This window comes from Labeo rohita, chromosome 24, assembly GCF_022985175.1.
Source record: "Labeo rohita strain BAU-BD-2019 chromosome 24, IGBB_LRoh.1.0, whole genome shotgun sequence".
NCBI lineage: Eukaryota > Metazoa > Chordata > Actinopteri > Cypriniformes > Cyprinidae > Labeo > Labeo rohita.
The window spans coordinates 14,198,798-14,304,011 of NC_066892.1; the positions used below are offsets into that span (position 1 = coordinate 14,198,798).

At 34.2% G+C, this 105,214-nt stretch overlaps 1 protein-coding gene across 1 annotated transcript; it reads left to right on the forward strand.

The window, feature by feature from the left end:
* The first annotated feature begins 14,964 nt into the window (after window positions 1–14,964).
* Window positions 14,965–86,602, forward strand: vipr1b (vasoactive intestinal peptide receptor 1b). The gene is made up of 13 exons (XM_051098843.1): window positions 14,965–15,345; window positions 32,439–32,529; window positions 40,094–40,204; window positions 54,665–54,765; window positions 56,270–56,367; window positions 63,828–63,963; window positions 72,793–72,946; window positions 73,061–73,121; window positions 73,230–73,302; window positions 75,706–75,797; window positions 79,629–79,758; window positions 81,975–82,016; window positions 84,542–86,602. Exons 1-13 carry the CDS (start codon window positions 15,250–15,252, stop codon window positions 84,734–84,736), a joined length of 1,380 nt encoding a protein of 459 aa, XP_050954800.1. The 5' UTR covers window positions 14,965–15,249; the 3' UTR covers window positions 84,737–86,602.
* The last annotated feature ends 18,612 nt before the right edge of the window (window positions 86,603–105,214 follow it).

A 105,214-nucleotide genomic window follows, 5' to 3' on the forward strand; every position in this document is an offset into this window, starting at 1 on the left:
AAATGGTGAGCAGAAGAGACTACTTTAAAAACTTTTGACTGGTACTACAAGTACAACAAACAAAAAGTATTAAAAACATTGAATCTTCTAAACTATGTTAGTTAATACATTTACTTTACATAGACAAATGCTTTATATAAATGTAGAATTTACCTAAAAATGATCATTTAATTTAATTTGAACATTTAATGCACTCAAATTCTTACAAACACTCTAGCCACAGAGAAAGATTGTAAGTTGACAAAAAAACAAACAAACAAAAAAAACTAGTTTATTCAATTCAAAATTGAGACAATTGAATGTACTCAGAAAGAGCAAATACAAGAAAAACCTAAGACAATGACTGCAACACTATTTGTATATATTTTGAACATACCTTAAAGGGATAGTTCACCCAAAAATGAAAATTCGTACATAAAATGGAGATATTTTTGAGGAAATCTGAGAGCTTTTTTACCCTGCATAGACAGCAACGCAACTCAGAAAGGTCACAGAAAGGACATTGTTAAAATAGTCCATGTGACATCAGTGGTTAACCATAATTTTATAAAGCTACAAGAATAAAAGAAACTGTTGAATAAAGTTGCTATTTTTGTTTTCTTTGCGCAAAAAAGCATTCTTGTAGTTTCATATAATTACGGTTGAACCACTGATGTCACATGGACTATTTTAACAATGTTCTTACTACCTTTTTGGGTCTCGAACGTGTCAGTTTTGCTGTCTGCAGGGTCAGAAAGCTCTCGGATTTCATCAAAAATATCTTAATTTGTGTTCCGAAGATGAACGAAGGTCTTACTGGTTTGTAAAGACACGAGGGTGAGTAATTAATAACAGAATATTCATTTTTGGGTTAACTAACCCTTTTAAACATTAAATATTAAAGCTTAAGTATCATATAAAGTTTGCGGTCGATCCACAGCCTAACCTCTAGAATTATAGCCGGATATAAAATTTGTTGAACCACAAGTGTGGGATCTCATGGCAGTAAAGCTGATTAAAGGCCACTGACATTTAGCATTAAGAGCCCAACATGTTATCAAAATCAAAATTCCTCAAAAACTACTGCCTGTCATCTTGGAGTAGTCACTCAGTCGATATCAGCCCTTCCAGGATTGAAGGCTTTTAAGATTTATTGGGTCTTAGTAAATCTTTGCTGCCAGTACTGCAGAAGTGCCACTTTGTCAGTTCTGAGTCACAAATGTAGCTCCAAGAACGCTAGCTTTTCTGGACAGCAAGACAGTTGAATTGTATTTATTTATTTATTTTTATTAAAGTGGCCCATTGGATTCTCAGCATTCATAGAGCCAAGCTTGGCTCTGCTAGCTAGATTCAATTGTTGCGAAAGTAAAGCAAACATCAAGTTTATGCTGATGTATTTTTAGCCTGCGGAAATGCGTCAGTATTGACTGTCATGAATCAGTAACAAGTCCTGCTGGCAAACAGGTTGTATGACCTGTCCAATTTACAGTTTAAAAATGGAAAAGGAATGACTCAAAAGCTATTGCATATGCCCATGAACAAGAGGGAACAGTATCATGTGTCATGGGATTCCAACACCAGGTGGTAAAACATTAATTGGGGTGAATCCTAACACAGCTCTGGTTATGCACAGAAAAGAGAAATAAAGTTGCTGTCTGCTTCAGGCCACTGTGGTTTAATTAGCCTCATATAAATAGGCTGTTTAGGTGTGCACTCTGTGACCATGCAGTCCCTGTACCCTTGAAAAACTCAGTAAGCTGCAGTACGCCAGCTATGGGGTCCTGCTCTCATGCAGGCAGGATAATGACCTCTGGGAGGATCCGTCGCTTCTTTTGAAAGTCAAAAGCAGATGCCACTTTTATTTGGAAGTGGCGCTGGGAAGCGAATAGATGGATGCTAAATGACTGCAATCCACAATGCGTGATTTAAGGGCAACATCAAAGAGATGTTGCCAAATAATAGCCTGGAGATCTTTTATACATTTTTAGTATAGGAATGAAATAGATGCACCCCTGGCACCTGGACTTGCATAGATCACACTTTTACTGGTCATTTCTTGGGAAAGGAAGCACTACGTTATCCATCCCTCAGAGTCACAGTCGCAACATGGAATAAAATCATTCTCACTTCTGATCTCATGTGTCACTTGATGAGGTGTCAGGAATGAGGTGTTACCAGGTGACCTCAACACCAGGATGAAATCCATTCTCAATCACAATCCTTGCATGAGGTAACCCAAGTGATATGAAATAAAAAATAAGGTTCTTAGGTATGTTTGGACACCTGGTTAATATTGATGTTTATACAACAGTTTTTTTGGTCCTTGAATACGATTGGCTGAGAGGAGTGCAATATTCTAGTGATAACAGAATTCACAAATTTTATTAATAATAGTTTTTTTGGGTCACAGAATGAGTTATAAGAGTTTTTAGGCGAGAATATACTTTATAGACTTGTTTCAATGTTTTCGGAGGTGAGTTCCAAGGCGTCAGCAGGCATTCAACTCTCATGAACCTGCCGAGAGTAACCTTACCTCGGCCAGATCTTGAATTTGCCACTGGCTCTGATGTCTCTCTAGTGGTTAAACATGCGATATAATTCATTTTGGGTAAATATACTGGGCAGTCTCATTAATCTATTATTTGTTCCAGAGCAAATTAGTTTTGGCTGAGGGCAAAATCTCATCACATTATATTTTATGCAACTATAGTGCTTTATATCAGAGTGCTGCCTTTGTACTTTTGACTAAATTGCCTTGCAACTTTTACGATGGCTGTTGTTGTTTATTAAATATTATTATTCAACAAATTATATCTTATATAAATAATAATAGTGATGATATACAGCCATATCAGGCTGCTACTCATGCAATATTGCTCATTTATCATATATTTCCAAAACAAAAGCAAAAAAATCATGCAACACATCACATTTTTTTGTTATGAAAATTCGGCAAAAATAGCAAGTATATTGGCTTCTCTGCTTCTGAAATGATTTTTAATTTTTGACTGACATCACCAAGTTTTCAGATTTTTTTGGTACATAATGCCCGCTTTTAACAATTAAAACATTTTTCCAAGAACACAGATCTACCCTATTGAAAACAAATATACTAAAATGTATTTGAAATACACTATATTGCCAAAAGTATTCACTCACCCATTCAAATAATCGGAATCAGGTGTTCCAATCACTTCCATGGCCACAGGTGTATAAAATCAAGCACCTAGGCATGCAGACTGTTTTTACAAACATTTGTGAAAGAATGGGTCGCTCTCAGGAGCTCAGTGAATTCCAGCGTGGAAATGTGATGGGATGCCACCTGTGCAACAAGTCCAGTCGTGAAATTTCCTCCTAACTACTCCACAGTCAACTGTCAGCTGTATTATAAGAACATGGAAGCGTTTGGGAACGACAGCAACTCAGCCACGAAGTGGTAGGCCATGTAAACTGATGGAGCGGGGTCAGCGGATGCTGAGGCACATAGTGTGAAGAGGTCACCAACTTTCTGCAGAGTCAATCGCTACAGACCTCCAAACTTCATGTGGCCTTCAGATCAGAACAGTGCGCAGAGAGCTTCATGGAATGGGTTTCCATGGCCGAGCAGCTGCATCCAAGCCATACATCACCAAGTGCAATGCAAAGAGTCGGATGCAGTGGTGTAAAGCACGCCGCCACTGGACTCTAGAGCAGTGGAGACGCGTTCTCTGAAGTGACGAATCGCACTTCTCCATCTGGAAATCTGATGGACGAGTCTGGGTTTGGCGGTTGCCAGGAGAACAATACTTGTCTGACTGCATTGTGCCAAGTGTAAAGTTTGGTGGAGGGGGGATTATGGTGTGGGGTTGTTTTTCAGGAGCTGGGCTTGGCCCCTTAGTTCCAGTGAAAGGAGCTCTGAATGCTTCAGCATACCAAGACATTTTGGACAATTCCATGCTCCCAACTTTGTGGGAACAGTTTGGAGCTGGCCCCTTCCTCTTCCAACATGACTGTGCACCAGTGCACAAAGCAAGGTCCATAAAGACATGGATGACAGAGCCTGGTGTGGATGAACTTGACTGGCCTGCACAGAGTCCTGACGTCAACACGATAGAACACCTTTGGGATGAATTAGAGCAGAGACTGAGAGCCAGGCCTTCTCGTCCAACATCAGTGTGTGACCTCACAAATGCGCTTCTGGAAAAATGGTCAAAAATTCCCACTTCCCACCTTGCAATTGTACTTTTAGTAAGCTAAACTGGTATACTTAAAGTCTGCAAAATTAAAACACCTAATTTTGTAAATAATGCACTTTAATTGTGTGGAAGTAGTGCTGATGTATAACTAAATATATACTTAAGTGGAACTATTGCAAGTATACTTTAGGTACACTTTAAATATCTTGCATTTAAAGACTGATATTATTCAAAGATCATACAGCTGTCATCAATATTTACATTAAAAGACATTTTAGGCTTAGTATTAAGAAATATGCATTGTGCACAAGTAGTATTTCAAATAAAGTTTAATTATAATTGTTATATCAGGAAGTCTCAAGCAATATGTCAGTAAATATGTTAACAGATTTGAACTAAGTATAAAATAAATATATTTTAAATATATTACTTTTTTTTTTTTTTTTTAGCAGGGTAGTCTTTCCCTGGATTTTTTATCACTAAAAATAGTTACAGAATACAGAAATATAGACAACAAAAATAAAATAAGCAAATACCATTTCATGTTGACTTTAAAGTCTAAACTCTTTAAAGCATAATGTGCAAATTTTTATTCAATCTTAGACAGGGTTAAAGAGAACCGTATGAAAATAACTTTGTTAGAATTAGGAGCATATTTCTCCACCAGCAGACCTAATATATTACAAAATGTCTCAAACATTCACAGACTTAATATTCCAGCTATGCAAGCTTTACTTCTAAAGACAAACTTGGCTAAGTACGGTTTAGTGAACACTGTGGATCTAAAAATATCTATTCATCTCTGAATGTCCATTATGCCGTCAAGGCTATTTAGCACCGCGCTGGTGCTGTGAAGTGCGAGGTTGTCGTGTTTTCCAAAGCACCCTGTTTTGCGTGGTTTATAGTGTCTCCTGTGTGGCTTCTCATTCCCTGGCCCCATTCTGTAAACAAACACATATTATTATGGTTACTTGATTGCCCACTAAGCTCCAATTGTATGCTTACTGGACATAAAATGACTGCTATAAATAGACACTGTGAAAGTTCTGCCATAGCAGCAGTTTTATGGTATTTTTGGGCCTTTGCGTTATTGTTTCTCTGTGTGTAACCAGTCTAATTGTGTTTATAGGTGCGAGTTGGGTGTGATGGGAACTTTATGGTCATAGGTTGACAAATTTCATTGCTTGCAACTTCTTTTACATCCCTGTAAAACATAACATACAGACCAATATCACAATGATATTGCTATGATAGGCCTAAATATTTAATAAGCAGTAAGTTAATATTGGTTAACTTGCATTTTGGACACATTATTGTCAGTTTGTCTATTTTTGAAGCCACCACAGAATGAACAGCTGGGTGTTTGTGAATGAATTAGTGTTTTGATGAATCGGTTAAGTGAATGTTTCAACGACTCACTTATAAAACCATAGAGTAGACACTTGTTTTGATCCCTTAAAAAGTCTTTTGATTTATTAGAGGCAAGGATTCTTGCTCAGATTCTTCTTCTTTTTTTTTTTTTTTAAATGAATCGCATTTTGAGGGCCTAAACATGCTTGAAAACACATGAAACATTGCACACACGCCAAAAGTGGTAAAAAAAAAATAATTTGATATGGGTTTCAACAGTGGGTGTGTCAAAATGTCTCGATAGCGCCACTTATAAAATTTCAACGAAGTGCCCTTCGAACTATGTTTTACATACAGATACGAAATTTGGTATACACATGTAACACACCAATACTTACCAAAAAACCCAACAGGGAGTCTGTTATTTTGAATTCTCTCTGCAAGTGCTGTTTTTGACATTTTCAGGCGTTGTATTTAAACCAACTCCTAGAGATTTAAACAGATCAACACCAAATTTAGAGTGTAATCTAAGGCCCCTTATGACATTAAATTGTGAAGATCTTGAGTTTTTGTTGAAGGGCATGTCCAAGGTGGCCTGACAAACTTCAGTGTCTTGGCATGAAAAAGGGAGTTGTTATAATTCAGGCATACAATGTCCGATCTGCACTAAAATTCCTGTTTGATAAGAGTCCTGACCTAAAGAGATCTACATGAACGTATTCATCTATTCTACTAACTGTAAGTAGCTTTGCGAGTACGTCAACTTATCCTACTAACCGTAACCTAACAGTCAACTAAAACGCTAATAAAAGTTAACCTAAGTATAAATTAAGTGCAAATTAAATCAAGTTTAGTGCTGTTTTGTACCATATAAATACACATAAATGTATTCATTCCACAAAAGCATTTGATTCATATTTTTGTTAATATTTGTTCTGGATTACATTTAATTTTTTTCTTTCTTTTATCTTTTTCCTCTTCAGTATAGCAACAAGCATATACCGTATAACTTGTCTAATGAGTGAGCTAATGAGCAAGAGAACAAGACTGTTCCCAGTAAAAAAAAAAAAAAAGGGATTTTTAGTAAGTTGGTTTCATAGACTTACAATTGATTTTAGGGTTAAATGTAATGCAAATACATTATTTATTAAGCTTAACCCACTAAAAAAAATTTTATCATTTGCACACCTTACTCTATGAACAATTTCTCATCTGTGCTTGCCAGTTTTCCACCACAGAATTTTTTATGCATAATAATGTAGTGTCAAATGACTGTGAAATGAGAACAGGCTGCCCACACGTTAACTCAAAAATGAAAATTCTGTCATTAATTACTCACCGTCATGTTGTTGCAAACTTGAAAGCCCACATATGTTATAGTGCTGTCATGAACGTATGGCGGAAACTGACATGGAAGAGAAGAAATTATTAAATAAAGTTGTTATTTTTGTTTTCTTTGCAGACAAAAAGTATTCTCGTAGCTTCATAACATTACTGTTGAATTATTGATGTCACATGGACTATTTAAAAGATGTTCTTACTACCTGGGTCTTGAACGTGGTGGTTGCGTTGCTGTTTATGCAGGGTCAGAAAGCTCTTGGATGTAATCAAAAATATCTTAATTTGTGTTCCGAAGATGAACGAAGGACTTACGGGTTTGAAATGACATGAGGGTGAGTGATTAATGAAATCATTTTCTATCCCAAAAGTTTTTACACAATATGCCTTCTGTCTACACATGACTATGTAGGCTATACCAGGCCAGCATGTAAAGAATATTTTTCTGCTTTCCATCAGATTGTTTACATGACTGGTGAAAGAGTTGTTCATTATTACTGATTACTGCAGCTGGGATCGTAAAGTTGACGCCTAATAATTTTTAACAGTTAAGTGATTGTTAAAACCAAGCAGCATGTTGGAGCCTACCGCAAATTTACAAGTCATTTACAAGTCTCAGTGTGTGATTTTTAAACAGCAGTGAGTAATGACATTCTGCCAGAACACAACAAACTTTGTTAATTAGGGACTGGCACATTTTCTTCCACACATATACACTTAATAAGCTTGCATAACAAGCTTGCTGCTTTTTACCGAAGCCTGAAAAAATTCTCACTAATGACGTATGCAAGATTCAAACTAATCTTTTCTAGAAGACTTCTGCAGTAATGTTCACTCACTCTCCAAGGAAACAGACTCTTATTTTCAGTGAATAACAGAAGTGTCTGGCACTTCAAACCCCCCCATGCTTTCCTTAGCCTCAAAGGAACTTTATCTGAACAGGTTTCATTGATTGGTTGTGGAATGTGGCAAACAGGAACTTGGCAGAAAGTCATCTTGTGCCCACATTTTGGTCATAATCGTGAAAGGGTATGTCAATTAAAATGTGAAGTCTTCCCTTCTAGTTTCTGAACTTCCAAGCACTGAATGACAAATCTTTTAGGCTTCTTGGGCCATTAAGTTTGAGGAGCTCTGGGAAACTGATGCAAAGAAATAGAAGGCAGACTCATCTATCTTTAGCCCAGTGAGTTATAATTTCGCAATATATGCCAATTTGAGTGAGTGCTTTTGACCCACGGCACCTCACCCTTTTATTAGTTCCTCTTCTGAACAGATGAAATGAATGTGATGTCAAACAGAAAACAACACTTCCGGGTTATTAAGGTGAGCAGGTTTTAGTGCGTGCAGTGCGTTCTAATGAAAAAGGTTCACATACTTTTTCTTACAACTGTACAAAACTGCTCATACTCATGTTGTATTTTAGTATGCTTTTCCAATTTCAGCCTGGGTCTCATCATTGGTATTCAGCCTTTAATTTGTTTCTATAGTTGTGTTTTAAGCTGTAAAATCAGGTGTTTGTGACATTGTGTGATGGCACAGCTGTCAAATCGATTAATCACAATTAATCACATCCAAAATAAAAGTTTGTGTTTACATAATGTGTGTGTAGTGTGTATATTTATAAATATGCACACATGTATATTTTTAAGAATTATATGTAATATATATTTATTTATTATATAAATTGTATATACACTGACCAAAATTATAAACACAACACTTTTGTTTTTGCCCCCATTTTTCATGAGCTGAACTCAAAGATCTAAGACTTTTTCTGTGTACACAAAAGGATTATTTCTCTCAAATATTGTTCACAAATCTGTCTAAATCTGTGTTAATGAGCACTTCTCCTTTGCCGAGATAATCCATCCACCTCACAGGTGTGGCATATCAAGATGCTGATTAGACAGCATGATTATTGCACAGGGGTGCCTTAGGCTGGCCACAATAAAAGGCCACTCTAAAATGTGCAGTTTTACTGTATTGGGGGGGTTATGGTATGGGCAGGCGTATGTTATGGACAGTCCTGTCAAGGACATGATTAATCGCTTCTAAAATACTTCAAATCGCTTCTAAAATACTTCAATTAATGCTTCTAAAGTTTTTGTTTACATAATGTATGTTTCTGTACTGTGTATATTTATCATGTATGTATAAATACAGTATATATTAAAAATAAATATACACAGTACACACACATATTACGTAAACAAAAACTTTTATTTTGGATGCGATTAATCGCGATTAATCGTTTGACAGCGCTAATGAGTAAATTAAAAAATATATACATTTCTTAAATATATACACGCCTATGTGTGTATTTATATATACATATAAACACTATAAACACAGTATGTTATGTAAACAAACTTTTATTTTGGATGCGATTAATCACAATTAATCAATTGGACAGCACTACGCCCAACATCAGATACCATTAGCTCTAAAATAACTATTTTCTAGGTGCGCCATGTTTGTTTACAAATAACAATTTCTTCACAGCCATGAGAGCACTATTTGCATTTACTGAAAAAGTGAACGCCAAGGGTTTTCAGTAGGAAGGGGAAATTATGCCCTAAAATGGTTATCTATATTCAGTCAGATCTGAATAAGTACAATGGTACCCAAAGGTAAAAATCTGCATAAGAATACACCTGCCCTCGCTGACCCAACCCTTGAATGGTTATGCAATTAAGATTCTCATTTGCGTCACATTTTCAAGTGACCTTAACATCTTAAAACCCAAGGGTGAATATGTGTCTTGTGCATAAACTCAGGTCAGACCTTAAAAATGCGCCATGTTTTTGTACTATCTTTTTAATTGCTTGGTAAACGCTTAGTATGAAAAGAAGTAATGATTGACTAAATGAAGAACAATAATTGTACAAACTATATGGTGATGCAACACAATGCAGGGTGGTTGTGTCAGTCATTCCTGTTAAAAGAATAGTTCACCCAAAATTTGCTGAAAATTTACTCAGGCCATCCAAGATCAGTTTGTTTCTTCATCAGAACAGATTTGTAGAAATGTAACATTACATCACTCGCTCTCCAGTGGAAACTTTCAGTGAATGGGTGCCATCAGAATGACAGTTCAAACAGCTGAAAAAAACATAACGTTGTAACCTTAAACTGTAGTCTAATTCATAATAACAATTCCCTTTACAATCCATAATAAAATTCCCTGTTGTCCACCAACATATTTGTTTTTTCAAACTGTTTTGGACTGCTTTTCGCTTGGAAGTGATGCTTGACCCAATGCATATTCAGTCAGAGATGACGTTTCACCAAAAAAAGCAATATTCTGAATAATCCACACAGCTTGTGGATTACTTGTGAATTATGTTTTTGAACTCTCATTCTGACGGCACCCATTCACTACAGAGGATCCATTTATGAGCGTGTGTAATGCTAAATTTTTCCAAATGTTCAGGTGAAGAAACAAACTCATCTACATCTTGGATGGCCTGAGGGTGAGTACACTTTCTCCAGAATTTTAGTTTTTGGTGAACTATTCCTTTAAAAAGTGTGTGTGTTTGTTCCAAATAAGCTGAATAAAATGTGATATGCTGTGCAATTAAATCAATGACATATTTTATGCTGTACATCTCTGAAAGGCACATGTAATTTTATGCTAGCAGTAGTTGTAAACAAGTATTCATGAACAAAGAAAATGTAATGTGATCTCAGGCACATTAATTCTGCACCTTTAATGAATGAGCATTTAGACATTCATCCTCAGGAAATAGATCCACTGATTCTGTTTGATAAGATGTCACACGTTTATAGTAAGCTTCAGTAAAAGCGCTGCATGCACAGAATGGCAGTTTCACAATAAATGCATGCACAGGAGAGCATATCAATCACTGAGCAATCAGAAGTAGGGCGGCTGACCCTCAGTGGTGTCAACACAGATATTACAGTGAGTATTTTTCACTCAATGTGATTTAGATAGTTTAAATGGAAAATGATTAGAATGAGCTCTGCTCTGAGACACAGAAATTAGCTTATTTATCACAAGACATGCTGCAAACAGCCTTACATGCACGTAGATGAAATATATTCTTGTCTCTAAACCATTCTTATATCAACTTAATTTAATTGAGAAACATGTGACCATGGGCAGATAGGCAGATGTAAATATCTATCTATATATATATTGGGTCAATTGTGCTACTTCTTATTATAGACATGAATGGCAAAACTCATTTACCTGAATTCATCCTACATAGTTAGATATTGTACCTGTTGAAAAGCTCTCTTAAACTAATTGCAGCAATTTCTGGTTTCAAAGTACAGAGGCTATTTATTGTGCTATTTCATTGTGATGGATCACTGTGTGAAATGGAACGTAACAACATATTAATCTGGGCACTTACATATTAAACTTGCATCCAAAATAATGCATTCTAGCAGTCTTTTAATTACATTATTTTGTCTCTGAATATTCATCGGATGACATTGCCAATCAAACAGTGCCCTTTATTTGAGCATGGCACTTAACCTTAGGTTGCTCCAGCAATTATTAAACAATTTAGAGAGTTAGAGTTTAGTAGAAAGTCAATTTGGATAAAATGTGTCTGCTAATGACAAAGTAAGCAAAGTTCAATTTGCATAATTTTTTAGTTCAAGTTGTTTTAGACAGTGTATGACTTCTTCAGTCAAAGAACACCAGCTCAGAACATCACACATCATCAAGTTATCAAAGCTAAAATAATACTATAAAAATGGAAGGAATAGGTTAGTTTGTTGTGAATTTGTTTTGTGAAAACACAGCTCTTTACTTTATGTTTATGTGTATTGATGGATTGGAATCATGTGGTGGAATCATTTGTGGACAGTGGCAATGCTATCTCACAGCCAATTCGTACGTATTTTACGAGGTGGCTAATTCGACATCACTCGTCACTTGTATGCTATCTGTGACGGGTAAGTTTAGGGGTGGGGTTAGGTGTGGTTCTTTGTATAAATTCCTACAAATTTTCCACCTTGTAAAATATGTACGATTTTCACAGAGAAATTTTTTTTGACAAGGTGGCTAATTTGTACGAATTTATATAACCTCACTCGTACAAATTACACACTTAAAAATAAAGGTGCTTCAATAGGTTCTCCAGGTGATGCCATAGAAGAAACATTTTTGGTTCCACGAAGAACCATTCAGTTAAAGGTTCTTTAAAGAACCATTTCTTGCTTACCTTTTTATAATCTGAAGAACCTTATTTGCCACATTGATCCTTTTGTAAGACAGAAAGGTTCTTCAGATGTTAAAGGTTGTTTATGGAACCATTTAGACAGAAATGTTCTTCTATAAGGTATCGTGAAGCACCTTTATTTTTAAGAGTGTAGACACCTTGTCAGAAATTTATGAATTGCCATGAGATCGGGTTGCCAGTGCTTGATCTGTGCATAAATTGTACATATTTTACGAGGTGGCAAATTCATAGAAATTTGTGCAAAGCACCACACCTAACCCCACCGCTAAATTTAACCGTCACAGAAATCATACAATATCGTATGAGTGAGGTCATACGAATTAGCCATCTTGTCAAAAATGTATGAATTGCCATGAGATCGGGTTGCCAGTGCTTGATCTGTGCATAATTCGCACATATTTTACAAGGTGGCTAATTTGATTTTTACTAAATGGTGCACATTTTATGAGTTCCCCAGTTTGTAAGAATTCGTACAAATAACCTACCCTTAACCCTGCCCCTAAACCTACCTGTCACTGGGGTCTAGACCAAGCGGCAGCCTCCCGTTCTCTATATTGAAACGAACACGGAAGTGACTTAAACTGCAATTCATCGACTGGCCGCTAGAGACTGGCTCCAAAAGGGAGTCAATCCCATAGACTCCCCATGTTAAAATGCCCAACTTTACAGCAGAAAAAACTCATCCATTTTATAACTGATCCATTTAAATTATATTAAGTCTTAAAGTTCTGCATAATTTAGGGCGTGGCCACTTGAGTGACAGGTGGATTGTCGCCCCTGTTGCGCTAGGTGGGCGTGGTTTCAGCAACCAGCTCCACCCACATCCCGCCTCTTTGCCCATTTTCAATTATCCGGTAGTGATGTGCAGTGACGCGATTCCAAGATGGTGACGACTGACGCCCACTGAAAGCTTCAAAAATGCTCTTCAGAAACCTACGGGTGACGTCACGGACACTACGTCCATATTTTTTACAGTCTATGGTCTAGACAAATCGTACATAATCGTGTGGTACATAAAGTGAGGTCGTACGAATTCATTATTTTGTCTCTGAATATTCATCAGATGACACTCCCAATCAACCAGCGCCCTTTCCTTGAACATGGCACTTAACTTCAGGTTGCTCCAGCAATTATTATACAATTTAGAGAGTTAAAAATCACTTTAGATAAGATGCTTCTTGCTAATGACAAAGAAACCAAAGTTCAAATTATTTCAGACAATATTTGAATTTTTAGTCATCTAGTCTAATTTCTTCATCAAGATATCAAAGCTAAAATAATACTATAAAAATGGAAGGAATAGTTCACCCAAAAATGTGTTTCTTGCAAATTTGTTTTTGACAAACACACAGCTTTTTACTTTATAAGATGTTTATAGATGGATTGGAATCATGTGATTTCGCTTGTAACAACACCCAAAACAGTCCCAACATTATCTCATGGCCAATTTGTACGTATTTTACGAGGTGGCTAATTTGTAGGACGTGACTTGTATGATTTTGTACGACTTCTGTGATGGAAGTTTAGGGGTGGGGTTAGGTATGGTTCTTTGCAGAAATTTCGGTGAAACTGCCACCTCGTAAAATACGTACGTTTTTTCACAAATCGTCAGATCACAGATCTGTGCATAATTTGTTCATATCTTACAAGTTGGCAAATTTGAGGAATTTGTGCGAAGGACCACACCTAATCCCGCCCCTAAACTTAACCATCACAGAAATCATACAAAATCATACGAGTGAGGTCATACGAATTAGCCACCTTGTCAAAAATGCCAGTGCTTGATCTGTGCATAATTCATTCATATTTTACAAGGTGGCCAGTTCATACAAATTTGTGTGATTTTTGCTGAATTATACAAATTTTAAGAGTTCCCCAATTCGTATGAATTACCTTCCCCTAACAATGCCACTAAACCTACCAGTCACTGGGGTCTAGACAAATCGTACAAAATCAAAGGAGTGAGGTCATACGAATTTGTACAAATTAGCCACATCATAAAATATATGAATTGGTCGTTAGATAGCTTAGCATATTTCACTCCTGGATAATTGGCAGTCTGGATAATTAAAAACGTCTTGATGCATTTGTTTATTACAAACACTCAGCTTGTGGATTACTTGTGAATTATTATCAGCTGTTTGGACTCCCATTTTAACGGCACCCATTCATTGCAGAGGACTGGTGAGCAAGTGATGTAATGTTAATTTCTCTAAATCTGTTCTGATACAAACAAACAAACTCATCTACATCTTGGATGGCCTGAGAGCGAATACGAAGAGTTCAGATGCAAAACCAGCTAAATCCATCTGACGTTTTTCTTTAAAATGAGCATTTCTTTCTGGCTACTTTGTATAGGTTTCTATGTAAGTACTGGCACTTCTGATTTGGCTGAGGCTGGAATTTAGCGAGTTTGAAGTAAAAGTATTTGATGGATGTATAATATGTGTCAGGAGCATTCGCTCAGTATCATTATCTCATTTTAGACCGAGATGGCTTTTAGCTGGTTTTTACTCTTCTATGAAGAGTTCATCTGAACTCCTAATACATTCTCAGGAATTTTTCACCTAAGGTAAACTAATTCCTTTAACGAACTTAAATTAATGATGGAATTATGAAAATGTCCCACTCCTCTTTTTTTTTTCTCTATTTACCTAAAACATTTTGAAATATGAAATATTATTATTCTTCTTAATTCTTAAAGAGAGGATCTTCTGTATGTTGTATTCTGTGGTTATACAACAATTTCATCAAATGGCATCCTTCTGTTAACCAAACAAGCTCACGTAGTCATTTTCTGCAGCCAGGTGTTCACAAAGAGCAGAGACCTTGAAATTTCAGCTATTGCTTTCGCACCAACGCGACAAAGACACTCGTAAGCCGATGACGAACAGCAGTGATGCAGTCTTGAGTGTATTGTCAATATCTTGCAAGTAGTGAAGCTGTAAAGCTCCTCTCGTGGTCTGACTGTGATTCGCTCATTGGTCGCTGAACTGTCAGCAGCTCGAGCAACGAAATGAGCCACTCACCCCGAGGACTGCTCACTCACGGCTCTTATGATGTTCCCTCATCTGAACTTACGTTTCGTTCCTCTGTCAACACCGTGTCCGACGAGACAGTTTGACTGAGTTTACTTCTGCGCGCTTGTAAGAAAAGCATAAGTAACTTTACGGATTGTAAAGTTTTATTCCATGATAAACGAACATTTACGGGGGGAAACAACAGCTGCGATGGACGCCACAAAATTGGTTTTATTGGTTTCAACACTGAGCTCTTTGTTTTCTCCGGTAAGTATTTGTTTTAAATAGCATATACAGTTATTAGTTGGGCTTGTTGTTTCATTGCGGTCAGTATGAGGTAGTGTTGGCGTGTTTACATGTTTTAATTCATATTAAAGATGTTTGATTATAAGCATATTTATTATTTAGTAAAAAGAAATTGGACTAGAAAACCACCGAGAAGTTGGATGCTGAGACTAAATGCAATGAAGGAACAGCGTCTTTTACTTTTTAAAGGCATGATAATGTGGACTTTAGCAAGTTATTTATAATGTCCATAACATGTAAGATACCTGTTATCATTTTTCTGTTAAATGTATTAAAATAGGCTACTTTTTAACCTTTTAGAAGGGGTTAGAGCACCTGTACTGATAGCGAGGAATCACTGAGGTAAATTGAATTCAGTCATTTACGCGTCAATAAGAAACTTTTTTTTTTTAACCACGCGAGGTTATGACATTAGTTTATATTAGTTCCATATCCTATATTCGTCTGATTTATTGATTTTTACGCATTTTATTGACTAGCACCTCCCCGTACATTAATCTCAACGAATGCTTATTCTTTGCACTTTGTGTATAAAAATCTCCTCAAATGGGTTTCCACAGGAACTTTTTTTCAAAAACCTGTTATTATGATAAATTATTATGATGATTGTTGCTATCTATGTATGTATCTATCATCTATATCTATCTATCTCATATTAATGTATTTTCAAAGTGTTTCATAATTGTATTTTTAGTAATTTATTACTTTTTTAATATTAGATGGTTTACACAGGTTTAACAGCTTGATTGCTCAATTAATTTGATTTCTCTCATGACCATCTAAACAGATTCTGTGATGATTCTATCTGTCTATCTATCTTTCTATTTATCTATCTATCTACATGCAGAATTCATACTGTGAAGTCATGAGATTTACACATTTTCTTATTAACAGACTAAATAGTCACTTTGCAAAACCAGAAAAACCCAAAAACCAGAATGTCGTACAGTTCTGGTTCATCTATAACACACATGGCAATTGTAACCTGAAGCATTCGCTGACAGTGTAAATCATACACTTTAGTGTTCACAAAAGCCTCTTATCTGCACTTTTAACACACTTCACCCTCTTGAATCACTGATAAAGACCACAGTGGTCTGCCACTCTTACCATCGCTAGATGTCACAAGCTGAATGTAGACATTTTGGAACTGACTCAGGAATTAAATGTACCAAACATCAGCTAAAAGCATCCTTTAGGAGACATTTTTGCTGCTATCTATTTCAGCAAAAATGGGAATTCATGTTGACTGTGGGATGTTTCACAATGGAGAAAAGCAGCACACTTGATTCAGAGCAGCTGGCTACAGTGTAACATGCATCAAAGTGTAGTTTAAAATGCATTTGTTTCAGTTTAGACAGATTGTCAGCATGTAATTGAGCTGTGTTATATAACAAGCTAACCTTTGGAGGACTGTAGTGTTTTGATTAAGCTTTGTGCTTTGCTTTATTCAGGACAGATAGTTGGCATCACCTTAGCTTCCTGTTCTTATCAGCTGTTCAACATTTGAAATGAAACTTGTTGAGCTGTTTTTGTATGGTATGGATGGTATTTGCTACCGCCTTCTATACTAATTTACTTTATTCTAAGGTCAACAAGCTTTTAATGGAGCTTGTTTTGAAACTAATCTTGACACTCAGCTTCACTGAAGATAAATGTATGTGTGCTTCACACTTACTCTGAATTCTAATAATGCTGGAGGGAAGAAAAGAAATCAATCTTTATGTTTTCAAACTATAGATAAGCTTGTGTTTAAGAAGCAACTACTGTAGCCTAATCAGCTGCAATACAATTACAGGCTTGTAATTACTTAAAGCAGAGCTATTCCATTGAGATACTATTATAGTTTTAATTAATATTTTGAATTAGTTTTTATTAGTATTTTAGTTTTAGTTAAAGTCATATTTATTTTTTAATGTTTACATACACTACCAGTCAAAAGTTTTTGAACAGTAAGACTTATGTTTTTTAAAGAAGTCTCTTCTGCTTACCAAGCCTGTACTTTTTCCCAAAGTATCTGGACTATTTAAAGTAACTGTTTTCTATTTGAATATATTTTAAAATGTAATTTATTCCTGTGATCAAAGGTAAATTTTCAGCATCATTACTCCAGTCTTCAGTATCACATCCTTCAGAAATCATTCTAATATGCTGATTTGCTAATTTGATTTTTTTGGGGGTAAAGAAATTATAGAAATGAATACTTTTATTTAGCAAGGATGCTTAAATTTATCAAAAGTGATGATAAAGACAAAATATTTCTATTTCAGATAAATGCTGTTCTTCTGAACTTTCTATGCTTCAAAGAAACCTGAAACCTGTTTTCGACATAATGATAATAATAACAAATGTTTTTTGAGCAGCAAGTCTGAATATTAGTATGATTTCTGAAGGATCATGTGACTGGAGTAATGATGCTAAACATTCAGCTTTGAAATCACAAAAATAAATTACATTTTAAAATATATTCAAATAGAAATCTGTTTTTGCAGGCTTGGTGAGCAGAAGAGACTTCTTTAAAAAAAAAAAAACAACAACTTTTGACTGGTTATTAATTTTTATTTTAGTTTTAATTATTGCAGTAGATCATGATAAACTAAATGAAAATGAGAAATTTTGAATTCTGCCTTGGGAAGTTGCATGAACCTGGCTACTTTTTCCTCGCCGGATCACCAGTCTGTGAAGTCAAGTGTGAGATTATCAAATTTCCACTTTCCTCATAGAATTTAACTCTGCTTAAAGTACATATTATGTAAAATTGGGTCTAAAATAAGATGTAAGACTCTTTTTGAAGACTTTCCTGGCAAGGTATCAGGAAATGTTTCTAAAAATCTCTATGCCTAAAAGATTGACTCAAAAAATATTATTGCTTTCAATTGCAGTTGCTCATCTTTGTCAAGAAAATGGCCGTTAGGAAACAAACAAGGAGTTTCACAGCTGGAAATGAGTATGCGTCATGATAATGAGGTTTTGATTCAGCATGCAACATTTCTGTTGCAAAACTATGCCTTCTTATTTGCTCCCAAAAAGGAACATGTTTTGATATAATCAAAAGTTCTAGAATTAAATTTTAATAAAAGTGTTCTCTTAGGTAGCCTTTTTGCACTCAAATTCAGTCGTTTCTGCACACAGTACGAAACAAACGCTTGAGGCAGCAGACTGTGTGTGTGAAGAAGGTATTCCAGACAGATTATAAGAGCTGCTCACTCTCTGAAGAACTAGTGCTGGAACTTAAGAGAAAGTAGATTTAGATTTTCTCAAGTCCTCTGGCTGCAGCGTCTGTTCACACCCACTCCCAAAGCCCATAATGCACTTCTGTCCACCTCACTTACTCATGAAGAATAGATGTCCTTCATCTGTGTTCTGTATAACCCGCTATATTTATAGCACTGTTCAGGTGTGAAATAAAAAAGCTTAGGGTTCCTCACTCACTTAAAGTTTCATGTTTTTCAGATTGTCATGTAGCTCAGCAAGGCAATTGGTGTTTGAATTTTTCCCCTGCACCCTCATTTAGTCTACTAATACAGTCCAGTTGAAGAAGTGAATGAAAATGACAGAGTGAATTCAGATACTGAGTTTCCTGGAAGGAAAGGCGCTTTTGCATAATTTGTGCTTGCTTTTTAATAATCATTAAGAAGTTACTGGCAACTCCAGTAATGAAAAGAACTCTGTCATGGAAACTAATTAAACTATTTAATAATCAATTAAAAAGAAATTTATACCTGTATGATATTACGCTGTACTCACGTTGGACCAGCGGCTTGAATGGATGATTCAACTGCGGGCTGCATCTTCTGGTGAGAAGTGAATTTTGGGTCTTTGTACACTCATTGACAATATCGAGTGAGCGCACTCAATATCGTCCACTATGGTTTCAGACACGACTACGAATGGCTGTCCCTTCAGATAGTGCCCTGTTTAAGAGTATGATTGTGATTTTGCACACAGCCAATAATCAAGCCAAAAATCAATATATCATTTGAGAAACTGATGCATAATTTGAGAAAATTATTAATTAAACAATCAGTTATAAAGTGGATAAAGAATTGGAAGAATCAATAGTTTGATAAACAAATAATTCTATCTATAGGCCGTCGTTCATTAATTCATTCATTCATTCACTCACTGACTCACTCATCTGCATATGGTCTGTAGATCTATCTATCTATCTATCATTGTCATTCATTCATTCATTCATTAATCTGCATGTGATTATCTATCTTTCTATCTGTCTATCATTGTCATTCATTCATCTGCATGTGATCTATCATTGTCATTCATTCATTCATTCACTTATCTGCATGTGATCTGTCTATCTATCTATCCATCTATCGTCATTCATTCAGTCATTCATTCGTTCATTCACTCATCTGCATGTGATCTATCTATCTGTATCTATCATTGTCATTCATTCATATATATTCATCATTGTCATTCATTCATATCTATCTATATATCTATCTATCTATCTATCATTGTCATTCATTCATATCTATCTATATATCTATCTATCTATCTATCATTGTCATTCATTCATATCTATCTATCATTGTCATTCATTTATTCTTTCATTCATTCATTCACTCACTCATTCACCCATCTGCATGTGATCTATCTATCTATCTATCTATCTATCTATCTATCTATCTATCTATCATTGTCATTCATTCATATCTATCTATCATTGTCATTCATTCATTCATTCTTACTCATCTGCATGTGATCTATCTCTCTATCATTGTCATTCATTTATTCATATCTATCTATCTATCTATCATTGTCATTCATTCATTTATTCACTTACTCATCTGCATGTGATCTATCTCTCTATCATTGTCATTCATTCATTCATCTATCTATCTATCATTGTCATTCATTCATTTATTCTATCATCTGCATCTGTCATTCATTCATTCATATCTCTCTCTATCTATCTATCTATCTATCTATCTATCATCGTCATTCATTCATTCATTAATTAATTCATATCTATCTATCATCATTGTCATTCATTCATATCTATCTATCTATCATTGTCATTCATTCTTTCTTTCATTCATTCACTCATTCATCCATCTGCATGTGATTATCTCTCTATCATTGTCATTCATTCATTCATTCATATCTCGCTATCTATCTATCTATCATCGTTATTCATTTATTCATATCTATCTATCTATCTATCTATCATCATTGTCATTCATTCATATCTATCTATCTATCTATCTATCATTCATTCATTCATTCATTCATATCTATCTATCTATCTATCTATCTATCTATCTATCTATCTATCTATCTATCTATCATTCATTCATTTATCTATCTATTGTCTGTCTGTCTGTCCATCATTCATTCATTCATCCATCCACATATGATATTGTTGGTTTGGTCTTGTCTAGTCTGCTTTGTTGACATATTTTCTGTGCCTATAAAGGTTGTGTTAGTGTGAAATCGTTTAAACAGCTGCTGGAAACTCCCCTGAATGCTGGTGTCATGCTTCGTTTGTATACAAAAGTTTTATAGTAGGAAAACCTGACATGTTGTTATTATGTAGTGGTCGAGGGCCCACAGTGGAATGGAGCAGCAGAAAATTCCCCAAAAGCTTCTCTTATCTAAATTCCTGGTGTGAGAGAGCACAGATGTGCTTGCAGGAAGTTTATGGTTGTCTCTGGGGTGGTCATTTATGACTCTGCTCTGCATAGTCTGCTGATTGATTAACTTGGGGGACTGACTTACAGCAATAGTCTGAGTGTGCAACAGATGTATTTCCTGTTTATTCAGGTTTTATATACTCTTCCCCGTCTCTTCTTCACACATAAATAGTATAGTTCTGAGCTTCTTGCCAGCAACAATATTTTTGTTGTCAGCAGAGTACAAAACAAGCACAGTACAAAACAACACAGTCACGCTGAATACCTGTATAGAAACCTGCATGTTACAAACCAGCAGCCGTTGCATGAGTCCAAAATCACGGAGCTGGATCTCAGCATGCAGTGATGGTCAGAATTAGGAAAACGGCAGCAGAGGTTGGCTTTTGATTTTCAAGTGATTGAGCTGTGACCACTTACGAGATGGGCTGATCAGTGTTACATCCACTGATGTGTGTAGACCAGTGTTTCTGTTGTTATACTTTCAATGTCAATGGCCTTGTTAGCTTCCCTTGTGAGGTGAGATTTATCAAAATCACTCCAGTTAACCTTCCAGCAAAAATCAAGTGCAGTTTTAGACATCTATCTATCTATCTATCTATACTCTCATAATGGTATGATAATAAAACAATCTTGTGGCAAACATGAACATGGAAATATTTTGTCTGTTTTAACCTATTGTTTACCATATTTCTACGTTTTATCAGTACCATGTGGGTTTTGGTTCTTTTGCTGTTATAGGCTGTAAGTGCCTTTAAAATAACTGAAACATATTAAATAAGGCTTTTTTGGAGGCTCAAAATCCTGCGAAATTCTGTTTTATTTCCAGGTTTATTTCTAAGTCCCTCATCTTTAGTAGAAGTGTGTTTATGTATTTATTTTATTATTTATTATATAATTTTAATTGCTTGAAAAATGCTAAATGGAACCTCACAGATTATGAAAAAAAACAACCCGCAACTCTTTCTTTTAACGGATAAAATGTTTTTTCTTTTCTTTTTTCTTTTTCTGTGGAGACTCGTGGGAGTGCTCACCCTCAAAATGTACATTTAGCAGATCATCTAAGAAATTAGAGGACAAAAACATTAACTAAACTAATGGAGAAGCTTTGATGCACTGGCCTATGATTTCAATAAAAAAAAAAATAAACATCTCAGTGTGGGCAGGAGAAGATTTTCAACCTTGAGGATGAAACTGAATGAATGCATACCCAGGATTCAAAAAGGAATCGTCTGCAAGATGTTTCTTTTTAAAAAGGTATTTTCTTTCTATTCGTTTTCCTATTCGTCAAAGGTATTTATTACGTCAGAGTTCTCTCAGCTTTTAAAACTATCACAAAGAAAAGCATTGCTTTTTAATGGCTTCATCAGGACTATATGGAAAAATCATTTAAAATAGCTTATATTAGTCTATTGTTTGACTGGAGGTCTCATCTCATGTGAGTGTAATATACTATACACCTTTACCTAAATGCAGTATGAAAGGAGTTGATTGAAAAAGACTGGAACCCAAACTAACCACGGAAATAGAAAGGTTTTTTTCTTTTATAGTTATCAGACATAGTTTTTCAAGTGCTTATTGTTAATCACATTTATGGTTATAGAGCTGTTTCCTCTTGATTAAGTTCTGACTAACGGAGATTGTAATGTTAATTGCAGGTTATTTTTTTGATAAGGTTGATTTATAGACAAAGCCAAAAACAAGTTTTTTTTTTAATTTCAAAAAATTTAAAATGTTCTTGACAAATTAATTTTACAAATGTGTGTGTGTGACAAATCAGGGCACGAATTTGTATAATGACATGGGTATGACATAGGTATTACAAGGAGATGGTGAAATATGAGGACATTCTGAGTGTCTCCATAATTCAAAAGGCTTATAAATCATACAGGGGTATGTTTCCCGTACAACGACGTAACTCGCTGATTAAGCTCCATAGTACGATGCATTGTTGTGGGAACTAGCTTGTCACGACTGTTTCCCGAACTTCTGCTATTTAACTGATTATAGATCTCTAAAATGCAGCTGTATTGAACATGGCACCTTATTACTAATTTACTATTTTTTGTTCCCTGTCATTTTGCTCTATTTGATGTTTTATTTTACAAACCTGTGTGTGTATTTGAATTCATGACCAGTCATGAATGCAGAAATACAAGTATTTCAATCCAATGTTCACATATCCCACAGTTTATAATGAGTACAGTTCATCTAAATCAGGGGTGTCAAACTCAGTTCCTGGAGGGCCGCAACCCTGCAGAGTTTTGTTCCATCTTTGCTCCAACACACATACTATGCAGTTTTCAATTAAGCCTGAAGGGCTTGATTAGTTGGATCAGGTGTGTTTAATTAGGGTTGCATCTAAACTCTGTAGGGCTACAGCCCTCCGGGACTGTAGTGATCTAAATGTTGAAAATATAAAAGAAGTGATTGGCCTTTTTGTTTGAGAAGTAAAACTACATAACTTGTCAACTGTCAATCTGCACTTTAACTTGAAAGGCACTGAAATGTAATTTGATGTAATTCCAATGTAATTTGATATTCCTGTTCTCCTTAACTACTGTATTATTACTTATAAGAAATAGTTCACTGACAGCACAGTACCGCTGTCAAAATACTGTTAAGTATTCCCAAATAGTAATGATTTTGAAATATGCAGCATAATGGCTTCTCTGCCGTCAGCAAAGTAACAAACTGAATTGTGTGGATGCATAAAGCTGGAGTTTATAAACACTGCAGATCACCCATATGGATGGCATATGGCCTGTTTGTGTTTTCTCTCACCAAGAGTGAAGCATCAATCCAGAAAGTATTTTAACATCCAAACAATTCCACACATCACCTTTAAGTTGTAAAAGAATCTGTGTTTCTCAGCCAGCTCTGTAACCCTACGCTAGACAGTTTTAAGGAACATCTGCTTGCCAATTTGCCGTTTGTTACTTTCTCGCTATGTGCAGAATCTGCTGCTGCTGCTGTCTGCATTTACACTAACAAGCTTGAGCAGAGCGCCCCTGTTATCTGGCTCAGGAACGAGCAGCGCAGGTTCGTCCCAGAGGTCAGCAGATGTTCTGATAAGTCAGCTGAGGCATAGGACTTCATTATTCAGCTTAGCTGTGTGTGTGTGTGTGTGTGAATCAGCCCTGCTTGCTGTGTTTAGCAGTATTAGTTGAGGATTTTGAGCTGGATCAAAGCATGCACAAACCCACAGTCATATTATTTTGATACTGACAAACTAAACAGCATGTAAGGGAAAATGTGCATCCAGCTGGCCATTATCGAAAAATAAACTGATCAAGTCTTGTACCACCCTGAAGGGGTTTATTTTGAAAAAATGATCTGCTGACTATATTTTATCTTGCTTATTTAACATCTACTTTCCAAACAAGTGGGTGGATAAAAGTGGATATAAAAAGTTAATTATTTTTATTACATGATGATGTGAGAGTAATGAAGCTAGCAAAATGATGTAGGAATTTGGTCCGTTATGTGATTTAGTCACCATTAAGAATGCCACGTTTGACCAGAATCGAGTATAGAGAGGAGCTTATTAAAGGGAACATCAGATGCCCGTTTTCCACAAGTTGTTATGATTATTTAGGTTCTTCATGAAATGTCTAAATACATTTTGGTTAAAATTCCTCAATGGTTGTGTAAAACAACACCTTTTTTACCTTGTCAAACAGCTCTGTTCACAGTGCTAGTCTGTTTAAATGATAATGAGCTACTGCTCACCCCGCCCCTCTTTTTTGTGTTTTGTTTATTCGGTGGTGCATTACCATCAAAAACAAAACAATTCCAGATGAAAATGAAGACTTTTATGTTCACTTTTATATCCAACTATAAAACACCTGCATTGTTTACGAGACGTTGTTGCAACAGCTGCTCGAGTGCGGAGAAAATGGCGGACAGCATACAACTGGCTGAGGGCGGGAATATGCAAATATGGGACAGTCCGTCAGCGGTCATGGGCGGGGCTTGAGCAGTATGACATCATACTGCTCAGAAAATCAAAGGAGCTTGTTAATTGAGACTATTTAGGTTTTGGGGGATAAAAAAAAGTGAATAGATTTTTATCGTTGTGGGTGGTTGTGTCCTTGCATTTATATGCAAACACTGTGTAAAAGTGAATTTTGCATACAATGTCCCATTTTTAATTGCTTTAACTAATCTAATAATTACACTCTAAAAAATGCTGGTTTAAAAACAACCCAACTTGGGTTATTTGTCAACCCAGTGCTGGGTAAATATTGGACAGAACACATGCTGGGTGAAAAAAAAAAAAAAAAAAAAAAAAAAAATATCACACAGAATTACTTGAGGCAACAGCAATAATCAAAAGATGAACATTTCGTTGCCTTAGAGTTATAAGGGCACTTTTTTAGATATTGAGCTTGAAAGTTTTTGCATTCCATAGACTTCTGTAGATAGAACCATTTTTGTTTTCTAAAAAGAGGCCCAACATGTACACAGCATTTAAAAAAAAAAAAAAACACAAAATCACAAAAATGTCAGAACCTTATAATTCTAAGGTCATGACTTATTAATAAGAAAGAACATCCATAGACAAAAATATAAGACAAATTAAATTAATTTGAATACAGAATAATTTACAGTATTACATTCTAAAATGCTGGGTTCAGCCTGTTTTTATTGGGTTGTTTTTAATATTTTTACCGAGGTGCTGGGTAGTTTTTCTGCATTCTAAAAAATGCTGGGATAGTCTTTTTACCCAGATGCCGGGTTCAGCTTGTTGGGTAATTTTATTGGGTTGTTTTTAACAGTTTTTACTGTAACTAAGCTTCTGGGTCATTTTTAATGCCTAGTTATTTTTCTACCCAACCACTGGGCTGAGCCTGTCTCTGACGAAACATCCCAGCTGCTAAGATACAGTCAGAGAGCAGTTTTCAGCGCCACCGATTTGGTGCACTTCTTCAGCGAAATAAAAGTTTGTATACGTTTTATTTCATTTGGAAAGTCTTTACTGTGATGTAAATTATATTATTTTACACAACGCAACATACAAGGACAACATATCAGTCAGCTGCGTCAGCAGCAGTTAATCGTTTCGCATGATGGAAATGCCTTTTGCCTTGCATAACAACTGAGGTTCATAGTTCCCCCAGTGAACAGCAGCCCATTACCAGCTCAGATTTCAGCTACATACTAGCACAAGAATTACCACTGTTTCAGTGAAAAGTGATTACAGAGAACTAAATTAAAATGCTACTTTTAAATGTTACTGTACGTTTAAAGGTTTCCTCAATTTTTAAAAGTCAACTTATCACCTTTTAGAGTGAACCCAAAATTTTTAGAGTGCAGAAAAACTACCCAGCACCTGGGTAAAAATATTACAAACAACCCAGTAAAATGACCCAACAGGCTGAACCCAGCATTTGGGTTAAAGAAATAACCCAGCATTTTTTAGAGTGTAGATTGTCTAGTAGTAACACAAATATGGACTAGATTATCAATGAAAATAGCATGTATTTTTATGTATTTTTTCTATACTGAGAAACTTGAAAAGTCTTGAGACCTCTCTTTCTTTTTTTTTTTTCTTTCTTTCTTTCATTTAATACGATATAATTTATTTTATTATACAGTGAACCAGGTATCTAATCTGATCTGATCTATAATATTGCAGTACTTTTTTCCCCTGGTATGCTTCTCATTTGGTGTGCAAATGAGAAGCTGTGTGGTTGCTGTTCTGTCACCAAGGTCTAGGTCTGAGTCACCGCGTGGTCATTGTTTAAGGATCAAGCCCTCGCCCTTCTGTCTCTTTCTCTCAAATGGCACTGCACGGCTGACATTAAATACACAGATCAATATCACCCATAAAGACTGTTTTAAAATTCTTAGGAAGAATATACTCTTTTATCAAAGCTAAAAGAGAAGTGTTGACAGCAGAGCCACCTTCACAGACTGACTTCTTTAATTTTCTCCATTGCTGGAAAAAAAAAAAAAAACATCTTAAACTACTCCGAGTGGTTTTCTGGTCTTGTTGACCAGGCTGGGAGACCAGCTACCTTAAACCAGTGTAGCCTAGACTTATCCAGTGAGTGATGGATTATGCGGTGATATTTTTGGAAATAAGCCTTTTGAGAAAAAAAAAATGTTTAAAAACACAAGGCTTCGACCAGCTTAGACCCACTATCATGTTCCAAAACCTAAGCTGGATTTTCCAGCTTGGAATCCACTTACATATTTGAACTCTCGCAAATAAGTTGAGCCTAAACACAAATATGCGAAGCTGAGTGTCCGCACTTCGCCAGGAATGCATCAGAGATCGCCCCATGGCCTGACCCGCCGCTTTATTAGGTCGGTTTCACACGCAACGGACCCTGCACCTGATGAGTACGCCAATGCAGAGTAAAGAGGAATGCTCCTCCATTATCTGATGTAACTCTGAGAAGAAATATTTGCAGAAGTTTGGCAGATTTATTACCAAACGAATAGCACACTGTTATTGTAATTTAGGCAAATGATTGTAAACAACCTCTAAATGGCTTCTTTGTCCTCAGATGGAGAAGCTCCATAGAAACGTATCTAATGTAAATGTGCATTTTAAATTATTTCCAGGAACCAAATGATGATACGAATCTCGACTAGCGCATTTTAGACTTGGAAGGCAATTATTAACTGAAGATTACTACTTTTTTAGTGTTGTTCCAAGTGTTTGTGTGTGTGTGTGTGTGTGTACTCTTTTCTTCCACTCCTACTTTAACAGTGTTTTAAGCCACGCGAGGTCAGATGATGCAATAAAAAGTGTGATGGAATCTTCTGCTGGTGGAGATTATAGCTGCACGCATGGCTGATGATGGCAGAGAAGCAGCCTCTCACTGAGCTCACCCTATTATCCATGCACCAAAGTACCAGAGACTGACAGCTGAAACTGAGTAAAAATAGCGCCTGTATTTTCAGCATCATTTCCGCTGCTCTTCTCCTAAACATTTATCATAAAATGCAGCTCCATCATTTAGGTGTTACTGAAAGTGACACAGCAAGTGTAGACTTCATTATAAGGCTTCTCTTTGAGATGTTTTGAAATAGTGATGTACTTTTTGTGGATTTTCACTTAAACTGTAATGTGGCCAGTAGAATTCATCTAGATCTAAAAGAGCCCATGAAATCAACTTTTTCCTTGAGCCCATTGAGTTTTAACAGACCCTCTAAAGCGTGCAGTGAGTTTGGTGGGGGGTAATTGAGAATGTCAAGTGAGAGGAGGCAATGCCTGATTGGATATGACTGGTTATGATCGGCTGTGATTGGTTCATGCGATAAATCCCACCTCTTGTGTTTTTGTGAGATCATTGAATCTGATTAGACCGTTAGCATCTTGCTCAAAAATGACCAAAGAGTTTCAATATTTCTCCTATTTAAAACTTAACTCTTCTGTAGTTACATTGTGTACAAAGACCGACGGAAAATGAAAAGAACTTTTCATTAAAAGAGAAGTCCACTTCCAGTACAACAATTCACAAATAATTTACTCACCCCCTTGTCATCCAAGATGTTCATGTCTTTCTGTCTTCAGTTGTGAAGAAATTATGGTTTTTGAGGAAAACATTTCAAGATTTTTCTCCATATAATGGACTTAATTGGTGCCCCGATTTTGAACTTCCAAAATGTAGTTTAAATGCGGCTTCAAAGGGCTCTAAACGATCCCAGCTGAGAAAGAAGGGTCTTATTTAGCGAAACGGTCATTTTTTTTCGAAAAATAAAATTTGTAAACAAGACAAAACTATAATGCTATAAGAAACAGAAAAGATTAATTCATTGTTTACCTGGGTCTTTTTATTCTATGATTAGTTCACCTCACCTCTTATCTGACAAGTTTTCGGGTTTGAGTCGTTCGTTCATCACGTGACAGCCCCGTAAGATGAACGAACGACTCGAAAAACCCGAAGACTCGAAACAGGTGAACTAGTACAGAACCTAATAGGATGTTGTGCATGCGCGACTGAACGAATCACTCCCAGAGACGACTCGTTCTTCCCGAGTCACATTAAAGATTCGTTCAAAATAAAAGAATCGTTCAAGAACGACCCATCACTAATTCGTAGCATCGTGGACATGCATCCCAGAGCCTGTGCTACACAAGCTTTTGTGCTTAAAAAGTATACAAATTTTAATTTTCCGAAAAAAATTACCCAACTGTTTAACTCTAGGGGAGTTAGAAAATGAGCCTATTTTCAAAAAAAGTGTAGTCCTTTAAGACTAATTAAAAAAAGCAAGTAAACAACTCACTCAGATATAACCACTTTGTTATAGCAAACACATTTTAAGTACATTTTACTGCTGCTGCTCTGTACAATCTATTTACTATTGACCTTAACATTCATAAGAGAAATTAAGTAAATAACGTTACATAATGATATATCATTTCACTCATTTTCACACCAGAATTAAGTAAAATCTACTTGACCAAGTTAAGTAAATTTAACAAAGAAAGTAAATAACTTAAGGCTTAAGTAACTCAAAGCTTACCCTGGCAATACTTTGATTTTACTTAATATAGCACCTAATTAAACCATGATTTTAAAATGTATGTTACTTAGAAACATGTAAGTAAATTATACAATAGATATCATGTAGACACCATATCTACATAATCAGTAAAGCAGTGCTCGCCCGAACACGGAGACTTCAATATTTGGTACACAATACACAATGACGTTCTGTGGTTCATTTCTGAGAATGTGTCATTTTTACTAGAAAATGAACTCCAGATGCAACAAAATCACAAGTTACTAAATCGAACAACAAAAACAATGATAAAACTGTGTAAATACAGCTGGAAAACAGGGGAAAGAAAAACAACATTATTAATAATTCATGCCCAGTTCATGAAGGGAACACCAGTATAAAAAAAACCTGAGTAGGTTTTACTTAATTTTATAACGTTTATATATATGCTTTAACATCTACAAGCTTAAATTAAGTACCAGTATAGAATTTACTACTTTTTTAAATTATTGCCTGAACTAAGTTTTTCATGTAGAAATTACATTTGTTTTTCTACAACACCACAGACTCATTTATAGTCAACTATTAAAAAGAACAGCTGAAAAAAAAAGTTTAAATTGTTACTGGTTTAAGTTTTTAGTTTGGAATAAGTGTAAAATGCTTAAAAACTGTACATTGAGGAGATTCATAAATGGCTTTAATAAATAGAATATTGATTACATTGTTAATGTAAAAATTTAAAATAGAATTGAATATTTTCTCTCACTGTAAGTAATGTTTATTTAACCAAGAAAATGTGACTGGGGCATGAAAAAAAAACATGTGAAGACATTGGCTTCTCATAGACCTATACAATAAAAACCTATCAATTATACAAATTTATTTTTGAAAAAAGGTCATTTTTAAGTAAAAGAAGCTATTTTATGTATATTTATGCATTTGTGTGAAAGAAGCTATATTATTATAATTATATAATGCATTTTCAGTATTTATTGTTTAAAATTAATTTTTATGACTGTCCATTTCCAGTTGAGCTGTAATTTTGTCAAAATATGTGAGAATATTATTTGACACACAAAAAAAGGGAAATTAGCCTTAGCAAGATAAAGGATTTGGCCAATTTACTCCAAAAATGTTACAAATTTCTGCCACTGTCAAGTCTATTACTGAATGCTGTTAAATACAACACTTCATTTGATGTTGAAAATGACACATCAATGAAAATCTAGGGGAAAAAAGGCTGCACACTGTAAAATACAATTTGTTGAGTCAACTTAAAATAATTTGTTACCTGGCTGTCTTAAAATTTTAAGTTCAGTCAACTCAAAAAAAAAGTTTATTCAACTTGAAATGTTAAGTTAGACTAAGTGACAAGATATTTGAGTTGATTCAACTTACCCAGCTTTTAAGTTTAACAAACACAAATATCTAAGTTGTCACTTAGTACAACTTAACATTTCAAGTTGACTAAACTTATTTGAGTTGACTGAACTTAAAATGTTAAGGCAGCAGGGTTATTTAATTATTTTAAGCTGACTCAACAAATTGTGTTTTTTTACAGTGTATATATTTGTATACATACATAATTCTGTTATATTGTAATACTTTTATTCAGCAGGGATGCATTATATTTTTTAAAACTGAGAGTAAAGGCATTTGAAGTGTTACAAAATCAGTTTCAAACTAATGCTGTTCTTTTGAACTTTCTATTAATTGAAAAATCCTGGAAAAAAGCATTACGGTTTCCACAAAAAAGCGTTAAGAATGTGTTTAGTATTAATAATATTAGCATTAAATAAGCATATTAGAATAATTTCTGAAGCTTTATTTAAACATTATTTTAGATGTTTTAATCAAATAAATGCAGCTTTAGTGAGCATAAGAAGCCTTTAAAAATGTAAAAGAAAAAATAATTCCAACAACAAACTTCTTTTTCCACCATCAACTGGTTATGAAAGCATTGACCAGAATTTATTTTGTAAATGTCTTCAGTGCTTTTGTCCACATTCAAGTGTGATTTGGCCCAACGAGGTCTAATACATAGAGGAAACCTGGTAAGTATTTCCATTCATGTCAGTGGCAGCAGTGCTCAACTAGCACTGATCTCAGCATAAGTACTTGAAAACAAACTTTCCACTTCTCACTAACCTGTTGTTCTAAGTCACTGATCTCAGGTCTCTCACATTGAGATGCACAGACACACACAAATGCAGACCCACGCACAACTACACCAAACAGAAGCACGCTCAAATACTAACTCAAGACAATAAACCCTGCACACCCAAAGACCATGACACAAACACCCACACACACAGCATTATTAACACTATGCAGTCGGTCCTGTCTATTACACCCCTCTTCCCCGGCACCATGTCTTCATTGACCTTCTCAAGCTGTTCGTTGGACTTTCACGTTCGTATTGACCCGCAGGCTGTCTGCCACTGACTGTCAGCATGAATTTGTCATTGACAGTGGACATCAGTGAGCAATCCGGCGATTACTCACTGGCCCCACGCGCCTTTTCTCCCCTACAGGCATGATATCATCTCCACAGCACAGCGACGGTCTTTTGTCCCCGTGCCACTAGCGTATAGACGTACGTTGGACTGTCAGATTGTCAATAAGAATTCTGTATGGGAAACTAAAAGTCGGTTAGGTAGTAGGTAGGATTTCTCAAGCAGTGGTTGATTTAATTCCCAGTAGGCCGTCGCTGTAAATATTTAGCCAAAATAAGCCCCCATGAGGTTCCGCTGCAATCCGTAAATATGCATATGAAATGAAAGCCTTACAAGATGAAAGCTGACACCTTAAAGTAATAGACTATCCTGAGAATATTATTGTGTTGAATCACTGAGACGAAAGAGATTGAAGCTTTGAAGGTTGTGATGTGCTTGAACAACTGAAATGTTCTCTCTCTCTTTCTCTCTGTCTCTTTTGCAGGTTGGTGCTGTTCAGATGTGTGAGGTGGTAAATGAGATTGAGCTGGCAAGAGCGAGGTGCGAGAATAAAACAGCAGGAAACGTCACATCAGGTGATATTCACAAAATGACATTGCTCTGTGCCATTTTCGCAGTCAATAAACAATTTCCCATTGGTGGGGAAAATAGATGTAACTGTAGATCACTGAGAGCTAATATTTGGTGCTAAAAAAAGGGCCAAAAACAAAAAGCATTTACATTCATATCTAGAATTATACTGAATGGGAAAAAAATCTAGTAGATCTCTAGTAGAGTAATAAGAGATGATAAAAATTTCATTACTGAATGGTGTTAAATACAACAATTCAATTTTGCAAAAAAAAAAAAAAAAAAAAAAAAAAAACAACACTTCATTTATATGTAAAAATTAGAAGAAAAAGTGTATATATTTGTACACAATGCACACAGAATTGTTAAGTAAATGAATACATTTATTCAGCATGAATGCATTAAATTTGTTAAAACTGACAGTAAAGGCATTTTACAAAACTATTTATTTCAAGCAAATAATAGTAATAATAATAACAGCACTAAAACTGCATATTCAAATGATTCTTAAAGGATCATGTGACACTGAAAGCTGGAGTAACAGCTGCTGAAAACCAAAAAAAAAGCATTTATTTATTATTTGTAAAAATACAACACTTCATTTATATGTAAAAATTAGAAGAAAAAGTATATATATATATATATATATATATATACACATACACATACATACATGTATACAATGCACACAGAATTGTTATATTTAAGTAAATAAATTGAAAAAATATAAAAATATAAAATAATGTAACAATATCTAAAATATATATTTTAAAAAATACACTACCAGTCAAATGCTTTTGAACAGTAAGATTTATTTATATTGTTTAAAATAACGGTTTCTATTAGAAAATATTTTAAAACGTAATTTATTCCTGTGATCAAAGCTGAATTTTCAGCATCATTACTTCAGTCTTTAGTGTCACATGATCCTTCAGAAATCACTCTAATATGCTGATTTGCTTTTCAAAAAACATTTTTTATTATTATTATTATTAGCAATATTTAAAACAGTTGAGTACATTTATTTCAGGATTGTTTTGATGAATAGAAAAAAAAACATTTTGTAAACCATTTAAAAGCTTGGAGTAAGTATAATTTAATAATAATTTAAAAATTATAGAAATGAATGCTTTTATTTAGCAAGGATGCTTTAAACTGAACAAAAATGACAATAACTGTTTGTTTATATGTTACAAAAGATTTCTATTTCAGACAAATGCTCCTCTTCTGAACTTTATATTCATCTGAAACTTAAAAAATTCAACTCAGATGTTTTCAACATAATAATAATAAATGTTCTTGAGCAGCAAATGAGGATATTAGAATAATTTCTGAAGGATCATGTGACACTGAAGACTGGAGTAATGATCCTAAAAATTCAGCTTTGAAGTCACAGGAATAAATTACTTTTTTAATATATATTCAAATAAAAAAGTTAGTTTAAAAAGTAAAATATTTCAAAATTTTGCTGTTTTTGCGGTTGGAATAAATAAATGCAAGCTTGGTGAGCAGAAGAGACGTCTTTAAAAACATTAAAAATCTTACTGTTCAAAAACTTTTGACTGGTAGTGTGTATATAAGCAATAGAGGATATATCAGAATTTCTCATATACACAAAATATATAAATTATTATTATATACATATGCAATTTATTTAAATAATGTATCATCAAAAATATATATACATATATATTAATGTATCATCCATCCAATGGTTTGAATATGAAAATGTAAAAAGAGAATCACTGTTTTCAAAGGCTGATTACCATCATCCTCATCAATGAGATGTATTATGCACATGCAGATGAGACCGCAAGCGTTCTGGCAAAATACTGATTCATCAGCCTAGCTGATTATTTTGGATTTTCAGCAAAGGGTCGAGGGAACACTGCTCCGCACATACGATATCCACAATTATCCAGAAGCTCCTTTGAGGTATGAAGTAGGTTATCCTCCACTGACTCATTCTTCAGGTTGACGAGGTGAACTGGCAATCAGGCATGAAAGACCATTTTTTTTTTGAAGTGGAAGGCAGCTGTAAAAGTCAGACCCCCATCATGGACAGGGAGTGGAATAAATGAAAGGATCTGTTGTGCCCACAAGCATTTCATGCAACTGTTTGAAGTAAAAGCCCTGTAGTGTCCATGTGTATTGTTCTAAGACAGACTTGAGAGTTTAAAAAAAATGCTTTTTACTTGCATTTTTTCAGTATCGTTTGATATGATATAACTAGACTTTTCAAATTTCAGATGTCTATTTGGATTGGGATGGAACGTAATATACAATTCTGACTTTTTCCCTCAGAATTGTGAGATATAAATTTGCTTGCAATTGTGAGTTAAATAGTCCAATTCTGGGGATAGCGCGTTTATATAAACTTGAGATATAAACTCAAAATTCTGAGTGAAAAAGTCACAACTGTGAGATATAAACTTGCAATTCTGAGAAAAAAAGTCAGAATTATGCTATATAAACTTGTGATTCTGAGAAAAAAAAACAGAATTGTGAGATATAAACTTGCAACTCTGAGAAAAAAACAAAACAATTGTGAGATATAAACTTTCGATTCGGAGATAAAAGTAAGAATTGTGAGTTTATATCTCGCAATTCTGATTTCATTTCTCAGAATGGCAAGTTTATATCTCACAATTCTCACAAAAAAGGTCAGAATTGTGAGTTTGTATCACGAAATTCTGAGAAAAGTTGCAATTACCTTAAAAAAATACTAATAATTATTCAGTGGTGGAAACAGGCTTTCATAACACTACAACACTAAAAAACTACAAAAAAACATTAATGCTGTAAAATAGCATTGTTATTATTATTTTACTTTTACATTTTAAACCTTTTAAACCTTTTAAAGTGTAATTTATTCCTTACGCAAAACTGAATTTTCAATATCATTACTCCAGTCTTTCTCCTGTCACATGATAATTTCAGAAATCATTCTAATATGCTGATTTGCTGCTCCAGAAACATTTATTATTATTATCAATGTTGAAAACAGTTGAGCCACCTAATACTTTTGTGGAAAATGTGACATTTTTTACAGGATTCTTTGATGATAAGAACAAAATAAATTTATTTTCATCTTGTTACATTATAAATGTGTTTACTGTCACTTTTGATTCATTTAATGTGTCCTCACTGAATAAAAGTATTCACTTCTATATATAAAAGTATATATTTCTTATATATATTTAAACAATAGTTTACATTTCAGTTTATTCACTTGGCAGTGATCGCTTTTATCCAACATTTATGTTTACAGTGCATTCTTGGTGTATATGTTACTCATTTGTGCTTTGAAACCAATGACCTTAGTGTTGCTAGCACCACTTAAGCTTCAGAATTAAAAAAGTAAAGCTGTAGATTTTTTTCTTAGGTAAAGAACATTAAGCATTAATTGGTAGGATTGACTCTCAAGGTTAAAGGATGAGCAGCTTGGAAGATAATGAATCTAGAGGGAATTTTTCTAACAATCTATGTCTACATCTTTAAAGGTCTGGTGGGACTTTCTGGTAGTTATTTCAATGATGTAAAATCAGTGCACTTGGTGAGATACTGGCGGTACCTGTTACTATTTTTACCGCAACACAACTCAGAAAATAAAATGCTGAAATCCATGCTGAGAAACTCCTTCAGTGGCTGCAGTGTCATGACAAGCGTTGGCATGTTTACATCCTGCCAGAATGGCATCTAGCGTTTCTTGTCTCTGCCGTTTGTAAGCTCTTTCAGTAGCTGTGGTCGACTAAAAGCCTCAAAGGCATCAGGGCTGAAGTGGAGAGAACAAAGACATGGTTCTTTAGGAAGTTTTATTCATCCAGAGGCATCTTCCAATTCCAATTCCAGTTCTCTCATCTTCTTATCTCTAGGAAAGCAGTTCTCTTGTTGCCCTTCAACTCAAAATTACAAGCAAAAGCCGCACAATGTGGCATTGTATCAGTATTTTATTTTCTGAGTTGTGTCGCATTAAAAATAGCAACAGGTGCACCAGTAGCTCACCGAGTGCAACCATTTTCCTTTATCGAAATGGTGTCCCACATAGTCTAAAATATGTCTAAAACAATGTGGATTTTTTTAAATAATGTAAATCTTAAAGTTTTCAACTACATATTTCTGTGAAAGACATCATGGCATACAGTATAAGTGTCATTCATTAACCACTTATTTGCAAAGCAAACATATACAGCTTACTGTAAGTTAGTGCAAGATTTACACATGAATGAGTTTATATTTGGGAAATAAGATGCCTTCAACCCACAACCCATCTGTAGGTAACTGTTACACATCAGTAGATGAGCTACACACGGTAAAAAACAATTTGTTGAGTCAACTTAAAATAATTTGTAACCTGGCTGCCTTAAAATTGTAAATTCAGTCAACTCAAAAAAGTTTATTCAACTTGAAATGTTAAAGTATACTAAGTGACAACTTAGATATTTGAGTTAAATCAACTTAAAATTTTAAGGCAGCAAATTTGACTTACCCATCTGTTACGTTTAGCAAACACAAATATCTAAGTTGTTAGTACAGCTTAACATTTTAAGTTGAATAAACTTATTTTAGTTGACTGAACTTAAAATTTTAAGGCAGCAGGGTAACAAATTATTTTAAGCTGTTTTTTCAGTGTAGTGTGGAAGACATTAAGTGGGATGATTGTTCCTTTGGGTTGTATAAAGGTTAAGGAGGGCAAGCACTGTTCCCTTCCCCCATATTTTAGGTGAAAAACCCTCATATGCACTGCTTAACTCAAGATAGGTTTCGTGTACATCAGGATGCAATCACATGCCTTCCATGAGCTTCAATCACTCAATCTAAACATTGAGACATGGATTACCATTACCATTTCCTTTATCCCTCAAAGAATATTAGGTTTTTAGTTTTGTATTTTTTTTTCTTTCAGCATTTTTACAACAATTCTATTCATCAACTGCAAGTTGAACTAAACTTGCAGAGCAAACCTCTAGAGCTAACCTGTATTGCACTGACTGAGGACTTAGAATTAGTGTAGTCAAAGAACCTACAGTGTATTTTCCCTTCAGATTTCCCTAGTCAGTGTGTTTAAACATAAAGAGCTTTCAGCAGCCAGACTCATTCGTTTGTCTGATTTAAATTTAAACTGCAATCCTGTGATGATTGAACTCAAATGTCTACAGTCTATGTGCTGACCCATCCTCACATCCATATAGCTTGTGTCTGAATGAGGTGGATTTTTAAACAGGCCACTTGCCTCTGGAACATTCCTCTGTAGCTTGGAGAGGACAAATAAGATAAACTAGCTGTCAGTTCTGCACATTCACAGTCAAGAGCCAACTCACCTCGCCTCATGAATCAGACAGATGCATTCTGGGGGCATGAGGAACATCATAAATATTCAAAATATTACTGGTAAAGCAATAAGCTGATACCATATCTCAGTTTATTGTGCTAACAGGTGTCCAACTGAAGGATGAGGGAAGTGGGAGTTTTAGAGCTCTTATGTTGGTTTTAAATAAACCCCAGTTAAATTTAGACAGCGTGTACTAGATTAATAAAAACACTGTGGAAATGAACCAGCAATACATTCGTAGAATTTTTCTGCAGGAAGTGTCTCGTTAAATTTAGCTGGAACACTGGATGTATCTATCCGTATAATTACATTGATTAATTGATTAATCCATGTTTTTGCACATGAAAATAGCAATTTAATGTAGCAAATAAATGCTAAAATAAACATTTATTTTTTGGTACAAGAAAATAATTGACTATGTGTGTATATATATATATATATATATACACACACACATTGAAGAAATTTATAATTTAAGAAATCTATAATTTCCTAAATTACAAGGTCACTGCTTAGTCCTATTTGAAGTTATCCTAACAGGAGTAGAAGGTCATTTTTTAAGCATATTTTTATAAATTAATTGTATTCTGAAACACAGTATAAAAAGCTTAAATGAGATATTTGAAAAAGAACTCTGATTAAAATAAGAGAACACTTACAGATACCTCCAAGTTACTGGTGTTAATTTGGCACCTGGTGCTAATTTCCTTAATTATATATGACAAACCCTATTTAACTGGCAGTATTCCTACAATTTTCACTAAGACTATGAGATAGCAGGAGGCTCTAAGGTGAGTGGTTGTCCAGATGAAGGCCAAAGGGATGACACTTTCAGCCACTGCAAGAGAAGTTGGTCATTCCAAAATATTGCAGGTGTACAGTGACACTAAATCATTTAAGTCCCACAAAAAGACTGGTCGTCCATGTAAGACAAATGCATGAGAAGACAGGATAATGCAGAGACTCTCAATGGGGAATGGGTTCAACACTGCAGCTGGAATTGCTTGCCAGTTCAGCGCTAAACAGCGTAAGGATCTGTCTCAGCATGTTTAAGAGAAGTTGGACTGAAAGTGCACTCTGCAGTGACCAAGCCACTTGTGGCAAACACTATTTAACTTGCAGCATTCCGCTGCAAGATGGCGGGCCACTCGAAAGTGACTGAAGTCCTGCGACAGGAGGTTGTCCAGATGAAGGCCTTGGGATTACTTTTTCAGCCACTGCAAGAGAAGTCAAGTCCCACAAAAAGCCTGGTCGTCCACATAAGACAAATGCACTAGAAGAAAAGAATGCAGAGACACTCAATAGGAAATCGGTTCAGCACTGCAGCTGGAATTGCCTGCCAGTTCAGTGCTGAACAGGGTAAAGATTTGTCTCAAGACGTTTAAGAAGAAGTCAGACTGAAAGCACACTCTTAATCACCAGAAAGAATCAAAACGCTAAGCTCATCTTTGCTGAGAAGCATTTTGTGTGGAGAGAGGAGAACTCGTCCAAAGTTCACTTAAGTGAGGAAAGCAAGTTCAGTTTATTTGGGTCTGATGGGAAACATTTTGTTCTGTGCGAAGCAAAGACTGAAGCCCAAGTGCGTAAAGAAGACCATTAAAGGTGGTGGAGGAAGTGTCATGGTTTGGGGGATGTTTTTTTCCTCAGCAGGAGTTGGGAGTCACACTGCAAAACTGATAAAGCAGTTCCTTGATGCTAAGAACATTGAAATAATGAAATGGCCGACCCCTGGTCCTGATCTAAACCTAACTGAAAATCACTGGAAATCCTTGGCGACAAAGTTATAGCTAAAAAAACCCACTAGAGTTACCAAACTATGGAAGAGAGTGAAAGGAGAGTGGACCAAGATCACACCACCGCAGTGTGAGAAACTGGTGATGTCCCGCAGCTGCAGATGTGCTGAAGACATTCAAAACAAGGGCCTCTACACTTCCTACTAATTTCTGACAGCTGTAACCCTCTAAAATTTTAGTTGTAATCTTCTTTCAAGCTGCAGTGGTTACTGGTTTCTAATTTTGATCACTGTGTTTATCACGAAATAAAGTTTTTGTTGAAATGGATATTTTGTCAAACATGTTAGTAGAACAGTGGTACACCTACAGCTAATATTCCTTCAAATTTTCAGCAAAGAAGATTAACAGTATTTCAGAATTTTGTTAGGGTATTATATGTATTCAGTGATGATATTTATATGATATTGAGTTAATGCTAAGCACTACTCTTTATTCTTTTGCCAGGCTGCAAAGGGATGTGGGATATTATTGCTTGCTGGCCATCAGCCAAAGTTGGGGAACATGTGGTTATTCCCTGTCCAATTTACTTCAGACACTTCTCTGATCATCATGAGGGTAAGTTGAAACCACCACTGAAACATTTGATGAACTTTAAGGCTTTAAGCAACAGCTGCAACTCTTGAAGAAAAGTGCAGAGTGTCTTTTGTCATTTTGTAAGCCTCAGTCATGGGCTGTCATGGACTGTCACGTCACTGTAAATCTAAAAGGTCTGAGGCACTTTAGTGTCTGAAGTTGTTCAGAAGCTAATGTGAAACTCCCACATACTCGCTGGAGTAGTTTCTTTGATATCAGACTTCTCAAGGCAAAGTGATGAGCTTGGGAAAATGATAAGTCTAAAATAAGCCCTTAATTGTCAGAAAGTAAAACAAAACCAGTTTTCCCCCTCAAGCAAATTGCATTTTAATGCTATGTTGTCAACAATGTACAAGCTGCTAAAAACATTCTAACATGTTTGCAGAATGCAATACAGCTGGTGAATGTGCGTTACATTTTATATGCAGAACCACTGCTTTGAGTGGATGGAATGACTAATTCATTAGGAGGCAAATCAGACCTATTGATTGAGTATGTACCATTAGGTCACTTGTTTATCTGATAATTCTGTCTCGGCCACATCACACCAGAAACTATTAATTAAACTCATTAAAAGTCTGGCAGCATACCAAGTTCAACAGGCTTACATTGCCCATATACAAAGGATGCCTAACACCATGTCCTAACTACATGTGATGCAACAAGATTCCAGCAACAAGCAATTTGGCTGTCCACACCAGACATGACGCGACACCTCAATGCGACAGAGTGACTCAAATATCACAGCCATTCAGAAGCGAGAACTGCACTGCACTCCCAACAAAAAGGACAAGTATATAATCTAAATCATAAACATTAAACCTTTTTAACTAAAAGTACAAGACGCCATCTTTGTTATGGAATACGGTTGTTGGTTCACACTGAGTTTACAGTTTTAACGTACATACTTGCTTTATTTTCAAGATCTGAGGTAAACTATTTGTTGTTGCTTTCAGTATGGCTATAAGGGTCACAAAATTATATTCAAACTCACATTAGAGAGTTTTAACACTGAATAAAGCACGTAATCAGTACTTGAGATTATAATTGTCATAGTTTGTATGTTGTTGTTCCAGATGTGATGCTGCAGAAATAGTCTAAAATGGGGAAATTTACCGTGTCTAAAATAGAAATTTCGCATGTTGCTGTTGTGGCTAGATAGAACAAAAACTCCAAATAACATGGAAAAGATACCTTTTATTGCATGTAGTTAGGACACAATGTTTGTGCAGTTATATACATCTATTTTAATTTCTATTTTAAAAAATTTATATTTATCTACAGTTTTTATACAGATTTATTTTGTCACTTTAAGTTTTTGTGACGATTAAGCCTAGTTACTAAGCTTAATCGTGATCAGAATTTTAAGTTCTTAATTTTAAGCAATTATAAAATTCTTAGTTTTAAATTCTATAGAACATGTTATGACATGTTACACATATTAAATACCCTAATTTTTATTTTAACTATATATATAATTGGGTTTCTATGGAAGCCTGTTTCCACCACTGAATAAAAAAAAAAAAAAAAGGTCATTGCGATCTCACAATTTACTTGAGTTTACACCTCACAATTCTGACTTTAGAACTGTGTGATATAAACGTATGTTTTTTCCCCCATCAAAATTGGACTTTATAACTTGCAATTGCGAGTTTATATCTCACAATTCTGAGAAAAAAGTCAGAACTGCGAGGAAAAAGACTTGGACTTTATTTTTTGCAATTGCATGTTTATGTCACAGAATTCTAACTTTATAACTTGCAATTCTGAGTTTATATCTCACAATTCTGAGAAAAAAAAAGGATGAGAAAGAATTGTGAGAAAAAAGTCAGAATTATGAGATACAAACTCGTATTTAATTCTCGCAGTTGCAAGTTTATATCACACAATTTTAACTTTAACTTGCAATCGTGAGTTTATGTCACGCAATTCTGAGAATAAAGTCAGAATTGTGAGTTTACAATATATTTCGTAATTCTGACTTTATAACTCGCAATTGACCAATTCTGACTTTATTTCTTGCAATCGCAAGTTTATATCACGTAATTCTAACTTTATAACTTGCAATTGCGAGTTTATATCTCACAAGTCTGAGAAAGAAGTCAGAACTGCGAGAAAAAAGTCAGAATTATGATATAAATTCACATTTGCACAATGTGAGCAAATGTGACTTTATTTCTCACAATTGCAAGTTTATATCATGCAATTCTGAGAAAAAAGTCAGAATTGTGAGTTTACAGTATATCTCGTAATTCTGACTTTAGAACTCGCAGTTGCGCAATTCTGACTATTATTTCTTGTAATTACAAGTTTATATCACGTAATTCAAACTTTATAACTTGCAATCGCGAGTTTATATCTCACAAGTCTGAGAAAGAAGTCAGAACTGCGAGAAAAAAGTCAGAATTATGATATAAACTCACATTTGCACAACTCTGACTTTATTTCTCGCAGTTGCAAGTTTATATCATGCAGTTCTAACTTTATAACTTGTAATCATGAGTTTATATCATGCACGTCTTGAGAAACAGAAATATATATATTTTTTTATTCTGTGGCAGAAGCAGGCTTCCATACGTTTCCTTATGCATAATATAAACTCAACACAAACAGGTTAAAACAACAGGCACAATAAAATAATAATAATAATATTAATAATAACAAATAGTCCTATTTTATACCCAGCATTGTATTTGTCATACACCTGTCTGAGATCACTATAGTAAAAATCTTTTCATAGTCATAATTTTTAAAGGCAAAAAAAAAAAAAGCATTTTATTTATACCAGTAGCCTCAGACTTTTAAATCCCACTGCAAATGTAAACTGCTACTCCATTGTAGATTAACTGTTGAAGACACTAGGTAACGTTCATCAAATCTGAAATGTTGCAGGTACATCTAATTTTGCAAAAATGCAGAATGTGCCTCAGGTACAATCTATTGGAAAACAATGTCGATTATAAATAATGGAAATACAGCCTCTGTGTTGGAGGATATAAAGTGTTTCTGCGGTGATGAAAGAGGGCTGAAAAAGAAAGCACATCTGCTTTGAGGAGCTTTGAACACACTGAACACTTTAGGAATGACCAGCTGTGAGAATGTAAGTACGATTCTGTAATTTTTCTTTGAAATGCCTTTTTTCTTTTTTTTTTCCAACTTGTTCATTCAGTGCAGCAGCTAGTTATATGAAACTGTCGATAGAGGACCACTGTGTGGTCAAAGTAGTTCCTAGCTGAAGATACAGCCCCTTTGTTTAGCACAGAGGTTTAAAATCACTGCCGTGTGAGACATTTCTAGGCTAAAGGAACATTGGAGAAATGAGTTTGAAAGTGTTGTGACGTTGAAGAGCCAGTGCTGATGACTCAAACATAAATCTGAGATGTTAGCAACCAAGAGACAGATAACGGAGTGTTACTTCTCTGGGAAATGGACACTTTTATCTCTCAGGGGTCGCTTTGTATTATATCAAACAGACTTCAGGTTTTTTCCTTTTTGTTAGATGAAGGTCACTTTAATAAAGGTCATTTTTTGCTATTTTTTTCTCATTTCTTTTACTCTTTTCTCAGACACTGAAGGTTCAGCGTCTATTTATAGTGTAGGGGGCAGCACACTTCGGATTCTAGACAGCATTTGATTGGATAGAAACTTTGATGAGAATGGTGATGTCATTAAAATCGTTTATCCATCCGGAAGTTAGAGATTTAAGTTAGTTATGAATGCTTACATCTTTTAAATGCGAATTACTAATAACTTTAAGGCTAACATATTCATACTAAAAGCCAAAAAATCATGGGGGACTTCAAAATGTTGAGATGTTCAGTTTTTTGTTATAATACACTACTAGTCAAAAGCTTTTGATTCTAAAGATTCTTCATGTTTTTTAAAGAACAATACAGCAAAAACAGTAATATTGTGACATATCATATTTTTATTGTTTAAAACAACTGCTTCCTGTTTGAATATATTTTATATCTGTGATCTAAACAAACATTTCAGCATCATTACTCAGTCTCACATGATCGTTCAGAAATCATTCTAATATGCTGATTTGTTTTGTTATGATTATTACTGATATTTAAAACAGTTAAGTAAATTTTTTCAGAATTCTTTAATGATCAGCAATTATCTGAAATAAAAAGCTTTTGTAACATTATACACTATACAATTTAAAAGTTTTGATTTTTTGGGGAAAAAAAAATGATAGAAATTAATACTTTCATTTAGCAAGGATACTTTAAATTGATCAAAAGTGATGATAAATACATTTATACTGTTACAAAAGATTTCTATTTCAGATAAATGTTGTTCTTCTGAACTTTCTATTCAACAAAGAAACCTGAAAAAAATCTATTCAGCATTCAACATAATAATAATAATAATAATAATACTTTTTTTTTTTGAGCAGCAAATCAGAATATTAGAATGATTTCTGAAGGATGGAGGATCTGGAGTAATGATGCTAAAAATTCAGCTTTGAAACGACAGGAATAAATTACATTTTAAAATTGATTCAAATAGAAAACCATTATTTTAAATAGTAAAAATATTTCACAGTTTTACCATTTTTGCTATACACTGTAAAACCCAATAGTTTACCTTACTTAGTTACAATTAGTTATCTTTACTTAGTTACTATACTTACTAGGTTTTATTAAGTTACAGCTACTTTCAAGGCAAATAAAACAATTTACTTACTTGCTTTGAGTGATGTTTACTTAAAATATTCAAGTATCCACAAAGAAACCAATGACATTAATAAACCAGTGAGAGGCAGCAGTGCACTAATATGTTGCTAATGTGCAACATGACAACAGAAGAAGAAGAAAAGAAAGTTTTTGAGATGCGGCAATTTTTAGTAGACTTTTCACTCACATCTTTTTCACTATTTGAATTCACTCATTTCCCAAAGTCATCTTGAATGTTGAATTTTCAATACAACTGAAATATTTGGCTGACTTCATAAATTAATGTTGATTTTCCTGAAAAGGTGTTTTTTTTTTTTTTTTTTTTTTTTTTTTTTAATACTCACCATTATAGTGAATAGTGTTACTTTTGGTTGGGCACTTGGAACTTTGTTTATATTACTATAGTTTTTTTTCTGTTGTTGCAACAATGCAGCATGAAATCAGAGTTCTTTGATTTCAAAGAAAGAAAAGTAATAAATAGATTGCTCTTAGAAGGTGATCTATATTCTAATTAAATCATTAAGTTGAGTGTTTTTCATGCTGATTAATGATTTTTTTTTACAATTTTAGTGTTTTTCTTTTTTTTATGAACACTATAAGAAGCTTTTAACTGCATTGATATAATCTTTTAATATTTGGGGTAATGTGCGTGAGTCACACACAGACTTCAACATTCAGCATGTGAATCACAACAATGGTTACAACTCAATTTTATTTATTTTTATTAACTATCAATAACCATTTTATGAGCTTTTTTTGTTTGTTTTTTGTTGTGCTACTACTGACACATGACAGCAAATGAAATTGGCAAATACAAACAACAACAGTAAAGCAAAGCAATTGCATAATTTATTCATGTCGCAATGCACTCTGGGAGTCAGTGAGTAGCTATACTAAGTCAAGAGTAAACCTAAAGTAAAGAATCAAGTACTCTCAACAGTTTTTTGTTAGTTACTACAACTCTTGTGTAAGTAAACTATACTAAGTAAGCATTTGTCAGTACAACATACTATTCCTATTTCACTTTACTTAATCAGTAATCAGTTTCCACGCTTTTTACAAGTAAAGTCAACTAATTACATTTTACAGTGTACTTTGGATCAAATAAATGCAGATTTGGTGAGCAGAAGAGACTTTAATAAAAAAAAAATCTTACTATTCAAAAGCTTTTGACTGACAGGTTATATTTTTAAGTTTAGTTTACAAATATATCAAACGTTCTTCTCACCCAAGACTATACAAGTACACTGTAAAATGTAATTAGTTGACTTTACTTGTAAAAAGCGTGGAAACTGATTACCTTAAAAAAACTAAGTAAAGTGAAATAGGAATAGTATGTTGTACTGACAAATGTAAATTGTTTTATTTGCCTTGAAAGTAGCTGTAACTTAATAAAACCTAGTAAGTATAGTAACTAAGTAAAGATAACTAATTGTAACTAAGTAAGGTAAACTATTGGGTTTTACAGTGTACAGTCATAGTCTGCTCATGTATTTAAGATGTATTACTCAAGTATTCACTGAGGTGCTCAACCTCAACATTTAATTAAAGTGAAGGCTTTAGTCTTACTCTTGTTATGTCATTCAGTCCTTTCAGGAGTGCATAATTAATGAATATTTGATTAATGAGCCACAGTATGTCACTGTGCTTTTTTTAGTGCTTGTTGATTATATATATATATATATATATATATCACAAAGCATTAGTTGATTCAATCATCTAGCACTACTTGTTTCATATGCAGCCAAGTGTGAAGGTGGCCACATTCGAGTGCCTCTGAATATGTAATCATATGTATTGATCTTTCACTGAAAGTAGATCAGTCTTGCATACCATAGCTGTTATGACTCCCCACAGCCAAATACTGAAGCCCCTCCGGTGTTTCCACATCTTTTGATGAGCAACAGAGCTCGGTTAAATGAAAAAGAACAGAGTTACCATCTGCGCCCTGGTTTGTAGACATTTAGCTGTGCTGTTCTGAGCAATGTATGAACTTTCACCTCACTGGCTTTTAGTACCAGAATAATATAGTTGTGTTCTGATTGACTTAATAGCAGCAAAAGTGTTTTGCAATACAATATGAACGCAAAGTACACTGTAGTTATTTTTTGATGTAAGTACATAGTAGTTAAGGCCACATAATAAAGTATAAAGTGGGACCACACTTTATTTATTCTATATTTCTATATAGTAAGTACATGTTGTTAATTAATATTACTTAGTACTATTTGATGTTTGCAATGATTATAATCAGGTTCATGAATGTGAGGTGAAGTATAGGTCAGTGCAAAGAAGGTCAATGCAACACTGAACCTTTTATCACATTTATTATATCCAAATTTCATGTTCTACTCAGATGGTGTGCAGTGACCGCTGAATTATTTTCCACTTCCTGTGAGATGATGTATTATTTCCTATGACATCTGCAGTGTCTTTTGAAATGTAGCTTCCCTATATTGGAGAGTTTAATATAGTCGAACATCCTGCAAAGTTCATTTCAAATGGCACTTTTGCAAATGAAACATACTGTACTGCTGCTACTGGTGCAGTACTATTCAGGAGCAATTTCTTTTACTTAAGTCCCACACATTTCTGATGGATTCAGTTAAAGCATACAAGCACAGTACAATGCTCTCTCTGAATGGAAAAGGACAGATTATGCTTTTCAGAATAAGAAAAGTCTGTTCGTAGTTCAATACTAAGGATTAATGTGGCGTTCTGGATTTGCTTCATGGGATCTCTGTGGCTTACGACAAAGCCCGAGGTCCACTGGAATAATGTGTGAGGATGGATATATTGCATGTGGGTGTTTGCACACGTTGATAAATGCGAGATGGTTGGCGTCAACCTTATATGACAAACAAAGCTTACACTAAAAGCCACAAGTAAACATCCCCTTCAATAAATTTGCACAAGCTTTCAGGTGCTGGTTTTTGCTTAAGTAACATGTTTGTATAAATGCAATGTGTTACGATTTAGATTTTAAATCCATGTCTTTTTGATAAATCACAACAATATGCATATCAGATGAAGCGGGGAGTAGCATCAGGTATTAGATGGATTAGATTATAGGGAGTGAAAAAGAATCTTAATCCTACATGATAAGCATGATGCAGCTTTCATTATTAATGTTATAATTTATTCAAAATAAAGGTTAAAATATTTTGCTGAGGGTAACAATTACTGCAAGCATCTCAGATGAGATGTTGTGCACTCTTGGATTATTGGAATGAGATTTTCCATCTAAAAGAAGAAAAATGCATGCATGTCAAGCAGTCAACTGGATTTCAAGCAGGTGACTGTTTTCAAATTGTTTTAGATGGGATAATTCAACATTTGATTATGATGTCAGGATTATCTGATCAGCGCTTCACACTTGCAAAGAAAAAATAATCCTGTTATTTCTGGTCTATTCTGACAATGTTCTGTCAGTTTGTCTCGATTATTTGCATTTTGCTTGCAAGATTTTAAAGAAGAATGATAATCTATTAAAAGCATGTCGTTTTGTGTCACAGATTTTAGATGAGAATGTACTTATTTAGACTTTAAAAATGTGGTGTGTTAATAAAGATATTGTAATTTGATAGAATTTGAAAGAACGAGTCTCAATAATCTATTATTTGTCCCAGAGCAAATAGTTCTGGCTGAGGGCAAAACCTCATAATGCTATATTTGTAACTTAAATGCTGTATATCAGAGCGCTGCCTTCATACTTTTAACTGAATTTCCTAGCATTTCCTACCTTTTATGATGGCTGTTGTTGCTTATTAAAAATTATTATTTAATAAATAATATTTATTATATAGCTGCAAGTAGCGATTACTAGGGTTCAAGCGCTTTAAGACATTTAGGCACATATGAAAAAGACATTACATATTATATAGCAAGCTTGCATCCACCTAAATCAATAATTAATAAAGCATTCTTTGCAAATCCCGGTCATTTACCATAGAAATATGATGTTTTTCAATGTTTATGACTGTTATAGCGCCAGCTGTGGTCCCATCTACCTAAAACTTTGCATGCTTGTTTAGAATCACCTGTCTGATGTGCTCACCACTTTTTGTGAAGTTTTGAGTTTTTGTTTAGGCTTTATAGGATTTTGGGTATATTTCGACAAGCCCCTTTTCTAAATGACCCTATTATAGCTTTCCAAAGGGTAAATTTTAGCATATTTTTGATAATTATTGACCTAGAGAATCCAGATAATTGCACTGCAGTGGTTTATTCCAGATTGCGTGAAAAACCTAGGACTAGTTTGCAAAACTTAGGGTTTTTTTTTTTTTTACATTTTCTCAATCATTTAACAAACAGTTTGATTGACAGTAGTGGTTCTAGAGGCATATTTTTTGATATACACAAATGTACTTATAGATGCTTGTGGCAATTTTTGATAAAGACTGTGCATACTTATTTTCACGTCGACAGGACAAACGGTTGCATATGCCCATTATGGTTTTTTTTTTTTCTCTCTTATAGCTCTGCAACTTTTTTGTGTGACCTCAGATACAGCTCTCACATATGTGTTGCGAGTTTAGCAAAGATATCTCATTCCGTTCAAAAGTTGTAGCCATTTTAGTAAAGGCAGCTTTGGTGTTTTGGTGTCCCTTTGTGACAGTGGGTCGAAAGTCAATTTTTTTTTTTTATTTGAATTAAAATTGATATTCACTTTCTAGATAATCTTCCTGCACTGGTTTGGACCCGATCGGGGTAAAAACCCTAAGACTAGTTTGCAAAAGTAGGGTTTTTAAAAAAAAATGGAAAAAAAAAACAAAAAATTTGCCTGGTGACAAACCGAATCCAAGGCATGAGTTTTGTCCAGCGAGAGCCAAGGATTCCAACAACATAAGCATAAACATGAGCGATTCTGTACTTTTGATCACTGTAGCGCCCCTGTAAGGCCAACTGGGGCGAGCCTTGGTCACATTGTAGGCGGTGTGAGTACTACCATCCCTCCAAGTTTCAAGTCTCTACGACTTATGGTTTGGTCTGTTCAATCAGTTTTACATGGAGATTGGCCATTCTAACAATTACAATAGGGTTTCAGCTATCTATCTATCTTCCATTTTTTCTAGACCAGTGAGTTACACTTCAACAGTAAAATATAATACAATCACAAAACATCCCAAATCTATACAAACCACCAAATAAGTCAAAAAAATAAGTACCTGCAGGTTTTAGTAGTCTACAGTCTTCCCTTAGTTTCCATTCTGATTCTTACAATTGCTTCACTTTTAATCTATAATTTTATTAGGCTGCTGTTTTTTTTCCATATTTTATTTTCGACTAAGTGAACCGTATGACTGTCAGTAACAGAATCACTTTAATTGATGTTAATCATGAATTAATGTTCATACGTATTAATCATTTCATTAATCATTGCAGAGCTGATTAATTTTTCACTACTTTAATCATGGTGCATTCCGTTAATTAATTTATTTAGGTCTGCCTTCTTTATGAGCCATTCAACCAGTTAATTTGCAGACACAGAAAGCTTCACGTTCCAGAGAAATGCTGATTTTGTTGCTTTGACATGCTGAAACTGATACGTACCATTATTTATTTTTATTGCGCCTCTTTCAAATAATGAATGAACAGATCAATACACATTAAATGAACAATAAAACTTTCAAGAGCTTATTAGAGGAACAAAATATAATAATGACAAAAAATATTGCCTTTGATTAATTATATGGGATGTAATATGGAGTAAGAGGTTTTAGAAACAGAGAAGTCTTGCATGTCTTCCAATTAAACTTCTTTTTTTAAATTCTGACTGAGGCACTAAAAGATCAGTGAAATGTTGTTGTTGTTTTATTTTTTTTGATTATGCCAGTACAGATTTATGTTGTTTACCCAATGCTTCCCAGGGTGAGTCGGAAACCAAAACTAGACAAAACAATGGCCTATTAATTTTTAACATGTAGATAGAAAAGTGGAGCTTGTTGTCATTTCCCTTCTCACCTTCAGATTTAGTCCAAAGTGTGATATGCAACTTGCATTAAGATTTTTGTGAGTTACAAATTCCTGTCGAAAAAGAGCTATTTCCAGCATTTGGAAAACCTGAATACCTGCACCTGTACATGCAAGTATGATTCATTCAGGAGCAGACATCATTGTTATATAGGTGGAGGTCGCTTCCTGTCGGGGCAGGCACGGGTGGTCTTTGTGCGTCAATTTGACGCATTCAAGTTGTTTCTGCTGCCATTTTTTCCTTCGGAAAGTAATTTTTGGGTTTTTAAAAGTGTTTTTCCACTTTAGAGCTCTTCTCTACAGCTCTATTCAGTGTTCATTTTGTAATGTTATGAAACAGCTTCTTTCAGCATTCACATAACAAGCATGCTGAAGAAAACCCACATGGGAACTCATTCACCTACAGGCTTTTTAATTCAAACCTGAGTGAAATTGATTGGTTTGTTTTGGATCAATACATGGCATTGTAACATGGGACCCGCTATGAATGCACTGAGGAGGAACTAAGTGTCCTTCCTTCTCAAGTATACATCATATTTTTCAAACTCTGTCGACCATAAGACAATGCTCTCACTAAATGAATCATCCTTGTAGGATACCTACACCTAGTCCTTGAATGCCCCCTTTATTATACGGAAGGATTTTGGATGAGTCAGATTGTGGTATAATTTAAATTCTCTGTGTTTTCAATAATGTAACAGTAGCTATAATTACTATAGCTTTTCCAGTAACAAGCTAATCTTTTCCAGTGAGTATAGACCAATTTGGAGTAGACATCACAGTTACGTCATGCATTGTGGTGGCAGAAAGATGCTGGTAACAAGTGGAGGGAAATGGGTAAAATCCATTTAATAAGAGAAAAATGTATTGTTGTGTCTTTGGATAGAATACTGTCATCAAAGAGGCCATTTGAAGCCAAACGCAGATGTTTAAACAGACTGTGGATGAATCCTGCTATGATTATTCTACTTTTAAAGCATAAATTTGATTTAAACAATAGGTCTACATAATATTCACATATGCAGTTCATAGGGAACTTATTATTTTAGCCCTACAGCTACAGCATGCAATACTATTTAAACCTATAACATTTGACATTTACCTATTTTACCTCACAATTCTGACTTTTTTTCTTGAAATACAAGTTTATATTTCATATTTTGGACTTTATAACTCGATTTAACTCAACAACAGCGAGTTTGTCAATTCTGAGGGGAAAAAAAAAAACAGAAGTGTGTCATAAAACTCATGATTCTGAGCCGAGGGTTGACTCACGATCAGAATTGTCAGAATAAAGTCCGAATTTTGAACTCAGTTCTTTTAAACAGAATTATAAACTCAAATGTACCTTTATTTAAGCTTTTATTCTATGGTTTCCATAGACCTCTACTTGAAAACAACTGCCACCAGATGAGCTCCGCCCACAAAAAACGTCATCACTGTTTGCAAAAAACGAATCGGTCTATCTCGTGCAAACATTAAATGATTCATCCTTAACGGCACTTTTTCACATGTAGAATTGGCAAACCAAATTCATTCCAATGAATCAGTTCATCTGATTTGGTTCCCTCTTTCATATTGTATGTGGAGTTGGACAGTCTGATTCATTCTAGTGAATCAGTTCATCTTAAAAAGTTCTCTTTCAAATGTAGAATTGGCAAGTCAGATTCATTCTCATGAATCAGTTCATCTTAAATGTTTCTTTCTCTCTTATATTGTATGTGGAACTGGAAAGTCCGATTCATTCTAGTGAACTGATTCATTCGAAATGGTTCTCTCTCAAATGTAGAATTGGCAAGTCAGATTCATTCTGATGAATCAGTTCATCTAAATGTTTCTCCTTCTCTCTCATACTGTACTGTAGTTGGACAGTATGATTCATTTTAGTGAAACAATTCATCCATAACATGTTCTCCCTCAAATGTAGAATTCTAATGAATCAGTTATTCTTATATGGTTCTCTCTTATATATTCTACGTGGAGTTGGAAAGTTTGATTCATTCCAGTAAATTAATTGACTGTTTCTTTTTAAAATGTGGAATCTGAAAATCAGATTCATTCTAGGAAATTGGATCATTTTAAATGGTTCTCTCTTATACTGTATGTGGAGTTGGACAGTCTGATTCATTCTAGTGAATCGATTAATCCTAAATGATTCTCTCTCAAATGTAGAACTGGAAAGTCAGATTCATTCTAATGAACCAGTTCATCTTTTGATTCATTCTAGTGAACTGATTTATCCTAAACAGTTCTCCCTCAAATATACAGAATCAGATTCATACTAATGAATCAGCTACTCTTATATGGTTCTCTCTTCTATACTATATGTGGGGTTGGAAAGTTTGAGTAATTCCAGTAAACTAATTTACTGTTTCTCTTTAAAATGTGGAATCAGAAAATCAGATTCATTCTAGGAAATTGGATTGGATATTTAAATGGTTCTCTCTTATACTGGTACAGTCTGATTCATTGTAGTGAATCAGTTCATCCAAAATGGTTCTCCTTCTCTCTCATACAGTACTGTATGTTGAGTTGGACAGTCTGATTCATTCTAGTGAACTGATTCATCCTAAATGGTTCTCTCTCAAATGTAAAATTGGCAAGTCAGATTCATTCTAATGAATCAGTTCATATTAAAAGGTCGTCTTTCACATCCTGTATATGGAGCTGGAAATCCTGATTGATTCTAGTGAATCGATTCATCCTAAATGGTTCTTTCTCACATACAGAATTGGCAAGCCAGATTCGTTCTAGTTAAAAAAAATAATCTGTTCACATTAAATGGTTCTCTCTCATACTGTATGCGGATTTGCAAAGTCTGATTCATGTTAGTACACTGAGTCATCCTAAATGGTTCTCACTCAATTGGAAAGTCAAATTCATTTGAATGAATCAGTTTATCTTAAATGGTTTTCATACTCATACATTCTCATACTGTACTGTATGTGGACTTAGTCTGATTCATTCTATTGAATCAATTAATATTAAATGTTTCTCTCTCAAATGTAGAATTGGAAAGTCAAATTTGTTCTAATGGATCAGTTCATCTTAAATGATTGTCTCTCGCAAACTGTATCTAAAGTTGGAAAGTCTGACTCATTCTATTGAATGGATTCATCTTAAACGGTCCTGTTTATCATGCGTAGCTAAAATCGGTTTAAATTAAGTGAATCCTTCATCCTAAATGGTTCTCTTTCTCATATGAAGAGTTGGAAAGTCTGATTCAGTCTTGTGAACTGGCTTTACTGGTTTGCTGGAGTGCATTTTACATGAAAATACCCTACTTCAAACTTTCAAGTTCAATTCAATGTCTTAATTGCCACTTCTTTGTAACTCTGACATTTGTGAGTAATTTCTAATTGAAAATTGCTTCTACACAAAATTTCAGTGTAGCTTCCTTAACACTGGGTAAATCCTGTGACCCAAATGAATGCTGTTTTTCTCCTCCGTAATTCATTGTTCATATTTATATACAGCACAGATCAAAACAAATACGCTCAATAAGCCACAGTGCTCAGTTGGGTCTCTGTGTATTGATCGGATGCAGTTTTGCATTCAGTGGGACATTGTGCATTGAGAAGGGCCAAGAAACACCTCAGCAAGAGGGGTAACATGGCCCGTATTTCTCTACTTTAGTTCAGAAAGCCATTTGACTTTAATTGTGCGGACACACTCCAGGGCGCCAGCTCTCTTAAGTTGAGAGCTTAATAAACAAATTCAGCTTCTAAATAGAGCAGCCAGTGTTTGTATCTTGAGGTTAATGACCTTTATATTTCCCACACAGGTAACCTCTCAAAGACCTGCACTGCTGATGGCTGGACCGAGATGGACCCGATCGAAATCGCAGTGCATTGTGGCTATAATCTGAATGGCACAGTAGATGACGTAAGTGCAGCATACACTATGTTGGTATATTAACATTATATCAGTTAACAAAATGATTGCTTTTTTTGATTGTGAGACTATAGAAAGCATCATTTATGCAAAATATCTTAGTAAATTTATGTCAAACTAGTGTTTTCAACTCCACTGGCATTATACAACACTGAAATGCTCCGACTCTTGACGTATTGAACTTTTAGCCCACAGAAAGCAATCGTTCTCATGTCATATTGAGTGTTCCTCACCCCAAAAACCTTAACATTCACCTCTCTTCAGTCAACCTTTTAGCCTCTATTTCCAGCTAGCCTTTTATTGCCTAGTGCAAACTAACAAGTCCAAACATAATAGTTCCTTTATTTAGCGTTGCACATCGGTGTCAGCCTTTGGATGCATTTGTAAACACACTAATAATCCATCACTGAAGCAGGTATTATATAACACGAAACACCTTGATCTTTTGAGCAGAGTGTAGTTAAGTGAAGAGCAAATGACCTTTGCCCTTCGATGAAAGCTTTCCCAGCATGCGTTTGCATCAACAGCACGCACGGCCTTCAGACCCACTGGGAATATGTGGGCATGGGACTTAAAAGGAATTTTATGTTTTTGTTGATGAGCGTCTGATGTTGCCATGTTCAGGTTTTTAGATTCAACTTCGGTCAAAGACTATAGAGGGGGGTTATTTGAATACGCTCTACGCAGGTGAGTCTTTTAGCAAAGCTCTGCGTGGGAGTCAGCACATTACCTATTCTTACCACAAAAAGATAGCCTTGAGTAAAGAAACATTCTTTTTAGACATCAGGATACCATAAATGGAGAAAGAAGTCAAGGCATTGAGTCATACTCAGATACCGTGGTTGTTTTGTTTTTGAGCTGTAGTGTTTATGAAGGTTGTGAATGCATGTTTTGACCACTGTCGTCATATGAACTGAGAGCAGTATGCTGTTAAAAATTTATGTTAGATTTGCGCATAAAGCAAAAGATTATATTTATTGCTTTTAATAGAATGATTTGTTAGAAAGCATGTTTAATGATGTTTAAAGTTCATGATAACATATACCGACGACATTGTATAAAAGTCCAAAGCTGTTACATTTTATGTTTTCGAAAGAAGTCATCTGTAGTCATCAGGGCTGCATTTATTTAGTCAATCATTCCGATATGCTGATTTGCTCCTCAAGAAACATTTATTATTACAGCTAAACACTGTACATTGAAAACAGTTGCTGCTTTATATTTTTGTGGCAACCATGAATATTTTTTTCAGGGATCTTTGATGAATAGAAAGTTTAAAAGAGCATTATTTATTGAAAATATTTAATCTTTTGTAACATTGCAAACATCTTTTCAATGTAATGTGTCCTTGCTAAATAAAAGTATTCATTTCTTCTTTCAAACAAACAGATCTTGACCTCAAACCAACAATAGTGTAATTGAAAACCTCAAGAAGAATTAATCCATTCAGAGCTATTTGAACTAGTAAACGTGTATTTTTGGTTTTCTTTTGCAGGATAGTTTCTTTAGGTCGGTGAAGATCGGCTACACCATCGGACACAGTGTTTCTCTCATTTCTCTCACTACTGCCATTGTAATACTTTGTATATTCAGGTAAGATATTCTACATTTGTTGAAAATGCAAAGTTCTGCCATGAAACTATCGGAGGCCGATAGATTCTAACTCAATCTTATATACATTAATCGCAATTAATCGCATTCAAAATAAAAGAATGTGTTTACACAATGTATGTGTGTATATATAAGAAATATTTACATGTGTATATTCATATTTAATATAAATACAAATGACATATTTCTTAAATATATACATGTATGTGTGTATATTTATATATACAAATACACATACACAGTACACACACAAACTTAGTTTTGAATGCGATTAATCACGATTAAACAATTTAACATCACTAATATAATCTTTACTCACATGATGCAGCTGATTGGATTTTCCCTCACATTTGCAGTCTATGAGCGGTTGTTCAACATTCAAATACTTGGCTAGTGCTTGTTGTAGCAGTTTCAGTACACTTCAAAAACCCTCCACCTTCCCCAGCTCCACCTGTATAGATCTGCTTCGGGGTGTTTTCATGTATGTTATATATGGGGGTTATTATATATGTTATAAGTGCAGCAGCAGTATTTTTACATGCTCCTAGCAGCATAGTAAATCTATTAAAGGAACACACCACTTTTTTGAAAATAGGCTCATTGTCCAACTCCCCTAGAGTTAAACAGTTGAGTTTTACTGTTTTCGAATTCATTCAGCTGATCTCCAGGTCTGGCGGTAGCACTTTTAGCATAGCTTAGCATAGATCATTGAATCTGATTAGACTGTTAGCATCTCACTCAAAAATGACCATATGTAATGACGATATTTTTCCTAGTTAAAACTTAATTCTTCTGTAGTTACATTGTGTACTAAGACTGAAAATAAAAAAAAGTTGCTATTTTCTACACTGATATGGCTAGGAACTATGCTCTCCTTTCGGCGTAATAATCAAGGAACTTTGCTGCTGTACCATGGGTGCAGCAGGTGCAATGATATTACGCAGCGCCTAAAAGTGACCGGCACTAAGTTTGCACAGATGCAGCCGGCAGAGTTGATGGCTGCGTAATATCATTGCGCTTCCTGCACCCATGGTACGGCAGCAAAGTTCCTTGATTATAACGCCAAAATGAGAGCAGTTCCTAGCCATATCAACCTAGAAAATTGCAACATTTTTTATATTTCGTCCGTCTTTGTACACGATGTAACTATATGAGCCTATTTTTTAAAAAAGTGGAGTGTTCCTTTAAACCTAGGCTCATTGGAAATACGTGCTTCTATATACATTTCTGTAAAACTGAATAAAGTACCTGTTAGAATCAGTGCAGTTTCCAGTTGAAACACTAGAGGCAGTAAAACTCTGACAACTTCTATTACTCTTCACCCAAAGTATGATTTACAAGTACAGAGTTTTGATTAATAAAGCCTAGTTTTACACAATTACATGTAGAATATTATGTTATGACTTTAAAACAATTTTAACATCCTGCACAGTTTAAAAACTGATATTTTTGAATGTTGTCATCACATATACAGCTTCATAACCATGAGTTGTCTAATTCAGTAGGTTTGCTCAGTAGGTCACCCAATACAGTTGCACTTGAATGATGAAGAGCTCCAGTATGAACCCCATGAAAAACAGCTCAAATCTGCATAAGGAAGTTAAAATAGCACGGCTGCATCAACAAATGTGTTTTTATATCACTTTTGCATTTGTTAACACTATCAGGTAGGTTTAGGGTTGGGATTGGTGTAGGGAATATTTCCAACATGATAGAGCATTAACCTTTATATTTTGGATATTTGAATTCTAAACAGCCGAAATACGTACCTCAAGCAGTGTAATAAAAAGGCAGGAATACGTGCCTGTACAAACATAATAAAAACATGCCACGGTATTGAACGTGTTTTAGCGCCACTCTCTGGACATTTCACTTTGAAACTGACACAAAACATGCAGTACAGTACGTAATTATGGTATTGCAGAAATGCAGAAACGTATTTTTAAATAAGCCTGGGTTTTAATCTGTTCCACTAAGACAAAACACATTAATATTGCTGTGTAAATTACCTTGCTAAACTCTCAGAGAGCTGTCATGACCAAACTGATGCTAACATATATTTGCTGGTACGGGTGTGAATTGGGTTCTTTCCTAAACTGTTTTGCATTTCTCTAGATGTGTCATGTTTATGCTATCGCACCTGTTTTAACTAGTTTTAAAAGCCTTATCCAAAGCAATTATTTCTGAGGAAAATGACTACCTGCCTAACCGACAACTCTTTGAAATGAACTGACAGTGAAGTAATTACATTTTTTTTTTTTTACACAAATCAACGCATGAACACGGCCATTATTCTTTTTTTAAATCGTTAGATTTAAATGTAACATAAAACACAGTTGTGGCTATTTAAATGTATAATTTTAAAATATTAATATTATATTAATTTTAAATGTTCATTAGAATGTATTCCAATGTTTTCAGCCACAAAAAAACACCCTATTTTACTACACAAGTTTTTTTTGCTGTCAGATACCGGGCTCAGTTTGAGTTCTACTAATGTTTCACATTCAAGGTTGTCATTTTGATTAAGCTAATGGTTACCAGGCTTTAAATACAGAAAACAGAGCTTCATGCGTGGTTGTAGCCAACCCCAGATTTACCATGGGGCGTCATGGAGCGAGTCACTGAATCACTGAAGCTGTCGAGGATTAAACAGCAAACAACATGTATCTGTTTTGACACTACAGTGATTGATCTAGCTCACCAGAGGCAAAACGGCCTGCTAATAACTGAGATAAGAGCTTTCTTACATGTATATTCTAACACACACATTTCATCCATCAGAGAATCATTCCTGTGTGCATTAGTGCTCACTTATAAAGCCAGTAGTCATACTCAAAACCATAAACAGAGTTTAAAACCCTTTAAATGACACCAAGTTAGCATTCAAACGATGTAGGCAATATCATTTATGCATGAATTAAAGTATTAGTTCACTTCCAGAAGAAAAACGTCCTGATAGTTTTTTTCAGTTGAAAAGAATTTAAGGTTTTTGAGGAAAACACTATATGGATTTTTCTTCATATTGTGGACTTCAATGGGGATCAATGGTTGAAGGTCTAAATTGCAGTTTCAGTGCAGCTTCAAAAGGCTCTACACAATCCCAGCCGAGGAATAAGGGTCTTATCTAGTCAAACGATTGGTCATTTTCTAAAAAAAATACAAATTCATATACTTTTTAAACCACAAAGCTCCCATTGAAGTCCACTATATGGAGAAAAATGCTGGAATGTTTTCCTCAAAAATCTTAATTTCATTTCGACTGAAGAAAGAACGACATTAACATCTTGGATGACATGGGGGTGAGTAAATTATCAGGACATTTTTATTCTGGAAGTCAACTAATACTTTAAACACTGCTTGCGGTGATATGCTCATTAGTAGTGACTGCTATGGATGTAGCTTACTTATAATCAATGTTGGGGAAAGTTACTTTTAGAAGTAATGCATTACAATATTGCGTTACTCCCTAAAAAAGTAACTAATTGCATTACGTAGTTACTTTTTATGAAAAGTCATGCATTACGTTACTTTTTAATTCTGGGCAGGGCTTGCTTGTTTGTTTTTAATATAAAAAAGTTGGCAATTGTTGGTAATTGTAAAAGCACTTTTACATCGAGATGTGAAATGAATAAGGGTAAAGGAAAAGACAATTCACATCTGTACAGTAGAACACAGAAGAAGAAAGTTTAACACACTTCAGCAATAAAAAAAAAGCACAAATGTTTATCTAGAATAATTTTTGCTTATTAGTATGGTTGAATTGGATAATCGAAGGTCAGCAGCAAAGACACTGGTTAATAAAATGGGATTAAATACATAAAGGATATGTGTTATTCTAATTTTTATTAAATATAGTTTTTATTCATTTTGAGGAATACTGTATCTATTGTTGTTGGGGTTTTTTTTTTTTTTTTAACTTCAGTTACATCTTATTCCTGATTTCTTTTAACATGGGGACAGGAGACCTGTCAATCAGTAAATGGGGAAAAAAAAGTAACCGGTGTTACTTATTTAAAAAAAGTAACTCAAATATTTCACTGTAAATTAAAAAGTAATGCATTACTTTACTAGTTACTTTAAAAAAAAAAAAGTAATCTGATTACGTAACTGAAGTTACTTGTAATGCGTTACCCTCAACACATCTTATAATCACCCATAACATACGGCCTTGTTAATAAATGCAATATTAGGTAAGATGAGGTAAGATTGCTAAATAACCCCCGACCTTAATTTTTCATCTTGACCATAGATGGAAAAAAATCTAATTTCACCTCAACACTTTTGACGAATGGCTATGCTATTTTTAATTTTCTAATTTCATCTGAATGTGAACATTTGTGAGATTTAATCAGTCGAAAGAGTTTTACGTTTTTTCTCTCTCTGTTAAATAGTGATGTATGACATTATATTATGTTGAATATTGTTTTTTAATACTTGTTGTAATTAATAAGGGTTATTGGTCAGTATTTCCACAAATTACGTAGATGTAGATTTCAGATATCTTCTCTTTTCACTACAACCCCAAGGCTAATTGACTGAAATCATTCGATTTGCATTTTTAGTGTTGCTATTATGATATTTTTACATAAGGAAATATCTTTCCTTATCTTGCTTTGCAGTATTTGACTGATTTACCAAACGCATATGAGGATGACCTATAAAAGTGCGCAAGTAAACTTGTACAGTGTCAGTCCTCCCTGGAGCATCCTGGGGTTAAGTGCTTTGCTCAAGGGCACAAATGTGATAACTCACAGCTCTCTCCTTCTGATTAGCAACTCTAAGCTCAACCACATCCCATCCAAATGTTGTCATTTCCATCAGGAATAAGGTTCATGTGTCACCAGTATGGCAGAGCAGCACTACTCCTTGATAAAGCTGCTCATGTTGAGCTCTTCAGCAATGTAATCAGTCCTAATCCAGTCTATTAACACTATCTGCACTCAAGCTACAGGCTTAAGCAGTCTTAACTGAGAGGATATCAGTCTGATGTGGGATTTCAGTGACTGACAGGGGCTGAAGACCTGATCGCACCTCAGGTTATTATTGCCGGTTTGAACACTTGCTCCTACTCCATTGAATGACTCAGGTCACAAGTTGGTGCAGAAACAGTCTGTGGTCTAATTAAATTGTGCTTTTATCAAGCTGTAGTGTCCAAATTTGTCAGTGGTATCTCAAGGTGATCCTGCAGATGGCCAAGCACTAGAGACGCAAAATAGGCCTGAAACATCATGCTGGTAGTGTCGGATCACAGTATGTGAAATAAGCAAACCAAAGACGACATGCCTGTGCATGAGTGCTAGGTTAAAGTAAACAGAGATTTGACCTTTATCTCAAAAAATGTAGTTACAATCAGTTTGGGAGAATTGCAATGTCATGCAATGTAAATTGCAACTTATATAAAGCTGTATTTTAATGAATCCTATTTGCAAATGGGTTCAGTCAAAGTTAAGCTCTATATGACATGCTGATGAATAATTAAGACTCAGCAAGCAAAACTCTACAGTGATGCACTTGCAAACAAAATCTGTGGGGTAATTTGTTTTAAATGTAGAACATTCAATATTAGTACAAGAAACAGTGGCAGAATTTCCTTTTCTTGTGTTGTGTTTTGAATTTATTGCCATCACTGGAATAAATTACATTAATAATTGCCATAAAATATATTACAATAGAACACAGTTCTTCTAAGCTTCAGTGAAATTTTGCAGTATTATTTTTTTCTTTTTTTCGAAACATTAAAAGTTTTCCAGTGAACACTACCAGACAAATGTCTTTGGACAGTAACATTTTAAATCTTTAAAGTCTCTTCTGCTCACTGAGCCTACATTTATTTGATCCAAAATACAGCAAAAGCAGTAATATTGTAAAATATGTTTACTATTTAAAATTTAAAATAAAAATCTAATTTATTCTTGTAATCAAAGCAAATTTTTCAGGATCAGTACTCCAGCCTTGTGTCACATGATCCTTCAGAAATCATCCCAATATGCTGATTTGCAGTTCAAGAAACATTTATTCATTTATTAGTATTATTGCCAATATTTAAAACAGTATATTTTTTCAGGATTCTTTTGTAACATAATACACTATGCAATTTAAAAGCTTGGAGTCAGTATAACTGATTTTTGTTTGTTTGTTTTGGGGGGAAAGAATAATCAAAATTAATACTTTCTTTTAGCAGGGATGCTTTAAATTGATCAAAAGTGCTGATAGAGACATTTATAATGTTACAAACGATTTCTGTTTCAGATAAATGCTGTTCTTCTGAACTTTCTATTCATCAAAGAAACCTGAAAAATTCTATCAAGCTGTTTTCAACATAATAATAATAATATGATTTTTAAGCAGCAAATCAGAATATTAGAATGATTTCTGTAGGGTCATGTGACTGGAGTAATGATGCTAAACATTCAGCTTTGATATCACAAGAATAAATTACATTTTAAAATATATTCAAATAAAAAAACAGTTATTTAAATAGTAAAAATATTTCAAAATTGCACTGTTTTTGCAGTACTTTGGATCAAATAAATGCAGGCTTAATGAGCAGCAGAGACTGCTTTAAAAAACATTAAAAATCTTACTTTTCAAAAACTTTTGAATGGTAGTGTATGTTTTAGTCATAACTTTATATCTTTCAGACTCATAAGTGACTGAATGGAATTTATTTAGAACATGTGAATATTTTGTATTGTTTTGTTATAAACTAACAATCCCTACAGCATGACAGCTGTGTCAGTATTTGAGAGTAATACTGTAAAACATACTGTAGAACATAAATCTTTTCTTTGCAGCAGCGTGCAGAGAGATCCCCGTGTTTAAACAAAGTGTCAGCTCATTTACTAGTGTGAGAATGGACATTATAAACAAAAGACATCATGTTCAGGGTGTTCTGGGATATCATGGAGATCTGGGAGTCTCTACGTTTTTTAAAAACACTTACATTTTGGAAAAAGCAGCTGTGATAGTCTTCTTAAATGAATAGTTTACACATAAAACGAAAATTATACCATTGCTTACTCACTCTCATGTTGCTCCAAACTGGTATACATTTTTTCTTCCACAAAGTAGATTGAGTCCGGTCAGTAGTTTGACTGCCTGCCATAGCTTGATAATATTAAATGAGCATGTTAGACATGAAATGAACAGCTACCTTGAATTTTAAATCAGATTTTGTGAATTCCCATGTTTGCCGTGATTAGAAATGTGTGTGAAATGGACTACAACACAATGCAACAAATTATCTGTTTAACGAACCCCTTACACGGACCAGAAAGCTCAATTAGGATTTCATTTGTAGTGTAATTAGCTGTCATTTTTTCCATTATTAGTTCCAAGGACAGGGTGTAATTAGGAGGCAGGGGATTTCTCAATCAGGCTTAACATATTTTAGATTCAGTGCGTGAGCGTGGCTGATTGTATTCCTTGTATTCCCTCAGGAAACTCCACTGCACGCGGAACTACATCCACATGCACCTGTTTGTGTCCTTCATTCTGAAAGCCATCGCGGTCTTCATCAAAGATGCGGTGCTCTATGATGTTATGCAAGAGTCTGACAATTGCTCCACTGGCTCTGTAAGTTTATTATTGCACAGTCTATTTATTTAATCTTTAATAATTCCCTCAGGAGTCTGTAATAGTTTCACTTAGCCAACCATGTGACATCCACACGCAGCAAAGCAAGTATTTATCTAGCAGTGTTAGTAATCAGTGTAAATATAGTCTATCCCAGCTGATCACGTTTACATTTTTTCTTGTTCACTGGTCTTGGGCCTCTCAACTGTTATGTCTGCTGTTAAACAACCATGGGCATAACTTCACACTTGCTGCTGAATTCACTGCTGTGGGTGACCTCTGTTTGAACCAGCTTGCCAAAATGCTTGTTCCAGTCATTCTGGATGGCATGTACTCCCACTGTTATTGTTGTATCCCCTCAAGCTACTTCAATTTTAGAGATTTTTCTTTCACAACATTGCAAAATCATAAGATGTGATGTGAATTTTGGGTCATTTTTGGACACTAGCGCCACAGGGTATTTTGTTTGTGCCATTTTGCACTACAAGCTTATGTATGCTGGTTTACTAGTGTCCGACCAATATTCTTGATATGTATAAACAGTAACACTTCCAGAAACCCCACAAGGACCAAAGCTGGTTGACTAGTCTCATTAGCTAGGTTTTGCTTAAACCAGCACCATACAAGCACCAACCAACCAACAGAAATGCGTTAAGGCAGGTAAAAGATTGACAGTGACAACATTTAAATTAGATCAGTACAAATAGCAAGTTAAATGGTGAAACTAGTAAAAAAAAAAAAAAAAAAAGGTAAAAAGCAACAAAATTAAAATTAGATCATGCAAGTAAAACTAGTAAACACAGGTAAGAGTTACAGTGACTAAAATAAAATTAGACCATACATGTAAAACATCCAAACTAGTACAAAGTGACGGTGACAACATAAAATTAGACCATGCAAGTAAAACATCCAAACTAGTAAAACTAGTAAAAACCAGGCAAAATAGCAGCAGTGACAACATTAAAATTAGACCATGAAAGTAAAACATCCAAACTAGAGAAACTAGTAAAAAGCAGGTGAAAGAGTGGCAGTGACTAAATTCAAATTAGACCATGCAAGTAAACTTTCAAACTAGTAAAACTAATAAAAAGCAGGTAAAAGAATAAGTGACAATGTTAGTGACAGACTAAATTAAAATTAGACCATGCAAGTAAACTTTCAAACTAGTAAAACTAAAAAGCAAAAAGAGGACAGTGAAAATTCAAATTAGACCATGAAGTAAACAAACTGTTAATAAAAAGTGACAGACTAAATTAAAAATTAAAATTAGACCATGCAAGTAAAACATCCAAACTAGTAAAACTAGTATAAACCAGGTGAAAGAGTGACAGTGACTAAATTAAAATTAGACCGTGCAAGTAAAACATCCAAACTAGTAAAACTAGTATAAACCAAGTAAAAGAGTAAGTGATTAAATTAAAATGAGACCATACAGGTAAAACATCCAAACTAGTCAAACTAGTAAAAAAAACAGTTGAAAGAGTGAGTGAATAAATTCAAAATAGACCATGCAAGTCAAACATCCGAACTAATAAAACTACTAAAAAGTAGGTAAAAGAGTGGCAGTTCAAATTAAAACTAGTAAAAAGCAGGCAAAAGAATGACAGTGATGAAATGAAAATTAGACAATAGATGTTAAACATCAAGGCTAGTAAAACTAGTAAAAAGCAATTAAACAAGTGACAGTGACTAAATTAAAATAAGACCATACAAATAAAACATCCAAACTAGTAAAACTAGTAAAAAGCAGATACTGTATAAGAGTGACAGTGACAACATTAAAATTAGACCATAGCAAGTTAAATGGCAAAACTAGTAAAAAAAAAAAAAAAAAAAAGAGAGACAGTGACTACATTAAAAATTAAAATGAGACCATACAAGTAAATCCTTCAACTTAGTAAAACTACTAAAAAGCAGGTTAAAATAGTGACAGTGACTAAATTAAAATGAGACCATACATGTGAAACATCCAATCTAGTAAAACTAGTAAAAAAGCAGGTAAAAGAGTGACAGTGACTAAATTAAAACTAGACTATACAAGTAAAACATCCAAATTAATAAAACTAGTAAAAAGCAGGTAAAACAGCATCAGTGACTAAATGAAAATTAGACCATACACGTAAAACATTCAAACTAGTAAAACTAGTAAAAAGCAGGTAATAGAGTGACAGTGACTAAATCAAAATTAGACCATGCAAGTGAAACATCCAATCTAGTAAAACTAGTAAAAAAGCAGGTAAAAGAGTGACAGTGACTAAATAAAAATTAGACTATACGTCTAAAACATTCAGACTAGTAAAACTAGTAAAGCAGGTAAAAGAGTGACAGGGATAACGTTAAAATGAGATCATAGCAAGTTAAATGGCAAAACTAGTAAAAAACAAGTAAAGCAGAGACAGTGACTAAATCAAAATTAGACCATGCAAGTAAACTTCCAAACTAGTAAAACTAGTAAAAAGCAGGTAAGAGAGTAAGTGACTAAATTAAAATGAGACCATGTAGGTAAAACATCAGAACTAATAAAACTACTAAAAAGTAGGTAAAAGAGTGGCAGTGACTAAATGAAATTTAGACAACAGATGTTAAACATCCAGTCTAGTAAAACTAGTAAATTAAAATTAAAATACGGTAAAAGAGCGACAGTGACCAAATTAAAATGAGACCATACATGTGAAACATCCAAGCTAGTAAAACTAGTAAAATGCAGGTAAAAGAGTGGCAGTGACTAAATTAAAATTAGACCATACACGTAAAACATCAAAACTAATAAAACTAGTAAAAAGCAGGTGAAAGAGTGGCGGTAGCAAAATTAATATTAGACTATCCAAGTAAAACTGTAAAATAAATTTAGCTGGTTTCCATCTGGACCTGCAAGAGACCAGTGCAAACCAGTCTGGACCAATCCATGCTGGTTTTAGCAGTTTAGCTGACTATTCAATTAAAATAAGACAAATCAGTTTCACAGTATTTATCAGAGTTGTGGCAGTCATCATTGTCTGGCTGCTAGTAATGATGAAGGACATTTTCTGAGATGACTCAGCTGTTAAGATGACGATTGATTGAACTTCACAAAAGAGCATAAAGCTCAATGAAAACATGGCTCCTTATCACAGTGTACGGAGTGAGTGCGCTATAACACGTGTCCATCGTTCAGATCTGGTGTTTGTCAATGTCTGCAGTCTGAGCAGGAATTTTCAGTAGATCAAGGCCGTCTGTGGGATCTTCAGAGATGTAATGCTCCTTCAAACTGAGCTTTTGACTCTTTAGAATTTTAAAGCAAATGGGTTTTAAATGAAACTTCTCAAAAGAGTATATACATCTTTAAAATTGACTTGAAAATGTCGCTCCAGATTCAATGTCAAATGAAAATTAAAATTCCACCTCAGTGTACAAACGTAAGATTACAATAAAAAATAGTCACATTCTGATACACTGTAAAACAACTGTGAGAAATAATTCTCAGTTGTGATAAAAAAAATGTGCCACATTATAAACATTTAAAGTCACGTTTCACACATTATGTAAAAAAAACTTAAATATGAGAAAGTCACATTGTGAGATACTGTATTAAAACATATTTGTGAGATATAAAATCACAATGTCACAAATTTGTGATTACAAAGTCACATGTGGTTTTATTTCTCTTGCTTTATAAATGAAAAATTACCTGCTGGGACAGAAAATAAAACTTTATTTATTTATTTAAAATTGTTTACAATTGTGAGATATAAAATCACAATTATGTGAAATAAAATCATATATGGGACATAAAGTCACAGATGGAAGACCTAAAGGCACATTGCGAGATATAAAGTCACAATTATGCAAAACAAAGTCGTGATTACAAGATTAATGGCATATTGTGAGATATAAAGCTATAGTTATGTAAAATAAAAAGATTACGAGATATAAGTTACAGTTAGAAGATATAAAGGCACACTGTGAGTATTAAGGTGACAACCGAAAGGCAAAAAAGCCACAATTACGTTTTTTTTTCTTTTCTTTTTATTCTGAAGATGAAGCAGGCTTTTGTTCAAATAATTTCACAATAATGAGATATAATTTAGTTGTTTTTGTTTAAATAAAGTATTGATTAAGATATGTAAAGTCACATTGTGACATATAAACTCACTATAAAAGCTGTCAGTTCAGTTTTTTCAGAGATTTGAATCCAAATTTCCTTTTTACTCCTTACAGAGCCTACAGATTACAATGCTAAGTGTTTCTTAATCATCTTCCATCAGTCTCTTTTAAAGACTTCATCTGCATGCGAAATATTATCTCTTGTGGAATCAGTGAATATTTGCAGCTAGGTCATGTGTCAAGCTGCTATATTAATGTTATTCTCACCTTTAAATAACAGTAGGCCCATGGGGAAAGACAGAATGACTGATTGCCAGAAAACAGCTTTATAAAACGAATTTGTTGCAGTGGTTTTTATGTATGATACATAATAAATGCATGATAAAAAGCTGTCGAGAGGCTCGCCTCGGCAGAAGGTGTTTGTTAGCCATTTGCGTGGTCGAGCCTGCGGCGAAAGCTTTCTATCTATTTCAGGGATTGCGTGCCCTGAGCAAGAGGCTGCGGCTCTCAGAGTAATTTGGGATGATTTGTGCGCATTAGAACTACGAGCCGGATCCATTCATCCTGCGCTGCCTCATTTTACACACCCGAAAGCAGAAAGCATCATTCAGAGCCTTCTGCTGTCTAAACTGTCGATTGCTTCATCCACCCAATTCTTTTCTCCTGCCTGTAAGGCATGTGCTCTCATTTTGAGTGTGCAGAGAGGAATGGAGAGAAGGAGTTTTAGATGTGTGAATCTTGAGAATCTTTGAACCTCGGATAATGGAGCTCAAAGTAGTATTTTTAGAAAGGCAGAGTTATGTGCAAAACATGTTCAAAATCAACGTGGGTGTCTAAACAACTATTCGACTTGTCAATCTTTAGCAAGCTGTGTACAATTAGGCTCCACCAGACTTCCATCAGGTGCTTTTAGGTACTGTTCACACAGGATGTGTGACTATTTTTATGTATGCAGACTAATTTATCATTTTTGTTTGTCAAAATTGAAATAGTTAGAGGAGTCATTCACTCCAGAATTAAAATTTCCTGATAATTTACTCACCTTAATGTCATCCAAAATGTTTGTGTCTTTCCTCAGTGGAAAAGAAGGTTTTTGAGGAAAACATTCCAGGTTTGTCTCCATATAGCAGACTTCAGTGGGGATCAATGGGTTGAAGGTCCAAATTGCAGAAAGGGCTCTACACAATCCCAGCTGGGGAATAAAGGTCTTATCTAGTGAAACAATCGGTCATTTTCTAAAAAAACATACCCCAAAAAAAAAGAATTTATGTACTTTTTAACCACAAATGCTCATCTTGCACTAGCTTGACTTCACAGATTGCGTAGTCCAGGGCTCTACACTTACTTTTTTTTAGGAGCACTGTCAAAATTTTTAGGAGCAGCACCTTCTAATCAGTAATCAAAAAATCTGATCAAAAATTAGCCTTCCCATTACAAGGTGATATTTGACGTCTTAAAGTGATTTACAGGGGAATTTTGTTTTTAATGGCATTTTTCTAAAAGTATGTCATTTTTTGGTCAGAAAATGTATTTTCTAATTAAAACAACAGAATAAGAACAAGTAGAATAAGTTTTTAAATGAAATCATAAGAAATCAGTATTAACAAAATTAATTTGTACTACAGCGGTGGCACAGAAGAACACAGAAGTGGCTTGTAGGTGTATTTTTATGTTTAATGAGGCTCAGGGGTGGCATCAAATTCAAAAATTTATGTTGAGATTAAGGTTTTAAAAATAAAAAAAAAATATAGAAACATTAAATTATTTAAATAACTGTAAAAGATACTTTAAAAATGAGACTAAAACTGCCAGTGGGTGGCGGAAAGTCACCGATTTAATTACTGAATCATTCATTCATTTGATTCGTTTGAACGGCTGATTCATGTAGGAATAAAGCAAGTGACTGTCGTTATGAATGGGAAATTTAATCATTGACTCACTTGATTTGTTTAAAAACACACGTTCATTCATAAACGACTAAATAGAGCAAAATCAGGCAATAGTGTTATAGTCAAACAATGTAAGTCACTTAAAGGTGCAATAGGTGATTGTCTTCAGAAACATTTTTGTAACATTTTTGTTCAACTCATTGGTTCCCACTGAAGTCCATTATATGGAGAAAACCCCGGAATCTTTTCCTCAAAAACCTTAAAGGATCAGTCCACTTCCAGAACAACAATTTTAATGTAATTTACTCACCCCCTTGTCATCCAAGATGTTCATATGTTTCTTTCTTCATTCGTAAAGAAATTATGTTTTTTGAGGAAAACATTTCCGCATTTTCCTTTATATAATGGACTGGTATGGTGCCCCGATTTTGAACTTCCGAGAAAGAAGGGTCTTACGTAGCGTAACGATCGGTTATTTTAATAAAAAATACTACAATTTCTATACTTTTTAATGCCAAACGCTCGTCTTGTCTTACTCTGCTTGGACTGTTTTTGTTCCGGTTCATGACAGTTAGGGTATGTCGAAAAACTCCCATCTCATGTACTTTTTTGTTAAGGGTGTTTGATCTTCTTTGCACGTTCACTTGGCAAAGACTGGGTCGGTACTTCTGCAGCGATGTAGGATGATTTTGAAATGATTTTTGAAGTTGAGGGAGAAAATACGATTGGAGTTTTTCGACATACCCTAACTGTCTAGAGCCAGAATGAGTTCATGGAGAGAAAGGCAAGACAAGCATTTGAGATTAAAAAGTATTTAAATAGTATATTTTTTTAAAATGAAAATAACCGATCATTTCGCTAGATAAGACCCTTTTTCCTTGGCTGGGATCGTTTACAACCGCATTTGGGATCATTTGAAGCCGCATTTAAACTACATTTTGGAAGTTCAAAATCAGGGCACCATATCAGTCCATTATATGGAGAAAAACCCTGAAATGTTTAACTCAAAAAACATAATTACGACTGAAGAAAGAAAGACATGAACATCTTGGATGACAAGGGGTGAGTACATACTCATATATGTGAATCTTTGTTTCGGAAGTGGACTTCTCCTTTAATTTCTTTTCAACTGAAGAAAGAAACACATTAACATCTTGGATGACATTATAAATTACTTAAATAGCATTTTTGACCAATTGAATGCTTCTCTGCTAATAAATATAATTTTTCTTTCTGACCCTGAAGTGTATGAACAAACATTTTAGCTTTTTTAAACAGTAATGTTTTTAAACTAGTGAACCATTTTGTCCATTCCTAGTACTATATGGTAGTTTCATTGATATGAACATCACAGCTCATTAACTGTGTTCAAACTGTTGTTCAGCCCCACATCTGCAGTTCTCATGATGGTTTTGTTTGTATTGAGCAGTCAGAAGTTAGCGGTCATTGTGTATTCGTTCTGCTCTTGAGCGTGAGGACATGGCATTTTCAGCGTGATGCTGTATCTGTGCTCTGTTTTTGCTTTTCACCTTCAGCCACTTACACTCTCCTGTCTGATTTCATTGCTGTGTGTTTGTCTCACAGTTATTTGTTTATGGTCCTCCTGCAGTCTGCCTGCCATGTCTCACTGTCTTCCCTCGACAAACTCCTCTCAACCTCCCACAGGTTCTACCCAAAACAGCTGCTTTCAGGAAAGCCTATTACCAGTGCTTAAATTGCTGTTTTGGAAGTGAAAGCAACCAAAAAACGAGCGAGCACTACCTAGGCAATTCATGACATATACATAATTATGTACAGCGATTTGGGTTTGTAATGTGAGAATTAAAACTATATGTTTTTTTGGTAACACTTTATTTTAAGGTGTCCTTGTTAGACGTTACATGTACTTACTATTATAATAACAAATAATTATGCATAATTACATGCAAGTAATGTTAAGCCAACCCTAATCCTAACCCTAACCATATAGTAAGTACGTACTTAATGTAGTCAATTAATATTACTCATTACTTAATTGTATAATGCTGCAATATTCATGCATTGTTCAAACTAATGCATTCAAATGTATTCAAACACCCTGAAAAATTAAAATAATTTGTTACTCGGCTGCCTTAAAATTTTAAGTTCCATCAACTCAAAAAATTTTTAGTCAACTTGAAATGTTAAGTTGAACTAAGTGACAACTTAGATATTTAAGTTGACTGAACTAAAAATTTGGTTGGTTTAACTTAGAAGCTGGGCTTGTTACCCAGCTGCCTTAAAATTTTAAGTTGAATCAACTCAAATATCTAAGTTGTCACTTAGTTCAACTTAACATTTCAAGATGACTAAACTTTTTTGAGTTGACGGAACTTAAATTTTTAAGGCAGCTGACTAACAAATTATTTTAATTTTTCGGTGTGTTTGAATACACTGTAAAAAAACAAAAAGCACAATTTGTTGAGTCAACTTAAAATAATTTGTTACCCTGCTAACTTAAAATTTTAACTTCAGTCAACTCAAATAAGTTTAGTCAACTTGAAATGACAACCTAGATATTTAAGTTGACTAAACTAAAAATTTGGTTGGTTTAACTTAGAAGTTGGGCTTGTTACCCAGCTGTCTTAAATTTTTAAGTTGAATCAACTCAAGCTGACTAAACTTATTTGAGTTGACTGAACTTAAAATTTTAAGGCAGCAGGGTAACAAATTATTTTAAGTTGACTCAACAAATTGTGCTTTTTGTTTTTTACAGTGCAGTGGTCGCACTGCAGCTTTTTACAATTTGTTGTTATCATTGTGGTAAATGTCAGAATGTCCCTACTCCTCTGAGCACTCAAGGGTGCGAATGACTTCATTTCCTCCATCTGATTTTCAGGTTGGCTGCAAAGCTGTGATTGTCTTTTTCCAGTACTGCATTATGGCGAGCTTCTTCTGGCTGCTAGTGGAAGGTCTGTATCTTCATGCTCTGTTGGCCGTCTCCTTCTTCTCTGAGAGGAAGTACTTCTGGTGGTACATTCTGATTGGTTGGGGTAGGTGTCATACGTGCATCGGTTTCTTTATTAACCTTTGACATAATGGATATGTCAGTGAGCCATGTAAAACGGCGGTCAACTGAAGTACGATCTCATTTCACCTCACTGCAGGAGGCCCAACGATTTTCATCATGGCTTGGAGCTTTGCCAAGGCTTACATCAATGATGTCGGGTAAGATGAAAGCATCAGTCTAAGGCTTCAGTGATTTTATGTAAACATCAAGACGTGAATACTTAGTCACTGCAAGCGCAAATGTATACAACTTGCCATTTTTTCCAGATGCTGGGATATAATTGAAAAATCGGATCCATTCTGGTGGATTATCAAAACCCCGATATTAGCTTCAATTTTGGTGAGATGCCCTTTCACTCCTTGAGTATTTGACATGTCGCCATTACTGCGATTAGAGAAAGTTGTTATTGTACGTTATGATTGCTGTCATTTATGGTTGCCTTGGAGATAAAGCTTACACTTGGATGGCTGACTAGGTTCCACTGGCCAACATGTGAACAATTTATGTAATTTATTTCTTAATTTTTTTCTAAGAAATGTCTTAGTTATGATGTCATTTGTTAAAAACATAGCAGCAGTCCCCATTAAGTCTGGCCTTTCCTGGCAATACTTGCAACATCAGGACACATCTAATCCATCTTCATTGACCGCTTGCAAAAACACTACAGAAATGGTGTCCAGTTACAATACTTAAAATACACGACGTCCCTGACATTTTCCAAGTAATCCAGCATAATACATACATACATACATACATACACATACACACACACGCACACACAAATTAATTACATATTATACATTTAGTGCTTACAAATATTTTTCAAAATAAAAATAATATATATTATTTTATAGAAAAATTATTTAAGATTTTTCTAGATATATTTTATTTTCATACCTTAGTATATTTTATTTTTATATATTAATATATATTTAGTGTTTGTTTTTTATTATATTTATAAAATAAAATTAGTTATCTTTAGATCATTACATATTATAATTTTTAATTTTATATTTTGTATCTATATCTATATCTATACAAACACATACACACAAAAATTACATATTATATATTTAGTGCTTTCCTTTAATTCATTCTTTATGTAAATAATATTTTTTAAATAATATATATTATTTTATATAAAATCATTTAATATTTTTCTATATATATGTTTTTTTGGTACTTTAGTATATTTTAATTTTATATAAATAATATTTTTATTTTAAATAAAAAGTATTTTATATTTTTTCTAAATATATTTATATTTTTCATACTTTAGTATATTTTATATTTTATTATATATAGTGTTTGTTTTATATTATAATTTTATATTTTTATTATAATAAAAATAAATTTTAGATATTTTTAGATTATATATCAATTTTAATTGTATATATTGTTAGTGCATATTTCATATATTATATATTATTGTTTTTCGGTATATTTTAATATGTTTTTATTCTTTCGTATTTTATATATTGTGTAAGAATTATGTAAAATAATAATATATTTGACATATATATTGTCTGCATTTGCTTTCCAATATCTGTCTGTCTATCTTTCTATCACACTTTAGTATATTTTAATTTTATGTAAATAATATACTTTTAAAAATGAAAAAATATTTTATATAAAAAGCATTTTTTTATATATATATATTTATATTTTTCATACTTTAGTATATTAATTTTATATTTTAATATACATTTAGTGTGTTTTATTTATTATAGTCAAAAATAAATTAGTTATTTTTAGACTATATATCAATTTTAATTGTATATGTTGTTAGTGCACATTTTATATAATTTTGTTTTTCTGTATTTTTTAATACATTTTTATTCTTTCTTATTTTGTATATTTGTAGTGCTTTCTCCTTTTTTATTGATCATTTAAAACAAATATTTTTATTCTTTAGTTTTTTTATGTCTATTATAGTATGCCTAATAATTATGTAAAATAATATATTTTATATTATATATTGTCTGATCTTTATTTATATTATATATTGTCTGATTTTCTGGGAAATGAAAATGCCATTTTCATGATCTTTACTAGGGCTGCTCAGACAACACAATATTATTAAATGCATATACATCTGTGAGCAAACTCCAAATAATTATTGTGAAAACAATCTATCATGAGTTATCATTTATACCCTTGCTTAGTGCGGAGTGTTAAGATGTCAGTAATACACAAACTTTTGACATATGTGCCAGGTGATGTTATCTCTCCAGGGATTTACATTATACATGAAATATCAATAACTGCTGAAAGGTGTGAAAAACACTCTTACAAGCTTTTCTTGCCTTTCTGTTGAGAGATTTAAGGGAAAGAGAAATGGCTTGAGAAAGAATGACAAAATCTGTCACTCCAGCCAAATGGTGTCTGGGATTTGCAACTTAAGACTGGAAAACTGAATCACTACTTGTCTTCCCCCCGACTCATACATGCTTATTGCACAGTTAGTGCTTGTTTTTGCTAGTCAGTAAGTAAACAGTTTTAACATCTTGTCTACTTAGAGTTAATGTTGTCTGTCTTGCTCCCGTCTTTTAAGGAGACAGTTTTATTCTGTACTTTTGCTAATAGACGCCAGTCCCTGCTTACTCTGAGACATAAACACTGTGCTTAGGAACTATTGACTTTATGACCCCTCAGTGATTTTAGTAATTTGTGCTGAATCATGACATTGAAGCTCTTCAAACTAACAACACCCGCTATTTTGTTGTTTGTCACCAACAACAGATGAACTTTATCCTCTTCATTTGTATCATTCGGATACTGCGGCAGAAGATCAACTGTCCTGACATTGGGAGAAATGAGTCAAACCAATATTCGTAAGTATTCAGGCCCCACTCAAAAATGATATTTGCATTCAAATAACATTACAAGGACAGTTCACCCAAAAGTCATTAATTATTCACCCTCATGTCGTTTCAAACCCGTAAGACTTTCGTTCATCTTCTCAACACAAATTAAGATATTTTTGATGAAGTCCAAGAGCTTTCTGACCCTGCATAGACAGTAACGCAACTGACAACTGAAGGCTCAGAAATGAAGTTTAAAATAGTCCACATGACGTCAGTTGTTCAATCATAATTTTATAAAGCTGTGAGAATGACGCACAAAGAAAACAAAAATAACTTTATCCAACAATTTCGATATGAGGGTGAATAATTAATGACAGAATTTTCATTTTTGGGTGAACTATTCCTTTAACTCTGTAATTTGATTTCTTTAATCTCCTCACCCCGCTGAGAGGACCAGCATGAAATTTAAAGGCACAGTTCACACAAAAATGACAATTCTGTCATCATTTGCTCATCCTCATGTCATTCTGAACTCTTATGACTAACTCTCTTCTGTGCAGCATTAAATGAGATTTTACCCTTTTATATGAGATGTTACCCTAGTGCAAGACATCTTGACAAATGTGAATAAGATTTAAGAACTGCAGCAAAGGAGATTACCTGTGAATGTAATACAGACTTAAATTTCTTAAAATATCTTTTTCTTACTCTAAGCTATTCAAATGACTTCATATGACTACTTTTAGCATTCTTTTTGAAGTTTACATTAATTGTAATTACATGGAAAAAATAGCAAGCGCATTATTTTCAGTGAGTGTCTATCATGGATGAATGAAAGTGATTACGGCTGAATTTAAATTTTTGGGTGAACTGTACCTTTAACCAGTTTGGACCAGCATTTAAGTGGGTAGTTCACCCAAAAATGAAAATTCAGTCATTAATTACTCACCCTCCCGTCGTTTCAAACCCGTAAGACCTTTGTTCATTTTGGAACACAAATTCTTGACATTTTTTAAGAAATCCAAGAGCTTTCTGACCCTACATAGACAGCAACGCAACTGACACGTTTAAGGTGCAGAAAGGTATAAGTCATTACTTTTGTATTCTTTGCACACAAAAAGTATTTTTGTAGCTTCGGAACATTACGGTTGAAACACCGATGTCACATGGATAGGATCGAAATGAAATTGCAATCGCGATTAAAGGAGAAGTCCACTTCCAGAACAACAATTTACAAATAATTTACTCACCCCCTTGTCATCCAAGATGTTCATGTCTTTTTGTCTTCAGTTGTATTATGGTTTTTGAGGAAAACATTTCAGGATTTTTCTTCATGTAATGGAATCAATTGTGCCCCCAATTTTGAACTTACAAAATGTAGTTTAAATGCAGCTTCAAAGGGCTCTAAACGATCCCAGCCGAGGAAGAAGGGTATTATCTAGCGAAACGATCTGTGATTTTTGTCGAAAAAAAAAAAAAAACGGCTTGCGTAGCACAGGCTCTCGGATGCGCGTCCACAGGTGATTCTTGAACAATTTGTTCATTTTGAATGAATCTTTAATGTGACTCACGAAGAACGAGTCGTCTCTGGGAGTGATTCGTTCAATCATGCATGCACAACATCCTATTAGGTTCTGTACTGGAATTAATTCACCTGTTTCGAGTCTTCAGGTTTTTCGAGTCGTTTGTTCATCTTATGGAGCTGTCACGTGATGCTGATTTTGCTAAAATGAACAAAATGACTTAAAAAAAGATTCATTCTTTTTGCTGAACAAGACTCAAAGGTCCGAGTCGATAAAATGATCTGAACTTCCCATCACTACTACGAATCATGTCTAAGTTCATCGTCTGTGTACTCCGGCTAAAAAAGGGTAGAGTATGGCGAAAAACCCCATCTTATTTTCTCCTACAACATCAGAATCATCCGACATCTTTATACCTTTTTGTTTGTAAACAGCGTTTGACTTACTTGCACTTTCTTAGTCTTTGCGCGTTCGCTTTGTTAACACTGGGTCTGTAGTTCCACCTACATTCGGTGTGACCTTTCAACATGATTCAAAAGTACGTAGCATCATGAACGTGCATGCCAGAACCTGGACTACATTACCTTTTTTTGCTTAAAAAGTATACACGTTTTTATTTTCCGAAAAAAAATGACCGATCGTTTCGCTAGATAAGACCCTTCTTCCTCAGCTGGGATCATTTAGAGCCCTTTGAAGCTGCATTTAAACTACATTTTGGAAGTTCAAAATTGGGGGCACAACTGAAGTCCATTATATGGAGAAAAATCCTGAAATGTTTTCCTTAAAAAGCATAATTTCTTTACGATTGAAGACAGAAAGACATGAACATCTTGGATGACAAGGGGGTGAGTAAATTATCTGTGAATTGTTGTTCTGGAAGCGGACTTCTCCTTTAAGCAAAAGATGCGATTGTCAGGGAAGCATCGTTCTGTGATCAGTAGTAAATCTCCATCTGAAGGCTGGAGGGCGCTCTCGTGCAGAATCTCCAAATACGCCTGAAGAAGAAACCCAGAAAATCACAATCGCTGCAGCTGAATATACATAAGATTTAACTGTTTTCACTAATTAAACGTGACTAGTAAACACACAACTGCAACAACACATGGTTTATCTGAGTTGTTCTTATTATAATTTTCTTCATAATAACATATATAATAATGCACTGCCTTTATCACTGCTTAAAATACTATGAAATATATTGCATGCCTTATTCTGTGTAACACATCATCTCACACTCAAATGACGTGAATTTGGAGTAAAAACATTTTATTAAATGTGGTATTTTCACATGCTTTCAGATGTAGCAGCATTTACTACACCGAGTCATAGTTCACTGAGAAGCTATGCAAACAGCTGTCATTATCGCAGAACGATTTCTTCGATTTTGATTATCACACGATTAAACCGTCTGCAATAATGAACGCTATATAGCGTAGCTGGTCAGTAAACTACGGCTCTGTGTAGTAAATGCTGCTACATCTGAAAGCACGTGCTGGAGATTTACTGCTGATTACAAAACCGGGTTTACTGATAAAATGCGAATGACAGTTGCCATCAATTAATCGTGCAGCCCTACACATGGACTATTTTAACAATGTCCTTACTACCTTTTTGGGCCTTAAATGTGTCAGTTGCGTTGCTGTCTATGCAGGGTTAGAAAACTCTCGGATTTTATCAAAAATATCTTAATTTGTGTTCTGAAGATGAACGAAGGTTCGGGTTTGGAACGACATGAGGGTGAGTAATTAATGACAGAATTTTAGGTGAACTGTCCCTTTAAAGCTAGTAAGTGCTGGTCTGGTAGACCAGTCTGCGGCTAACCAGCAAAAACATCAGAACGCAAAACCAATGTTGTTGGTTAAGATAGTTATGAAGTCTGACAGAGACACCAACTTCTGCTGCAGACCAACTATTCTGATCTTTTAGGTAGGATGAGGACTGGAGGTACATGAGAAACATTTTAGCTTATGTAATCTTAACATGGGCATAAAATATGGGGATATTTTAGCTGGCCTCTCCAGCAGCGAGCGAGAACCCACTGCACTGCAATCTCATCATCTAAAATGTCACTGGCTCTCTCCGCCCCTGTTCGGATGATTTAATGTCCTTTGTCCTTAAGTAGCTCTCCGCTGTGCGGTTCGCACAAAACAAGACTCAATTCTTAAGCACCTGCAATTTTCTACCCGGCATCACTAATGTTGTTATTCCAGTAATATGCTTTTTGATATCACCTGGTAATAATATCATTCGCAGCCCTGCACTGTGTGCAGGTTATGAATGACGGGAAAGTATCCCATAAAGCTATTTCTGTTTTTTTCCTTCTTCTTTTCTCTAGGAGGCTGGCAAAATCCACACTTTTGTTGATTCCACTCTTTGGGATAAACTTCATCATATTCGCTTTCATTCCTGAGAACATCAAAACGGAGCTAAGGCTTGTGTTTGACCTCATTCTCGGGTCATTTCAGGTACGTGTGAGGATTTAATCACTCAAACTAGCTGTGAAAACAAAAAGCTGAGCCCGAATATCAAGTCGCCAGTGACAGGAAATGCTCTCAGGCTAATCGTAGCACTGTTGTTCAGATAGCAGAATAGTTTAATGATGTCTGGTAGAACTGCTCAAGGCTCCTCAGACAGTCTCCATAGAGAATCTCCGTCTCATACACTTTAGCTATTGGCCATTGTTTTTTTTTTTAGTGGCATAATTGGGTGTTTCTTCAACTGTGGCCACTTTTGCCCTATGGATGTTTAGAAAATAAACTCTTATAAACACTTTTCACATTCTCACTAGTTTATTTAATTTCATTTAAAGGGATAGGTCAGCCAGAAATTAAAATTCAGTCAATAATTAGACACCCTCATGTCGTTCCAAACCCGTAAGACCTTTTGATGAAATCCGAGAGCTTTTTTGACGCTGCATAGACAGCAACGCAACTGACGCAATGAAGGACATTGATAAAATAGTCCATGTGACATCAGTAGTTCAGCCTTAATATTATGAAGCTACGAGGATACTTTTTGTGCACAAGTCACTATTTTCTCGGATTTCCTCAAAAATATCAGATAAACAAAGGTCTTATGGATTTTGAACAACATAAGGGTGAGTAATTAATGACAGAATTTTAAATTTTGGGTGAACTATCCCTTTAAGGTCACTGACATTTCCACCACTTTGCAAATGATATATTGTGTTTAAGGGGAGACACTGCGGGCAAAAACACTTTTTTTCATGCACCTGTCAAGTTTGAGATTTTGGGCTTTCTGATTTTTCATAGTGTTTTTTCACAGTGACTAGTGGAAAGAAAACATTCTTTTATAGCACTTTATGTATTTGTGTCAATATTGATTTCAATTACAATACATATTTTTAAAGGCCATTTTCTCAAAATAAGCTTTTTCTCCTACACTGAGCAATAAATCTCCACTTCAGTAGCACTTACACACACCAAAGTTTACATTTTTATTCCTGTCTATATCCTGAAGGTTTTTACAAAGTGATGTGTTCATATATAATTTGCTTGATCATATACAACATTTTATTCCCCCCCAAAAAAGTGAAAATGTATTCTTTTCTGTCTGTTCTAAGTATTCTCTGAATTATGGCATGACAAAAATGAGATACCCAAAATTCCCTCTGTAAAAACTTTTGGCTCTTATGTCAAAAAAATTTAAATAAACAAGAATTTTGAAACTGACTTAATCCAGTGTTTACATTTTTGTACTAGAAGTTTAAGCAAATTTGCACATATTTCATTAAATAATGCCTTATTTGCATATTTAAACCTAACATTTGAGAAAACTTGTAATACAAAAAAATATTTGCAATTATCAATGTAATGTAATTAATCAACTTGGTAAGTAAAGTGAAAACTATTAGTAATTTTTTTTTTTACCCTATTCAACTGCAGTGTCTTGCCTTAAAGGCATTCTGTGTGGGAAATTGGTGAAAAATTAAATTTAATTAATTTTTTTTTTTTTTCATTAAATGGCATGGAAAAGACAGTTAATGTTAGTTAATGCAATAAATTTAATAAACAATTAATTTTAGCTTATAAAAATAATGTAGTTAACTAATGTTAACAAATTGAACCTTACTGTAAAAAGTTACCAATTTTTATTTTATAAAAATTTATTTCTTCTCATTAGATAAATACATTAACTTTATTAGCATTAAAAAACAGTTGCCACAACTGTAGTCAGAAAGTCATTTTGAATATGTATTACAGTTAACATTTTAATAATTTATTATTAAATTACTTATGAAAAAACATTTCCTATATCTTAATATCAACATGCTAGGTCTAGGGGGAAGATTAAAACAATAAAATCTTTTTTAAAACAAAAACAACAAAAAAGGCATGGTAGAAAGTTTTCAAGACAGTTTTAAACATGACCTTCATATGACAAAAAAAAAAATCTGTTTTAATAAAAATAAGCTCTTGGGATCAGAAAAAGTGCCCCAATTCTATCTTTCTTATACAGAGCCACCAGAATGACTGGCATGAATTCAGGAAGGGTTTGCCCCTGTTAGTTAAATATATTTAAATCAGCCACAGGACTCACCAACCCATATTTTTATGCCACAGTCATATTAGACAGTCTGGTTGGAATCTCTAGATATTTAGCACATTGTCATTCCCATATGTACAGTGATATACGATTTTGCTTTCACTTGTTTTAACAGGGTTTTGTGGTTGCTGTCCTCTACTGTTTCCTGAATGGAGAGGTAAGACACGCATGAATGGATAGACAATCTTTAGGAGCACTCAGTCACAACTGATCAGAAGCCACTTCTTATATTGAAGTTTCATTCAATTTCTCTAGCTAAAAGCTAAGGTCTTGGAAGCCTGTAATTGGCTTAGATTCTGCTAGCTAACACAGGCTGCAAATAGCTCTAGACATATGGGCAGAGGAGGCCTATTACTTTTGATATATGCTGTGATGTTCACAGCGTCTTAGGCTTATTTGCTTGCTCAGATTAAATAAAAGGGTCACAGGTGCAGACTTTATTCCAGGTGCATTCAAATAATTTTACATGTTTTTGCCCCACAGATGAACATTTCTGTGTGTAAAATGACCCTGTTTTACCATAAAAACAACCCAGGCTCACTGGAAATAAGTGATTAGATTTGTGCAAAACCTGAAATACATATCACTGCACTTTTAAGGTGAACACTAGAGGCAACAAATTCCTTTTCATGCAAATTATAATTACAGTGATGGATTACTGATTCAAAAAGACTTATTTTCACAGTTTCTTGCACAAGGTCAAACGTTTACATACACCTTGCAAAATTTTACCAAAATAAGAGCGATCATACAAAATGCATGTATATTTTTATTTTCTTAGGGTTTTTTTCACTGATTTCTTAAAGTGACAACATACAAACTCCCTAAAATAAAAAAAAAATAAATAAATAAATAAATAAAACAGACTTTTTTACATGCACACAACAGAAAATTGTGCCCTTGAGAAACTACTCACATACGCATGGGAATTTTTTGCATGCTTATGAATTAGAATTTCTATTTGCTCAAAATGTGGCTTTTTTTATTGTATTATCTCTAATATCAAGGCATAATGTCCAATTTAAGACATCATCTGCGGCGGCGCAGAAACCATGAGACGAAATAGGCTGATGACATAAAATTTGCCAAGTTCAAGGGTCTATAAAAAAAAGACTGTAAAAGTGTTTAAAATTTGGCTTTCATTAGGGAAATATGCTGTATTTCAAAGCCTTAGGTTCCTTTAACGCATACTTTGACCAAGGCCAAGAAACCACACCGCGAAATGAGCTGATGGCACAATAGGTGGCTCAGTGTACATTGTCCAATATGCTAAGTTTAATGGTTTCTCGTGCGCACATAAAATGTGTATATATATATATATAGATATTTATTTATTTATTATTTTTAAGATCCTTGAGGCTATGTAATACAGTGCTACGAATATTTTGAGAAGAAACCCAAAATGCTTATAACCTGTATTTTGCATAAATATAGTCCACAAGAGAAAATATTGTTTTTTTATGTATTTATAAAAATGACTCCGTTTAAAAGTTTACATACACTTGATTCTTAATACTGTGTTGTTACCTGAATGATCCACAGCTGTTTGTATTTTTTTTTTGGTTTGTTTTTTCTGGTGATAGTTGTTCATGATTCCCTTGTTTGTCCTGAACAGTTAAACTGCCCGCTGTTCTTCAAAAAAAAATCCTTAAGGTCCCACAAATTTTTCAGCATTTTTTTGTATTTGAACCCTTTCCAACAATGACTGTATGATTTTGAGATCCATCTTTTCACACAGAGGGACTCATATGCAACTATCTTAGAAGGTTCAGATGCTCACTGATGCTTCAGAAGGAAACACGATGCATTAAGAGCCGGTGGGTGAAAACTTTTTGAATTTGAAGATCAGGGTAAATTTAACTGATTTTGTCTTCTGGGAAACATGTAAGTATCTTCTGTAGCTTCTGAACAGCAGTAATAAATAAATATAGGCAAAATAAGAAAAATGTACACATCTTTATTCTTTTCAAAAGTTTACACCCCCGATTACATCGTGTTTCCTTCTGAAACATCATTGAGCATTTGAACCTTCTGTAATAGTTGCATATGAGTCCCTCAGTTGTCGTCAGTGTGAAAAGATGGATCTCAAAATCATACAGTTATTGTTGGAAAGGGTTCAAATACACAAAAATGCTGAAAAACCAAAGAATTTGTGGGACCTTAAGGATTTTTCTGAAGAACAGCAGACAGTTTAACTGTTCAGGACAAACAAGGGACTCACAAAGAAAAAAAAAAAACAGCTGTGGATCATTCAGGTAACAACACAGTATTAAGAATCAAGTGTATATAAACTTTTGAACAGGGTCATTTTTATAAATTTAACTAATTAATTTTCTCTTGTGGACTATATGTAAATATCAGGTCAGTACTAAACAAAAAATAACATGCATTTTGTATGATCCCTCTTAGTTTGGTAAAATAATTAACATTAATTGCAGATTTTGCAAGGTGTATGTAAACTTTTGACCTCAACTGTACATTCCTATCTCAAAACATTTTTACCATAGAGCATATGGTAACACATTTTGATGTTTGCATTGCATAAGCAACTCCATATGGCTTTTCTGATTCTGTAAACTTGCTCAGTAGCTCACCCGGTACATCACTGCACTTACAATGTAGTGCCATCAAAACTACTAGACTATTAAATCACCAATTAATTAGATCTTGTCCATCTCTCAGGTCCAAGCTGAGATCAAGAGAAAATGGAGGCGATGGCACCTCGAAAGGTTTCTGGGTCCTGACACCAAATACCAGCACCCGTCCATGAGCAGCAACGGCAACAATTTTAGCACGCAGATCTCCATGCTGACCCGCTGCAGCCCTAAAACTCGCCGTACATCCGTGTGTCAAGACGAGACGTCCATCACAGTCTAACTCGGCATCTACAATGATGCGGTACCGTCGATATGAGGATGTTCAGGACGTGCTCGTGAAATTCAGTTCTGAATTTCAGACTGTACTATAATTTTTTTTGGAGAGATGAGCTACTAAACGTTACATTTGCTGAACATTTGATGCCATAGGAGTCGTTTACGAGGTTCTTGTATGAAAAACTCAATAGCGGACAGGCACAAATCATCATCTGCAACACATAAAACCTGTAAATAAAACCACAGTGATCTTCTGGGGAGCAGCGAGATTGTAGTTTCGCCGACTCGGCTCTGCAGGGACAAAAGCAACAGCATCATCAAAAATGACTGATGATACGCTGTAGGAAAAAAGAGGTTAGAGAATCTTTGCCTGGACTGCTCTTACATATTTTGCTTATGAGGTAAGTCAAAACAAAAAAAGAGAAACAAAAAGGCTACCAAAAGTGGATTGTTGAATATCCAATATATGGAGATACACTGTAGAGACCAAATGTGATGTTTCTTCGAAACATGTTGTTCATATTCTTTTTTTTTTTTTTTGAAAGATGTTTTCAGACCTCTGTGTGTGTGCGTGCGTAATTAAGCACGTTTGGAAGCCGAATGCCCTTCTCTGCACTATCATTCCAGATCAATCATCCCAGCGGTGTCAACATTCAGTTTGCATGCTTGTTTGAGTGTCATTGTGCCATGACTTGATGGTTTTATGGTCTAATGTCAAATTCTTTTGTGCGAAGAACAAACTATTAATTGTGAGATCAACCACGACAATAACGGCGCAGTTGGAGCTTGATATAACTGTTGTAGACTTTGACAATGCTTATTATTTATCTTAAAGAATAACACACATCAACCAATTTACGCTTAACAATGGAAGTGGTACTTATGTGCATTGTAAGTCTTAAACTTTGTGACCTTTTTCTTCATCGTTTGGTTTCAGTGGTAACTTGCAGTGCTTGTTCAACTAGAAAGATTTTCCTGTTTATGTACAAGCTAAAGGAAAACGAAAAAGCAGGCCGCCCTGTCACACCGATGTTCTTGTCTCGCAGTTTTACTCATCGAGATGGACTTGCAGCCAGATCAGGGCTTGTGAAGTCGTGGAAAGCGACTCGAACTGGGTCAGCGCCACATAAAGGTAGTTGAGTCTAGATTGTGGTTTCTATTTCCACTGGAGTGTAAAATAATCATGTACAGTCACATCTGATAGAATATATAAAGGGAATGTACAGCAAATTCATTTTAATCTTACAGCTGGGATGTTTTGAAAAAGTTATAGTAATATATTTAACAAAAAAAAAGAATTTAAAGCCTCAAATCACTGCCCGACATTGTCCAATGACATTTTTTATTTTAAATATGTGATTAGCCAGTTTACCTCTAATCTCTACCACAATAAAGAATGTATATTCTTATAAAAAATGTTGTAATTTTCAAAATATAAAGATCAAATATTGCTTTGAGTTAGTTAGCAGTGTACTTTGTGAACTTCATATAAAAGCATATAGGAAAAGGTGCCTATTTTAATATTTTTTAAGTTGCGCTGTATAGGAACGATGTGCTATTGTTGTATATTAATGTGGGTGAAACGTAATATATAAGTGCACAGCAGAAGAACTGGATGTTGTGTATATTATCTGTATCTGTGCTGTGAAAGTAATATTTGTCCGCATGCTACACAGGTGACATACGGTACATTTTAAGTAATAAATTCACAAGAAGCATGACCCAAATTCTTTACAGTCATGTGTACACGTGAATATTTTTGTATCTACATTTACATGGTGTATTTTTGTAACATTTGGGACCATTTTCCATTGTTGTTTGAATGTTCACGATCAACGGTTTTAAATAAACAACCTGAGCTGTACATTTACACTGCTCAGAAATATTAATTATAAAAGAACTGACACTCTCCCATCAAATCCTTTCTATTTCCCATCTGCTTTCAAGAAAACCCAAGAATAAGCCCTGTGTCACAGTCCTTTTTCCCCCCAGAGAGACTGAGCTAAATAATTTATATGCTGTGTAAATTTCACTCTACTAAAATACACAGCTTCCCCTCCGAGCCTGTCAAATCCCAGACTTACTTTGAAGAACCGTTCTGCTTTTGCCTTCTGGTAAGCACTGAATGAAATTAAGGGCATAGAAGCAAATGCTAACAACAAAACACATTTTTCTACTTTTAAGGCTTTTGTTTAATTGCCTAGAAAATTGCAGCCATCCATTGTGTCAACTCAGTGTCGATCCTGCAGGAAACAGGATGTTTTTTTTTATCTACTGAGGTTTCTCTATTGTCCCTGCCGTTCAGCAAAACATGCGAAATCAACCAACATAAACATGTTAATGCAGGTTATGACATGCACTTCAAAATCTTTCAAAGATGTCAAATCTGGAGACCACAGGTCTTCAAAAACAATGCTAAAAGCAAATAAGAAAATGCCACCAACTTAATTAAACAGGCTTTTAAAAGAGAGAAGACAATTTCAATATCTTTTGTTATTAATGTCAAAGGTATAGCATCCAGTCAAACTGAATATTATATTTCACCACAAGTTGCATGGTAGTAAAATTCTAGTGTTTATTACTAGATTTTAATTCACTGACTTTAATTAATGAAGTAATTTTATTTTTATCTAATATTAAATTAATTTTAAAAAAGCACATTGCAATGATTTGCTTTTTATTTGATCGTTTTTAAAGATTTTACAAAAACAAAAAAATAAAAACAACAACAATAAATTCACATTGCAATGATTTGTTTTTATTTTATCTTTGTCTAAGATTTTTAATCTTAACATATGGAAACACATTATTAAAGTATTTATTAATTTATTTTATTCAATATAGAAATTAATATATACATTAATTTAAATAAATTACTAAAATTAAAAATACATTTATGGTAATAAAATACAAATGTTATTAGTTTTCAAACTAATAACATTATTCAAGTTATGGTTACATATAATTTTATAAATGTACAATATTTTAATAATAATGTAAGATAAGATTAATCTTATAAAATAGAATTTAAAATATAAAGTAAATAAAATTTACTTTAATAAATGAATACGTTTATTTTTAACATATTTATTTAATAAAAAATCATAAATTCACACTGCAGTGATTTATTTTATTTTTAATTTTTATTAATTGTTTTAACTTTGTTTTGGAAAATGTTATTAAAAAGCATTTATTAATTGATTTTATTTAATATATAATACTTAATACATAAGTTAATTTAAATAAATTAATTTTTTTTTTAAATATCCAAATTAATTCATGGTAATAAAATACAAATTATTAATAATTATTTAATTAAATAAGTTTTCAAACTAATAACATTGTTTAAATAAAATAATTTTTCATTTTGTATAATAATGTACAATATTTTAATATTAATGTAAGATAAGTTTAATCTTATAAAATAGAATTTAAAGTAAATAAAATTAACTGATAAATGACTGTTTTTAACTGATATTAAATTAATAAAAATTAATAAATTCACATTGCAGTTTTTTATTTTTTTTATTTTATCTGTTCAAGAGTTTTAGTCTTAACATATGGAAAATGCTAATAACAATTATTTTTAATTGATTTAATTTAATATATAAATTAATAAAAAAAATAAACTAATTTAATATATAAATTATAAAATAATAAAAATAATTAATTAAATAATTCTCCAAACTAATACAATTTTTACAATTGTAGTTATATATTATTGTTTTTTTCTTAAATAATGTACAATATTTTAAAGGGGTCATCGGATGCAAAGTTCACTTTTTCATGTTGTTTAAACATTAATGTGTGTTGGCAGTGTATGTACACAAACATTATAGTTGGACTATAATTTTTCCCCAGGGAAAAAATTGTTATTTGTGACATACATTGTATGCATCAAAATTTGTGATTTTTCTATACTGCCAAAAATCATTAGGATATTAAGTAAAGATCATGTTCCATAAAGATATTTTGTAAATTTTTAATTAGTAATATCATTGCTTAGAACTTAATTTGGACAAAAGGCGATTATCTCAATATTTTGATGTTTTTGCACCCTCACATTCCAGATTTTCAAATACTTCTTGGCCAAATATTGTTGGTCATATCCTAACAAACCAGACATCAGTGAAAAGCTTATTTATTCGTCTTTCAGATGATGTATGAATCTCAGTTGACCCTTATGACTGCTTTTGTGGTCCAGGGTTAGAGACTCAAGCAAAAAAACAAAAAGCAAAAGTCAAAGTTGTATTAAACTTAAATTAAGCTATCATCAGGAAATACATTTCAGCTCTTTAACATGTCATTTGATCACTGTGCTTTCTGTTAGTGAATCCAATTAAAGTCACACCATAATGTGGCCACATTATGACACACATACAGTCATCAGCAGGGGTCTGACGTCAAAGAACCATTACCAGTCATTTATCAGACACCGACTGAGAACATTATGACCTGCCAAAGTAAAACACATGAGAGATTCATTTTCTCTGTGCGTTTTCACCTCATTATTAGCTGGTCCTGTTTTCTACATGATCGTTCATCTAATATATCTCCTAATATCTTTCTAAGGCCTCCTGCTTCAGTTTAGGCATAAAAGCAGAGAAAACACCTGATAGATAATGTTATAGTCTCTGTAATTATTTAGATTTGAAAGAGACCAAATTCTGTTTAATTTTTTCCTGTTTAAATTTTTCTCAACTCCTTTTTAATGGTTACATTAAATTTTATTAATTAAAGAGCATGTCGAATTAATTAAATCATGAAACTTATACAATTTCACATTAATTTAATAAAGGTTTAAAAAAAAAAACACATGTTTAGGGCCCTATGAAATGTTTTATTTTTTTCTCACCATATTTTTCATTATCAAATTCTGTGTTTTAGCATGTCTAATTATTTTAACGCATACCTAATTTATTCAAACCTATTCTTAAAATAGCTTTATAAACGTTTTTTTACCCTCAGAAATTCTGTGTTGTGTATTTACAATGTTCTGGTTAGCAAATGAAGGCATAAAACATTAATTTATCTTTTAATTATTGAAAATTAAGCAATCTTTTTTTGGCAAACAAAGGGGAACTTAATATTAAAATTAAAATATGGAAGAAATGTTGTGTGATTATACCCTAGAAAATAATGTTTGTTTCATTTTAGCAGTTGTGGTAATAGTACTAATATATATCTGGCACAATTTTTTCAAGTTAAACAGACTTTTATTTTGACGGGTCACCGTGTCTACCTTTACAGTTCTGTGTGTATATGATCAAATGCTCATGAATTGACTCTCAGCAGATATTGTTTATGTATTCATGTCCTCATTTAGTGAGACAACAGACGCTGAAATCACCATGAGTGTTGCGCGCTTCTGTGTGTGTAGTAAACAAAACCGCTCGTCTGCTCCATTCATTAAAACAGACACACAGAACATGCAGGTTTCACATTTAAATGTTATTTTTGCAGCTTAATATTTACAGATACTAGTCCATATTGCGGTTTGATTTAAGTGTAATGACCTACTTTTGATTAACACATTCATACTTTGACAAATTCCGTGACATTCCATGTTATGTAGTAAATTCTGTTTTTATGACTGGATTCTGCGCTTCCGCCCACGTTTCATACGGAAAAACATGGAAATCATAGGGCTCTACTAATACAAGTCTTGGGTGTCCCCAGAAAGTGCCTGTGACGTTTCAGCTCAAAATACTCCACAGATCATTTATTATATCATTTTGAAAACGCCTATTTTGAGTGGAAGCAGAAACACGCTGTTTTCGTGCATGTCTCTTTAAATGCAAATTAGCTGATGCTCCCCGCCCCCTTTTCCAGAATAGGGCTGTGTCCTTACTGCTTGTACCTCAGATACGCCACTAAAACACATCTGTTTGGTTTTGACTGTCAAGTCTATCGTGCTGAAATCATGCATTTTAAAGCCATATCAGTTTAAAATTCTGATATAGGGTTTTCTGAGCACACACATCTGAAGCACACACCAGAAAGTGTCTGTCACACAGCAAGTTCTCTTTCATGTCTCATTGTGCTTAAACTGTCAAATACACACAAGTTTATGTTATAAACACACGAGTTACAAAAAAAGTTGGTTATGTCTGTAAAGGCGAACATCTAGGAAAGAAATTGCAGTAAATAAATCAATAAATCCACTGCTCTGTTGTCTTCTGCCCTTTCTAGGTCATGGTGAGAGTAAAATCCCAGTGACTTTTTCTGTTTTTACAAGCTTGCAGAAAGGCTTAAAAAGAAAAAAATACTGGGTTGTTCTTGTTCACATTTTCTGGGTTGGTAGATGCAGAAAAAGTCTGAATTTCATGATATGTCACCTTTAAAGGAATAGTTCACCCATAAATAAAAATCCACTCACCCTTAGGCAATATAAGAGTCTGTTTGTTTCTTCATCAGAACAGATTTGGAGAAATTTAGCATTGCATCACTTGTTCACCAGTGGATCTTCTGCAGTGAATGGGTGCCGTCAAAATGAGAGTCCAAACAACTGATGAAAACAAAAATAATCCACAAGTAAACCACATGACTCCAGTCAACAAATTCATGTGTTGTGACTTATCTACATAAACGTATCTACAACTTGGATGGCCTGGGGATGAATACATTTGCAGCAAATTTTCCTTTTTTTTTGTATACTATTTCTGCAAACTTTAAATGCAATGACATGAACATACCAGGAAATGTCTTACTCATATATTTTACTCATTCATTTTGAATTTTATTACAATAAGCCTCAAAACCTGGCACCTACTTTACTGAAATGACGTGAAAATACCAGGAAATATGTTAATGTTTCTTGAAAATATATTTTACTCATTCGTTTTGAATTTTATTAAAATAAGCCTCAAAACCTGGCACCTGCTTCACTGAATTTAAGTGTAATAAGAACAGTCTGTGCCTGCATTTTCATTTCTAATGCGTTTTCTGTTCTATCACAGCGATTTAGTCCTCTTATCTGTGTTTTTGTTTTGAAGGGTTTACCGCTGCAGTCAGGGATCATCCATCTACTGAGGTCAGATTGTCCTGATAACTAAATACATGAAAAATAAAGCTGTCAGAATGCTCAAGAGGCAAAATATATTTCATCTGCCCCAGCCTCCCTTCAGCCTGATACCATGTAAGTTTCTCAGATATAAACCTTGAAAAGCAGTAACCTGAAAATTAGATATTTCTACCTGATCTAACCGTTTTGTTCACGTAACCTAAAGAATTCAGTGATGTTAATCTCTTGATGTTTAACATGCAAAAAGGTAATTAATAATGCCAATGACAAATACCTTATTCTACATGCCAATGAGCTCAGCTTAAATTTGTTAATGAAAGTGTTTTATAATAAAACACAAAGGATGGATGCTCTTTTGCTGCTTTTCACATCAGAACTGTTAACAGGTGCCAAGCCGCAGGCCACATTTCAGTATTCATGTCTACTGTTAAAAATTCATTTGCTAAAGTACCCATGGAGGTTCAGAACAAGCACTGTTCAACACGTTTCAAAGCTTTGAGCTGGACCAAACCTGCTTTAAGAATAGAAAATCTGTGCCATTGTATTGCTGGCTCAACCTGATATTGAAAGAAATAGCCTCTCCATGTGAAATCTAGTGGTTTCCATGCAGCAAAAGCATGACATGGTATAAGAAAGAACTTGATCTGGTAATTTTCTATCCCTTCAGTTTTGAGCCAGTCATTTAACCCTAGCAGACGTGACTGGAAACGACGACTAGAGCTCGACCTGTCAGACAGTATCTAATCAGAGAAAGCTTGACTTGCCTCAGGCTCCGTGGTGTTGATAAGATGCAGTCCCACACACACCTGAAATGGCATACAATGATCCCCCGGTGCCTTATTAGGACAAAACAGCAGCTTAAACTTTAAAGGAACTCTGCACAGCGATGTTTTAATCGTTTGCTGTTAAGTAAACATACACTAGACGGACGCCTATTTACTGTCGCGCAGCGTTTTGCCACTTCTCGCGCATGCGCGACGGGTTTTTAAGACCTTGCGTACAATATATTCGATTAAAAACGTTTTCATTCCGCATTTTAAAGGCAAATATGCGTTCAGTGTGAACACACGCCTTCTTGCTCTCTGTTGTGGCCTACTTTTTGTTTTTATGTAAAAATGCCTTTGACAGTCGCTCCGCGTTTCGTTGTTCGCGCATGCGCAATAGGTTAATAGGTTGAACGCTGCATATCGCGTTTTACTAACAAGTGAAGTGTGAACGAACATATTCTTACTTTCTACTGCCTACTTAGATTATTTTATGTGTAAACGTGCAATAGAGGGTTTTCACTTACGTCACGGTTTGGTCAGGTACCTGGCTGTGTGGCCATACTGAAATACTAGGATGTAAACAACAGCATGGCACGGTTAATGTACTACTAAACATGTTGTTCTGATTATTTATGCTGTCTAAACTGTCTAAAATATAGATAAGGACTTCAAGCAGGAAAGGGCGCAATTTTTTGACAAGCTAATGTTGATAGGTGGTAAAGATACGTACACCCTGGTGAAAAAACCAGCATATGCTGATAGGTATGTTTTGATGCTGGTTTATGCTGGTCCTTGACCAGCAACATGACCAGCATAAACCAGCAAAGGACCAGCTTAAACCAGCATCAAAACATACCTACCAGCATATGCTGGTTTTTTCACCAGGGCAAGCAGTATTAATTAAGATATTAGCCTAATATTTCACCTACCTGACCAGAAATGATAAGAACAAACACGAATGTTGTCAAGATTCTTGGCCTGGAAATCCTGGTTCAGTTTGGCCAACCACAAACGCCTTTTGTTCCTCAGAGAATTTTTTGCACTCCCTGGTGAAAAAAACAGCATATGCTGGTTAGGTAGGTTTTGATGCTGGTTTAAGCTGGTCCTTAGCTGGTTTATGCTGGTCCTTGACCAGCAACATGACCAGCATAAACCATCAAAGGACCAGCTTAAACCAGCTAAGGACCAGCATAAACCAGCAAAGGACCAGCTTAAACCAGCATCAAAACATACCTACCAGCATATGCTGTTTTTTTCACCAGGGCAAGCAGTATTAATTAAGACATTAGCCTAATATTTCACCTACCTGACCAGAAATGATAAGAACAAACACGAATGTTGTCAAGATTCTTGCCCTGGAAATCCTGGTTCAGTTTGGCCAACCACAAATGCCTTTTGTTCCTCAGAGAATTTTTTGCATTCCCTGGTTAATGAACTAGCAAAGGACCAGCTTAACCCAGCAAAGGACCAGCTTAAACCAGCATCAAAACATACCTACCAGCATATGCTGGTTTTTTCACCAGGGTTTTGAACTTTTGGCAGTGTGTTGTACTCCAAATGTTCCTGTTCCGACCGATTAGTACAGTCTAAAACATGACAATTGACCACTTTCAGCAGCAATTATCAGCAAAATATGCGAGTTTTGTTCGGGTCAGTGGCACAGTTTATGTTTAGTTCTGACAATATGGCCAACTGATGATGTGTCATAAAAACAGTCTATATGTAAAAATGCCTCTGGCAGTCCCTCTGCGTTTTGTTGTTGCGCATGCGCAGTGGATTAATTGGTTGAACGCTGCATCTCGCGTCAGTGTGAACGAACATGTTCTACTGCCTTTACTTTGATTTTAAATGTAGACATGCGCAATAGATGATGTATTGGCCACTGTACTAGCTGCGTCTTAAAAGGCGCACCATGTTGTTCATGTCGCCGTTCAACTTTCAAAAACAGCTTTAGCTTAGAGACCCTGAGTTCTATTCAGCGTTCTGTATGATAGTTCAGCTTGCTGATTCTTGTATAAGTCGTGTAATACTCCCCTCAGATGCTATTTAACCTGTGAACATGGGCTTTACTGTTCATCTTGGTTGAAATTGTGTGCTGGACCAATTATAAGCTTCAAAGCCTTCTTTCATACCTAAGAAACCATTGCACAGTGTAGGACTGTGTATATAATGAGTCAAGAAAATATTTGATTCATTTATATGCTATGCTGGCACTGTCCCTCAGCCATTCATTCACACAAAAGCTTTTTTTGGGATTTCACATCAATGTTTTGCTATTCAAAGCCAAGGTTGTGGTTCCAGACACATTTCAAAGTGAAAATTAATTGAAGTGAATTCATGCTGTGGGTGAATAGGAAGATGAGTCATACAGATCTGCATTACGTTTGCAGGAATCTGAATCATAACCAGCATTTGTTGTTTATTGTTCAGCTCATTGTTTTAAATGAATTTACTATATATAGTATATGATATATACATATATGCAACTGATTAGATGAGACTCTGTATTCCTAACTTAGCAAAGAGGTTCACATGTTGGCAGATGTATAAGTGTCATTGTAATTGTGTATGTGTAAGGCTTTGATTGTCATTTCCAGATGTTTGCCAGCTCTTCCCTGGATGTCCAACACATAAACCCACATATTAACTGTTGAGGCGCAACAATGCATGCAATTATCCTTGTTACAAAAGGTTTTGGTGCCAAAATTAATTTTAAAGCCAGATTGGATTACTACAGTATCATGAGGTTTTTCTGTGCTAGTGACACAATTACATAGAAAATTAGATCATGCAGTACTATACAATTAACATTTAATATGTTATACACTACCAGTCAAAAGTTTTTGAACAGTAAGATTTTTAATGTTTTTTAAAGAATTCTCTTCTGCTCACCAAGCCTGCATTTATTTGATCCAAAATATAGCAAAAGCAGTAATATTGTGAAATATTTTTACTATTTAAAATAACTGCTTTTTATTTTAATATATTTTAAAATGTAATTTATTCCTGTGATCAAAGCTGATTTTCAGCATCATTACTCCAGTCACATGATCCTTCAGAAATCATTCTAATATTCTGATTTGCTGCTCAAAAACTGTCACAAAAGATTTGTATTTCAGATAAATGCTGTTCTTCTGAACTTTTTATGCATCAAAGAAACCTAAAAAAAAATCTTCTCAGCTCTTTTCAACATAATAATAACGATAATAAATGTTTTTAAGCAGCAATTCTGAATATTAGAAAGGTTTCTGAAGGATCACAACTGAACAACTGAAATCAATGGAGGACTCTGCATGTCCAAAAGTTATGCCAAAAGGGTACCTTAAGCGTCAAAAAGCGACACCAAAGGGTCCTGACCAAGCGTCAATATGTGAATTGACTGGTAGCGTATACTGTCAAACTAGGCTTTCGGGAAGGCACTGAAGGTTTGCAACAACATGTCATAGGTAAATTATGTATTAAAGGAGAAGTCCACTTCCAGAACAACAATTTACAAATAATTTAGTCACCCCCTTGTCATCCACGCCGTTCATGTCTTTCTTTCTTCAGTCGTAAAGAAATTATGTTTTTTGAGGAAAACTTTTCAGCATTTTTCCCCATATAATGGACTGCTATGGTGCCCCAATTTTGAACTTCCAAAATGCAGTTTAAATGCAGCTTCAAATTATCCCAAATGCAGTTATCTAGCGAAACGATCGGTTATTTACATAAAAAATACAATTTAAATAGTTTTTATTCTCAAACGCTCAAATTGCCTTGCAGTCCTTGAACTCTGTGTATTCTGGCTCAAGTATGTCAAAAGACTCGTCCGTATTTTCTCCCTTAACTTCAGAAATTATTTGAAAATCATCCTACATCACTGCAGAAGTTCCGACGCAGTCTTTGCAAAGTGAACATGCAAAAAAGATCAAACACCCTCAACAAAAAAGGTAAAACAGCGATATTGAAGTTGAGTGAGAACATGAGATGGGAGTTTTTCAACATACCCTAACTGTCATGAACAGGAACAAAAACATTAAGACAAGATGAGCGTTTGGCATTAAAATGTATATAAATTGTCTTATTTTTATTAAAATAACTGTTATGCTAGATAAGACCCTTCTTTCTCGGCTGGGATCATTTACAACGGCATTTGGGATCGTTTGAAGCCGCATTTAAACTACATTTTGAAAGTTCAAAATCGGGGCACCATAGCAGTCCATTATATGGAGAAAAATGCTGAAATGTTTTCCTCAAAAAACATAATTTCTTTACGAGTGAAGAAAGAAAGACAAGAACGTCTTGGATGACAAGTAGGTGAGTAAATTTTTTGTAAATTAAGTTCTCCTTTAAGCATTATGTAAATCAGTGGTTCGCAACTTTTGAAGGCCCCTATAGCTCTAGTTTTATTCGAGTTTTTTTCACAGTGAAACACACAATTCGTTATATAAGAATAATTTGATTCCTTTTCCTAGTGGAAGCCCAGTGCTACATCTAAAAATGCTTTAAACACAAACTGAGCCCATTTAGATTTGATTCAAGCCAAATCCAAATGAGCGTATCATTATGAGATGAATGAATGAGTGAACGGAATCAAGCTAAGTGCCAGCTGTGAAATAATTCATGTTTTCCCAACAGTTTTCCTCCATTTTAAGGGTGGCTTGACCTTTCTTCCAAAAGTCCAAGGGAGAAAAGACGTGCTCTCAGTGGTGCGGACTCACCCTGTGGCAACTCGCACAAGTTTTAATGGGTTTATGTGTTTGATTTTTCCAGAGGTGGAGAATTTCACACATGAATGGAGCAGACCTCTAACATCAAACAGAGACGGTGCTTATCGAGCGTTGACTTTCTTACCATGCTCTGAGGAAGACTAGGAAGCAAAACATATAGGTTTATTCGCCACGCTTTCTGAATTAGGAGGAAAAGCTGTTCTGTACTGCTAGGATAGCCTGGCTATATGCAAATGTAATTGCAACTCTCACTAAAATGATTCATCTCTATTCCATAGTCTATTATGAACAAAGCTAATCGTTCAGTGAAATCTTATATTGTTATATTCTATATCTACTCATGTTATGCTTGAGAATAAACTGCAAGGAGCTAAAGCTTCAGATAACCAAAGAAATCATCTGTGATTAAACCAAGTAAGCTTCATCAACATAATAAACTCTAAAAGATCCGTCTGAAGTCGCCCAGCTTAATCTCCATTTCTAATTACAAACAGTGTTTCTTTCTTCATTCAGTACGACTGTATCAAGCTAATGACTTCAAATGTGCTTAAAGGTTTCCTTTTAAGTGTTCATTTCAGATTCAGGAGGTAAAGCACTACAAAGCAAAGTCCTCTCAACAGGACTTCTCATTTCATTTGTGTTTGTTCTTTAATGAAGGGTCTAATACCATTGCTGTACTGATAGAAAATCTGTCGCAATGAAATCGAATTGGTCTGAAGCTGAGATTTTAAGTCAAATGGTGTCAGATTTGATCTGTCAGAAATGTCAGATGGACTGGACAAAATAGCATTTTTAAAAAAACAACAGTATTAAATATAATTGGCTATGTCCTTGCACATAAATGCATTGAGTATTTATTTGTATCTTAAATCCAGACTGTGTAACTTATTAATTAAATGGTAGTGGGGTAAATATTTAAATGTTATTAATATCTTATAATATCAATTTTATATGATCATTTTTATATATTATATTCCTGACATTATCTGTTTTAATATGAATTACTTAAAAGTGTTATGTAACTCCAGTCTTGTTTGAGAAGGATTAAGGCTTCTATAATATTCACTAGATAAATTAGTCAGTAGTGTCTATAAATTAGTCTCCACAGCTTTTATCTTTCAAATGTGGGTGTATGACTTATATTTAAGAAACACATTTAATGGCAAAAAGGAAAGTATAAAAAGCATATTCAAAGTTAAACATAAAATAGAATAGTTAATGACTGATTTTTAATAATTTCTCTGAAAACTAAACATCACCAAGAATGTATTCTGTAAAATCTGAATTTCTAAGAATCTGGAATTTTATCATGAATTTCAAATTATAAGACTCATTTACAAAGATGTCAATGCCAAACACACTGGGGACCTGAAAAGTCTGAGGCCACTATGTGAAACTGGGTCACTTTTGCATTTTCTTATTTTAATGATAATTTTTTGAAAAAGTGATTACAAATTATAAGCGTGATGGTTAGAGTGAAAAGTTAAAAGTGCAACTAAAAGTAAAAAAAAAAAGTAAATGTTTTTCTTAGAATTTGGTTTAATGGCATTAGCAAATTAACTGCAGGAAGTAGTTTTGTGTAAAACCTGAAGATCATGTTCTCCAGCATAATTGGAGATGATTGAAAGAACATCTTGAGCTTGGAAAGCAAGAACATCTGACCTTTTAAGGATCACAATTTTCTTATTTGAAAAGTGACCTGGAAAATAGTGCAGATGTTGTCTCTTTGTTTTACATTTTCAAAATCTAAGATGTTTTACATTTCAAAATCCAGGTTTGAAGACTCTCAAGGCTGTACAGTAAAAAATGCAAAATTATGAAACATTATTACAATTACAATAGCTCTATTTAACATACAGAGGATAACTGAGGGACTCATATGCAACTATTACAGAAGGTTCAAATGCTCACTGATGCTCCAGAAGGAAATGTGATGCATTTAGAGCTGGGGGGTGTAAACTTTTGAACAGAATGAAGATGTGTACTTTTTTTTTCATTTAGTACTGCCCTTCAGAAGCTACAGAAGATACTTACATGTTCCCCAGAAGACAAAAAAAAGTTACATTTACCCTAATCTTCAATTTCAAAAAGTTTTCACGCCCTGGCTCTTAATGCATTGTGTTTCCATAATGCATTGTGTTTCAAGTGTATGTAAACTTTTGAACAGGGTCATTTTTATTAATTCAACTAGTATTTACTTTTGTAGGCTATATGTAGACATCTTTTATGTGAGATATCTTATTCAGGTCAGTACTAAATAAAAACATAACATGCATTTTGTATGATCTTTCTTATTTTGGTAAAATAATTAACATTAATTAACAATAAAATGAAAGTATTTATTTGTTTAAAAAAAAAAATCGTTGATATTCTCAGATATTCAGTATGGTCTGAGCTAAAACTGACTGAAACAACAGGATCTTTCAGGGTCACAGCAACCAGCCCAAATGTACAACGTCCCTGTAGAATTCTATTGGTAATGTGAGGTATAAAATATTTACAGGATATTAGTGTACAGCAGGTTGCACTGTTGTTTCTGGAGCATCATTTTTCAAAACACACTGTAAAGAAATCCATAAAAATGCACTGTATTAATAGTACAAAGGAATTTAATTTTGAACATAACTATTAAAAAGATAACAAAACTGTCATCATTTACCTAGCCTCATGCTGTTCAAATCTACATGCTTTTCTTATGTTCTAAAGCAGACATTTGGAATGACTGTGACCATTCACTTACATTGTATGGACAAAAAGTATAGCCTAAAACATTTGTAGAACGTCACACAGATCTGAATTGACAAGTTTCATTTTGGGCTGAATTATACCTTTAATGTTATATTCGAAATGAGTAATAATCAGTAAATCACTATCTTTCAAACAGTGTCTTTCAGGCGCTAAAACCATGTAAACTGGCTTTATTAAATGTCTACCACACATAATATAGGCCTATAATCTATGCGAAAACAACCTGATTACATATTGTTTTGTTTAATCAGATATTCACAATGCTGCCAAAGATCTGTCTCAGTGTCTCCGTCTCATGTTTGAAACGGAACAAAAGGTCTCTGGAGTGTCTCATTTTCACTGAGAGTACAATGATTTATCAGGACGATTATTGTAAAAAATAAAAATAAAAAAAGATGGAGATGGTACAGTACCAGACACAATTTTTTTTTGCTATGCAGGCTCCCTTCCTCTAGTCTAATCCGAATCAAGAGGCTTGTATAACAGCAATTGACATTCGGTCACCAAGCATTGTTGGAAAGCCATTATTAGAGCATATTTGGTGAAGATCCTCAATTCAAAACTAGTCTAGAGTCCAGCTGAGAGCCGTGTCAAGTGCGTTTCCAGTACAAATGCATTATACATGAACCAGTCAGGTGTGGAAACTGTATTGACAGACACTCGGATACGCAATTTAACCTATGAAAAATCCATTTCCTTTTTTAGATTGGTGCATATGTGCCTGAATGAACTTTGTTCACATGTTTGATCATCATGCATATGTATGTGCATCAAAAGAAATCCTCAAATTCTGAATTTCTATAAAAACACTTGATGGCAACTTCAACTTAGTCAAAGTTCAAACCAAATTGTTTTCACATATTGAATAAATTGTTGTACGGGTAAATCAAAAAGCAATTTATAAAGCAGAAATTCACCTTGCATGAAATCCACTATCTCAACAAACTTCCCATTAATCCTCTGATTAATGATTCATGTCCGATAATAAAGATATGCCTCTTTTACTTTCGACATCCGCGTTTATCATTCAGAAAGAATGTTAGCACATGCTGTTAATCACAAATTTAAGACAGCGTGAAAGTAAACGTTTAACTTTAAAAGGACAACACAAGGCATTACTAGCCTATAGACTACTTGAATTTCTTAAGAATTTCTGAAAAAAAAAAGGAAGACTCTGTTCCTTATTATACAGCAGTTAAGGACCATTTACACCAAGAATTATAAGGGTCATTCCATAACTGTGGGTACATCTCATGTCCTCAATATAAACCCTGATGCTTACGTTTCTAGTACACAATTATATTTTTCCCAATCACACTACTATATGTTGAAAAAGGCTTATCTTTTGTTCAAAAATGATGTTTATATCACATACAACCCTGGTATTCAGCTGTCCGATATTGTAAAGTTAATTTAATAGTTTTCCCTTCAGTGAGATTAGGATATCTAGACATTTAGGTGCGCGCTTCAAAATAATAAGTGTTTATTGTGATATAACTTGTTTTATTTGTGTCTGAAAAACCATTGTCAACTAAATTACCCACTAGAAAACTCTCCCTCAAAAAGGAATGGGTTGTCCCATTCTACTTTGCACAGTATGATGATATGCCCTCTAGATGCACATGGATGAAGACTAGAAGTTATGTTTTCTCTCTTTCCCCTAATATTGGTTAAACTAGCAAACCTGTGTCAAGAGTGGATTAATTGACTGTCAACAGTGTTACACAATTATCATTTCTGCACATTTTAACAAGACAATTTAACTAAAACTTATGTTTTGTTTATGAAAATATATTTCTAAACTAGGCTTTCATGTTGAGTATAGGCCCAAAATGCTAAAAACTCAACTAAGTTACCTGTCAAGTGTGTTACCCAGTAAAGGTAACATGGTGGACAGTAGCAAACATAGATGGTATGTTATGCACTTATTCCTACAGATCACCTTTATCTGTATAGCACTTTATACAACATAGATTGTTTCATGTACCCCTAATTATAGAATGACCCATAACTGTATGACGTTTTAATAATCGTTCTAAATCTATGAGAACAGGAAACTATACTGATAACGGAACGGGAACAATATCAGTGGAATAACGTGATGAATGCTAAAACCATATGCAATCAGAATCAACGCGACTTTAATGCGATCAAGCACTTAAAGAGGCAAAGGACAAAACTGCAGCATTGTGCGTTAATGCTGTGGATTTTTCATTACATCAGTATGCCAATGGAGGGGGCGACAAATGACTATCTTTACCCACCTTATTTTTCCCATAAGAGTGGGCGCGGATTGTAAATTAATATGGATCTGGTTTCCGGTCTCTGCTTCTAGCTACTTTTAGCTGTACAAAACAGCTCGTTTTACTGTTTGATATTGCAAATTGGTGTGTCTTACCATATTATTTTAATGTAGGCTATTATCTTAATTATAAACACACTGGTTTGTAGTGCAAACAGTTGTATTGTTTACTGCACGTTGTTACTTTTCTCATTATTTCCATATAGCCGCTAATGAACCGGAAGTCTTGCCCATAGGCTTACTTTCGCATTGAAGAATAGACCAATTTTGAGTTTATATCTCCTAATTCGGACTTTAAAACTCAATTTAACAAAACTAGTGAGTTTGTTCATTCTGAGGGGGAAAAAAAAAGCCAGAAGTGTGGGATATAAACTCTGAGCCGAGGGGGAAAGAGAGAATGACGAGTTGTTTTTCCTCTAGAGTTGTGGGATATAATCTCGGAATGGCGAAAATAGTCAGAATTTTGAAATATAAAATCAAATTTACCTTTTTTTATTCTTTTATTCCATGGCTCCATAGACTGCCACACTGTAAAAAATAATAAACACAATTTTCTTAAAATAATTTGTTACTCTGTTTAAAATAATTTCAGTCAACTAAAATAAGTTTAGCCTTAAAATGTTAAGTTTTAAGTTCAGTCAACTAAAATAAGTTTAGTCAACTTGAAATGTTAAGTTGACTAAACTTTTTTGAGTTGACTGAACTTACAATTTTAAGGCAGCCAGGTTACAAATTATTTTAAGTTGACTCAACAAATTGTTTTTTACAGTGCACTTGAACCGATATCCCTGTTTCAGATCTGTAAGACTATCCCACTAACGTCAATTTCGTTGAATAACAGTTCTTATCGCTGGGTGACAAGCTCTTGTAATACACGATTAACATTTTGAAAATGACATCTAATCAATATAATCTATACTCTCGTTAAATCTACGTATTTTGTTTGGATTCAGTAGACTCATTTGCTCAATTCATTCAATAACACTTTCATTCTGATCAAAATATGAGTAACTGAATAATTCACTTAAGCAATTAATTCAAAAACACTGATTCAGGATAAAACAAGTGAGTAACTGAATCATTCATTAAAGCCACGTTCCTAATGTTCCATGTAAAATATATGTTATCCAGTATTACCTGAAGCAATATTGTAATATTGTGCTCTTATGTTCTGTAGACACCTCACTTTTCTCAGGAAAAAAGAAAAGAGAGGTTTGTTTCTCTATGGCTATACGCTTTCAAACCAGACCAGTGAGTGCCAACAGGAGAAGCAGAACTGTGACTGATCCTCTCATGCTTGTTTAACACAGAAATTTAATGGATCAGTGCGGCAGAGTGTGATCTGGGTCAAACCTCTGCTCTAATCTGTTGGACCGAAGGTGACTATATACTGCCAAGCTCACGGTGTTTGCGAAGCAAGAGGTGCGTAAAGCCTGTACTAAACTTGCTTTTTTCCAGCATTATATACTCTGTGACCTACACCATTGTTCTTGATCAGCATTGCTGCTTTGATAGGCAGCATTACTCACAAATCCAAATTTAAACCATACCCCTGGAGAATTCATATTCATGGAGAATTCATAATTATGTTCATATTAGACACCTGCAGGTCACAGATCTCAGCTTAACAGTAAGAGCTGAATTTGAACATGAAATGTCATTATCATGTCAATAGCAATTCTTATTTACGCACAACAGGACATGTTCAACACACACAAAAGTTTCTCTCAATCAGGATAGCATTACAGGGTGCACCAAAGTAACATCTGACCCATTTATCGATGAATTTGAACTATACGATTCATTTGAAAAGTATTTAATCCATGTATGTAACTTCATACTGTCCAAAGTCAGATAATGTACACAGCTTCTTCAGCCAATAAGAAAGTAATAGTTATATACTGCCACCCAGTGTTCTGATACACATACTACAACCTTGCAAACATCTAAAGAATGCTTCTAATCACATGGTTCATTTTAAGAAAAATGACTACACTAAGAAGTAAAATAAAACCTTTTTATGTAAGCTGAGAATACTAAATATATGGTCTAACTGTAGAAATGTTGCTTGAGAAAATGCACCAAATAACTGGTTCCTTCTAATGTAGCTATTTTAATGCACTAAAGCCATATTACTTTGAAACCGTATAAAACGTGCAATTTTGAAGACGTGAACTAGCACTTACATTTGAATTAGAAAGTAGATGAAATTGCTAGAAAACTACAGGAGGCTACAGGACAACTGAAAGGCTTGATTTTAAAAGCATTGAGCCATTCAGAGCATCAATTGAATCATTTATCATTTTGCATTGACGCAACTTCATTTATAGGCTTTAAAGTACAATATAATGTTTTCATGAAACTTTCTAATAAGTTGTTTCACGTTTCAGATTCATCCACAAAGTGGTATAAAACTGCAGTCAACACTGGGGCGGTCACTAAAGACTATTCTGTTAATGAAGTAACCAATCAATTATTCTGATGATTAATCGAGTAATTGGATAATTATCATTTAATATTTTGTAATAATAGACAAGTAAATAATAGCCTTTTAATGACTTAAAATACATATATAATAGCAATGAGGCAATAATTAGTTCAAGTAATGTTTAAAAAGCAAGTAATCCTGTGGTTTTATTGAACAAAACTGTTAAAATTAGGGCTGTCAAATGATGAATCATGATTAATCGCATACAATTATGTGTGTGTACTGTGTGTAATTATGTATATATAAATACAAACACATTAATGCATATAATTAAGAAATATTGGCAGGTAAATGTATTTATTATAATTTGTATATAATTTATATTATATGTAAATAAAAATATTTAGTACATAACATACTTCTCTTAAATATACCCATTAATTTGTGTGTATTTATATATTAAAATGTGTAAACTCAGAGTGAAGGTTTGAGCTTTTATTTTGA

What these genes read in the sequence shown, in the direction of transcription:
- vipr1b (XM_051098843.1), top strand. Translation starts at nt 15,250, where the DNA reads ATGATAAACGAACATTTACGGGGGGAAACAACAGCTGCGATGGACGCC. An exon ending in TCATTCTCGGGTCATTTCAG is followed by an intron (nt 79,759 to 81,974) that starts GTACGTGTGAGG and finishes TTGTTTTAACAG; the next exon opens with GGTTTTGTGGTTGCTGTCCT. An exon ending in ACTGTTTCCTGAATGGAGAG is followed by an intron (nt 82,017 to 84,541) that starts GTAAGACACGCA and finishes TCCATCTCTCAG; the next exon opens with GTCCAAGCTGAGATCAAGAG.